This window comes from Panthera onca, chromosome D3 (assembly GCF_046562875.1).
Source record: "Panthera onca isolate mPanOnc1 chromosome D3, mPanOnc1 haplotype 2, whole genome shotgun sequence".
Lineage (NCBI taxonomy): Eukaryota > Metazoa > Chordata > Mammalia > Carnivora > Felidae > Panthera > Panthera onca.
In genome coordinates, this window is record NC_138350.1 from 80,455,005 (window position 1) to 80,599,183 (window position 144,179).

Below are 144,179 nucleotides of genomic sequence, written 5' to 3' on the forward strand. Positions count from 1 at the left end.
ACACGTGTAGCAGAAGGCAAAGTTCATATTAGAACTCAAGTTTGTCAGATTTAAAGGCTCTCTGTTATCAAGACCCGTGATTGGCCATTTCAGCTAATTGTCCTTTCAGCAATCATATTTCTCAGATTCTGTGGATCCAGTTAGAATTAACTGGTATAGCCAGAGGACTGTTTTTGCTTATAGGGTGGCCATGAAAGGTTACCAGGAGGTAGATTTCTCAAACAGTTGAATGAGGGAGGAAAAAAACCCAATGGGTCAGTGTCTCACAGACTCTGAGAAACAGATCTTAGCCTGTACATCTGTTTCTATTTTCTTGTAAACTTGAACCCCATCTGACCCATATTTTTCTCCCCCCATCAATCCCCAGAATATACAGAAATATACTGGTGTCTTAGAGGATTTTACATCCCTGTTGATGGGAAGAGAGTGGTAGCTTTTAAGCAAGTCGGAACATTTCTGGTCCCTATGAAACGTCAGCTTCCTAGCTAGCCAAATTGTTTAAACTTGATCCTCTCTGTGTAGGAACTCTTAAGGCTGTTTTATTGGAACCACACCCCTGGGTTGAGAAAATTGCTTCTGGGCCCCCGGATATTGGCAAGACGATGTTGTATAAGTTAAATACTTCGGTGGAAAATATAAAGATATTTATATCTTTACTCAAACTCAGCAACTATATTTTTCTTTTTCAGATGTTTTTTAAGGAAATGTACCACGTTGAGTTTTTTCCCCTTTAAAATGTGCAGGAAAAAGAAGGCATTTTCCTAAAACACTTTGACTTTCCTAAGGGTAAGATACTCCATTGACATCAACAGCAGACAACGGGAGAATTTCACTCTGATTCCGATATCTTAATGGAAACCCTTTAAGGTGTCTGTAGTATAATAGAACAGTACAGTCACCAGAAACACAGACCTGCAGGCTCCTGTATCCAAAACCCTGACCTGGTGTCCCAAGCAGGGCCAGGAACAAGGACAGGCAAGCAAGGTTCCCAAAGGAGCAAAATTTAAGGAAGCACTCATTCTTAGGTGCAGGCCCTGCGACTTTATGACCCTGAGTGCCCGTGCCTCCTGAAATTTTGCTCAGTAGGTGGCTCCTTTTAAGGACGTACTCACTGCCAGGGACAGGGCCACACAAGCAGAGGGTCAACACAGTAAAGTGAGTGCTTCCTAAAATTTTGCACCCTCGGGTCTTCATTCCTCCTTGTTCCAACACTGATCCCAGGGGGCCCAGACTCCAAGTGGTTCTTCAGAATAGCCCCACACAGTACATGGGGTCCCATTATCTGATTCCACCAAGCACCAATAGGAGCAAAACTCCTGAGCTTCCCCATTGTTCTTTAACCTCATTTCTCTAGACATTGCCCAGGGGAAGGGAGAATTTAGTGAATGAAGAAGGAATGACAGACTGTCCTTCATCTAAGAATGCTCCATTTACTTGACTTTGCATAACTCCCTTGGAGAGATTCAGAGCTTTGAAGCCCTGCTGTGGTTGTGAGTGGCCACATGAAAGCGTCAAGTCAAAGTAAGGTCTTCCAGCCCGACAGCCTAGAGCAGGGAGCTCCGTCTTTCTCAAATATTTGAGGACTGAAAAAACAAATTTTATTATTATTTTTTATTTTAGAGAGAGCACACGAGCAGGGGAGAGGGTCAAAGAGAGAGAGAGAGAGAGAGGAGGAGAAAGAGACAGAATCCTAAGCAGGCTCCACAGTCACCACAGAGCCCAACGTGGGGCTTGATCCCATGACCCTGGGATCAGGACCTGAGCTGAAATCCCACTGTGGGAGGTATGCACTTTGAGATGTTTTTCCAGTGAGGCAAATGGGTTTTTGGTCGTGTGTTCTTACCCTCTCACTCAGTCAGTCCCTTTTGTGCACTTTTGAAAGACTCAGTGAGGTCATGTGTCTACTGGGATCAAAGCTATAACCTTGTCCTGTTTGTCATTACCCTAACCAAATGAACTACACTAAACTAAGGGCAACAACAATAATGACAATAGTCACTGACCTATCTGACCACCCACTATCTGCAGGCACAGTCCTGGCTACTTTACAGCTATTACATAATTTAATCCTCACAAGAATCCTGCGAGAAAGCGGTCGCTTAGCCACTGCCAGAGAGAAAGGAGAGACCAGGAGAACTGAAGTAACTCTCCTAGGGTCATGAGGCTAGATTGTGGCAGAGATGGAAAGGCATTTTGTTCCAAATCTGTGTTCTTTTTGCTTCCATAAAGCCCCTCTTAGAGCATTTTGATTTCACGAGATAGAAGTAACTCTTTGCCTAACGTGAAATAAACTGCTAAATAGTGCCGGTTGCATGTGCATTTTTGTTGTGTATGCACTTGTATTCCAGAACTCAGTGAAGGAATGATCGGTTCTGCTTTGATGTCTTTTTTTTTAAGGTTTATTTATTTATCTTGAGAGAGAGAGAGTGTGTGAGAGAGAGCAGGGGACGGACACACACAGAGAGAGAATTCCAGCAGGCTCCGTGCCGCCAGTGCAGAACCCGATGCAGGGCTCGAACTCACGAACTGTGAGATCATGACCTGAGCTGAAATCGAGAGTTGGACACTTAACCGACTGAGCCACCCGGGCCCCCCCTTCTGCTTTGATGTCTTTAACAAGATGAGCTATGACCTCACCATGCGATCGTCTTCTTTTCTCCCTTGAGTCTCCTCTCCATCCTGGCTGCAGTGCTCTTTGGGGCCGGAGGCCATGATGCATGGCAGATGGAAGAGGTTATGTCACAAAGGCACGTTCAGCCATGTCTAGAAGAAAATCATGGGAGGATATCAAGCACTTGTCAGGAGATTTCATAGCTGCCCCACTCTGTAAACATAGGAGAATGTCCACCTTCGTTTCAGGTTATCTATCAAATTGGCTCTTTCAAAAAGGGTTCAGAAGGTAAGGTTTTCCACAGCTCTGTTCTGAGGGGCCAGGGGTAAGGGAACGCAGCTGAGGCCAAACAGGCACACTGAGCCAGGTAAGCCTTAGCCATTACAGAACCGAGAGTCCCCACCTCCACCCCCACCCACCCAACAGGCCCTTCCTGTTGAGGTTCACATAAAGAATATTTTCAAGGATTTATAATCTATGCCATGAAGTTTTCAGAGCGATCACGAGCGCCTTAATTCAACCAATAGTTTGGGGTGACTGGAAGAAACATTTCTTAGTAGGCCTCAGTCAACATGCCTTAATCATCTCTCTGCTTATTACAGAGGGAATGCTTACCTCAAATGATTAACAAAGCTTCTCCCCAGTCAGGATTTCAAGTGGAAATGGATTTGAAAAGCTGGAGTCAAATTCTGAATTTAATGACATTTCAACTCAAGAAAAATTACCTGTAAAAGCTCTCGTGTTCAATTTTGTTCTGTTTCTGTGCATTGGAAGACTAGGTCTCAACTGTCTTACCCACCATAGATGTTCAGTCAATACTTGTTTGTGGACAGGGAGAAATAGTCGTGCCTGAGGATGCTGAGGGCTCTTCACAAGTTGTCATGGGATGAGTATGTGCAGAGTCACCTCTTCCTGTCACCCCTCCTTCAACATGAGGGATAGCCTGCTCGCCGGCGGCTTCATCTACCCTTGTTCTTGCTTCAGGTTTTGCAACCGGAGACGGCCTGGCCCACTGTGCTGAGGGCGCAAGTCAGGCAGAGTCTGGAGCAGAAATAATTCATTGCCTCTTCTGCCAAGCAGCCTGAGTTAGCAGAGAACTAAAGAATTCACATTTTTTTTTCTTGCTGCTTCACATACAGAATGGAGGAAAATCCCTCATATTTTCATCCTCTTAATGATTCTCTCTTACAACATTCAAAGACAGAGGCTCAAGAGTTCCAGGTTCAACAATCGTGCTTTCTTTTGAGGAGTCAGAGGATGCTGGGCACTGAAGCTACACCAGGGGGCGCCATTCATGCAGAGTCCATGCGTTATGCAATATTATGTCCTATGATGTCGGACACTGACAGGCAAGCTCAGAACCAGGAGTCATTCAGCCCCCACTCTCCACTCTCCGCTTCCATCTGGAAGCCAGCAGGCAAGAGGTGGCTCTTTTCTTTGAAGTCCTCCAACAAGGCAGAGCTTAATAGTGTGAGGTAACTTTTTAACGAACATTCAGAAAATTCCACATTGTAGAAAGTTCTTCCTTGCCTTCAGCTAAAGTCTACCTCTCCATTACCATTGGCCCTTTACTGGCTCATTTTCCTGTCTTAAAGACATGCACAAAAATTATATCCTCTTCCGTGTGTATTTTAAGAAAGTTGAAATATTTGTCCTATATCGACTGCCTTTTTATCACATTTCTACTAACCTTTTAAATATATGAAGAGCATTCCAATGTTTTATTTCAGCTGTCTTCTGATAAAGGTCTTAGGAAACTACAATTACACCTTGGGTTAGTCAGTAGGACTGTAAGAAACTTACCTTTGTGGGGAAAATGATACAAGCTACTGGAATCTCCAAGGAATACTGTGATCATCAAATCAGATACAGTTTGTGAAAATAATTTGACAATAATTATCTATTGTATTAATTTAATCATCATCTTTGCATGCTTGGTGAGTAACCAATGATATTAACTGCCCGCAAATGATGTTAAGATCCCTTCATTAATTCACACAATCATTTCATTCTTCACTCAGTAAATACTTATGGGATTCCTACTATGTTTCACAACTGGGAATGTAGGGATGAACACAGTTAAGTGACAACACAAATGAATAAGGCCGAAATGATTTTTAAGCACCTTCCTAAAACTTTTAAAAAAGTCTTCATCTTGCATTCTATCACAGGGATTATAAAGGTACACACACACACACACACACACACACGTAAGTGCCTACAACACATCTCTAACACAGTAACATTCACTCCTGTTTCAGAGTACATGAAAGGTTTTGTTTTCCAAACTCACCTTTCCTCTTTGAAATAATACCTTTTTTCCCCCATGAGGAACAAGACTAAGAAACAGATAAAAGAAAGAGGTGATGAAGAAAAGAAAGTTCATAAAAATGTAAACAGCTTAACGTTTATGGCAAGAAATTGATTTCCTATATCACCATCTGGTCTGTTGGAGCAGCATTTGAACAGCCTTTGTAAATAATTCTTTGTTTCCCACTGTAGATGCTTGAATGAATTAACAAGAACTGCAAATTCCTTAAACACAAAGGTATGCATAGTTCCTACTTCTCTTTTCATTTTTTTTTTTTAATGGCAGTTCATGTTTAGTCCACGAGGAGGAGGGCTAAAAGTTTAAGGCAATAAAACAGGGTATTTATTTCACATGCCCTTTCAGTCTAGAATATAGATCTAGATAGTGAAACTCCTGCACATGCTGTTTTAAAATGATCACATTGAGGTTTGGACAAACGAGATGATGAAATGGACACTGTCAAAAAAGTTGAGAAAGAGACAGTCTTCAAGAAGAAAGGTTATTTCCTTCCTTGAACAATAAGTACAGAGGGGAGATTAGTGTCAGACTGACTTCATAATGGAATCCAAAAGCTACCCAGACAGAAGTGCCTGGACCATAGTCAGTGCTCAAAATATGTAAATATACTATTTTTTGAGAAGGTAACTGAAGATGGCTTATCTTTATGAGATTTATTGTTAAATGCCTTTTTCTTATTGGTAATTTCTACAGAAACAATGTAATACATTCCTTCATTTATGTAAGGGGGTCTATAACTTTCTAGAAGATGTGACCTTCTAGACCACTGTTACCTATGGTGGGCTACTAAGACCCAACTTCATTGCCCAGAATTCTTATTTATTACAAAATATAGCAAACACATTTTTTTCTGATGCCAACTATACTAAAATTAGTATGTCTGTATGAATGTGTGCTCGGGGCCATCTTGTGGAGGAGACAGGGCAAGCTCTGACCAGGGCATGGACTGTGCCATTGTCCCTCACACCCATGGGGTGATTGTGACATGCTGTGGCACCTGCTCTCTGACCATGGTCTCATTGTCAGAGTCAGTGAAAGGCAAAAAATTCAATTTATCCAAATGGTGGAACGAGTAGTCTTTGAATCTTTTTGTTTGTTTGTTTTTCTGAAATTGCATGTCCAATGCAAACCCAAGACCCTCTCGTCTAACCTCAGCTGATACTTAAGTGGGGATGATATGGCCCCTGTTTTCAAGTGTTTTCTAATTTCACTCTAGTGTGAACAAGAAACAGGGGTCCATTTACACATTCAAACACTTCTGTCAGAAATCAACATGTCCAGTCAAGTCCACATGGCAAGTGGACTATTGGCAGAAGGAGCCCATCCATGCCTCTGAGTTTGCAGAAGGAAGGTAGAGAAGCCTTTCCTTCCTTCCTTCATTTAATTTATTCTAGCATTGTTTGTATTATCAAAACTGTAGGAAAATAAACAAGAGATAATGTATATATTGAGATAGATATTGCTATATGGAGAACATACAATATATTTTATATATGAGTTTATTTCATACACAAGGGTTTAGGCTTCTAATTTTCAAATGTTAATTTGTGACATGTTCAGTCACGTTTCAGATGAGCCTGGTTGAAGCATAAAAAGAATACATTTTACATAGTTTATGATTAAAAGCGACAACACTAATGAAATTTTGATATCGGTAATAAAAAAGGAATTGGTATCTTGGAACCCAAGATATCTGACACTAATTACTGATGGCATTAATTCTTCTGTCAGATTATCCTAATTATGTAGTTATGGTATAAAGTACACCCTCAGAGGCTGAAAAGAAAGATAAATGTCCTTTGTCATTGACATAACATCCTATAATAATTTGTTCATTTTACTTCAAAATATGCCTCAAATATGACAAATGTATATTGTTTTTTAGTTGGTCCTAGTCCTGCATACTTGAATTTTGTATAGTTCTGCCTCTATTTACATATGATTTCTACCATGTATGGTCTAAATGGATTAAAATCATAATTTATTTACCACCTCTCTTCTTTTTCTATGCTCACTTAATAGGAATATTTAGACTGCATTGAACAATTATATAAATTGAAACATGAAATTTTGGATTTCAAAAATAACTTAGTAGAAGCCAGAATGCAGATTAACTCATGGATTGAAAATAAAACAAATGCTGAATTTATAGGTGGCAACATTGGAATCTGACTATAGTTTTGCCACAAACTCACTATCGAACTATGAGATGGTCATTTAACCTCTCCAAACCTTGATTCATTCACACCATGAAGACAGTCCAGTAAATTATTCCTGTGGTTCCTCTGAGCTCTTCAATTTGATAATCTTATGAAAGGTCAGTGAAATGGCATCCATCTAATATAAGGTGCACAATGACATTGACAATGCTTTGTGGTGTACTTCAGTATCCTTGACCTGGGTCGTAACATCGGAACATTTTAGAATAATGTTAAGAGCTCTGAGATGGAAGCAGATTCAGAGGCACAATCGCAGTTGGTTAAAATGATCTTAAAGAGGGAATGGGGGTGGAATTAGTTGGTCTTTATAGTCAAACAATTTTTTCCTGTTACGGTACTTAACATTAATGCATCTTCGTGGGTATGGACAGTCAGCCCTGGTTTCTCAAATGAGTGTGAGCTGCAGAACAAAATTTTTTTTTCTGCTTGAGATTGCATTGTTTAGTGTCTGGTCTGCCTACTTCCTGATAGACTCCATCCCCAACATAGTCTAGATGAGTCATGGAACACTTAAGCCTTCTCCTAGTAAGGACAACTGGAATGAGGATAAGCCAGAGAAGGTGCTCTGTTAAGAATGAATGAATAAAGGGGCACTTTGTTCGGGAGTGTGTTCATTGTGTCACAATATCTCCTGCCTCTCTGGAAGAAGGAATGGATAATGTGTGGCTCCCGAGGGAAAACCAAAACCAATAGGTGGGAATTACAAGGAAGAAGGTTTATGGTCCAAATGGGAAGGGCCTTTCTTGAGGGCTGAGCTGTGCCACCATGGAGTCTGGCTGTTTTCTAAAGAGGCGAACCACCAACACAAGGGCTTCTCCGGTGGGTGCTGACTGGTGTCACTAATGCTGTGGGAAGCGCTCCTTGACGGTCTTTTTCAAATTTCAGATTATTTGATTCTAATCCTTTACCGATGTTACTGTGATTTAAATTCAGTCTCTATGGATGCCTGACTAATGAGAATGTTGGTTTGAGTTGAGGTAGAAACGTAAGTCGGTCAGTCTAGAATTCGAATTGATGGTGTCAACACTGGAAGATCTCGGCTTCCAAAGATGTCTCTGAATGTGGGCGAGGGAAAACGGTAGGCACTTACAGAAAGTGTACAATTATAATACATGTTGTGCTCGTTATAGAGTGATCACAAAAGGAAGAAAGTAGGAATTCCCTATGATGATTTAGTTTTGTTTTGGTTTTTTTCCCCAAGTGAGTCTTGGACGATGTGTCTAGGCATAGGTTCCGGGGCTTTCAGTTGCAGCTCGTGCACACGGCTGCACTTCTCCCTCTTGTTCTTATAGAACCTGCTTTCCAAAATGGCTAGGGAAAGTAGCCTTGCCTATTCATAGCCTCACATCCAGCCCTTAGAATGCTTCACATTTGGGTACAGTTTTTGTCTAAACACAATTTTTCACATTTTGCTTCCTGCATTCTTTCCCATAGGTTACCACGGAAATCACTTAGGAGAAACAGAAACACTTAATAGTTTCAGTGACCGTGAAAGAGACTGCTGTGGTCTGCCTCTGTCCCAGCTCAGACTTGACGGGTGTCACGAGGGTGTAACTTGCACGTGGGCGGCTTTGGGAATGACTGATGTCTTTGATCCCCTCAGGGGCTAACTTGTCTGGCATAATTGCAGGAGGAGGCCCTGTGGCCTCCAAGATCATCAATAAGGTCGTGCTAGAGGTCACTGAGGGTGGTTCAGAGTGAACATTTACCAGCCAAACATGCAAAGTGGAAAATCCTGAAATCTTCAAGGTGGACTGGCCTTTCCTCCCCTTAGTTTTAGGAAACTAAGATGATTCCCTTCTTTGGCAGACTCTCCACCGCTTAAGGAAGGGATAATGAATTTATGCTCAAATAACTGATTCTTTAAATTAGCTGGATTGTACGAACTGGAAGAAAGCATTTAACATAGTTGCAACTGAAACAGATAAACCATACTTCTTAGCAATGTTTTTCTTTCAGCTATCTCATGTAGAATACCCAACCCATTCTTCCTTGGTTTGGCTTACACTGATTAAATGAATTACAGCATGCTGTTAATTGTACTTATTTTTTTTAAGTTTATTCATTTTTGAGAGAGAGAGAGAGAGAGAGAGAGAGAGCACAAGTAGGGGAGGGGCAGAGAGAGAGAGACACAGAATCCGAAGCAGGCTCCAGGCTCTGAGCTGTCAGCACAGAGCCCGATGTGGGGCTTGAATTCACATGTCGTGAGATCATGACCTGAGCCGAAGTCTGTCGCTTAACTGACTAAGCCACCCGGGTGCCCCACCAATAGTTGTACTTACTAAAAAATTATGATCAACACCATTTCTTTTCTTTGATAGCCTTCAACTTACTCAGAACCTCGTTTATAGGTTGCTAAAACTCAGAATGCCTTTTTTCAAAGAAACAATGTTGTTCAGTGTGATTATATTACCAAGGTAGTTCTTCAAAACTTGTTTCCCTCATCTGCAGCTGAACTATGGTATCAGTGAGGAGCTAACCTTCGCTGGGCATGGGTACGTACCCGGCACAGAGCGAAACTCTGAGAGGAAGGAATTATTATTTTCTCCACTTAAAATGTTTTTACACGTTTATTTATTTTTGAGAGAGAGAGAGAGAGACAGAGACAGAGGGGGACAGAGGATCCGAAGCAGGCTCTGTGCTGACAGCAGAGAGCCCGATACAGGGCTCCAATTCACAGACCGTGAGATCAAGTCGAAGTCGGACACTTAAACGACTGAGCCATATTTTCTGCATTTTACAGATGGGAAACCGAGGCTTAGGCTTAGTAATTTAACACACAAGTGAAAAGTGACAGACTGGATTTTCAGACCCAGAGAGTTTGATACAAGACCTCAGCCCTTGACCATGATAAACCCTGCCCTATTTACTGCTTTGTGTTGTGGGACTCAGAAACGGGGCCTCTGTGGCACAAAATGAAGCAGAAAGGAAAAAAAAAAGGAGTCTATTCCTCCTTTCCTTCATGCAGGAATGGGCACAGTTTAGAAATAACATTTATGGAAGATTTACAAGCTTCCAAAGAAGTTTCATACTTGAAATCATTTCATGGGCAAGTGTGCTTTATTTTATGTGCATTCTTTTTTTCTGTGTGTAACTGCAGTTCTTATCTCTCACTTCCTCTTCGTCACGCTCTTCTTTCTTCTGGCCTTTAGGGGCTCATTGTCGCAAGTCCCTCTCCAGAATGGAATGGAAAGAGCCCTGGATTTGGTGTCGGGAGATCTCAGTTGAAATCCTGTTTCTGTGCACCTAGAAGCTGACGGGCTTGGGGGGAAGGCATCCGCTTCTCAGAGTTCAGTCTCCTTCCTGTGCAGAATGCACATTCCAAGATGGCCTCCTTCACTAGGCTGCTGGGAGATTCTAAAGGAAGGGCTTGATAAGCTGTTAACTTTAAACTCAACACCTAATAAACAAATAATCCAGTCAAGAAGCGGGCAAAAGACATGAACAGACACTTTTCCAAAGAAGACATCCAGATGGCTAACAGACACATGAAAAGATGCTCAACATCACTCCTCATCAGGGAAATGCAAATCAAAACCACAATGAGATACCACCTCACACCTGTCAGAATGGCTAAAAAGAACAACTCAGGTGTTGAACAACAGATGTTGGGGAGAATGCAGAGAAATGGGAACACTTTTGCACTGCTGGTGGGAATGCAAACTGGTGCAGCCACTCCGGAAAACAGTTTGGAGGTTCCTCAAAAAATTAAAAACAGAACTACCCTATGACCCAGCAATTGCACTAGTAAGTATTTATCCAAAGGATACAGAAGTGCTGATTTGAAGGGGCACACACACCCCAATGTTTATACCAGCACTATCAACAATAGCCAAATTATGGAAAGAGCCCAAACGTCCATTGACTAATAAGTGGATTAAGAAGATGTGGTATATGTAGAATATATACTATGCAGAATGGAATACTACTAGGCAATCAAAAAGAATGAAATCTTGCCATTTGCAACAGTGTGGATGGCACTAGAATATATTATGCTAAGCAATAATAAGTCAGTTAGAGAAAGACAAGTATCATATGATTTTACTCATATGTGGAATTTAAGAACCAAAACAGGTGAACATAGGGGAAGGGATGGAAAAATAAGACTAAAACAGAGAGGAAGGCAAACCATAAATCCAGAGAACAAACTGAGGATTGCTGGCGGGGTGTTGGGTAGGGGGATGGGCTAAACGGGCGATGGGCATTAAGGAGGGCACTTGGGATGAACACTGGGTATTATATGTAAGTGATGAATCACTAAATTACTCCTGAAATCATTATTACACTATATGATAACTAACCTGGATTTAAATTAAAAAATAAATAAATAAATAAATAAATAATTCTATTGTAAATAATAAAAAAAAAATTACAGGCTGCCAAAATGCACAGCTATCTGGGGCCCTGCACAAGGGCCCCAAAGAATATTCCTTGGGTCATGCTTTCTTTTGTTGTGTCTCTTCCTACTTCTCTCTCTGCTTACTCCTTCTCCATGTTGTCTGCAGGCTTGATTATCTAATGCCAATTCCTTACTTACCCTAGTGGTGTCATTTTGCAGTCATTCTGAATTTCTAGTTTTGTCTGGTGGGAATGATTCAGAGAAACAGTTTTGAGCACTTTTCTCAGATTTTTAAAATTCGAATTGTATCTCTCTTTTTAAGTGAGTTGAGGACACATTCCAACTCACAACTAGTTCAATCCCTTTGTTTATGACAGAACATTATTTTTTTCATTTTGCCATTTACCTTTAAACTTGCTGATATAATAAATCTAATATTAACCACTTCCCTTAACTCATTTGATGGGTAACTTTGAATCAGGTGAGTCATTCCAGTGATGCGGATTCATTGTAATGAGATTGTTTCCCAATCTCCACTACCTCACAATTTAGATTTTAATTGCTTTAGGTTGGATATAGCAATTATATTTTCACAGGACTGAATAAAATTCCGCAACATATAACCACTGAGGAAATATTGGTGATGCTGCGCTATTAAAAGTTTACTGTTGCGTAGAGTGTTTTCCAGTGCGTCACTTTGCACAACCCATGTGGGTTGGTTCACGCTAATAACACATTCCCAGAGTTTGTTGTAAATAGCTTCCACTGTCTCAGCTGACCTTTGAGTCCTCATAGTTTCCATATGAAGTGCTGTTGGAGGCAGCCAAAGAGGTACAAGAAGACAATTAATGCCAGAGAAGCCAAGGAAGTAAAAAATAAAAGGTGGAGAGCAAAGCATACGGTATGTTGGAACATTTTAACTATGGGTTTTTTTCATTTTAATGCTGCGGGGTTTTCTTCCTTTTCAACTTTCATATCCTTGCCCCTAATCAGTTATGCAGGGGAAAGAAAGAAAAGAGAAGAGAAAAGAAAGAAGAAAAAAAAAAAGACGAGAAAAAAGAAAAGGAAAAAGAAAAGAAAAAATGTAATTAGTGGAAAGAGGGACTCACACAGTTTTGTGAACTGTTTTCTACGAACATAACGTTCTAACATTCTAGGAGCCTAACCTTTAGTTCAAACAGAATGTACAGAGGCTGAATATTAAGCCATTGTATCTCTAATGGAAACAAGACAATCAGTTCCCCCTCCTGAAGCCTTTTCTTGCCAGGGATATGCTTCTGGAGGGTGTAGCAGCCAGTTCTGCTGAGGGAGCCCTCTGGTTGTGGAATGCCAACCCTTCCTCTCCCAACAAATGGAATCAAGAAGCTTAATTGGCCATTTTTTTTAATATGGTGACTTTGGTTCTGCTCATGAAAAAGTGTGATAAAAAGAAGAGATATCTAAATCATTTTAGTATCTCTCATAAATGAATTTGCTGAATGTGTGGATTTGTCCACAAATGGTTCCATTGATTATACTTTCTAAATTCTACATTGGCTTATATCATCACTTATCTGACCAGGTGTCCTGGTTCATTGATGATTTTTTCTCTTCAAATTCAAACCATTTTGACTTTTTTCACTAGACTTGCATTTCGATATTGATTGGATAATGGGGGGCTGTAATTGTGTCTTTTCTGTACCCTCATTATTTTATACCTCAAATTCCTCTGCCTTCTCCCTCCAAACTACGTCACTGCAACCCTCACACACACACATTTCCATACTCTTCGTCTCATGACATTCTTTGCCACTTTCTGCTCTTCCATTTTTATTCTGTCAGCATGTTTCTTTCTGTTTTTCTTTTGGGGAAGTAAATTTTTTCTGGGTTTACTAGAGTATTACTAATTCCCTTATAGACTTAACTCTCTCCCCAAACTGATACTAATTGATGTCAAACATAATATGAGAATAAGACGTTTTTCTTTCCACTATCATGTGCTAGAGCTTAACTTTAATCATAAAATCATTACTGAATATAGAAGTAGTTTGACACCTTTGATTAATATATTTTATTTTAAACAGGATAACATCCATTTGATAGAAGGAAACAATGCAGTCAAAATCAGATCGCGGGGAGCGTGGATGGCTCAGTCAGTTAAGCGTTTGGCTCTTGGTTTCCACTCGGGTCATGATCTCACAGTTTTGTGAGTTCAATCCCCCCATCGGGATCCGTGCTGACAGGGCAGAGTCTGCTTGAGAATCTCTGTCTCCTTCTCTCTCTGCCCCTCCCCCACTTGGCTGTCGCTATCTCTCTCAAAAATAAATAAACTTAAATTTGTTTTAAAAATTAGATCACAATTTCTATTTCCTGGAAAGAGATATAAATAGATAAGCATGTTGCATATAGGACACACCAAGAATCATATACAGAAACTACCACCCATGGGTACACTAAATTTCTTAACATCCGAAGATGGCAATTGTAAATAGAATTATGTGAATCCCAGCTGCCTCATGAGGACAAGTCAAAATAAAACAGAAAATCATGTACCCATTAAGAGGAGAAAATATCTGTGTAAAAGAAAAAAGAATACATCCATAAATCAATTACTAGTTTTTTAAAATTAGAAACCTAAATATTATTTAGAATTACTTTTAACAAGCATCTGTTTTTGAAAATAAGTGCTTTGAAAAAACCAACAACGGTTTCTGGTAGATAAGATGGATTAAAGAAAAATGCCTTTACATCAAATAAAGAAGGTCTGTTTCAAAAGAGTCTGGAATGTGTGTGGAATATACACAGACAGGCAAAAGTGACCATGGAGATGCATAATAGCACAAACAATGGGTTCAGAGGAATTCCTTACTTCATACTTGATGAAAATATTTCATTTCTCTTCATCAAAATTTATATCTTCTATGCTTCACCTTGGAAAGCTATACTTAGATCTATACATGAATTGAGAATATTCATGAAGTTGAGTCAATAAGCCAGCCACCACCTGTAGCTTGAACATTAGGGAACATGGCGCCACCCAAAGATTTCTCCTTCCACCTTCAACATAGCAACAAGGAGACTCCATTGCACAAGAAAACCTCAGCTCCCTCACACAGCTCTCCTTCTAGAATGCCTGAGGGCTGTTCCCTGTGCAACTCTGTTCTAGCAGATAGGTACTGCTGTTTTAAGAAAAATTTGGCATGAGATTAAAGATAAAATTTGAAATGAAATGTCTTATGAATTAATCTCCTTGGTCTTGACATTGAAAAATTGAGAACAAGGAATGAAGGGAGAAAATCTGTCAAAATGATGAATAAATCATTAAGTTGAACACTTAAAATAAGCTTCACCTGGCTCTATCTTAGACCAAGACATCTAGGCCAAAGGATCAGGAGTAAACACTTGTAAATAATTTTATGGGAGTAATTAAAATTTCAGAGCAGAAAACCATATACTTCCATATGGAGAATAATATTTGAGAAATAGAATTTAACAAGTGTTCTATTTAGGAAATGTTTCTAAACAAAGAACCATGAAAGCTATGGACTATAACTTGTACAATATCTTATTTTTCCTGATTGAAATATATATACTTTTCTAGAAAAGAGCCCTCCCTCTACCCCTATGACTATTCTACAAAAAAAAAAATTTTTTGAGAGAGAGAGAGAGAGCACAAATGAGCAAGGTGGCAGAAACAGAAAGAGAGAGAGAGAGAGAGAGAGAGAGAGAGAAAGTGGGGCTTACTCCAAGCAGGGCCTGTGTTTACCTGAAGCAGGGCTAGAGCTCACCCAATGGATGCAGGACTCGAACCCATGAACCATGAGATCATGATCTGAGCCAAAGTCAGATGTTTAACTGACTGAGCCACCCAGGCACACCAACAAATATTTTTTAAAAGGAGTTACTTTCCTTATGATAATATTGTCTCTCTTTCATTAATTTGTACCACATTTAAATTAGTTTAGATATTATATACATTAGCTTGTTCTTCTTTATCAGGCACAAACTGCCCTAAATCTGGCCACTTGAAGCCCCCTCAAGGCAGATCCCAAGTTATTGCGACATGTTTTCATCATGTTTGGAGCACTTCCTTACTCCTTGGTCCTACAAGATATCCCAGGACTACTCTGTACTTTCCCTGTCTAATTTCCCAAATCAGCCAATTCTTTGAGAAGCTCTAGTTCCTTTTATTAGAGAATGGTATTTAGAAAACAAGATTTGGGTGCCAGAAGTGCTCCTTGCTTTATGGGTATCTTCATTTCTAAGACATTTCGGTAGGCAGAGAGAGAAAAGTACCATGAAGTGATATGATATATAACAAATGTAATAACAAATATAATTAATAGCGTATCGTATCATGTCATATCATAATGTGTATTTACACCGGTAGCCACGTGTCAAATCCAGCCCTGCAGGGTTTGTCTTCACCCTGCTCCATGTTTTATTTGCAAATCACTCTCCCACAGTGAAAGACCTGCTTCTCGGAAACATCGATATATTTACTTACTTCCTATAATGCATACAAAAATATTTTGGAATCAGTTTGAAACTCTTGTTAACAGGCTGAAGGTTACTTAGGAAGGGACGTTTCGTGAGTTCTTACTGACCCCTAGTGTTTTTCTTTGCTGCTTCTGTAGTTTCTCAAATGGTTCTCCATCAAGGGTTGCCGGTTGTACCTCCGGTTTTTTCACCCTCAACATTAATGGCATTTTCTGCCAGATGAATTTTTGTTGTGGTTGACTGTCCTGCACATTGAGAGCTACATAGATTTAGTAGCAGCTGTCGCCTCTACATAATCGAATAGCACCACTTCCTCCCAAGTTGTGACAGTCAAAACTGTCTCCAGACATTGCTAACAACCCCTACTGTTCTTAATTTTCTAGTTGACCGCAATACTATCTTTGCCTCAGAGAAGGAATGGAAATCCTGCCAAGTTTGAGGATTCAAAAAAAAAAAAAAAAAAAAAAAAAGGAATAAAGAGATTAAGATCATTGAGGGCAAAGCCCTCAACTCAGGAATGAGGATTTTAGAGGCTAGGCTGATCCAATAAGGGGCTTTTCTTGACTAGAACATGCTACCTGTAGATTGACCTGGGAAGAATTCGATACTATGACCAGATTCCCTGAGCATTATGATCCTACACTGTATAAAGTATATGGAGCTGATTAACTAAGTGAACTGGCAATTTGACATCATCTTGGCTTCATGAAGAACTAAGAAATAAGCATTCTAGGATCCTGGATGCCTTTATTGATAGGCCCTCTGTGTTGATGTGGGTCTCAGTTGGTTCCAAATTCCATCACTTGTCCTGGGTATCTATGTAGGAGGGAAGTCATAGAGAATATTTGCTCTGAATTACCCCTTTTCCTCCAAATAGCTTCATTGGGAGTCATGGGTAAACCCCTTTCTAGTCTGGGGCGATCTCCTATAGGATGTGGGAATTGGAGACCCACACCTTCATAAATATTGCCCCATGTTCAAATGCTTAAATCCTCCCTCTACATTGCTCTTGCAAATCTCTGCCAGGTTTTTCAAAAATCTATCCCTATTAAATTTTACATTTTTGGATTTGATATATTCTGAATGTATTATCTTACCTACAGAAGAGGAACATATTTCCTCTTAGATTCGTGTCATCTACGAATTCAAACAACTGGTCATCACTGCCTTTGGTAGTCATTAAATAACATATCCGATGGCTCTGTTTGCCCTTTAGGGGGATACCAGTAGCCCTTAAAAACCCTGTGGCCAAAAACTTCAGCTATGGACAGAAATTTATATTAATGAACAATACGTTTGGGTTAATGCCTGAGAAGATTTGTTAAAATTAAAACGTAATATCTTTTAGTGGTAATCAATTAAGTTTTGAAGGTAAGAGGACCAGGGATTGAAGCCAGGCTCCAGTGCCATGGGAATTTGGAGACTTACTTTGCCTCTCTGGCTCTCTGCTTCTCCAGTGAAAATAGGAAAGACTAGTGCCAGCTTTGGAGCACTGTTGTAAGGATTAACATGGTGGCACGTATAATGTGCCTATCACTGTCCCAGTACACGGTTGACCCTCAATGAATGCTTGTTCTTTACTAAGTTGTTCCAACATTCCCTTCTGGCAGAAAATAACCTGAATAACTACGTGTGCCTGCTTTTTCCAAAGTACTTCTGGTTTAACACCTGCATAGAGCCAGGAGTTCCTAATTTTATATCCTTCTTAGACTTCTCTAAAGAGTTCTCCCATCAAATGTTAACTGTCACCATATTTACTCTAGGGGAATGCTTTTTTTTTTTTTTTTTTTTTTGAGAATGGTAGGGCAGGAGGCTATCATACTAAAACACACCAGTCTTTTTATTTGATGCAAAACTAAACACACACACACACACACACACACACACACACCCTCCAATACATCTTAAGGCTACTTTCCCACAAAGTGAGGTAGCGCATTTACTAGTTTGAATTATTTTTCTGGAACAAGACTGACCCCTAGAGGACAGGTGTTGCACTTAAACTACCAAGAGCCAATGTCAGCTACTAGTAAGTTACAGAGTATGGAGGTGGTAGAAGGAGGCAGACAGATGCTGGAACTGGCAGGGTATGAGTGAGGATCTTACTTCCGCACTAACTAATGAGAAAATTTTCATATCTCCTTGATCTCCTTGTAAAAAGTGTATACTTTTTACAAACTTATTGGCATGTTCTGTACAATAAGCTGCATTTTAACAATATTTGTTCTTCGAATCCATGAGCATGGAATGTCTTTCCATGTCTCTGTGTCATCTTCGATTCCTTTCACCATTGTTTTATAGTTTTCAGAGCACAGGTCTTTCACCTCGGTTAGTCTTATTTCTAGGTATCTTATTGGTTTTGGTGCAGTTGTAAATGGGATCAATTCCGTAATTTCTCTTTCTGTTGCTTCATTATTGGAGTATAGACATGGATGAGAATTCTGTATGTTGATTTGGTATGCTGTGACTTTCCTGAATTCGAGTATCAGTTCGGCCAATTTTCTGGTGGAGTCTTTGGGTTCTCTACATACAGTATCATGTCATCTGTAAGTAGTGAAATTTTACTTCTCCCCTGGTGATTTGGATGCCTTTTATTTCTTTTTGTTGTCTGATCGCTGTAGCTAGCACTTCCAGTACTATGTTAAATAACAGTTGTGAGGGGCGCCTGGGTGGCTCAGTTGGTTGGGCGGCCGACTTCAGCTCAGGTCATAATCTCGCGGTCCGTGAGTTCGAGCTCCGTGTCGGGCTCTGTGCTGACAGCTCAGAGCCTGGAGCCTGTTTCGGATTCTGTGTCTCCCTCTCTCTCTGACCCTCCCCCGTTCATGCTTTGTCTCTCTGTGTCTCAAAAATAAATAAACGTAAAAAAAAAAAAATAACAGTTGTGAGAGCGGACATCCCTGTCTTGTTCCTGACTGTAGAGGAAAAACTCTCCGTTTGTCCCCACTGAGGATGATATTAGCTGCGGGCTTTTCATCTATGACTTTTTTATGTTGAGGTATGTTCCCTGTAAACCTAAACCTACTTTGTTGAGGTGTTGTTTTTTTTTTTTAATCATGAATGGATGTTTTACTTTGTTAAATGCTTTTTCTCCATCTCCGGAAATGATCATATCGTTCTTATCGTTTCTTTTATTAATGTTGTGTATCATGTTGCTGATTTAAAATAATTGAACCACACTTGCAACCCAGGAATAAATCCCACTTCATTGTGGTGAGTGATTTTTTAAAATATATTGTTGGATTCAGTTTGTTAGTATTTTATTGAGAGTTGTACATCCATGTTCATCAGGGAGATTGGCCTGTAGTTCTATTTTTTAGTGGAATCTTCATCTAGTTTTTGTATCAGGGTAATGTTGGCTTTGTGGAATAAGTTTGGAAATTTTTCTTCCTTTTCCGTTTTTTAGAATAGTTTGAGAACAATAGGTATTAACTCTTCTTTAAATGTTTGGTAGAATTCACCTTTGAAGCCATCTGGCCCTGGACTCTTGTCTGTTAGGAGTTTTTTGAATTGTGATTCAATTTTTTTGCTGGTTATTGATCTGTTCAAGTTTTCTATTTCTTCCTGTTTCAGTTTTGGTAGTTTATAGTTTTGGGGATTTATTCATTTCTTTCAGATTGTCCAATTTGTTGGCATATAGTTTTTCATAATGTTCTCTTATAATTGTATTTCTGTGGTGTTGATTGTTATTTCTCCTTTCTCATTTGTGGTTTTGTGTGCATCCTTTCTCTTTTATTTTTAATAAGTCTGGCTAGAAGTTTATCAATTTTATTAACTTTTTCAAAGCACCAGCTCCTGGTTTTATTGATCTGTTCTACTGGGGTTTTTGCTTTGTTTTGTTTTATTTTATTTTATTTTATTTTATTTTATTTTATTTTATTTTTTAGTTTATATATCATTTATTTTTGCTTTAGTATTCATTATTTCCTCCCTCCTTCTGGATTTAGGCTTAATTTGTTGTTCCTCATCTAGTTCCATTAGGTGTAAGCTTAGGCTTTTTATTGAAATTTTCTCGCTTCTTAAGGTGGGTCTGTATTGCTCTATACTTCTCTCTTAAGACTCCTTTTGCTGCATCCCAAAGGTTTTAGACCATTGTGTTTTCATTTTCATTTGTTTCCATGTATTTTTAAAATGTCTTCTTTGATTTCCTGGTTGACCTATTTGTTGTTTAGTAGCATGTTTTTCAACCTTCATGTATTTGTGATCTTTCCAAATTTTCTTGTGGTTGACTTCAAGTTTCATAATGTTGTGTTCAGAAAAGATGCATGGTACGATTTCAGTCTTTCTGTATTTGTTGAGGCCTGATTTGTGAGCTAGTATTGGTCTATTCTAGAGAATGTCCCACGTGCACTTGAAAAGAATGTGTATTCTGTTGTTTTAGGATGGAATGTTCTGTATATGGCTGTTAAGTCCATCTGGTCCAGTATGTCATTCAAAGCCATTGTTTCTTTGTTGATTTTCTATTAGATAATCTGTCCATTGATGTCAGTGGGATGTTAAAGTCCTCTACTATTATTGTATTATTACCAATTAGTTCCTTTATGTCTGTTATTAATTGTTTTATATATTTGGGTGCTTTCATTTTGGGTGCATAAATATTTCCAATTGTTAGATCTTCTTGTTGGATTGTCCCCTTTATTATGATATAGTGCCCTTCTTTATCTCTTACAGTTTTTGTTTTAAAATCTAGCTTGTCTGATATGTATATTGCTCTTCCAACTTTTTTCGACATCCATTTACCTGATAAATATTACTCTGTCCCCACACTTTCAATCTTCAGGTGTCTTTAGGTCTAAAATGAGCCTCTTGTAGGCAGAATGTAGATGGGTCTTGATTTTTTATTCATTCTGACACCTTATGTCTTTTGACCGGAGCATTTAGTCCATTTACATTTGGAGTAATTATTAATAGAGTAATTTGGAGTAATAATTAATATGTATTTATTGCCATTTTGTTACTTGTTTTGTCACCGTTTTTGGAGATTTTCTCTGATCCTTTCTTGTCTCTGTCACTTTCAGTTTCTCCTTTCCACTCTAAGAGGCCCCTTTAATATTTCTTGTAGGGATGGTTTAGTGGTCATGAACTCCTTTAGACATCCCATGCCCATGGATTAGAAGAATAAATATTGTTAAAATGTCTGTACTATCCAAAGCACTCTACACATTTAATGTAACTCCTATCAAAATGCCAGCAGCATTTTTCACAGAGCTAGAACAAATAACACTAAATTTGTATGGAACCACAAAAACCCTAAATAGCCAAAGCATCCTTGAAAAAGAAAAGCAAAGCTGGAGGCATCACAGTTCTGGACTTCAAGGTATATTACAAAGCTATAGTAATCAAAACAGTATGGTACTAGCACAAAGATAGACACACAGATCAATGAAACTGAAATGAACCCACAACTATAAAGTCAATTAATGTCCAACAAAGCAGGAAAGAATATCCAATTGGAAAAAGACAGTCTTTTCAACAAATGGTGTTGAGAAAACTGGACAGTAACACGCAAAAGAATGAAACCGGGCCACTTTCTTAAACTATACGCAAAAATAAATTCCAACTGGGTTCAAGACCTAACTGAATCCCAAGCAGACTCTGCACTGTCAGTGCAGAGCCCAGTGTGGGGCTCGATCCTACAAACTATGAGATCATGACCTGAGCTGAAATCGAGAATCGGTTACTTCACTGTCTGGGCCATCCAGGTACCCCAAAGTTTAAGTAGCTTGCCCAAAGTCACACAGCTAGTAAGTGGCAAAACCAGGCTTGGAATCCACTATCTACCTCTGTAGCCTGTGGGTTTAGCTATCATGCTGTTCTTTTATCATTGCGTTGATGGTGGATTTTCAGTGGAGTTAATGAGACTTAACTAAAGGTGGTGTAGTCAACAGAGTAGAGCAGTGTGGAACTAGATGGTGTGTTATGCTCTTGGGGCTTAGAGGCACATCCTCTGCTGATCTTGGGCTCTCAGGGGTGTCTCCTAACACCTACCACCCCCCGAAACCCAAATCCAGGCATCTGAACACCTTTAACTTCGTGCCCAGAGAGTATTAGAGTTCCAGCTCTGATCCTTACTATCTGTGTAGCCTTAATGTCTTTTGAACTTGTTTTCTCCTCTGAAACAGAGTAACAATAGTACTAAATGCATTGATTACTGTATAAATTAAATTAGATCACATGTAAATCACTCAGTACAGTGAACGCATACGGTAGCTACTCTACAACTGTTATTTGTCACTGTGGTATTATTGTTATTGTTATTAATTACATCGAAGCTGGTGCTCTTTTCACTGGAAAAACATATTGTCTGTATATAAGTACAAAAGTAGGGGAAGCAGAAATGAGGTGGGTCCTTCAGCACAGCATTGATGGAAGGGGGTTGTGGGTGGAGGTGGGAAGGAGGAAGCAGTGGTTCCTGGAGGGCTCACAGAGAAGGTGCCGGAATGGCGGTGCAAAGGATGTGGAGGGTGGCTTTGGGTGGCTGGGGGGGCTTGAGGGAGCACCACGAAAAATAGCTCAGTTGAATTAAATTCACTCAACAGTCACCGAATGCTTGCTTTATTCAAAGCAAAGATAAATATGATACACTGTAAAATCATGGCCAAGAGGGCAAGACAGACAAGTAAACCATTGCCTGTTGGAATTTGGGGGGGAGGGAACCAGGTATGTGCTGGAGGGTTAGGGGAAGTTCTCAGCCCCGGAAATGGTTATAGCAAGAACAAGGAGCAAGACGCACTAGAAGTCAGATGTGCAACTTTTTACACCCCTCCCCACCCAAAAAAGCCAAAAAAGGAACTTTAAGGATTGCCAAAGCCAAAGGAGGCCCAAAGCAATGATAAAAAAAACTGGGATATGGAGGCAGAAACTGAGAGTCAGGAAGGAATCAACATGTTTGAACGAGTGAGAGTAGCTGGGTGGGGTGAGGTGGGGAGTCGGGAGTGGCGGATACTTTACACAGCTGTGTGTGCCCTTGGCTGAGTTTTAAGACAGTAATAAAACACTCTCCAATAAAGATAATGTAAACCCTCATTGTAAATCGGATTAAAAACTTTTGACTTATTGAATCAAATGCATAAATTAAATAATAAATAAAGCAACAAAAATTTAATACTAATTACAACAATAAATTGTCAATGAATGAGTGTTCACAACTTCCCTCCACCCCTGTTTCCCTCTATTCTCTCTGTTTCTGTTAGGTGGGGAGCTTTCTTGCCTCACAGATTCGCTTCCAGGCAGGAGAAGCTGAGTAATGCATATCACAAAGAGGAAATGAAAAGAGGCCAGAGGGTAAATGAACCTATACAGTCCTTTAGGGCTGACCAAAGAGAGGTGAGGACAGGGGCCGAATGAATTGTTGTCCAGCGAGAGGTCCGGGCTGAAAGAAGGACAGCAGAGCGGGGAGCTTGGGCGAAGAGGGGACTGGGCTGGGAAAATCATGGCAGGGGTGCCTGAGTGGCTCAGTTGGTTAAGCATCTGACTTCTGCTCGGGTCATGATCTCACTGTTCTGTTAGTGAGTTCGAGCCCCACATGGGGCTCAGGCTCTCTCCTGTTGGCACAGAGCCTACTTCAGAACCTCTGTCTGTCCCCCTCTCTCTCTGCCCCTTCTGCCCACCCAAAAATAAATGAACATAAAAAAAAAAAAGAGTGGCAAAGGGACTTACCAGGTCATGTTCTGGGTTCCCAACTTGAAACCCTTTAATATTCTCCCAGGAGATGGAGGTAAAGGGTGGAATTGGTTATTTCTGGTCTCTACACTGTCGGCACAAGGCGTGCCGTGAACCACATGTTCCTGGCGTTAAGTGTTTAACTCAGGTCAGCTTTGTCTGGGTGGAACCTCAGGAAATGACCAGAGCACAGACATTCAGAAAGGGAGAGAAAAAGTTAGCTTTAAGCTTCCCAAGGAAATGATGTGCAAACTCACCACGTTTTCTGAATTTACGTGAATCCACTCATGGTGAGGAAACCACATTCATACACCTGTCCTATTCACGAGCAGCGCTTCAAGTGTCAACATAGCAAAGTTCTCTTAAGGGAGTCCAGGCTTATTCAGGGTTTTATTCTTTGAGGGACCATCACCAGATCTGAGCGTGTTATTAATGATCTCAGGATGCCATCTGTTTGTCCTTGTATGCAAGGTGTTGAATCCCACTGGAAGCAAGGAACAGTGTCAGGGTTTTTTTTTGTTTGTTTCCACACTAACGAGGTTTCATAGTCTATTATAAAAGCGTGAAAGAATAATTAGAAATGAACAAATGTGGGCCAAGGCTACCGAAAAAAAACCCAAAAAATCAAAAAAACAAATAAAACAAAAAAACAAATAAACACCACCAAAACCCAAAAAACATTAAATGAGAAAACTGCATGAAGAGCCAAGAATGAACAGTAATGCAAAATGTAAGACAGAGAGAATCACTTGCCACACAGGTGTGTGGGAGAGTGTTTTAGGCAAACATCCTTTGACACTGATTTCACTCATTAAAAAAAAATTTTTTTTAATGTTTATTTATTTGCGTGTGTGTGTGAGAGAGAGACAGAGCATGAGCAGGGGAGGGGCAGAGAGAGAGGGAGATACAGAATCCGAAACAGGCTGCAGGCTCTGAGCTGACAGCAGAGAGCTCCATGCTGGGCTCGAACTCCCAGACCGCGAGATCGTGACCTGAGCCAAAGTTGGACACTTAACGAACTGAGCCACCCAGGCGCCCAGATTTCACTCTTTTGTAAGCCAAAATAAAATGCTTCAAACCTCTCCTCGGAGATGGAGATTGTTACTTGAGAAACCATTTGTTCTGCCTTTTTATGTTTGGGTGTTTCTGTGGCCAACTACCTCTATAATTGTATTTTTCGCATTGTGTCCACATGGGCCGTGATACGCGTTGACTTTCGGCTTCATTTCTTAAGCTATGCAGGAACTTGAAGGGACCATAAAAAATAGAAGATTTTGTGAACATCTGCTTGAAAACTTTCCATGTAGATTCATTGTCCTTAGAATGACGATGTTTCCTTCCACGTGCGTGTTTGCTGGGTCTGCATTCCAAACATGTTGCAAGAATATGTGCACCGTGGGGTTGCCACACGATTCAGCAGCTGCATGATGTGCTGCCATGACCAACATGCAGGAAATGGGTTTGCGTGTGGAGCGATCTTCCTGTGTTTCCTCATGATTAGAAAGCCATATTATCAAGGAGGAGTGCTGGGTCAGCAGCTCTGCGTTGATGTGGCAACTTACTAGATATCCTGGGGTTCTTTTCTGGAGCGGGCGTGAAGGCTGGAGCGAAATGGTTGAGGCAGGCCTGCCAACGACCAAGGTCTTCAGTACAGTTCTATGTAAAAAGAGTGGGATCTGGGGACATTTGTGGCTGAAGCTTCTATACCGCTGGAGATCCCAGTAGTGTTTGAGAGGTTTAGAGGTGTGGGAGTAAATGGGCCAACCCTGTCTGGGCAAGTATTCCTGTAGGAGGAGGGCTCAGGCTCTGCCATGACCACAGGATCAGAAAGTCACGTAAGGTTTTAAATCAATTTTATTGAGAAAGTTGACACAATCATGCAAATCATTCAGCTTACCAAAAGCAACACGAAAACGATTGAGGAAAGACTTTGATGTCCTTCATTCAAGGGAACCAGTGTATGGATCACAGGCAGTGGGGGGCCATTCTGGAGCGGGGGCAAGAGTGAGTTTTATGGAGCATTAGGAGAGGCAATGTGGAAACAGGACATGATTGGCTAGGAAGCTGGGGATTTCCTTATAAGGGGATTTTCTAGGGTAAAGTAAGCTACCTAGAGCTGAATGGCAGCATCGTGATTGGTCTGGGTTAGGTTTCCTTGATAGGCATTTCCTGTAAGTGCAGGTTGACTTTGGTTTACCTTGTGATGTGGGCCAGGCCAGTGGCTAGGGACTCCCATCTTGTGGGTCCAGATATATAAATGAACTTTATCAAACGAAAATGGATGAAGCATTTCCTACATGCTGGGTGCTAGGCTGGGTGCTGGGACAGAGCAGCACACAGTTTCTTAACGTGGAGTTTTTCTCTTATTAATCTCTCTCTTGGAGGAGGCCACCTGTTTTAGGTTGCATTCTCTCAGAAGGAGACCTCAAGCCTAGGATTCCTGGAGAGCTGATTTATTTAAGGAGAGACCTCCAGGGGAAACCAGGAAGGGCTCAGGGGAGGCAGGATGAGGAAGGAGAAGAAGCCACACCAGGGTGGAGTTTCAGGGGAAGTCCCAGACTCACCTGATCCCGCGGGGAGCTCTAGAACATAACACTCAGGACACAGGAGCTGGGCTTCTGTATTCTCACATCCGGCAGCTATTGGCTATGGGCCTCCCATGGGAGATGTAAAACTCACAGGCACTTCCAGCTCTCATTACTGGAGACATGGCTTTACCACCCACTGGAAAATTTCTGAATGTTCCGTTGCAAGCCTGTATCAGCAAGTGGACAGAAGCTAGAGGGTGAGCAGGCGGGCAAGGTACCAACAGTGTCCCCCACCCACCAGCGGGGGAGGTGGTAGACAGGTCATAAAGAAGAAAAGAGCACCCCGAACCTTGCTACTCAAACTGTGGCCTCAGACCAACAGCATCTGGCCTAATGGGATCCACCAACAAGGAACTTGTTAGAAACGTGGAGACTTAGGCCCAATGGAAGACTAGTTAATCAGAAACCAAATATTAATAAGATCTCCGGGAGATAGGTATGCACATTAACTTCCAATGGTCTTGGCTCCAGAATGTTAGAAAAGATGATCTACAGACCTCCTAAACTGGCAGGAATAAGCATCACGATCTGGGCTGCAACATGGTGGGCTTAGAAAGTTCTTAGTCTGAAGGCCCTCTGGCCTAGCAGCTGAAACCAGGGACAAGAGAATGCGTTCCTGACTGCGGGCAGGGCAGTGCTCGCTTCCCTACCTGGAGCTCTATCACACCAGGCTTGCAGGTCCCAAATTTCCAGACTGTTCAGTCTCCATTATTTCAGCAAGAACTAGGATCTTTTGGGGAGGGAAGTGGGGAGAGGATGAGGAGGAAAAGTTTGGGCACTGACAGAGGAAAGAGCAAAATATAAAATAATGCAAGATTTAGAGTTGACTCCACAATCTAAGCTTGAAAAGCATATTGAAAAGTCACAGCAGGTAAATCACTTGACTCAGTTATGCATCATTAAAGGAGTCATGGCACAAGTCATGCATGAGGAGAATACTCTGGGGTAAAATATGTTGGTCACCAGGAGGCCCCCAACAGGACAAAAATGTCTCTTCCGCAACATTGAAACTTCCTGCCATTAAAGTCACACTGTAGTCAGTCAGCTGACACCATCTCCGAGGGGACACCATCTCTGGAGGGCTGCTTGCAGCACAGTTTGAGGGCCATCTGGCTAAAGACTCAGATGACACACAGTCGTTTAACCTCAGGATATTTCTAAAATGACACACGAACATCGTAGTTTTGACCGCTGTTGATTTAGAGCAGTGAGCTAGGAAGGCAAAGGGAATTGAAGAGAATGTAACAGCAATAACTTTTAGGAGGCAAAAAGTAGGTTGCTTATTGTGGGTGGTGGTTGACTTAGGAGAACCAAGAAACCTGAATCCTAGAACATGAACAATCAGGAAGACTGATAATAAATGTAATGTATCCACAGCATGTCTCTAAAGGCTGAAGAATTAGCAGCACCAGGTACCTTAGGGATGGAAGCTTGAGCCAAAAATAGACCAGTGGACCGATTGGTAGTCTGCTGAAGATTCAGTCTGGCATTCCGATCCTCTCCCACGGTCCGTGCATCAGCATGCCGCCCCTCCCCCTCTAGTAAGGCAGGCAGGTGACTGGGAGTTGATTCTCCAGAGACAGCAAAACAGATGGTGGTAGCCTGTAGACAGCCGAACGCCAGACACAGCTAAGCTCAAGGCTGCCATAATGAAAAGAGAAGAGTAAGGAAAAGTTTAAATTTTGAATTGGATAGGTCTCCATAGGACCCAGAAATCCCACAGCCATTAGATCAGAACAGTTTTCTCCAGGCATTGAAAGATAGTAATATTGGGGATCTCCCAAAGACACAGCCCAGATTGATCACCCTACATTCCACACTTTTCTCCCTTTCGGCCAGGCTCCCTTCCGAGCAGAGTTTCCGGTTAGCTTTTTGATGTTCCGTTCTGAACCAGGAGCAGACTAGCAGGTATCTACAAGTGATGTAGCGGGATTCTCGCACAGATGGTCGTGACACTGAGGCTTTTTAATTTCCAGCAAGAAACTTTTATTCGTGCCGGCACTGCTCAGTTGGGTTCATACCCAAAGAACGGAGCACCGAACGTCACGTGGCATAGTTTTTTGTATACATTTTCTATTTCTTTGTCTCCCGTAAATGGTAACACACATAAACATGCAGTCTGATTAAGTGGTCTCAGTTTACAAGGTCATGAGGGATGTTGTCACCTAGGCGCACAGCCAGGTTATCTTGAAGTTTTCTCTCCCTTTTTTCCTCTCTCCTTAGGGAGGGGACCCTACCACCTCCCCCCGCTTTGATGCTCGGACCCCTCTATTTTGGGTCAAAGCGCATCATGTTCGTTTAGAGGTCTATATTTCCATAACATCATTACATGGGTGGCCGTTTTTCTCTCAACCGTAGCCTCGGTGAGACTGGAGACAGACCATATAATCAAGGGAGCTAAGCAGGGTAAGATCAAGCCCCTTCCCGCGGTATCTAATAATGAAAGAACATCAAAGCATTTTCCACGCTTCAGATGCTTCTCCCAGCAGCTGTCCAGAGGGGCTGGAAAACAGTTCAGAAGCTAAAAGAGTTAACGTTCCACAGAACAACTTGGACCAGAGACAGGACAGGAGAAGAGACAAACCCATAGAGGAATCCCTCTCTGTTCACTTTGAAGGACTGTCCCAAGGTATGCTATTTCCATACGGCTTCTCTGCGATGAATACGCTGGGTGGATGAGTACCTGGTTGGGTTTGTAAGCTCTGGCCAACGAGGAGGTTAGCTTCCCTTCTTCCTCTGTATCACTTTCCTTCTCTTTCCCCCTGGATGCCCCAGAATTGCACCGTACAAGACCCATGAACATGCGAGCTTTTCCTTAGGCTCTTTTGCCAGATAACACAAGATACTACACCCAGGCCTGAGAATGACCACACAGAGCAGACGGTTCACTCTCTACCCACTGGTTCACATGGGCCTCTGGAGGATTTGAAAGCAGCCTTTTAGGGCATGAAGCTATTGATTTTTATTTTCCTGTGATTACAGAAAATGCCAAATGTATACGAAAGCAGAGAGAACAGTTTAATGAGCCTCCATATACTCACCAGGTAGCTTTGGTTATTGTCACCCATGGCCTCTCCTGGCTCACCCATTCTTCTACTCCCTTTCTCCCTCAACTTTGATGGCTTTGAAGCAAAGTCTAGGCATCATCTCATGTTACCCACAAATACTTAAGTGTCTCTTACTAAAGGTGATGGGTCTTTAAAATCATAACACAATACCTTTTATCATAACTAAAAAAATAACTTCTCCATATCATTTAAAAAAACCCAACATTCTTTAAATTTCTCTACTTGATTTAGAATTTTCTCCTTTTGTAGTTGGTTAATTCAAATAAGTCCACCATATATATACATATGTATATATACATATATATAATTCCTCTAAGTATCATTTTAACTCATAAATTTTAATGTATTTGAAATGTTTAAATTCATTTCCATTTTAATTTTTCTTTCATGCTCAAATTGCCTTATTTTTGGTCAGTGGGAACTTTTTCACGTTGGCTTCTGGGTCCTTTTGACATGACCCCAGTAGTCTTTAATGGCCTCTTTGCTTTCTGCCATAACAAGATACTCATATTCATCCTGTATTTCCGGCCCCGGGCCTAGAATCAGTTACAGTAAAACCTTGGTTTGCGAGCATAATTCATTCTGGAAACATGCCTTGTAATCCAAAGCACTTGTATATCAACACGGGTTGGTTTCAAGAACCATTGGCTCCGTTGCGACCATGTGCTGTTGAGCACCGTGTCTTCCTTATATTGCAAGACATGGCTCACTTATTAAGTTGAAATTTATAGAAACGTTTGCTCATCTTGAGGAATACTCGCATAACAAGTTACTCGGAATCTAAGGTTTTACTGTATTTTTTTAAGTAGCCCTAATTGTCTCTAGCAACAAAAGTTTTAGAAGTTACTACAGGAGAATATCTTCCCGACTATGAGATGGAAAAAATTTCCTTAAAAAGATACAAAATGTTAAGCACATAAGGAGAATACAGATATATTTAACAGTATCAAGACATATCTTAAACACTTTCAAATGCCAAATTAGAGTATTTTGGCAACGTATATAATCAACAGTATATAGAAGGAACTCCAATAAATCAATTAGAAAAAAAAAATGTTTCTCCAAACTTTCCTTGACCAAAATAAATTTCAAATAAGGATTTCACATTCACAAGAGAGGAAATCCACATCGTCACAGTCTTATGAAAGAATGTTCAATCTCTTTGGCAATCAGGGAAATGCAAATTATGACATACCATTTTAACCGTGCTCAATGGTCAAAAATCAAGAAATCTGACAATATCAAGCTCTGGAGAGGTGCGTGACGGGGATGTCTTTGTATAGTGCTGTTGAGAATATATATTAGGAAATTGGCGAATGCGTAAATAATTTGTAATATTTTAATTCATTCAACTCATTGCTATTCCATGGAAAAAATGAACTATACTGGGATGCCTGCGTGGCTCAGTTGATTAAGCATTGGACTTCAGCTCAGGGCATGATCTCGCGGTTCATGAGTTCAAGCCCTGCATCAAGCTGTCTGCTGTCAGCACAGAGCCCGATTTGGATCTTCTGTCCGCCTCTCTCTGCCTCTCCCCAGCTCACTCTCTCTCTCTCTCTCTCTCTCTCTCTCTTCCAAAAATAAATAAACATTAAAAAAGAAAAGAACTATACCTAGAAACAACCTGAGTTTTAGAAACACAATGTAGAATGGAACAACCAAGATCCAGAAGACTACAGAATATGTAGAATTTTAATAAACAATTTGGCATTGTATTGTACATACCCTGGAGAAACTCTTGCATTATCTGTGTACCTATGCAGAGTCTCTCTAGGGCGGGGGTCAGTGAATTACAGCATATGGCCTACCACATGCTTTTGCAAGTAAAATTGTATTTGAATACAGCCGCACCCATTTGTTCATTTCTGTTTCCCCACCACAGTGACAGAGTAATGGTAATAGAGACCAGATGGCCCACAAAGACTAACATATTTACTATCTGGCCCTTTACCAAACACATTTGCTGCCCCCTACTATGCTACAGTACGTGTAAGATAGTGCCAATTTTTTTTTAACATTTATTTATTACTGAGGGACAGAGAGACACAGCGTGAGCAGGGAAGGGGCAGAGAATGGGGGAGACACAGAACCTGAAGCAGGCTCCAGACTCTGAGCTGTCAGCACAGAGCCTGACACAGGGCTCAAACTCACAAACCGCTAGATCATGACGTGAGCCAAAGCCTGACGCTTAACCGACTGAGCCACCCAGCCTCCCCTAGATACTGCCAAATGTTACCAAAGCTCACAAAGAAGTGAAAATAAACAACCTATTGTTTTCTCATATTTTCATGATAAGGATATACAAATAAAACCAGGGAATGATGAATAAAAATTCAGAATAGTGTTTTCTTCACGTAGGAATCAGAAGGTAGAGGATGGAATGGGGAGACATACATAGTAAATAGAAGTTAATGGCACTATTCCTTCTATGCATTAAATATTGTACTAGAAATATAACAAAAAGTAAATTTAAAAAACCAAAATAAATAATTCCAGAAAAATTTCTCAGGACGGAATGACATAAGCTTCCAGATTAAAAGAGGCTGAGTACCAGTAGAATTGTACAAGAGTAAGTCCACCATTATGAAATTTCAGGACATTGCAGACAGAAATTCCGTAAGCTTCCAGAGATCAAAGTTAACGTCATAGACAAAAGATCAGAAATTAGAACAACTTTTGAGTTTTTACTAGCAAGGCTAAATACTAGACTATGACAGAAAATGCCTATTGGTATTTCAGAAGGAAAATATTTTTTAGCCTAGAATCCTATACAACACCAAACTAATAATTTAGCAAAGGGGAAGGAAAAGGCATTTTGAAGTATTCGAGATCTAAAAAGCTACTCCCTGTGCCACTTTTTTCAAGTTGCTAACGGAGCATGTGCTCGACAACATTGGGTTAGTGAACCAAGAGAAAGATGATGAAGAATGTAGGATAAAGAGAATCCAATCCCAGAGAGACATCAAAAAACAAAAAACAAAAAACAAAAAAAAAGAACAACAGAAAACCCCACAATCCTCAGATTCTAGGTCATCACAAGAGGACAGACTTTCAGGAGCCTTGAGACCAACTATTTGGTCTGAACCAGATCAGAGGCTCTGAGCATCGTTATTTTAAGAAAACGAAATTGATTAGATACTTCACGTGCATTACATATAGTACTCGTTTGTCTTACAACTGAAAGTGTGTGCCTTTTGACCATGTTCTTCAAGTCCTTCTTCTCCCCAACCCTTGTCTCTGGTAAACCCAAGTCTGATATCCTTTCCTATGAGTTTTTTCTTTCTTTTTTAAACATTCCATGTATAAGTGAGATGATATAGTATTTCCCTTTTTCTATCTAACTCATGTCACTTAGCCTAATGCCCCGTGGGTCCATCCATATTGCAATACTCCTGCCATTCCTCCTATTTTATGGCTAAATGATATTTCATTATATACATACACAACTTCTTTATCCAGTTATCCATCAGTGGGCATTTACGTGCTTTCCATGTCTTGGCTGTTGTAAATAATGTTGCTATGAACATGGGGGTACAGATGTCTTTTCGATTTAGTGTTTTCATTACCTTTGGATATATTCCCAGAAGTGGATTTACTGGATCATATGGTAGTTCTATATTTAATTGTTTGAGGGACTCGATACTATTATCCATGGTGGCTTCACCAATTTACAGTCCCAGCAGCAGTGGACAAGGGCTCCCTTATCCTCACATCTACACCAACCTTTGTTATCTCTTGTCTTTTGATGGCCATGTGACGGGCATGAGGTAGTATCCACTGCAGTTTTAATTTGCGCACAGCTAATGACTAGTGATGTTGAACATCTGTCCATGTATCTGCCTTTCATATATCTTTCATACATCTTTGGAGTGATGTCTCTTCATGTCCTTTGCCCATTTTAAATTGGGTTATTTATTTTTATTTATTTATTTACCAAGATCCTTGTATTTTATTTATTTATTTATTTATTTATTTATTTACCAAGATCCTTGTCAAGGAACCACTCCATTTGTAAGTGGTATAAGCTGTGGCTCATTTCAGTCTTTTACACGTGACTATCCAATTTTCCATTTATCAAAGGGACTGTCTCCTCTCCATTGAGTATTCTTGGCTCCCTTGTCAAATATTAGTTGACCATATATTATTGTGTTTATTTCTGGGCTCTTGATTCTGTTCCATTGATATGTTTGTCTGTTTTTATGCTAGTGTCAAAGTGTTTTGATGACTACAGTTTTATAATATAGCTTGTAATTGGGAGTGTGATATCTCCTGCTTTTTTTTTTTCTTGTCTCATTAAATGTGTAAAATAAGATTTATCTTGCTGGGAGAGATTTGTGGTTGAGTTAAATAAGTATATATAAACTAAATACATTAAAAAATGTTTATTTATTTATTTTGAGAGCAAGAGGGGGAGAGAGAGAGAGAGAGAGAGAGAGAGAGAGAGAGAGAGTGTGAGTGGGGGAGGGGCAGAGAGAGAGAGAGAGAGAGAGAATCCCAAGAAGGCTCCACACTCAGTATGGGGCCCTACATGGGGCTCAATCTCAGCATTGTGGGATCATAACCTGAGTCCAAATCGAGAGTCAGACGCTTAACCAACTGAGCTACCCAGCTGCCCCTAGATACATTTAAAAGACAAGATAATTAAGAACTCTAGAAAAACAAAACGTGCAAAAAGTACAATTATAGAATATGGCCCAACTTGAATTCCATGCACTTAGTCATAATAATTAAAAAGCAAATATTAATGTAACAAAAATTTAGATATTATTATATATGGCAGGATGGGAGGTGTGCACATGTGTATCTCTAAAGACCATGGTTATATGGCTACTTCTTAAACAGTTTTAGGAGAGATATGGAGGAAAATACCAAAAGAATTAGCTAAAGGAGTTAAAAAGAATTCCTTTCCAGAGTGAGAAATCCGAGAAGAAAAATTATGTATGCTTTTAATTAAAATTTTAAAAATAAGTTACAAAAATGACACCATAGACCAAAATCTGATGTATTAAATAGGATCATCCCTTCCCGGTTTAACCAACTAACCAAGAAAATACAACGATATCTGGAATTGGCCTCTCCCTTAAAAGAAATTAATTAAACAAGTCAGCTTGAATCTACGAGGATGAGATGCTTTTTTTTTTTTTTTGTAACGTCTTCAGCACATTACATAATCTTTCCATTCATGTGAAGCTGTTCTTCCAGAAACGAGTGTTGTTTGGCAGTCAGAAAGTGGGTGGGGGGGGGGGGGAAGCATCCTCTGCTCTGACACTCAGAAACTGGTCTGACACAGCAGCCAGGTCATGTCATTCTATTAGACATAAACCTTGTCACAGAATCCCATCCTCAGACAAGTTACTCTGAGACCACGCAAAAATGAGACAACATAAGCCCATGTCATAATTTTGTTCAAGTACAGGCAAAAGCAAGTTCACTCGGCTGTCCATTAAATAGCAAACACACCTGTCTCTCACCCAAAAATGATTGATTGCTACTTCTTTACCATTTACAGTTTTATCTTCCCTATAAATAAGATTTATGGAGATACCAATCAAGGAATTACACCTCCTCCCTTTTCTGACAGCAACCAATGCAGAGCAAAGCCCAGCCATTAGAACGGTGGGATGCTGGATGATGCCTTGTCATAGGCAGCATGGACAAAGGAGGATCCAGTTTTACATTGTGAAACACTGGGCAACTCAAGAGTGAATATGACATTGTCTCTGTCCTTGAGTTTCTAATAGCTTCTTAACCACAGGAACATAGAATAATACATTTCAAAACTGGAAAGAACATCAAAGTTATTGTCAGTGGAACAAACGTCGACCTACAACATTTGGGTTTAATTTAATTCTTACCATTTATTAACACTGAGGCGAATCACTTGACTACTGTTCTGTTTTCTTACCTGTGAGACAATGACTTATCCTACTTAAACAATCACTGAAAATATTAAATAAGATCATGTGCATTGAAATATTTTATAAGCTGTATGGGACCATCATAATGTGGGGAGCCCAAAAGGAAAGGAAGCCCCCCAAAGTGAAATGACCTACCCAAGATCATATTGGGTATTATCAGATGTCAGTATAACATTCAAGTGGAGATAATTACCAACAGCACTTCAGCAGTAAAAATAATGATAATAATAATAATATCAATTGCTTATTATGAGTAGACATTCTGCCTTTCACTTTTTCTACATTATTTCATATATAACAAAAAATATTTTAGTCTTTCACGTAGAAGGCGAGGCTCCTTTTATATCTCTCAGTTTTATCCAGAGCTGACGGAATTCATGAACATTATTATATTTTATATGACTATAGCAGAAATTTTGGAAATGCAGGATATGTGCTTAACTCTCTACATTAATATAAGAAGAAAGAGGATCTTATGCTTCAAGATCATGATGCTATATTTGAATATCATGCAACATAATTTCAATTTGAGTCAGGCTAAATGCTCATGACTCTTCATTAAAAAAGTGTGATGACCAAAGATTCCTCCTTGATGGTAAAGTTTTCCAACAAATTTTGAAATGGGTTTTATGTGCTCATGTCCAGGAAAACAGGAACTTGTTATGGAGTAAGAGTTGTTAAGCATTTGTAACCCTAGGAATTGGCCACAAAGATATGCGTCCTTGAGTGTTGTGGAAAAGTCTAGAACTTTCCTTGAATAAATGGTATGGATTGATTCTTTATCCCTCCACATATTTGGGTTTCTTAGCATCACTTGATGAAATATGAGACTGATACAGTCCATAGCCAGTTCTGATAAATCAAAGAGCCTCTGCACTCTAAGAAGTCATTACTATAGAAAAGTTAAATTGGAACACAGCACTACACCTTGCCTGTGTATGAAAAGAGACAGAAGCACTTTCATATTAAGGCAACAAGCATATGGGTAAAAATATTGAAATGACTAAGAAGTATGATTGAAACAGTGCTGGAAGCATGGTAAGGGCAAAACTCACCGAGAAATGATATACTTTGGGAGATAATTCATTCAGATAATTCATCTGACTCAGACTTCAGATAAAAAACAAACACTGTAAAAGGATAGATTAAGTCTGGAATGAAATCTCTCTCTCTCTCTCTCTTTCTCTCTCTCTCTCTCTCTCTTTCTCTCCCTCTCTCTCTGTCTCTCTGTCTCTCTCTCTGTCTCTCTCTGTCTCTCTCTCTCTCTCTCTCTCACACACACACACACGCACACACAGCCATCACAAGCCCTGACCTGATGGAAATCTGAGATGTTCTGATCTTTGTATGATCTCATTAGCCTACTCACTTCAATGTCAAATACATAAATCATTTAAATCATTTCTTTCCCTGAAGTTAATACTCTTGCAATTCTATTAGTAGCATGGTGATTAGCAGCATCTTCAAAAAATTTTTTCCCATTGAAAGTTTATATATTTCTGTTTGTAGTCAAATGTCCAAAACTTAGAAAACTGAGGCAAATGAAGTAGCCTTCTTCCCTTGTGTCCTTAACCACCCCCACCCCCACCCTCATTTTCTCTTAGCTTTTAGTCTCCTTTCCTAGTGCTTGATACTTGAGCACTGCTTACAGCTCCTGGGGCCCCAACTCCTAAGATGCCTTCACCTGAACCCTGGAGTAGATGAGGTACTTTCCCTGCCACAGGCCTGACCCTCTCTGTGTCTACTGTAGCTAGTCACGATCAAGGTCTCTATTCTTTTGCTGATGGAGTCCTATCTCAGCACCTGCCGCTGAAGTTCTCCAAACTCCTGACCCAGGATGCTCACATTCAACTCACATCATTTGATGGGATTCACCCTTAATGGCTCCCTGTCCCAGATGATAACGTTTTCTATCTTCATAGCAAAGGAGGAAGGAAGAGAAGGAAGGCCACACTTTGAGGCTATCTCAGTAGTGCTAAGGAGGATCAAACTTAGAATACAAGTTTGTCTTCAATTCAGTCCAAAAACATTAAGTGAGCACATATTATATTAAAATTGTGGGAATAGAAACTGACATACACAGTTTCTGTTCGTAAGAGCCTTACCAGGGAGACAAATGTGTAAAAATAGAACTTAAGAGTTTTCTAAGTACAGCAATAAAGCGGATCACTAATGCTAACAAATTTGAGCGTTAAGTGCCAGGTATTAAAGACTTATTTCACAGTATTTAAATTAATGTTATTGGAAAAGAAGGCAGAGGCCAGATCACAGATGGACTTGGACTCCGACTGGACTTTGTCTTGTGTTTACTGAGGACCCGATGAAGAATTTTCAGAAGAGTCATAGCTAGGTCGGATTTACATTAAATAGATGCGGCTTACGGCTTAAGCGACAAGACACTAGAGACGCGGAGATGACGGAGACCAAAGAGTAATAGTTTCAGAGAAAAAAGAAGAGCACATCCACTCAGGAAATATTCAAAACTAAAGTTAGTGGGCTAGTTAAATGATAGATGTGAAAGTGGATGTAAAGAAAAGAATCAAGGATGTTGCTTCAGTTTTGGCTTGGGTGTCTGATAGGCAGATGGGAAGCAGGTGAGGAGGAACAGGGGGACAGAGGTCAGGGATGGATGGACAAAGACAGGCGTTCAAGGGCGGGTGTCCACTAGGAGTCTTCATCCGGCCATCTCGGGATCCCAGGAGAGGTCGAGGTTGAAGACAGAGTTGCAGGAGCCTTTGTTGTCTCCTTTCCACCCCTTCTGCTCTCGTCACCCATGCATCCCACTTACATTCCCGTATTCCTGTCCACGCGTTCCGTGAATTATGACTAATTAACAGAGGGAGAACTGAGCAATCATTTCCCCTCCTTCTCCTCACTTTGACACAAGTCTAAATAAGGCTGTCTTCATTTGAAGGCGACGTAGGTACTCTGACCCCACCCTGTGATAAGATGCATCACTGTGCCCCCGTATATCTACTTTTTTTTTTTTTTTGGCAGTTCGTTTCTAGAAATCAGGGATTCTCCCAGTCATTTTATATGGGACCAAATCTGAAATCTGTGTCTAAATCATTTATGTATTTTAGTAGTAAGTGTCAATTGGTCTCTGGTCTTTTTATGTACTCTTAATGGGGGAAAAAACAAGATACGCAAGTTCATAAAGAGGGTAAAACAAAAGTAATCGACATCTGGATTTGGAATGCATTTTCTGATTATGTCCTTATTATTATTATTATTATTATTTTACCTTCTAAGTATGTTTTATGAAAATTACCATTAAAATGTCTTACTTTTCCAGGGCGCCTGGGTGGCTCAGTCGGTTGAGCGTCCAACTTCGACTCAGGTCATGATCTCGCGGTCCTAGAGTTCGACCCCTGCATCCGGCCCTGTGCTGACCGCTCAGAGCCTGGAGCCTGCCTCAGATTCTGTGTCTCCCTCTCTCTGCCCCTCCCCCACTCATGCTCTGTCTCTCTCTCTCTCTCTCTCTCTGTCAAAAATAAATAAACTTTAAGGTATCTTTAAAAAACAATGTGTTACTTTTCCTAGGCATACAGTACTGGCCTAGATGTACTCAGTACACACTAGATAAAAGAGACTAAATTAAGACTTGTTAGGTAATATAAATAATCCACTTATCCAAAAATAATCCACAAGGGTAACAGGTTACACGGATCCAGTGTTGTATCATTAGATCCTTGACGGAAATGCATCACCACAAGCACAGAGTTTCATCTGGTGTGTAGAATGAGTGAATTCATGACTCACAATGCATTCGGGGGCTGCTCTGGAAATTTGATCTCTCTCTGCGTGCTTTTGGCATGACAGGTTGTAGGAAGGTTATTGCTTTTCTCAAGTAGCTGAATCACAGAACACTGGATATTTGTTCCCACAGCCTGCCAGCCGTGGCATCTATGTTGGGGTTATCACTTGGCAACAAGATAAATACCCTGACTGAAGTGTTACACTCCCTAACAGAACTTGTCTCGCGTGCAGACTTTCTCACACTCGTGGCTAGCCCAGGGCAATACCTTAAAATAGGCAAGGTTTGCTTTCTGTTGCCCTGGATGAGGATACTGTCCCTTTCTGTGGCTTTGGCTCACTCATTCAAAGCCACCTCGGTCTTTTGCTTCTCTTCCTCACACAGCCCGAAACTCCTTTTCCTGGCCACCTCTCCCCACTCTGTCAAAACGCTTTCTGCAGGAATTTAGAAACATGTATTATTTCTCCTAGAGCCAAGATGAATTTTATTGCTAATTGTAGAAGGAGGTGTTCATTCTCTGACAGAGGTATTTCAAAAAGTATATACCGCACGATGTCTTAGTCAAGGTGGCCCCAAAGTAACACCAAAGAAGTGGCTACTTTCACGTTCATTTGCTCCTGCTTACGGTGACAGCTACTGAAGTTTCTAGGGTGCACCATGCTATTGAAATACTAGGGCTGGGGCGCCTGGGTGGCTTAGTCGGTTAAGCGTCCGACTTCAGCTCAGGTCAGGATCTCGCGGTTCGTGAGTTCGAGCCCCGCGTCGGGCTCTGGGCTGATGGCTCAGAGCCTGGAGCCTGCTTCCGATTCTGTGTCTCCCTCTCTCTCTGCCCCTCCCCCGTTCATGCTCTGTCTCTCTCTGTCTGAAAAATAAATAAACGTTAAAAAAAATTAAAAAAAAAAAAGAAATACTAGGGCTGATTAATGTTAACGATCTTCGTTGTAAAAACAGTGTTTCAAGATATTTCATGGAAAGTCACTGGTAAGATAAGATTCTTAGATGGAATTTTATGTCAGAATGGGACTTCCCTTTTGGCCTGCAATCGTATCACGCCTTGGATCATTTCAGTGGTGACATTGCTGCTCGTGGAGAGATAGTTCCCAGCAACTGGCAAATCACACGGGAAGGGTGACTGTGGAAGCACCAGTGGTTGTTCATTCAAAGCGGAAAAGAGAAAAGAAGTAACATTGCAAGGCGCTGGGCATGAAGAAGTCATTCAGCAAACACCTAGTGAGCACTCTAATTTGAGCCAAGTGCCTATCTCCGTCACTGGGGAAGACGGTCGTGGATATAGAGTCATGGTACTTACCATGTACCGGGAGACAGACACTGAGTGGTGGTTAAGGGCAGCTCCCTCAGTCACAGTTGGACAGGTGTTTCCGAGCAAAAAACACAGTGCCTGTAATCTCCAAAGTAGAACATTAGAACTTTATTAAACAGTTGTTTTCTTATTTTGGATCTTATTTGTCCTTTCTGCATGTTTCACTGTAGTGCTCCCGGGAAGAAAAGATACACCTTGATATAGACACTTTGATCACGTATTTCTGGTTGTCAAAGTAATGCACGCCTATTGTGGAAAATGGGGGGAATTGTTTAAAGTAAAAAAAGAAATTGACAAACATCTCTAAACTTACTAGAGTCACTTTATATTTTGGCACACTCCCTTCAGGTCCTCTTTCTGCACATATTTTATTTCTATAGTTGAGGTTGTACTGCATGTATAATGTTGCATCCTATTTTCCCCATATGATGATCTCACACATTTTCCTGGAGGATAAGATAAGGAATCTGCTGTTTCCTTATTCCCAACTTCCACAGAAGTGAGCTGACATACAGCTGCTGCAAGTACTATTTCAGGTTCGAGAGACTTCACCTTGTTGATTTTATGATGGTAAGAGTCACTGTGTTGTAGCTCTGGTCTTCTAAACCACTTACTGATTGGAGTATTTCAGTGGTCTCCTGGTAGGGGTCTCAGCCTTCTGGTTCTCCCTCTTCTAGACTTTTCAGATTCTTTTTCTCCTCCTCCTCCTCCTCCTTCTTCTTCTTCTTCTTCTTCTTCTTCTTCTTCTTCTTCTTCTTCTTCCACTTTTTACAAGCAACTTCCCTTCCCCAGAGTTTACGCGGGATGTCTTTAGATTAGATCTCAGCTCAGTCTGATATCAGGTCCCCTCTCCTCTCTCTCCTTCCCCTACAACACCGGCTGCACCAAGCAGATCTCAGACAACTGCTCAACGGTCTTCGCTTCCCACTTCTGCAATTCTAGTGCCTTCCCCTTTCAATCTTCATTTTTTTTTTTTTCATTTCTCTTTATTGTTTCCTTGAGGCCCTCGCACACATTTATCAATCCTTCCGCCACTCAGTTTGGCTTTTTATCACAAATTGCCTTTTATGCTTCCTCCAGCGGTTTGATGTGTGGCCATAGTTTCTGTTTATACTGAGCTCATAAAATTTCTCTAATCTAGGCAGGAAGGCAACTTCCAAATCTGGCCACCAACAATCACTCCATTATACTAGCTAACCCTGTGGAACACTTACTGTGTGAAAGATAATACGCTAAGCATCTGGCAAACATGATCTCGTTGATTCTTCACAGAAGTCTATGCCATTTAGGAATGCTTAAATAATATAGACTTATTATTTATCATCTCATGTAACAATAACAACAAGAATGAAGACCAGAGGTAGGTCATTTCCAGAACTGACTTGGGAGTGCTCTGGTGTTAAGTCCCTGCTTTGGCATCTCTGCAAACCTCTTGGCCTTCCTGTGTAGCTGATGTATGGCGGGAGCATCTCCTGGCATCACATCCTCGTACAGTCAGGCTCAAAGTCAGGTAGAAGGGGATGGGATAGGATAGGGAAAATCTCTTTGCATGTCTCCTTCTTATCAGGAAGGAAAAATGTGCCTAGACATTCCCCAGCAGATTTCTCCCAAGCCTCACTGACCAGAATGTGGTTATATATCTACCCCCCTTGGCCAACAACTAGTCCCCGAGATAAAGGAATCCCTTGACACCTAAACAAAATCAGGGAGAAGAATAGCAAAGAGGATTGCTTCTGTTTAGGCAATGAACAGTACCAGCATTATTAGGAAATTGAAGCTCACAGAGGTTGAGAAAGAAATTTGTGCAAGATTATACAACTAATAAGTGGCAGAAAGAACATTCAAATTAGAGCTTTCTGAGTCTCTCAGGATCCCTATCATTGTTCACCACACTAAAGGGCTTTTCTCGAAAATTTTGACATTTCACTCAGTCAAAAGATATTTTGTAAGTACCGACTTGATGCTCAGCACTGTTCTTGCTGCTAAAGGGGAATCCAGTGTGGAATCTACTGAGGAATAGAAGTTCACTCAAATAAAATACTTAGAACACACACGATTAGATGGTGAATCAATGAATAATACATTTTCATGTTGTAGCTCTGAGAGGTACAGTTCTGCATAGCATGAGTTCACTGAAGATTGTAGAAATCAAACTGGATTTCATGGGATCTCTGGGATGTGAGTAGAACCTCACAGATGTGGGTCAGTGGGGAAAAGGGAGGAGGCATTCCTGTTGAGAAGAATAACTTGGAAAAGTGTCAACGGCTACCCGAAAATTTCATTTGATGTAATGGGAGCACTTAGGAGTTGAAAAATCATTGTTGAGTGTGGGATTCCAGCTTTTTTTTCATGTGACCTGAGATCTTCCAGCAATTAAAAAAAAAAAAAATCACATAATTTGGCTTTTGGCTGCCAGACACAGATTCTGAAGAACACGCCTATCCCATTGTCCCTCTGATAATAACGAGGGGTTTGGGTTAAGGCACCTCCACTCATTATGGCCAGAGACTCAACCGAGCAAGATGAGGTGAGGGTCGATCTGGTTCTGTGAACCACAGCCAAGATAAGCAGCTCACACGGGGCTCAAATCCATAGTCTTGGTTTCACCGACATGCAGGTTGTCAACCCAGCTCCCACGCATGGCCATGGAGCTCCCCATAGCAGCGGAGAAGAGATATGATTTTACTTCCACTCATCCCTTCTTGGGGATTTCCATACGTAACAGGAAAGCAAAGAGAAGAGAAGCCACCTTCACAGTGTGTTGCACTTTTCAAAAAGCTACAGCACTACGAACAGTTTTAGACCCAAATTATCTTTCACTGTGTCTTTTATCTGTTTCTGTTCCTCAAATTCCTTTGGCTGTATCGAAACACCTAGTGATTTTCTTCAATCAAGTTTTCAACATCGTGATTCTACAGTTAAAAGTCAATTTCAAGTACACAGTGGATTTTATCTGTATAATAGAAGATAAGATCTGCATTGGAAAGATGGGCAAATAGAAAGTTCTTTGGGTGTGGCTGGTGACAGGGGACTAGGCTGGAACCAGAATCATTTAGGAAATTACAGTTGGAGAAATTTAAGACAGTTTAAAATAAGCTCCAAAGAGGAAAAATAGTGGTTTTTCTTTTCCTTTCCATGCCCAGGAGTCGCTTGGGGGCTGCTTACACTCGAGAGAGAAAAAGGATTGCGTTGTCTTTAAATATTGCAAAGACCCACCAGCCTTTCCTGCACAAAGATAAGAGGGACGTTTTAGAATTCGGCACTGTCCTTGGGCGCATGTGTAGAGGGGGACACTTGAACCTGAGGCTGACAGACTTCAGCTAATTTTAACAGGCATGTGTAGGTATTGCAAAATTCTTAAGTTTCTGAATGACGTCATCCTCTAGAACAAATTTCTTAAAGGGTGCCTTAGCAAACAAGCATTTTTATAATAGTGATGTCTTTCTGAGTAAAATGTTGAATCACTCAAAGGATACAGATTAGAAAGGGAGAGAGAGGGAAAAAAAAAATGTTCCGTGGGAGGGGCAGAGCTTTATAAAACCAGCCTTCTCCATGTGTGTACTCAGACAGCTCGCTGAGGACTGTTTCCTGTCGGGAGTGCCTCCGGGAATAACCAGGTATCTCACTGATTTTCATGGCCATCTCCATGAAATATGGTTTCATTTCTTCTTCTTTCCTGCTGCTATTACTAATATAATGAAAATTAAAGTGTGGGATGTCTTTAGAAAAAGAGTAAAAATGTAGGGGCATGTCTCTCGTTTAGATTTTTTTAAGTGAAAATATTGTCACTTAAGATTTGAACTAAATTTACATTTAATATTGAACCAAATTGACATTTAATATGGCACTAAATTAAGACTTAATCTTGAATCTCAGGAGCCAGCAAATGCCTGTGTAGCATTAACCGAACCAAAGTGCACACGCAGGTGATGATGCCAAATTCATCGAACAGGTTAGAATATGGATGTTCTTTACTAAGTAGGGTTTTGGCACTGAATTTGATGGAAAGAGTAAGGTTGATTAACATATATTCATTTAGGCAAGGAAGGTAAACTATAAATTGTATATCAATATCATAAAACATTTTTTAAAAAAGATGACGGTCTTTATAACGATCAGAAACCAGAAATGAAGCAAACTGGGTTGGGTCAGTTTAACACCAGAGTGTTATCTATTGAAGTTTAGTTTATAACTGGTCAATTTAGTGAAAGAGAAGAATTAGCCAAACTAGTTGTTGGATTGGTGGAAGTAATAGTTTCATAAATAATTTAATAACCATAAACAGACATTCATTATGAAAGTCACCGAACAACAGGAATTGCTTTTGATTTTGTTGGGAAGGGAATGTATAAGTTTGGGTGGGAGGTTTCCTGAAAGTTACTGTTTTCTCTTTGCATTGATGTTTGTGGTCAATTTCTAAGTACTCCCACCCCGTAGTCGCAAAACTGTTTCACAAGCCACAGCAAACTCAGAGCTGGCATCCAGTGTCCATGGGAAGAGGGCTGTGATGGTGTGCCTGGGGGCCCCTCCCCACCTCTTGGTTCGTGTGCCGAGTCCCAGTGCACACTTGTCAACGTGTGTTGCAGGAAGTGACACAGCTGTCACGGAGCCCAGCCCCACATATGCTCTCCATTTATTCTTCTCCGTGATAATATTAAACCTTAATTAGCGGCATGATATTTGGAAGGTAATGAAACTGTAAATTGTGGGAGTTAAGAAATCCCAACAGGTGTTACCTGTTTGGGGCAATTATGCTATTTGATGTCATTCTGGGATGTCAGTTTGACATTGTCTTGGGCAGATTCCCTCCCAAATGTGAGCCGTGGACTTGTCTGAGAGGAAACGCACTCTCCGTAAGCCTTGATAGATTCGGAAGGCTAAAAGCTTCTCAAACCCCATTTGAAAAGCACCAGGCTCGGAATCAGAAGACTGAGATTCGTGGCTTCGGAGCTCACTAACTGGGCAAACTGCATGTTTATCCTTTGGTAACTAGATATTACTAGATTCTCCTGGGCAAGTGATTACATAAATTAAACAAAACAACGCTTCTGAAGGAATTTAGTAACGGCAGTATAGACGTGACATATTACTGTTTTATGTTACGTGCGGTTAATTGCACTTTATCTAAAAAATAAAAGCTAGACTTTTTAAAAGAAGCAAATGCGTATGGGACAATTGAATTTTGTCCTTATTTACTTTTTTTTTCTTTATACAGTCGCCAGAAATCTAACTTGGCATTAAAAGCCTCCCCAATAGCTTGTCTTGACACTTAAACTTACACTTAAGTTTTGTTAGTGTCAAAGTGACCTACTACACAGGAGACTATGAAGATTTCGATATAGGAGAAGCCTACAGTTCGTTTTTCTGGCTCTGGGGCCTTATTTACATTTTTCATACGAGGTTAGAGAAATATTTTTTTTATTATGCTAATTCTCAGTTTGTTTCCAAAATATTATTGATATAATTTACAAAAATCATCTGCCCAATAAGCCTAATTAACTTACAGATGGTTTTACATCAGTAGAAGGAAGAGGAAACAAATTTCTGAGTCACCCAAATTCATCTAATCTCAGTGATGAAGCAAGAAAAAACAAAAGTGAGGTTTTTTGTTTTGTTTTTCTTTTCTTTTTCTCTTTCCTTCTTTCTTTCTTTCTTTCTTTCTTTCTTTCTTTCTTCTTTCTCTTTCTTTCTTTCTTTCTTTCTTTTTTTAACTTAATACTCCTTCTAGGAGCATAACAGACTCACTACTTTCCTATTTTCATTTCCTCTTTCTAGCATTTCTCAAGCTAGTAACTTGCCCAAACTCTCACACACAACAGTGCAGTTCATCACCAGCAGGACAGGCAGTGGGGGGCATTGGCTCGAGTGGGTTTCTGAAGCAGACCTAGGCTTGAACCCCTGCACCATTGCAAGTACCTTATGCAAGTTTCTTAGCCTCTCTCAGCATCAGGAGGTAACCTATAAGGCAAAGTATCTACCTTTTGCAGATCCTGTGAGGATTGAATGAGAAGAGATGACAGTTTCAGGGACAACTTTTGCTTAATTTACAACTGTGTCCTGATAAAATACAAATGAGAAACCTTGAAACAAAATGGCAATACTTTTCTTAAAAAGAAGGGTTCATGACCCAAGTGGTCACCTAAGACAGCCACGGATGGGGAGGAAGGTGAGTGCTGGCCCTTGTTTGGGAGGAAAGTGAGTGCTGGCCCTTGTTCGGAAGCCTGCTGAGTGAGCCAAGCCTACAGATGCAGCATGTCCTTCACCTTGGGGCCTACCCTCAGCCCCTCCTCAGCTCTGAGAAGCCACGGTCACAAGAAGATTTCCTGTGGGATCGTGAGTGTCAGCGTCATGTGGCAGATTTATATATTTTGGTTAATTATAGGGTGTGTTTTAAGCCACCGTGAGAGCATAATACACAGTCGAGAAATGATCACTGGCCAGTACTAACAGATACCTACACACCTCGGGTGTGTCCATGCATTCCTCTGCACACGGAGTCTTGGGTCACGGAAGGTGTGTCTGTCCTTTATCTTCAGGTGGTGATAGGGTGTGTGTGTGTGTGTGTGCGTGTGCGCGCGTGCACGTGCGTGTTTCATGCTCCCAGGATGATCTCTATGGTTTTGCCTACAATGGTTTTTCCTGCTAGAGGGTGTCGGGAGAAGCAGGTGGCCTTTCCAGCACCCCCATACTGAACTCCCTAGCAGAGGGAGCTGTTTCATAGCCGGCTGCAGATGAAGGTGTGTGTGTGGTGGGGGTCGGGGGGACGGGAGGTAGGAGCTGGGTGAAAATACCAACCCTCAAACAATGACTCTAAGCCGCTTCTAGAAGCAGGGAATCTGAAAGAAGATTGACAGTCTCAACCCGGGGCCAACAAGAATAAGTGTGCATGTGGCACACGTTTGAATATGTGTGTGTTTGCTTCTGTGCGTGCTGTATATTTGTGGATGCAGCTCAGAGCTTGAGAGCATGACCGTGGAGGCCACCCCACCTGGCTTCAATGCCTAGTCCTGCCCCTCCCAGGTGAGGGACGCTGGTCACTTCTCTGATGCTCTGGGCAGCAGTTTCTTCCATTGTAAAACATGAATAGCAATGCCTTTCTCAACGGGGTTTGGCAAGAATTAAATAGTTGGTAAAATGTTTAGGACAGCATCGGTTGTATAGTAAGAATCTAATGGACGCTGTTTATTGTTATTATTGTTATTATTATTGTGTGGAGTATCACTACTCATCTTTTAGCTGTTCACTACATCTCAGGATCGGCCACATCATCCCCAGGATCCAATGCAAAAAGAAAATGCAGAACCCCCTGTTTAAAATGACTAAGTTTCATTATTTTATGAGTAAGTTACTCATGCTGGTGAGAGCAGAGCATCTCACCAAGCACGGAGCCCTTTGTGGCTGCACAGGTCACATGAGCATGACACCCTCCGGCCTCTACTTCATGTGGTTCCATAAAGGAAGAGCAGAGAGGGAGCCCCTGTCCCGTGAAGGGTACACCCTGTGCTACTCTGCTGATATCACCCAAAATATTGAGTCACATTTTAGAGCTGTTTTTTTTTTTTTCCTTCCTCACTTTCCTTCTAGGCTGAAATAATGGAAGACCTTTATGTGGCAAACACGATATTCGCCCTCAATTTTTTCAAGCATCTGGCAAACACCAGCTCCACCCCGAATCTCTTCTTCTCCCCTTGGAGTATCTCATCCACCATGGCCATGGTCTACCTCGGTGCCAGGGGCAACACTGCAGACCAGATGGCCAGGGTAAGTGTTTGTGAAAGCCCCAAACCAGGACTGGGTCATTCCTGAGTGGAATGATAGAATCGCAATATCATGGTTTGGAGGTAGCTTGACTGCAACAATCGTAACGTGCCCTTACGACACAAGTGGCCTAGATTCAAATCTGCAGAACCGCTAAACCACAGAAACTCACAACCGTCGAGTCGAGTGCAGAGGGCGCACCAGAGTTTCTGCTCGTGCAAGGCTGGAAACAGTGACAACATCCGGTGTCTTATAACATAATGTTTATACTTTCCAAAGCATCTTGCGTGCTTTATCTCATTTGGCTTTAAGACAAGTGTCATTTTACAGTTGGAAGACAAGGCAGTGTGAGCCCAGCAGCTCCCAGGGTCTCCTGCGGTTTCTTCACTCCTAGATCAGGCTCTGGTTTTTGTTTTGTTTTTAAGTTTGTTCATTTGTTTCGCGACAGACAGAGACAGTGCGAGCGGGGGAGGGGCAGGGAGCGAGAGGGAGAGAGAGAGAATCCCGAGCAAACTCCACGCTGTCAGCCCACGGCCCGATGCGGGGCTCGAACTGATGAAACCATGAGACGGTGACCAGAGCTGAAAACGAGATTCGGAGGCTTAACTGACTGAGCCGCCCAAGCGCCCCTAGATCAGGCTCTTTCAATGGCTCTACCGCTGTGATGTGTCCGCTCCTCACACAATCAAAGAATCCCTCCAGTGGTTTTAAGAGAGTGTCATGAAGAGTTGGTCACCACACTGCTGGAGAGACAAGGGGAGCGTGTGACATCACAGGGCCTCGGCCACGTTATCCACCCCATGGGGTCATGTCAACAAAATGGGGTGTGGCACGATGGCCCCGTTTTCCAAATCGAGGTCCGCAGGGTGTGCAGCAGCATTGTGAGGTATTTACGTCAAGGCCGCTGGCTTCAGTCCTTGGTGAAGGGACATAAGCTCAGTCAGGGGACACTTTCGCTGAGTCAAGGGCCTTGGAAATACATTGAACCCCGCACCACGGCGCTCCCACGGGATGAATTCGGTACATTTAAAAGGCACATGTTCCTGAGACATCCTCGGTCCATGAGCCAGATACGGTCATCACGCAATTAAGATTCTTTCAGATTCACAGACACACAAACCTTGACATTGTGTGCTTGAAATCCAGGCTCCACTTTCTCACAAGCACGGACTGTGTTTGAGTCACACCAAAGTGCCCCTGGCCATGTTTGCGTTTCCCATGAGAACCGTGGCTGAGTGCAGATGCGTCCTCAGGTGCACAGTGACCCATTTACCTTGGGCCTTGGTTGAGGTGGTTCACAGAAAGAGTGTTAGCCAATCTCACTGCAGGAGGAAAGGAAGAAAAAAACCATCACTCCCTGTGTGTGTTTGGTAGTTTAGCCATCAAGACTTTCAACAAAATTCGGTTGCTCAACTCTGATACCAGCAACATTTGGCAACACCTCTTCCTCTTAATTTTCTTCCCCTTGAAAAAAGACAAACCGTGAGCTGCGTTGCAAACTTTAGAAAATGGCGGGGTCTTAATTAAAAAAAAAATTTTAATGTCTATTTATTTTTGAGAGACAGAGCACGAGTTGGGGAGGACAGAGAGAGAGAGGGAGACACACACAGAATCCGAAGCAGGCTCCAGGCTCTGAGCTGTCAGCCCAGAGCCCGACGCGGGGCTTGAACTCATGGACCCCGATATCATGACCTGAGCTGAAGTCGGACGCTTAACCGACTGAGCCACCTAGGCGCCCTGGGTCTCAATTTTTTTTTAATGAAGAAGGGATCAGAAGCAATATGTTTTGAGGGAAAATGATAAGTGAAGTAAGTGCTCTACGTTGTTAAAATGGAAAAATAGATTTTGATCCCAAAGGCAAATGAACTTGCTGGTCACTCTGGGCACAGTACAGCTTTTCCGTATCGGGAAAGAGCTTTAAGCTCGTGGGTCTATGCAAGGATTTTATGCTGTTTTCCTGTAACTCCGCTGCATGTACGGATTTTAAACTTTAAAGGCAAATTTGGTTAATTCTCTACTAAAAAGAAAAATAGACTGGTTGGCTTGGAGGAGGAAGCAAGGACTTGGGGGACAGGCCAGGTTGGGTTTGAGCGGTGGCTTTGCCACTCTTTATGAGGTGTGTGAGGAAAGGCATTGAAAGTCCCTGCACCTCAGTTTTCTCATCTACAGTATGAGAATGGAAATACCCAGCCTGCAAGACAGTTGTGCAGATTAGAGATAACATGAAAAGCAGCTGCTGGCAGTCCTTGATCTAACAGCTAATGCTTTATTAGTGCCTTAGCGAGGCACCTTTCTAAGAGCGTTTTATGAATTTGCCCCCATGCTACACAATCCTATGAGGCAGAGGCTATGATCACCATACTCATTTTGCAGATAAGGAAGCAGGGGCAGGAAGAGGCTGCATTGTTGAAAATTGGTGCGGCTGGTAAAGACAGTGGTGTTGTAGTGGGAAGAAAGGAAGACATCGAAAGGATGAACTCTGGTAGCACACATCTATGTGAGACCGGCATGCAAGCAAGGAGTGTTTCTTCTAGCTCTTTTTATTTTTTACTTTTTTTGTAATGTTTATTTATTTTTGAGAGAAAGAGCCATAGAGCATGAGTGGGGGAGGAGCAGAGAGAGAGGGAGACACAGAATCGGAAGCAGGCTCTGGGCTCTGAGCTGTCAGCACAGAGCCCGACACGGGGCTCAAACCCATGAACTGTGAGATCATGACCTGAGCTGAAGTTGGAACGCTCTACTGACTGAGCCACCCAGGTGCCTCTCTTCCAGCTCTTCTGTTCAGGATAAGGCCACAGACCCGCCCCGGCTCAGCTGCCTATCCGGGTAGTGTGCCTGCCTCCCTATTTACTCCATGACTCAGCACGGCCCAGGGTCCCCCCTCCCATTTCCCAGTTTCTACAGGGGCTTTTGCAATGATTCAGGAAGGCTTTGCAGTGTCTCAGGAAGGCTTTAGTGTTACCCAGGAGACTCCTGATTTAAGCATCAACCTCCCTAGGAGGGATGAAAACCAGAAATGCTGTTTCAGGGACAGAGTAGGACCACCTCTCTTCAGAAGGTCAGCTAGGACTTATGGTGTAGAATCTGAGGAGCAGAGAAAGATCCCACAACCCCTGCCACCTTTCCTTCCAACCCAGACACTCATCCCCTGGCTGGATAAGCCTGCCTTTCCTTTGGTAGCCGAGTCCCCGCCATCAGTCTGTTTACCAGATGAGTTCCTCCTCACCGTGGGCCCCACAAGGGATGTGCCGCAGGACCAGTGGGACCCAAGGGCTGTTGGAGGCTGGCGGGAGGCCTGGGTACAGGGCCAGCCTGGGGGTGCTGAGACTGGAGAGGCCAGGCTGGGAAGTTGTAATGCTGGGAAGGAGTCTGAGGCAGCTTCATAGAGGGCCAGTCTGCACCTGCCAGCTTCACTGTGATATCTGGATCTGCCACCTACAACATAAAGAGGTTCATAATGTCAACTGACCCCTGTCACCTGCCCCCCACCTGGATGTTCATTTCTATGTGTAATATGGTATGTGCGAGTATTTTAGGCGATACCTGTTAAGATTAGCTGTTTTTATGCTCAAACTGACTTTGTCTTGTAGTTTTTGACAGATTAAAAGTATGTAGTACATAAGGCCGTTGAAAAGGGAGGTCACAAATTAACTTTATTACTTTCTTCAAAATACTGGCATTTTTTTATCAAGGCAACTTATGGGCTGGATGATAATTTAGATGATTTCGTGAAGAGGTTATAAATCATCTCCATAATAACAAATTGTTGTCAAAATGGCCAGCATATGGATTAATATAAAATAACTCAGGCTGTTTTCTATGAGGGAAATTTCTTATATATTATGTAAAAATATATATTATTTTTATATTATAATACAATATATATTCTAGTATATTTTGTATAAAGAGTATCTGTGCTCGTTCCCCGACGCAAAGGCAGGGAAACAGACAGGACCACTAAGAGGTACTTGATTGCCACTGGTTTACAGGTCAAGTAATCTAGCAGGAAAATATACTCATAAATCTATTCCCTCTAATTCCAATTGTAGGTGTTTCAGTTTAACAAAGTTGGAGCCCATGACGTCCCTGCAGTGACCCCGGAGAAGTTCACGGGCTGTGAACTCATGCAGCAGATCCAGAAGGGCCCTTATCCTGAGGCTATTTTGCAGGTATCTGACTCACTGGTTCCTAATTTCTTTTGTATTTTATTTCTGGAATCTTCTTGTCTTAAAGTCACAATGTTAGACAAGGAAAGAAACTAGTACAACTTCCCCTGTTCATCGAAAGAAAACTGAGACTCAGAACCCTTAAATAAATATCCTACAGGCACACCGCGAAGCACGGGCAGGGCCAGGGTAGAAGCTATACTTTATGACTTTCAGGCCAAGACTGAGTCTAAATTTGATCACACCCGGAGCTGGGCATGTGTAATTTATTCTGAAACTGTGGTAGCAACTCCTAGAATACACATGCACGGATGAAGAGTTCCAGGTAGGAGAAGGTAAGGAGTGACCAAAACTTGAGGAGTGGGGTAGGTCGTGCCCAGTGATTTTGTGAGAGACCATCGACACTTAGATCTCCCTCCAGACCCCTCTATCTATCATCTGTCCATGTGTGTAATGTGTGTGTGTGTGTGTATGTATCTATTTATCATCTGTCTATCTCAGACTAATATCTTTTCTCAGTACTCTATTTCCTTAAACACAAGCTATCCAGCTAACTTACAAGAACTGGGCATAGATGTGCTCCTATTGAATAAACAACTTCCATAATCACGCTTGTGAGTTAGGCGGGGGAGATACCTCCCATAGCTTCCTTCTTGGGAATGGTACTCCATCTGTCCACTGCCCAAGGAATTATGGGCTAGAGGCAGTGGAGAGACCCCCTTCAATATGGAGACTCAGCCAGGTCTCCCGTGACACCTGGGACAGTCCATCTGCAGGGTTCCGGGCTTGGCTGCTGCAGTGACTAAGCCCCATTGTCTACCATCATGCTTACAAACTCGGGGTTGAGGATCAGAATTCCTCTTTGTTTTTAAGACTTCCGAAAACCCAGATTTTCCACTGCACAAACTGCCCTTTAATTGTAAAATGGGTACTTTCAGGCATTATATGAACTTTTTCTAGATCCCCTCTAGATTTTAAATGTTAATGTAATAAAATTCCTTAGAGACCTGGAAGTTTAGGAAATCATAAAAGAAGCCTCACTTTCTTTAAGATGTCGGTCACTTCACGGTTAAGTACAACCTGTAGGCGCAGCAAAATTTGAAACAAGTGAAACATTACCTCATTAGTTTTAATGCACTGCATCAAAAGTATTTCCTCAGAGATTCCTCTAAAGCGTCAGAAAAAAGTATACCTTAATACAGCATTTTATTGTTGCATTGAAAAAAAAAATGTTTGCTTAAGAAATAACTTGTTTAGTCGTCCTGTGTTATATAAATAGAGTCCCTCTTTTCTGTTTAAGGCACAAGCTGGAGATAAAATCCATTCATCTTTCCATTCGCTCAGCTCTGCAATCAACGCATCCACAGGGGGGTATTTATTGGAGACTGTCAATAAGCTGTTTGGAGAGAAGTCTGCGAGATTCAAGGAAGTAAGTGAAACCTGTAATTGAAATTGCAAGGCCCCCAACCTGCCATGAGGTCACTTTCAAAGCTGTAGTCTGAGAGAATCTGCAGTCGTGGAGAGAATCAGAGTTCCACGCAAGCTCCCTAAGGCTCCTGAACGCCCTTGGTCGTGGCAGGCTCCCTTTGTTGGATGACCCCTCCCATGGCTGCAAAAGCCTCGTGTGCAGAATGAGTCCTAAATATAGAGGGACAGTGATTTCCAGAGCTGCTACCACAAGCCCAGCCTTTCCCTCCTTCCTAGTGTCTATAACGCACAGTGCAGGAGGGCAAATGAGTGTGGGGAAGAGGGTCAACAGAGCACTTATAATCCACACCATTTCCTCTTCCAGCCCCCCAACCCCCCCATCCCCCTCCACCCCTACCCCTACCTACTCAGGCCCCTGAGTCTTGATAGGAGAGCTCGTGATTTACAATTATACTAAGACTTGTTCGGTATATATTCGATGTAACCTTCGGCCCATTTCTTGTTTTAAAGGAATATATACAACTGTCCAATAAATACTACTCTACGGAACCCCAGGCGCTTGACTTCCTAGAATGTGCAGAAGAAGCCAGAAAAGAGATTAATTCCTGGGTCAAGACTCAAACCAAAGGTAAAACCAAAGCAATTATTTTCTGTTCTTCTCTTATAAAACTCTGATCTATTTACCAAAAAAAAAAAAAAAAATCATTCCTATACTTAGCCCTAACTCCCTTAAAATTCACCCAATCTTAGTTATTTGCTTAATGTAATCTTTTTCTTGTTTAGCTGAGTGGCATTTTAAGTGAGAAAAATAGTTGAGGTCTAACTAATGGAAGATGTAAGTTTGGTACTTAAATACTTAAATAATCTGATTTTGATGTGACCTTGGGATGGACTGTGACAGCAGACAGACATGTTTTCCAATGTAGGAAATAATCAGAACTGAAATCATTGTGCTCTGTGTCCACTGTGGACAAAAACAAAGAAAAGAGACGTGACCCTCCAGTGAGTAACCGGTGTGAGACCATCGGCAGTAGAAAGAGAGGGGCCAGAAAACTATTTTAACTGTTTTTCACCATTCAGAGTCCATCTGCCGTGAAGTTCCTTTGGTCCCTGATAAACCACTTCTGCTGTTGCAGCTCAAGCCCCCAATTCTTTGTGAAGGCTCCTGCCTCACTTTGTATTCGTCACAAGGACTCAAACTTAATTAAACCTTCCGTCCGTTGTTCCTGAATTCAATCCTTCAGTCAACAATGGTATTTATCCATCACATATTATGTGCCAGGCGCTGAACATGCGAAGGAGGCTGAAAATGGCAAATGAAACAGAACCCAGACTCTAGTTTAATCCAACAGCCTGTGCTTCACCACTCTTGGCTCTCGAGCTCATTCCTACCGCCATGCTTACTTTTTATGCGTTCCTTAACTTCAGAGTTTAAGTGGCAAACCAAAGTCCTAGCCTTGCCTAGAGGCATCTTCCAGCCACGTTCTCATCTCCCCCTCTTCTCCACTCCTTTGGTGCTTTGTCAGCTTCATGATGCCTGTTAAGGTTTGCCTTGTACAGCCTTGAACTGTTACCGAATGGATTTGATTTTGTTAACTTTGCCATCCCACATAGACCACCATACTCGCGGGGAGGGCCAATATGTCCACCTCTCCTGTGTCCTCGCAAAAATTAGCACAGTCTTTGGCTGATAATGGAAAGCCTTCATTCTTCCAAATTTCCACGTAGAATTATAGGTCTTAAACAAATAATTACTGAATAGCAACATATAGATGGATTTCTAAGAAGAAAAACAGAGATTATTATGAAGGCAGAGCTGTTTTGGTATTTCATAGATTAATGAGCTGTTAGGACTGGAAAGGTCCTTGGAGATAACTTATCCAAATTTACCCCTTTAGGGTTGTAGACTCCAGGCCCCTGAGATGTTAATCAACTCATTCAAGATTTCACTATCAGTGAGTGGTGAAGCTGGGGGTTCCTCTTCTTTGATCCCTAGTCTCATTCTGGAATTCTTCATTTGGATGTTTAAAGAGTTTGTTTGGTAACTTAGGCAAAAAACAACTTTTCACGTGACTCTTGTGTGTAAAACATTGTTTCTGGCAATAGTTTGGCGTGGCTGGGTTTCCCGGCTCCCATACTGGGAAAAAGCATATGAATTAAGCCCTGTAGAATTTCAAAAATATTTTTGTTTCTCTGAAAATAGTCCATCTACTTCTGTTATTCATTTCTATTGTGGATTTTGAAATTACTATTCTAAAATAGTGATGAACTGGGGACACACAGGAAGCAGAGAACGTGAAGATTAACAGAAATGAAAGTAAAAACTGCAGAATTCAGGAGACATGTGGAAGTTTTGCTTTTTTGGAAGAGCACGAACCGTTTCTCTTCAAGTATTGCCTTCAGTGGCTGTGAATCTAGGAATTACATTGTCACAATGCCAAGCCATCCTTGGATGTTCCAATTTCTGAGAACCTTCCTTCCCGGGCACACTCTTGTATTCCCTTCTCTGCATTGCCATGGGACTTTGCAATCTCATAGTTTCTTACACATTGTTTGACAGCTGGTTTTGAATGCCTCTTCCAATATTCTCAGCCCCACCAGGGCAGTATTTCCTTTTTTCTCCTCTTGTTTCTGTATGACTCCTAGTGAAGGTCTAGCAGGACTTTAAAAAAAAAAAAAGTTTTTGAATGGATCCATGGATCAGACCCATTGATTGTCTGGACCAGATCTAGAAGGAGCACCAAACTTTGAGAGACTTTGAGAGAACAAAGGAGGTGAAAGTCTTTCCAAGTTTGATGGTCATTCTAAATTTTCGATGCATTACTCCTCCATTTTCTCTTGGAATTTGCAAACCTTCTGAGAAATGTGGTCTGCTTTATTTATGCTTTGAATAAATTGGGAGAAAAACTTGAGCTTGAGGCCATCACCTCTGCAGAGTTTGACAATTGTAGATGATGAGTTTGATGGTGACTCCAAGGATTTCAAATCATAGTAAGGTCACGCTTCTTGGTCATGAAACCTAACATGTGTCATGTTTTCCATAGGCAAAATCCCAGACTTGTTACCTGAAGGTTCTGTAGACAGGGACACCAAGATGGTCCTGGTGAATGCTGTCTACTTCAAAGGAAAGTGGAAAACTCCGTTTGAGAAGAAATTAAACAGGCTTTATCCTTTCCGTGTGAATGCGGTATGAGACAAGATGAATTATGAATTTTCCTGAAATATGTTTTAGGATCTTAGCCAAGACAGAGGAAGAAAAGTTAAAGACCATGCATCAACTGAACAGTCTGCATAAACTGTTTCTCTTCAAGTATTGCCTTCAGTGGCTGTGAATCTAGGAATTATGTTGTCACAGTGCCAAGCCATCCTTCGGGCTGATTTTTTTTTTTTTACCCAATTTTATAATAATTTGAGGGAATTCTCTGTTTATTTGTTAATGACCACATTCATTCTGTCACTTATGTCACAAAGTTAAGTGAAGCCTTGGCAGTTTTCAGTAGTGGCCAAGAACGGTGATGCCTGGGGGATATATTGAGTGGACGTTTGGAAGCTGGTCACATGACACTGACTTGCTCGTCATACATTATGCACATTGGACAGTGGGTTGACTCTTTCAAACTACTGAGTATCACTCAGTAATTTTCTGAGAGGCCATATGAATAGTGGTGGAGACCATGGGCTTTGTAATTATACAATCGTGGATGTAGATGTAGGCTCCGCCGCGAGGGTTCTACCACTGACCAGACAAGACCTTATTTATCTTCCATGTGTTCCATTTTTGTGATCAATAACACTTGGCCGTCGTAAGGTTTCAATGAGATTTCAAGGAATTCTTGGCCCATGGCAGGTACTAAACAAATATTTTAGTGTTATTATAATTATTATTATTGTCCATCTTAAAAATAACTATAAGGGCATACAAATAATTTGTTTTGTTGACTTTTAAGAATATATCTCCTCAACACCTAAGCCGAATCTATTCTCTTTTATGTCTAATTGTAAAACTCTTGACATCTTAATATCAACTTCCTTATTTTGCTTTTTAATAATTTTAGACTCAGCGCACACCTGTTCAGATGATGTACCTGCGTGAAGACCTGAACATTGGATACATAGGGGACCTAAAGACTCAGATTCTAGAACTCCCATACGCTGGAGATGTTAGCATGTTCCTGTTGCTTCCAGATGAAATTGGGAATATGTCTACTGGCTTGGAGTTGGTAAGCTGTTCCAGCTTGTATTGGTTTAAACCTCTGGAGCTAAACTTACTTTCCCTGATAAACATGTCTGCACCTTAGAAAGTGGTATACAGTTTCTCACAGACACATAAATTGGTTAGTAATAAATGTGCACGTCACAAACTTTCATTCAGAGCATTAAAATATGTCACACAGGCTAACTTCCTGCAAAAATTTTACCAGTGTATTGAATTTTTATATCACCCACAATGTGGTAAAGTTAAAGTCATTGATTTTTTTTAAATGTTTGTTTATTTTTGAGAGAGAGAGAGAGACAGACAGACAGACAGAGACAGAGCATGAGCCGGAGGTGGGGGGGGGGGGTGGCAGAGAGAGAGGGAGACACAGAATCCCAAGCAGGCTCCAGGCTCTGAGCTGAGCCCAAAGTGTGGCTTGAACTCATGAACCACGAGATCATGACCTGAGCCAAAGTCAGACTCTTAACCAATGAGCCACCCAGGTGCCCTAAAGTCATTGATTTTTAACATTAGACTTTTAAGTTGTTTTCCTTCTTTTGCGAGCACTTACTGACTTTTTTTTTTTAATGTGTGGATTTGTAGCTCGAAAGGGAAATAACCTATGATAAATTCATTAAGTGGACCAGCAAAGACACGATGGCCGAAGATGATGTGGAAGTGTACCTGCCCCAGTTCAAATTAGAAGAGCATTATGAGCTCCAATCCATTCTCAGGAGCATGGGCCTAGAGGATGCCTTCAGCAAGAGCCAGGCCGATTTCTCTGGAATGTCTGAAAGGAATGACCTGTTTCTGTCCAAAGTGTTCCATCAGGCCACTGTGGATGTGAACGAGGAGGGCACTGAGGCAGCCGCTGGCACCGGGGCCACGATGTCAGGCAGAACTGGCCACGGTGGCCCACAGTTTGTGGCGGATCATCCTTTTCTCTTCTTTATCCTGCACAAAATCACTAAGAACATTCTCTTTTTTGGCAGGTTTGTCTCACCCTAAAGTGGAAAAGTTCTGTTTCTGCACAGGATTTTGTAGTATGAACTGTAAGCCTCGGAATTGCTGTTAGTTGCCAAACATTTAGAGACTTTTTCTACCTATTTCTGGTTTTTTTTTCCCCTCTGAACAACTTCTACTACACGCTAATGATAAGTACAGAAATAACTAGACCACTGTCAACCATAACTCTGCAACCCTGTTAACCATTTGGTCTCTAAGTGGAAGGATGTTCCATTTAGTTCTTCCTTACTATTTAGTTTATTTTGTAACATTGACTTTTACTGTATTATTTATTATTTTATATAATGGCTTTTGTTATTGTTCACCGCCAGTTGCTGAAGCTGATATAGTTAGAGAAGCAGGTGATCAGTTACTTTTCTACCTAAAAAAATGGATTTGCTCATTTGTATAATGAAGAATGAGTAGTAGTCCTTCCATGCCCTTTATAACAAATACCCAGAAGAAAGCAGTGAACGACAGGAAAATGTATGTTATGTGCATTTCCAGCCTTAATGTATCACATGGTTGTGTCTATAACTTATGTGAAATGGCAAATATATAAAAAATAAACATGTCTCCACACAACCATTTGTTTGTTGTCCTTCCACTAGGTTTTTAGACCATAAGACCGTTATACCTCAATTCCCAGGAATCAAGCATCATGTCTCATTTTGGGGGACCAAAAAACCCCACACAATAAAGGAGACAAGGGGAGAATTGATCCTGCAAGGAGCCCCACTGTTGGGAATGGGGTGGGATCGTGTGAAAAATGGTTTTGAGATGCCTTCTCATAGCAGTCAAAGGCACAGTGATTCAGAAGAGTTTGAGGCTTGGTGCTTAGGGGATACTCACATTTAAACTCAAGGATATCAGGAATAAACACCAAGCCCAGTGGTTCAGACATAGAACCAAGGTCAAGGTCATTGAGCTGAGAGTTCGGAGGAGGGGAAATGGGCTGGAGGAGAAATACAAATGGCTTCTTTTAGGGGTGTTTGTTTCAAAATAGCCCTGAAAGCTTTTGAGTGGGTCTTACTCAGAGCAGAATGTATTCTAAGTCCTGAGAACTAAGGCAGGTCTAGTTTGGGGAGTCTGACCTGGTGGCAGAGTCTGGCTGCAGGAGCGTGGTTGGATCCTGGGAATGTTTCCCAGGCAGCCCCCTGCTTGTATTGGAAGACAGGGACCGATGACCCACTGGAACATGGTGGCTAAACAGGTTACCTCAGGCCCTTGACTGTCCACACCTAAACTCTCAGTGTTGGCACTTATGACTCATCTAACCATGGGCCTGGAATGGTGCTTCTATATACTTTGGTTTTCTTTCCTTGTCAACTAGAAAAAGTAAGGCTTTCCCATAAGGTTGCCATGATGGTTAAATGAATTCATACATCATAAGCAATTAAAATAATGTAGATCGCGTACAGTGTTTAATAAATACTAGTGTTGGTGATCATTACCTTTGTCAGAAATAAAACTGTTACACTGTCAGCTTGTCAGAAGTAGAATCCCAGGGGCGCTTGGCTGGCTCAGTCAGTAGAACGTGTAACTCTTGATTTTGGGGTCGTGAGTTTGAGCCCCATGTTGGGTGTGGAGATTACTTAAATGCAGTAAAATAATTTTAAAAATGTAGAATCCCAGAAAATTATAAAAAATTAAGTTTTAAAGTCTTGAACAGTAGTTTACTTCCTCTAAATCAGACATTATTGAAAATTAAGGGTTCTTGGGGCACCTGGGTGGCTCAGTCGGTTGAGCGACTTCAGCTCAGGTCAAGATCTCGCGGTCCTTGAGTTCGAGCCCCGTGTCGGGCTCTGTGCGGACAGCTCAGAGCCTGGAGCCCGTTTTGGAGTCTGTGTCTCCCTCTCTCTCTGACCCTCTCCCATTCATGCTCTGTCTCTCTCTGTCTCAAAAAAATAAATAAACGTTTAAAAAAAAAAGAAAATTAAGGGTTCTTACCTCTTGCATTTACAAGATAAAGAAGCCCCCTTAATCTCCAGCCTCCATGTGATACTTTCAGCTGAAAATAGTCTGGAGGCACCAGTGGATAATACTATCTGCTCAGCACACGTCAGGCAGGCACCACGGAATTTCCCGCTGCAAGTCACATTCTCTAGTGAAGTCCAGAGAAAAACTCGGTGCTGGGTTCCCCACTAACATTCAAATGTTACACGCTGAGCCAGGTTCCCACGAGACGTGTGTCCCATGGAGATACAAATGCAAAGTGCATGAAGGACATTCCAAATCTGTCATAAGTAGAGAGGCTCCTTCTCTCCTTCGATCCCTTTGGAATGTTCCCCCTGTCCTTCCTGCTCTCCGTTCCTCTCACCACCTTGCCAAGCACAGGCATACAGCGGTAGAAAATGAAACAACAACTATTGTTTTCCCTGTGGAATAAATACGGAGGAGTGAGGGGACATTCATAGGAAGAAGTAAAAGATAATCAAAAAATGATGAACCAGCATCTGACTCAGGGACGGTGTCTAAAACATTAATCCAGTTCCCTTGTCCCTGGGGTGGGAGAATGGACATCCAACGTGTTGGAGTTATGCCCGGGTTCCACACCAACACACCAAAGGAGAAGAGGACCAATGTTCCTTGGCTGCCTCTCACACACGGCACCTTAAAAAAAAAGCAGCTTTGACGATTTAACAGCAAATATTTCGCCCATAATATTTTCTGTTTTACTGCCCATTACCATTCCACTAATTTGGAGTTTTCTATTTAAAAAATTTTTAATTCTTGCAATTTTTTAAATGTTTATTTATTTTTGAGAGAGAGAGAGAGTGAGCGGGGAGGGGCAGGGAGAGAGAGAGGGAGACAGAGCATCTGAAGCGGACTCCATGCTGACAGCAGAGAACCTGATGTGGGGCTCAAACTCATGACCGCGAGATCATGACCTGAGCTGAAGTCGGATTTTTAATGGACTGAGCCACCCAGGTGCCCCTCTATTTTTTTTTTTTTTTTTTTAATTAAGAAGACTACTGGGGAAAACCACTATAATTGCTGCCAATTGGCAGCCTAGAGAAGAGATTAAGCAAGGAAAGTGTGGGTTACAATTTGTCAGCGTTCAGGTCTCTACATGCGGACAGACGTGGAAAATGTGGCTAATTAAGTAATTCAGGCAAAACCATAATCATCTAGCTCTGTCTTTTTATTTGAGCTCTAGGCCAAGATAAACTTGAAAGGAAGAGTGTCTGGGTTTCTGAGAGTGAATCAGAGGGTGGGGCTAAGAAAAGGGAGGTGCTAGAATTTTTAAAGAAGATTTCTACAGTTATAGGTTACTTAACTCAGCCACAATCACTTACAGAAGGAGCCACTTGCCAGTTCTGCTTGTGTGGAAGAAAACAAGGTATGGTAAAACTTTCTTTGTTTTAAAGTGTTTATTTATTTTCCCCTTCTTTGCTGAAGTGCCTAGGTAAGTAACAAATGATCAAGAGCTCCCTCAGACAGAAATAATAAGTAAAGAAAGCTTCATCCCCTCAAGAATTCTGTGCGAGTCAGACAGATTTAACCCCAATCTGCTTCAAAGTTTGTAGGGGAAAGAGGGCAAAGGGGGAGAGAGAGCATTCATTTAAAAGGAGTTACTGTTTTACCAGGAACAGTGAAACTAAACGGAATCTCCTTTAGTCACATTTCTAGATGGATGACCTCCGTATCCGTCAACCTAGGCAAAGAGAAATAGAGTACTGTTAGAATAATTGAGCCCCAACCCTTCTAACCCTTCTAACCCTTCTAACCCTTCTAACCCTTCTAGAAGAGAGGCCTGGCAACATGTATTTGAGGCCACTCATTAATGTATGGAACTAACGGTCTGGCTTTTGTCCCTGATCTCCCAGCCGACATCCTGTCCCGATCACCACACGCTAGGGACTGTTAGCTTCCTTCTCTTCCGTGGAGAGTCTAAGCCCCAATCTTCCACTACGCACTCATCATGAAACACCCCAAACTATTGCTTCCCCTAGAAAATGGCTTTGGGTGAATATAGAAGTGGTGGAGGGACATGTTATCTTCTGGTAGACACAGCCCCACAAAGCAGGCAGTATCATCAGTATCACCGGGAAGGCAAGGAGCGTTGAGTATCCTCTTATGGAAAACAGGGCGAGGATCTCTCCCACACTGTCCTCCTTCACACCATCTTCTCTCCTTTATTCCTCCTGTTCACCTTCTTTTATCACACAATCTCTCCCTTTTACCATTAAAATTTTTTTTAATGTTTATTTATTTTGAGAGAGAGAGAGAGAGAGAGGCACAGCAGGGGAGGAACAGAGAGAGAGAGAGAGAGACAGAGGGAGAGAGAGAACCCCAAGAAGGCTCAACGCCATCAGAGCAGAGCCTGACGAAGGGCTTGATCCCATGAACTATGAGATCATGACCTGAGCAGAAATCAAGAGTCAGACGCTGAACCATCCAGGTGCCCCTTACCATTAAAATCTTAAAGACAATGAGATGACAAAAGCAATGGCATTCAGAGTCCAGAGAATGGGGTTGCAGTGATAGCTTTGCTCTTAGCTGGCTGTGCATACGGGGCAGCACATTGAACCTCTCTGGGCCTTAGTTGCCTAGCAGATAAAACAAGGCAATTGGATTAGAGGGGACTGGGAGGTTCTTTGGGACTGTGGGTATCTATGATGTGATATTTTGATGAATGACACTGTTCTTTTATTATTTTCATAGTTCTCCAGCTTCTTCTCTAAGCCCTTGACAGGTTGAAATTTACATATTTAACATATATAATGTATGTGTTACATTTTTATATATTTATATACATGTAAGCTGATACAGCTATAACTCTTGAAAACTGCAGAAGAATAATTTATTCTGAAAATAGCATAGTAGGATTCCGACCTACACGTTTATACTCTTCCTTGAAAAAAATCATTGTCTAACCCTTGTATGGATCAATTATTTCCTGTAAAATATCATCCTAAAATTCTGCCTCCTTCAGAAGGTACTTTCTACTCTTGGGTCAAATTTCATTAATGGATTACCACTTCTACAAGTTTTTTTGTTAAAAAAAATGGCAGGAATTGTTCTTTTATGTTCTGGGCTATACCTCGTATATTAATGATGATATTAACAAGAGAATTAATGAAGCTGAAGATAACTGGATATTAACTTTGCACGAGAAATTAGCTCTTTCATTAGAGAAAATTATTGTTTTCAGGAATTCGTTACAAAGAATTAAACTCTAGAATAACTGTAAACCATAGGTAGAAAGACAAAGATCTCGGGCCCAAAGATATTACTCTCTCCTCCCTTCACAGTCAGTACGTTTTGGAAGACTCAAGCATTTTTCATATGAACGTAATTCATGAGATTTGAAGAGATAAAGCTTGATATAGAGGCAGTAAACAGAGCATCATTTGAATGAACACAGCTGTAAAGAGACCAAGGAGGTTATTTCCAAGATGGCAATGGATCTATCAAGAAAAAAATAGACATTGGCAAGTTTCGAATTACTGCAACCCCAAGGTTGTGGTTTTTTTCTTTAGTCAAGTAATATTAGCCTAGGATTATCATCATCTTCAGCAGTAAGCGGAAGCTACAACTGAGGCAGGAGTCAGAGTCTGGAATTAGATGTAAGCCTACGGTTAGGAGGGATTTCAATGGGATCACCGTTAATCCAATTCATGATGAAACCAAAACTTTGCCTACACATGCCTCTCCCTTGATTCAGCTGTTTGACCAGCGAGAACTCCTGGCCTTTCTAAAGTTCTGAGGGCTAGGTGATATTAGTGTAAGATGAAGTTCTATACAGTCATTGGCACTACTGGGAATTTCTAGGTCTAGGAATTTGATTTATGTTTCATCACTTAACCAGTTTGAGAAATTATTTGGCTATAAAATGACAACAGATTGAAGTAGTTATTTCTTTGATAGAACCCAAGTCTTAAAAGACTTACAGTGTCAGCGTAATTCAAGGTAAAATTTAGAGGTTGAATGTAATTTAAAAAAAAAATGAGAAAACCTGAGCTCTTTTGTTCAAAAAGACCAGTTTCAGAGACTCTCAAGTGAGTGGGAGTAAAGGCAAAGAGCCTGGAGTTCCTTACTTCTCTAAGAGCATTTCCCACTAAATTGTGTGTGGTTTCAAGTTTAAATGAAGAAAGTATGGTGGCTGGAGGCCAAACAACGAACATTGTAAAGAAGTAATAAACAGGTATTTGTCAGCATCCATTTTGTGTGAAGTCCGGAGCAAGGTGTCATTGGACATACAGAAAATTTCACTCTCAAGGAACTTCCTCTGGAGTTGGAAAGCTCTGAACATACGAAGACAGAGCTAGTGGTGTGAGAAATGTCAAGCAAGGGGCAAAAAATGAGGTTGTGGGACATACCCTTAAAGCTTCTGAAGAAAAAGAGAAACTTCGAACAGAATTGGATTTTAATAGAGTCAAGGAGGGTCAAGGCATTCCAGGAACTGGGAATGTCACACGTAACGGCATGAATGAGTAAATAGGGTTAAAACGTGTACAAATATGGGCGATAGGTAAGTGATAAAAAGCATAAAGTGTCTTGGAACGATGTATAGTGATTTCTCATCTACTGCGGAAAGTCAGCAGTCACGTGGTGCATTGAAAAGAAGGACAAGGCTAACAGCGCCGGAGACCTGGTTCCACTACCTCTTTCGTTGTGGTTTTCTTAACACGGAGCCGCCAACTGACAGCATCCTATTGTTCTCTGTTATGCCTTCATGCTAAAATTTGAGCAATTCTCTTAAACTCTCTGGACTTCAGTTTTCTTTGTTTTTTTTTTAAGTTTATTTATTTATTTATTTATTTAGAGCATGAGTGGGGAAAGGGTAGAGAGAGAGGGAGAGAGAGAGAATCCCAAGGCTCCCTGCTGTCAGTGTAGAGCCCAACGCGGGGCTTGAACTCACGAACCACAAGATCGTGACCTGACCTTAACCCACTGAGCCACCCAGGTGCCCCTGGACTTCAGTTTTCTAGTATGTAAACGGATAGTGTTGGTGTGGAATTTTCCTACAGTTCATTCAGCTGTCATGAATAGGTACACATATAAGGATGAATGGAAACATATGTGTACATAATGGATAGAAATATATGCATTCTATATACTATATAAAATCGAATTCGATAATATTTATTTTTTGTCATTGCAGGAAGGGGTGATTAAAGGGAGGTATTTGTGTCTGCCAACAAATCCTTTTTTCAGAAGTAAAATAAGTGGAGACGATTAACAAGTTTTCCATCCCTACTTTATTTTTCTTAGGTTTTCCCAATGGACTCTCTAGTGAAATCAATCAACCGATTTGCCCTGGATTTTAGCAAAAAGATAGCTGAATCTGCTGAGGGCAAAAATATTTTCTTTTCTCCTTGGGGCATCTCAACCTCCTTGGCCATGGTGTATTTCGGCACCCAGGGTACCACTGCAGCCCAGATAGCCCAGGTGAGTAGGGGAGACCATCCTCTGTGGCCCTCAAACCAAATGGTTTCTTTGACTTTTATCATCATTTGCCTCCTGAAATCCAAACAGCTTCCATTGGACGGCCATATCCTTCAAAACAAAAGAGACACTTAAACATTTCCTTAGGCCATAAAAAGAAGTCTTGGAAAGAGAATCACTTAGAAAACTGCTGCTTGAGAAACCATGTTAAGAGCCTGTGTTTTTTAGCAAGATCAGACAGAAACAATAACATTATCAAGTTTGGTTCAACATCAAAAACAATTTAATTTTGATTATTAACAGATTTCAAGAAGTTATGGCTCATACTTCATTTTTTTTTATTTTAAAATTTTAGTTCCAGCGAAGTTAACATATGGTATTATATTAGTTTCAGAGTCAACAATTCTACACATCACTCAGTGCTCATCAAAATGAGCTCTTAATCTCTTTTATTTATTTCACCCATCCCTCCACTCACCTCCCCTCTGGCAGCCACGAGTTTGTTCTCTATAGTTAAGAGAACTGGTTTTTTGTTTGTTTGTTTGTTTCTTTGTTTTGTTTTGTCTTCTTTTTTCTTTGTTCCTTTTTTTGCTGCTTAAATTCTACAGATGAGCAAAATCATATGGTATTTGAATGGCTCATATTTTAAATATTGTCATCATCTTTCCGATCTCAGAAGGATTTTCTTGAAGACACAAATAGAAAAATCAAGTGAATTCTATTCTTTGTGATTTGTTTGGTTGTGTCTTCATTCAATCCCTCATTGTCTGAATGATCCTAAACAGCTTATTGAGAGCATTAAAATAATGAAACAATATTACCATATAAACAATTATTGACTTGCTGTAAGCATCTTCAGGCATAGTGTGTGTGTGTGTGTGTGTGTGTGTGTGTGTGTGTGTATACCCGTGAGTATAGCCATAGATCGCAAAAATATAATTAAAAATCCACATATGTGTTTATGTGTGCAAATGTGTAAACATACAAATATATGTGTGTGTTTTAAAACAAAAAAATATAAAATAGTAAATCCAGCCCTAAATCATGCAATAATCAAAAGGACAAGTGACAGAATTTCCACTCAAGGTAGTTTTCTCTGTGCCAAATATGGAAAAGGGCACAGCCAGTAATCCTGAGTAAAATAGGCAGAATATATATTCTGTCAGTTTCAGCCAAGGATATCATTCTTATTCTTTTGGTTCACATGATATTGCATAGTTTAAACACAACAACAAAATCCTCGTTCACGACTTGTTGATCATTAGTAATCGTTAAAAGGTTTAACCATTGATGTGATAGGCAATCTTAGGTGGACTCCAATTTGGATCCATTTCACATAAATATATGATTGTGTCTCCCCCTTGCTTTACTTAAATGTTAGTTAAATATCAACAGCTTCAGTTTGCAATGGAGACGGAATTGTTCATGTACCCCTGTCTGTTATTTTGTGTCAGCATAACCTTTGGTAAACTAGACTTTATTTCTTAGCGTAAGCTGGGTCCAGGATGTGAGAGATGGAATTATCACCTTGTTTCCCACTGTTGCACACTTCAGAGGAAACAAGGATGTGCACCTCCTCCTTGTTAACTTCCAAAGGAAATGCTGTGGTGAACACAAAGAGTGTGTCTATAAATGTCAAAGGGGGGGGGGGGGTTACACAATGAGAACCGAAACACTGAACTAGAATAAACAGCTAAAATCCCTCAGTTTTCTAGATAACTAGAGCAATGGTTGCTTTTGCTGAAATTGTCTAAATGATGCTCTCAACAGAAACCTAGTTTTCAAAACAGCCATAGATAAAAAAATAAATCATGGAATACGAGGGAATGTTACCTCTAAGGGTATTCCCAACATCATCTCCAATGTCCTATAAAGAGTATTGGAAGAAAGAGACTAGCTACTTAAACTGGAGTTTCAAAAATCTGTTTAAAAGTCGCTGATGACTTCATCCATTCGCATTATTTAACTGAAATCAGAACCCTCCCCTCCCCGGGTTAATTAATTATATGTTCTGTATGGATGGGAATGACTGACTTGTATTTACTGATAAGTATTTCATAGGATTACATCTTTGCAAAGTGTGTTCACATATTGCCTTTTTGTTCAAATGACAGGTGCTTCAATTCAGAGACCAGGACAACAAATCTTGTCCTGAAAGTGAAAAGAAAAGAAAGATGGTATGTCTTATTTTTAATATCTATTTTATGATCAAGGGGAAAACACTTGAAGCACGTGTCTTTTTGTGGCAAATTTCGGCACCCTTTGATAGGTAACTTTTCTTAGGAAAGTAGCATAGGGGCGCCTGCATGGCTCAGTTAGTTAAGCATCTGACTCTTGGTTTTGGCTCAGATCATGATCTCACTCACCGTTCATGGGTTTGAGCCCCACATCAGGCTTCATGCTGACAGTGTAAAGCCTGCTTTGGATTCTCTGTCTCCCTCTCTTTCTGCCCCTCCCCCACTCATGTTTCTCTCACTCTCTCTCTCTTTCTCAAAAAATAAATAAATATTAAAAATTTTTAGATATCAGAAAATTATAGAAAAATTTCCAAAATACAAAAATGTGTACACTTTTTGGAAGGGTCATATTCTTTCCCTTTTTCTCTCTCCACCTTTTTCTTCCCTTTCAAAACTGCCCCATATTCAAACTTGTTCTTGCCTTTCCAAACTAAATGCAAAGAAAACAAAGCCCCAAAAACTTTTAAATTCTTGCACTGATAACGTTAAAGAAGACATTGTTTGTCCATCATGCAATCAATTTCAACTTTTGTATGCAGTGCACCAAATCATTTCAGTTCAATACAGGTTGTTCATATATAGACAGTTTTTTGTTGGACATTTTTATTTGACTAATCCCTTTTCTTTTAAAGGAATTCGGTTTGGGCAAGGTTGAAGAAATACACTCTCACTTCCAGGCACTCATCTCGGAAATCAACAATCCCAGCAATGCTTACACTCTTAAAACAGCCAATGCGATATATGGAGAGCAAACTTACCCATTTCACACCGTAAGTGCAAACATGTTTTAAGCTGGTGGGAAAGAAAGAGCCATGCGAGACCAATCAGTAAACTCTTTGTACGTTTCTCTAGAGATCCCAGGGACAAAGTTAACAAATGTGGTCAGTATTTCTGGTAAACAACCATTTGGAGCACCCGTAAGTGTCTAACAAAAACCAATAATCAGTCTCAAACCAGATCTAGCGATCAGATCTTTACGTCTAGAATAAAGGGGTACACTCGAGGAACAGCCTGTGAACATGAAACGTGGTTTGTCTAATCTCTGGGTTAGCATTTGTTTCACAGGAAGTGGAACAAACAAGTGGAGTAACTCAGGAGGTTTAATCTGCAGAAACAAAAGGAGGTACTCGTCCTGAACGTATGACTGCAGACTTCGGTCTCAAGAGCAAAGCTGACTTCGGGATCAGACAAGTCGTTTCACAACATGACTTTTGAGACTTTAGGAAACACCCTTAATATAGAATAATACCAACTTCTCTCCTTCTCTGATGGTCAAGACCCCTCAACGCAGACCATGATTTCTTCCTTGCTTCAGATTCAAAGGCTCCTCAGAGCCCATCTCATAAGAGAGCGGGTGCCCAGTGGGCAAACAGGAAGGAGATCAGATAGGGTAGAGGGATAACAATGTAAGAGATGAAGTACCTTGTGGTACCCAGTAGTGCTATCCCTGACCATAGTCAGTGAATTCTGGGAAGTTGAGGACTTGGGCTTTGTTATGCTTACGAAAGGCATGAAAGCATCCAAACAAGGTCTTAAAGACATTTGCTACTGGTAGTCGTGTGCATTCGGGTTTGATCCAGAAGCAGGAGGTATTTGAGTCCGGTGGGCCCTGAGAGATGAGAAGGACACAGAGATACAAAATGATACATCTTTTAAAGTGTCCACCAGCCCTGGATGTGCTCAGACAGGTTGATCAGAAGCCATGAGGCAAGACAAAGAATGGTGCCTTGTGACTCTTCAATTTTTTTTTTTTTAACCAGATTATAAATTCTACAGAATTTAGATTTCTGGAAGCTGAGTTAACTCATTTTTTTTTTTACTGCACACGATTCCTACATAAAGTAATAAAAATAAGAAGTATGACAGCTGTCCTGAGGAGTAAATTGTGTTCCCGAGGCAGGTTCTCCCACAAGCAGCAACCCTACAGCCCACTTATATGACTGCCATCAAGGTGGACACCAAAGGCCGAAAGGCCAGCTTTCTTCCCTCAGAAAGCCCGCTGAACCTCCAGCCATGCCTACCGATCAATTTGCACGGCAGTGTAGAGTTTTCCTCAGGGGCCCATCACGGGCTCATGGGCACTCAGAGTCCCAGGGGCCAGCTGCCAGACCCTTCAGGCTTCACTTAGGCTCCACCTCTGCTACAGAAAGCCAAGTGCAACCGCGAAAAACTCTTGCTCACTGGGGTCAGTCCTGGGATTCCTAGAATCCTGTCTCTTTTCATTCCAGCCCCATTTCATAGGCATGAATAAATACAGGGCATGGATACATGGGCAGGCCTCCCTCCCCATCTGGGCTTCTGCTTGGCGAGTCAGTGCCCATCCAGTTTTAGAGAGGAGGTATTTAGTTTTTGACCAAAATGGGAGTATGGAAAGACAGAAAGGGGCAACGAGGTGGGGGTTTGCACCTGCCCATCAGTAGACTTGATTTCTCAGTTTCGGATAAACTCTACAGACGGAGATATTACCTATATCTTCCAGAAATATTTAGAAGACATGAAAACATACTTTGGTGCGGAGCCACGGTCTGTTGACTTTGTGGGAGCTTCTGGACAAATCCGAAAGGAGATCAACTCTTGGGTTGAAAGCCAGACTGAGGGTAAGCTTTCACCGGGGTGCTTGACAGAGCACTTTCTCCAAGCATTGTTGTATTTTTTTTGAGTTTGCATTGAGTGTAAGTATGTGTATTTCGTAAGTAGAACTGTGGTCATGTTCTAGGTATTCAGAACATGTCTTTCTATTCATGCCCATGGTTTTGAGATCCACAGCTTTCTCAATTAGTCTTTTCCAAAACTTAAAAGTCAAGATACCCCCTTTACTAAGTGGACAAGGAATTCTTATATCCCAGTAAATCTAAAGAGAAGTCCAGGGGTAAAAAGTAGAAAAATGCAAAAAGGAAATTTAGGACACTGCTACATTTGTGATTTCTAAAGAAAAATAGCTAGTAGTTAATAACAAAATTGTGGCCTTAAAAATGTCATGTGATTTTAAGTAATTTTCAAAACAAGGCCACGTGTTAGAGTGAGGGCTATGCTGCTGTGACAAAGAGACCTGAAATACAGTAGCTTAATGATAGGATAGAAGCTCATTTTTCTTTCACAAATAGTCAAAAGGGAGATAAGCAGTCTGTTCCATGAGGCCATCCGGAGACCCAGACTAGTGGGTCAGCTCTGCCATGCTGAAAACATGGCTTTCATATTTACGTCTAAGATGATTCTTATGTTTGTCATTTTACAGTCAGTAAAAATGGGGAGAAGAAAGCCTCTTTGCTCTTAAGGACATGACCTGAGAGTTTCACACAACAGTTTCACTCATATCCCAAAGTCAGTTACATGGCGTACTTTATGCTTCGGTAACCAACCTGTGCTGATTTGCCTGAGATTTTCCTGGATTTAGCACCTAAAGCTCTCTCAGTCCCAGGCGAACTGGGATAGTTGGCCCCCTAGACTTGCTGTAATAAAGATCTATAAGATGTCATTTTAAAAAATGTCAGCAGAGAGCCTGATGTGGTGCTCGAACTCACAAACCGCATAATCATGATGTGAGCCAGTAGGACGCTTAACCAACTGAGCCACCCAGGTGCCCCTGTAAGATGTTGTTTTTATAAACTTTACAAAAAAAATTTTTTTAATGTTTATTTATTTTTGAGAGAGAGAGAGAGAGAGACAGCATGAGCAGGGGAGGGGCAGAGACAGAGGGAGACACAGAATCCGAAGCAGGCTCCAGGCTCTGAGCCATCAGCACAGAGCCTGACGTGGGGCTCGAACTCACAAACCGTGAGATCATGACCTGAGCCGAAGCCAGACGCTTAACCGACTGAACCACCCAGGCGCCCCTAAGATGTCGTTTTTAGATGTGTAGCCGCATGCTCACCTAAAATTTGAGCATTCTATTTCTTTTTTAATTTTAATTTTAAATACTTTGAGTTTTTATTTAAATCCCAGTTACCTAACATATAGTGTAATATTAGTTTCAGGTGTAAAATTTAGCGATTGGTCACTTCCATACAACACATGGTGCTCACCACAACAAGTGCTCTCCTTAATCCCCATCACCCATTTAACTCACCCCCATCCAACTCCCCTCTGTCCCCATCAGTTTGTTCTCTATAGTTAAGAGTCTGTTTCTTGGTTTTCCTCTTTCATCTTTTCCCCTATTATCATTTGTTTCTTAAATTCCACATCTGAGTGAAATCATATGGTATTTGTCTTTCTCTGATCCTTAGTTCACTCAGCATACTCTCTAGCTCTTTCCAACTCGTTGCAGATAGCAAGATTTCATTCTTTTTAATGGCTGAGTAATATTCCGTTGTGTATATATACTGTCACTTCCTTATCCATTCATCAGTTGATGGACATGTGGGCTCTTTCCATAATTTGGCTATTGTTGAGAATGCTGCTATAAACATTGGGGTGTATGTATCCCTTCAAATTATATTTTTCTATTCAAAAATTTACTAGGGTAAGTACCCAGTAATGCAACTGCTGGACTGTAGGGTAGTTCTGTTTTTTAACTTTTTGAGGAATCTTCATACTGTTGTCCAGAGTGGCTGCACCAGTTTGCATTCCCACCAGCAGTGCAAGAGGTTCCCCTTTCTCCACCTCCTCCCCCAAATCTGTTGTTTCCTGTGTCATTAATTTTTTAGTCATTCTGACTGGTGTGAAGTGAGACAGGAAACTATTAAAATCCTACAAGCAGTAACCTGTTTGACATTGGATGTAGCAACTTCTTACTAGGTATGTCTCCTGAGGCAAGGGAAACAAATGCAAAAATAAACCATTGGGACTTCATCAAAACAAAATACTTCTGCACAGAGAAGGAAACAATCAACAAAACTAAAAGGCAGCCTACGGGATGGGAGAAGATATTTGCAAATGACCTATCTGAGAAAGGGTTAGTATCCAAAATATATAAAGAACTTATCAAACTTAGCACCCAAACAATGAATAATCCAGTTAAATACGGGCAGAAGACGAGAGCAGACATTCTTCCAAAGAAGACCTCCAGATGGCTAACAGACACATGAAAAGATGCTCAACATCACTCATCATCAAGGAAATACAAATGAAAACTACAATGAGATATCACCTCACACCTGTCAGCATGGCTAAAATTAACAACACAAGCGTTCTATTTCTAAAAGGAAATAGTAGAAAGACTCTCGTAGACAACCTAGCAGTCTTTTACTGTAATCCTTATCTTAGAAATTAGGAAGCTGAGGCTTTAGAGAAATTAATTTGTCCAAGATCACAGAGTTTAAATCTTCAGAGATAAGAGCAAGATAAGATTCCAATCTAAGTCAGTTTCGCTCCAAAGTCTGAACTCATTTCAACAGACCAAGCTGCCTTTTAAATCGATATAACTGTTGACGGTCCATTATATCTCACAAAGAAATGCAAAAGATGTAATTATTAATGAATACTAATAATTAAGCCTTAGCATGGCATCCAAGTATGTGGAATGTTTAGGCGTACCCCTGGAACTTCGGTGCTCGTTATATATACCTGCCAGACATGCCTGCTGAGGGCCCCACATATTTCAAACTCAACGGACCTGAAGTCACACCTCAGAATGGTTCTGCCACACCTCATCTTCCTCGTGTGTTCGTTCTCCATCTCAGTGATGGCATGCACACTCTTGCTCACACCAGAAATCTGACAGATGCTCTCAGCTCTCCCCTTTCCTTTGCCTTCTCCTACATGTTTCTCAGTTCACCTTTCCTTCCAATTTCTTCCTCCCCTGCTTTTGGCTTTGGTTATCATTTATCTGTGCTAATACAATAATCTGCCTCTATTCTTGCTTCCCTCAAATCTCATCTCCTGTCAGCCACCCAGATGATGTACCTATAATGTGAATTAGACCAGGGAGATAATGTGACTCTTGAACCCAATACCATCATGGTGCCCCATGACCCACAGGATGAGTTCAAGCTCCCTAAACTGACATAAAAGGCCCAGCAGGCCCCTAGAGCTCTGCTTGTCTCCCCACTTCAACCTTTGTCATTCTCTGACTCAGAATTTGTACTTTAGGAATTCCAAGTGCCACAGAGTCTCCAGAACTCCCTGTGCCACCTCATGACCCCGTGCATTTGCGTAAGCTCTTCCCTCTATCTGAAACATCCTGCCCTGCCCTGCCACTCCCAGCCCCTCTGTTGGCATGGGATAACCCCTCAGGCTTCCCTCAGGTGTAATGTCCTCCAAGAAGCTGCTGGCTCCCAGGCCTGGCTAAGCGTCTTCCTCTTTGTTCGCATCGTACTCAGTGCGAAAGTTTACCTTGACAGGCGCCATATTGTTATTGAAGTTAACTGCTGAGGCCTCCCCTACTAGACTGAAGGACCCAAGTGCAATGATGCTGCCTGATTCGAGGTGAATCAACTAACACACGGCAGGCCCACCCATAGCAGTTGTTCGGAACGTTACTGTTTGTTGAACTAAACTGAGGAAGTTGGCAGCCCTGAATTCTCAGTTCCTTTTTCATTGTATTAGTGACTCAAAAGCCACGGTGAGGCAAGAGTGACCATTTTACTTAACTTACATCTGGTTTGGATTCATTCAAAAGTAAGCCTAGTAAAGACTAGGTCAGCTAGTCTTTACTGAATACGTGCACTGTTTCAGTTAGCAGGAGGACCACATGGGATTATACAGGCAAAAGCATTCAATATGACAGAAGTGGGCCTAAGGCCTAAGGATAGTCTGAGGCTGAACTAAATCTGAGGTCTCAAATTCCTAACCCAGTGCCTATTATGTGGTCTGGTAGGGAGAGGGGAAGCAGACTCTTCTAAAGAGGAAGAAAGCTGTAATCTTTCTATATTTTCTCTTTACATATTGAACACAAACATCTGCTATTTGAGGGCTATTCAACATCAGATAAGGTAAGGAATTAACCAGCTAGGCAGGAACTTTGTTGAGGCAGAGTTCTGCACATCCGTAAAGGAAAGTTGCTAGAAACTCTGGCATGACTGCGTTCCCTCTGAGCCACCTGAAGGAAGCTTCTTTCCTTCTGCTTTCAAATAGGTCATCTTTCAAGTAGTCATATGGACTACTGGGCCATACACAGCACACACATATCACTGGGACATACGCTGGACACACACATATCACTCAATGATAGTGTTGTTAAATGTTGCAATTGTTTTCTGATTTGTCTTCCCTATAGTCTATAAACTCCTTAAAAGTGGGGGTTGGTAATCCATGTTTGTCTCCGTGTTTGTAATCTCAAAATCTATCATCTGCTTGGCACATGGGGTACTCTAGTGTCACATTAATAACTCGGTGCCCAGCAGGACTTAACCCTGAAAATCTTTGAAGATTGTCCTTCCCAATACCTAAAACTACCAAGGACGCATGCAACGAGCCAGCCAGTAGGTGGACGTTAGTTCTCGAGAGTGTAGGAAAATCCTCGTCAAATTTGGCTCTGTGTGTTACTTTAAAGTTGCATTTAACTACATTTTTTACATCCTTTGTAAAATAATTATATTGTACATGTTCTAACATGTGGTTAGAAGTTTCAAGAAGCTAGTTTCCTTGAAAGCGTATGAACCCAGGGAACAATGCAATAAAGCTTACATCATCTGGATCTTGGTCAACTTGAGATAAGTCTGTGCAAACCCAGTCCTCGATACGTTCCCTATTTGCACCCGCGGCTCTATCACATGATAGAGTCATTGGTTAAAAATGAACCAGAACTTTTCAAATGTAAAGCTTCTGTGCAAAAATGAAGATTTAAAAAAAAGGATGTAGATGGCCTCCCCATGCTGAACCATCAAAGACATTTTAAATTAAGTTTAATATGCTGTGTTTCATAAGATAGAAAAAGAGATGCTAACGTGTTTAAGTTTTGACATTATCATTTAAAATCGAATTCAAATTTAATTATTAAAATCAAAATGTCTGTTTCATAGATGAGGGAGATGTTGTTTTGTCTTGTTTTGAAAAGACATGTCCAAGTCGTACCTCAGATCTACTGGCATCTCTAGAAGTTTTTTAAAAAGCCACACAGGTGCTTCTGATGTGCCCCCTGTGAGGACTGCAGCAGGCGGTGCATGTGGCATAGTGCAGGCTCGCGGAGCCCGTTGGCTGTCTGTACCCATCTCTTCCCAATCCCTCTTTCAGTGACTTCACGTTGGTAGCTTGAAATCAATATGGTGAGAATATTGACACTACAGACACGGGCTACAAATCGGGTGTCTCCTTCTCTCCCACCCCTACCTGGAGTTAGTTGACCAGCAAGCCACTCGAAATGGAAGACCAGAGCTCTGGATTTCGTTTCACTGCTGCTTTGTTAAATTTCACTCACCTACTATCATTTTCCAGACCTACTTTACATTTGTAAAAGTAAAGGGAAACTGAGAAGTTTAGTAGACCTAATTTTAGTTGTTCTTTCATAAACATTTTTAGAAGTTTATTTATTTATTTTGAGGGACGGGAGCAGGGAGAGAGAGGGAGAGGGAGAGAATCCCAAGCAGGCTCTGCATTGTACAGCACAGAGCCCAACGCAGGGCTCGAACTCGAGAACTGTTAGATCATGACCTGAGCTCAGATCAAGAGTCAGACGCCTAACTGACTGAGCCACCCAGGCGCCCCTAATTTTAGTTATTCTTTACTTTTAAAGTTTTATTACAAGTGTTACATATAATCCTTATTTTTTAAAAACGCAATTCAGCAATCCCTCTACGTCCTAACCCTACTGTGATGGGAGCGTCCTTACTCACTGCACTAACCTGCAAGCTAACATATTTGCTACCCATTGCTGGCACGCAGGGAGGTATAAAAGGCCAATAGACCAAAAGTCTTCAAACCGGTGGCTCTCAGTCCTCACTATAGGTGAAACTAAATTTACTGAAACTACATCTAATAATTCCTAAGCCCAACTCCAGGTGAATTAATTCAGGTCTCTGGAAGTGAGGCTCAAGCATCAGTATTTCTAAATCCTCAGGTGATTCTAATTCACAGTCAAGGCTAAGAAAAATTGCTGTGAATGAAATAATTCCCTCAATCTTATTGACATTCCCCTTTTCCCAACAAGCTCCATTGCTCGTGGCCTTTGAGATTCCAACTCCCTGGATAACACTTGGACTTCCTCAGTAGTCCTCGTGTGTATGTGTGTGTGTGTGTGTATGCGCATACACACTGTGGCTTCACCTATCAGTCTAATCCATCTGTATTTTCTCTTCAAAACTTCCGGTCCTTCAATAGCATCTTTTCTTGGCTTACAATCCCATTTCAGAATTATTCTTTTGAACAAATCTTTGCTCTAGTAAAACAATATTTTCATTACGTAATCAATCTAAGGCTTAAAAAAGGGAACCGTATACAAATCTTGTACCCTAGTTATCAAATTTGTTTTCCATAGGAGAATGGATTAGCCATTCTGAACCTATTTTACGTATATTCTAGGATTGAGCAAATAAGTAAATATATTGGGAATAATAAGGCCCAGGTTTCTAGTTGACAGAGAAAGGAACTACAAATAAGGAAAAGCAAAGGTGAGCATAAACCCCACAGTGTTGGATTGAAACAGGTGATATCAATATGATTTCCTCATCTTTAACAGATCAGAAGAAAGAGAATTATATAGATATGAAAATACTTACAGATGTGTGTATAATATATGAATTTCCTAGCTTTCCCTGCTGAGCAATGATACCCCAGTAGTAATCAGCATAGCTAACATTCACATCTTGATTTCTAAAAGCCATCCTTTCAAAAAAGTAACCAGGGTTCCTAGAAAGCACCAGACAAACCGTAGGATATACTGTGGTACCAGAATGTAGGGAAGTGCTCAAAATATTTGGGAACATGTCAAATGGACATAGGAGCCAAGCTGAGGAAGTTCCCAATAGCCAAATCTGGGAGAGTTTGAGAAACAAAATAAATAATGATAGTAATAAATTATAAGACACAGAGTAAAACAAATATGCATGCGTCTATAGGGATATAAATTATTGAATACCTAAGTAAAAGAAGGAGATGGGAAAGTTCTTCCTCGTAGTAGAATTCCAATTAATAAATGTAGAAGGAATAGTGGAAATTGAAAATCACCATTTGGCAAAAACTGCAGTAATAATTGTTTCAGTCAAGATCATCAATAAATGCTAAAATCAGTGAGCAAAAGTTTGGTGAATACAGGAAATTTGTATGGTCTCAAAGTATGTCCCCACATGATACTTATTAATTACAAAGGGAAGACGTCATAATTTTACACTGAGAAACCTGTAGACATCAAATCATCAAGGTTAATATCACTACTAATGGGACATATGAACATCATATATTTCCTGGTATGATTCATTGAGAAAGACACAACATCACTTCCGTGGTTGTGATGGTTTCCCAGGGCTGCCATAACAAATTACGACACACTGGTTCATTTCAAACAATAGAAGGGTGTTCTCCCGTAACTCTGGAGGCTGCAAGTCCGAAATCAAGGTGTTAGCAGGGTCATGCTTCCTCTAAATGAGTAGGGAAGGCATTGTTCCATGTCTCTCTCCTAGCTTCTGGTGGTTGCTGGCAATCCTTGAAAGTTTCTTGGTTTATGGACACTTCACTCCAATTTCTGCCTCTGTTGGCACATAATTTTTTCTTTATGTCTGTCCCGTGTCTGTGTTTTCACAAAGCCTTGTCCTTTCTTTGTGTCTATGTCCAAATTTTCCTCCTCTTGTGAGGATGTCCGTCATTGGATTGGAGCTATCCTAATCCGGTATGACCTCATTTTAACTTGATTTGATCTGTCAAGACCCTGTTTCCAAATAAGATTGCATTTACAGGCATTGGCTGTTAGGAACTAACGTATCTTTCTCGGTGGAAACAATTGACGAAACATCAGACAAATCTGAACTAGAATTGAGGGACATGCTACCAAACTTTTTTCAAAAATGTTCAAGTCATGAAAGACAAAGAATGAATGAGAACTGTCCCAGATTCAAAGGGATTAAGATGAAATGACACTTAAACACAACTTGAGATCTTGGATTGATTTTTGGTCCAGAAGAAGGACTTTCTTCGAAAAATAGATGAAATTTAAATAGGCTCTGTTAGTAATATTATATCAGTGCTAACATCCCAGTTTCGATCATTGGTGGATATGAGATATTATCACTTAACAGTATCCCATAATTATTATTTTTATAAGTGTGGCATATTGCCAGGATGCAATGATACTATTTATAATCTGTCCTCTTGCTCTTTTAGGAAAAATTGTGAATCTCCTACCTGATGATGCTGTGAATTCTGCAACCAGAATGGTTCTGGTGAACGCCCTTTACTTTAAAGGAATCTGGGAACATCAATTCTTAGTCCAAAATACTACAGAAAAGCCTTTCAGAATAAACAAGGTAGAAATCTCTTAATAATCAGCATGAGCTTTTACACGACATTGTGAAGGAGATTCTAGTGTAAATTCACTCTTCTTTCTGAATATGTGTTCCTATAACTCTGCTTCTTACCAGGACAGGGATGGCTGAACTAAAAGCTCCCAAATCCATCACACTTGGGATTTCCCCTTTCATTGTTTTTTTTTTTTCTCTTAAAATAGACTATTCACAGATTTATCACTCAGTCCTTGCTACGGCTATGATAGAGTACATAAGGTAGTTATTATATTTATTTCCCAGGTGGCTAAGTGGCTGGAGTCACATGACTGGAGTCATGTTAAGTCAGAAACCTACCAGAACTGTAACCCCAACTCTTCACTATAAGTTCTGTTCTTGTTCTACCAGAGAAATACTCTCTTCTACCAAACTCTTACACTTCCAAAAGTAAAAGAAACACAAATTTAAAATCTCATCTCTTTCATTGAGTTTTCTCCTAGCGTTAGGATGCATCATGCTTATTTTTGTGATAGGAACCGATGGCAACAAAAAGGGAGACTAATATAAGGTGACAGATAGATCTCATAGAATCCAAGGGCTGGGATGTGGCTGGGCCTTGGAACTTGAGTGGAAACAAGACTCAGCCTCTACCTTTTCAACTCTGTTTCTCCCATCATTCTTACACCATGCTAAAGTCTAACTTTCTCTTCTTCCCCATCCACAATGGCACAATCTGTCTACTCACAACACTGTCTCTGTTTTAGAGACCGTTCTGATAGATCTCATTTTAAATTCCCAGGAAAGGAATTGATTATCCAACATTTGTTTGGAGCTGTTTGGTCCTGGAGTGGCTCATCTCACATAAACAGTGTTGCCAGGGACCTACTGCAGCAATCACGTGGATGTGTACAATAGATGGTTCTTACATAATCAGTGGGATAAAGATGGGGAAGGGACTGAACATGTAATCAAATAGACTAGCCAGAAATGAGCTGGATAGTTACCTGGCTTAGTATATCCACAAGGAATTTTCAGTTGCAAGTGATAAAAATAGCATTCCAAACTAGCTCCGGGGAAATGGGAATTGTATTAGCATTAGTTCGTGTAACTGAGAGGAATTGAGAGCTCCAGGGAATCTAATACTGAAGATACAATTTATCCACACGACCTGGGAATATGGTTGCCCCTTTGTCAGTCTTCTAGCTTCGAAACCCTGGTAGATAAAGTCTGCTGCTAGCTCTAACAGAAGGCTCCCAAGGAAGACTCTATTTTGTGCCATTCATGTGCTCATCCCCGAAACAATCACCGTATCATGTAGTATCCTGAACGAACAGCTCTGGTCATATGGCCACTACATTAGCAGAAGGGTGGGGCTTTGTGATTGCCATTTAGCTCCATATAGAATGGATAAATGACATATTTCCCAATATCTGAATTGCAGGGTTTTGTTTTGTTTTTTTTACCATTGTCTTTACTAAAAATGGACACTTTCAAGAGCATTTTTAGGTTTATAGCAAAATTGAGAGCAAAGTAGTGTTCCCTTACACCCCCCCCACTCACATAATTTCTCTTATTATTAGCATTTTGCCTTAGTGTGGTGCATTTGTCACAATTAATGAGCCAATATTGATACCTTTTCATTAACTGAAGTCCATAGTTTACATTTAGGGTTCACTCGGTCTTGTACAGTTCCATGGGTTTTGACTAATGCTTTTTGTCATGGATCTGTCATTATAGTATCATATGGAATAGTTTAACTGCCCTAAAAATGCCCTGTACTCCACCTACTCATCCCTCCTCCTAAATACCTGGCAACCACTGATCTTCTTACTGTCTCTACAGGTTTACTTTTTCTGGAGTGTCATATCGTTGGAATTGTATAGTATGTAGCCTTTTCAGACTGGCTTCTTCCACTAAGCGATATGTATTTAAGTTTTCTCCCTGTCTTTCCACGGCTTGATAGATCATTTCACTTTATTGTTGAATGGTATTCCACTGACTGGAGGTATTGCAGTTTGCTTAGCCATTCGCCCTCTGAGGGACATCTTGGTTGCTTTAAGTTTTTGGCAATTATAAATAAAGCTGCTATAAATATTTGTGCACAAGACTTTGTGGATATAAGTTTTTCACTCATATTAGCACACCTGGATCATACAGTAATACTACATTTAGTTTTGTAAGAACCTACCAAAAGAACTGTCTTCTGAAGGGGTTTGCTCTTTGCATTCCCACTGATAGAGAAAGACATTTCATGTTGCTCCACATTCTTGCCAGCAGTTGATATTATCAGTGTTTTGGACTTTTAGCCATCCTAAAAGGTCTGTAGTGGTGTCTCGTTCTAATTTGCAATTACCTAATGACATATGGTTGAGCATCTTTTCAAATACTATGTGTCTTCCTTTGGTGAGGTATCTGTTCATATCTTTTGCCTATATTGTAAAATTGGGTTGTTTTATCATTGACTTTATAAGAGTTCTTTGTATGTTTTGATACCAGCTCTTTATCAGATATGTGTTTTGCAAATATTTCCTCCTAGTCTATTATCTTTTTATTCCCTTAGTAAATTGCAGTGTTTATGACACTAAACTACTTTCTCAAATGGCTTGCATGTGAAATACACCTTATTCAGTTTCTGAATCGTTGACATTTACATAGTTTACATAAGATTATATAGTTTTTTAGGTGTTCAGTAAGATCTATCTTGCTATGATTTACAGAGGTTGCCACAATAGTGTTATAAAAGAAACTTCCACATCACTTATGGATAATGGTTTCCACTGGGACACATATTTCCAGAAAGCAAGGTCTGAATAACTTTATTCAGCATTTTGCAGAGAATCACGTTTTACCAGTATCTCAGACTACCGGGCACCAACTATGATAAAAATAATTTAAAGATTTGGTGGAACACCAATCTTTGCTACTTACTTCCCATAGAGTATAAGCAAACCAGTGCAAATGATGTCCATGAAAACAAAACTCCAAGCTTTTCACATTGAAGAGCCACAGGCCACGGGCCTCCAACTCTACTATAACAGCCGTGACCTTAGCCTGCTCATCCTGCTGCCAGAAGATATCGAAGGACTGGATCAGGTACAGTCTGTCTGATGTGAAGGTGGTTTCAGTGTTCACTGCTCTGGGGGTAAATATAAGACATAATCTCCTTGTTCTTTGATTCCTGTAGAGGAAGGCAACCAACACATCGGAGCCCTAGGGACTTCACCTTCACAGTGTCATTTAAGCTTTCTAAAAGTCTGTCAGTTTGGTATTACTATCCTCAGAAAGGCTAGGAATCTACAGGCTCTAGCATTGGGTAGCTAAACAAACAGCCACACGAGCAACAGAGTGCCTGTCACAAAGCTGTGTGCATTGATCCATCTTTCAATCAGTCTGGGTCTTTCTTCTCCCTCTTGTAAAGCCCACCTAATTGGAGGCTAACCCTTGCATCAATCTAGCTTTGGATATACATTTTTAAACAAGATACTGACTGCCAAGACTTAAAAAAATTTTTTTTAATCATGTAAATAGTCTTCAGGAGAAATAGTCTGTATCAGACCACCTTCAAGCATTATTTAAGTTGTTTATCAGCCAAATTTCTGTTATGGTGGACAGAACTTTGGTCAGACCATGTTTCTGAGCCATTTGTAAATTTAAATTGAACGTCAGTCTCTCATGCAATGAGTGGCCTGGCTTTCTTTGCACAGTGCGTAACTTCTCATGTGTGCCAGATCCTTTATACTTAAACGTTTCCACAGTCCTGTGAGAAGGTAGAAAAGATTTCCAAATTGTATCATAAGATTTGTGAAGCCAGAGAGGATGGTAAAAATAAGACCAAGTGTGGACACTAAGCCATTAGGGTCACACGCTTGTAAGATAAGCCTTTCCTCCTAAGAGTGCAGGTTCCTGAGCTGAATATGGTGTCAGATTAACAATGTACACCATCTACAAGTATGTAATTGACAGCAATGCTTGGGTGTAGAAAACTCTCAGAGCAGCAAAAGCAAGGGTTTTGAAACAAACATGCTATTTTTTAAAAATGTGGTGCAGTCGGTTAAACATCCAACTCCTGATCTCGGCTCAGGTCACGTTCTCACAGTTTGTGAACTCAAGCCCTGAACTGGGCTCTGCGCTGGCAGGGTAGAGCCTGCTTGGGATTCTCTCTGTCCCTCTCTCTGCTCCTCCTCTGCTTGTGTTCTGTCTCTCTAAATAAATAAATAAATACACTTAACATTTTTTTAAAAAGCACATTTTTTAGATATATCCTTATGCATATGGAGGTATATGTATTTATCATTTAAAAATTTTTTAATATAAAGAGGAGATAAACACTCTCAAAACTACGCTAAAAAAGGCATCACTCTTAAGATTTGGAGAGTTTCCTTTCTTTACTTTTCCTTCACTTCTTTTTTGCATAGCTTATAGTGACTAATTTCATATTGTTGTGACATTTTATCTCATCTCAGATTTTGTTTTCAAAGAACTGTCTCCCATGTTAATGTAACAAATATGGTTTTTTTTTTTGTACCCTGGCACACAATTTCTTCCAAAGGTTATGCTTTTGCGTAGACAGAATCTAAATGAATATTTCTACTGCATTTCCATGTGTAGTTGATGTCTTGCATTACTGTTATAGAAGTGCTGCCATTGTTTTAAATGTTTATTTATTTATTTTGAGAGAGAGAGAGAGAGAGAGAGAGAGACAGAGACAGAGAGAGAATCCCAAGCAGGATCCATGCTGTCAGTACTGAACCTGATGTGGGGCTCAAGCTCACGAACTGTGAGATCATGACCTGAGCCTAAATCAGGAGACGGATGCTTAACCTACTAAGCCACCCAGGTGATGCAAAAGTACTGCCATTTTGAATCAAAGTCTAGTTCCCCTGTATCCTGAGAACTACTAAGTTGCAAAACAAAGATTCTGTAGGTCAACAGTGTGAAGCATTTCATTACAGAAATAATTTTCGAAAGTGTGTGCTCTGCTACCCGGGGTAACGGGAGTGATGGTAATTCATCTATGTTCTATCCCGAGGCCTCGCCCAACCAATATTCCTCCCTCTACTTTGACTCTCTCCTTCTTGTTCCACACCCGCAGCTGGAAAAGGCCATCACCTATGAGAAGCTGAGTGGGTGGACCAGCGCAGACATGATGGAGCTGTGTGAAGTGCAGCTGTATCTCCCCAAGTTCATGCTCCAAGAGACCTATGACCTCAAGTCGACCCTGAGCAGTATGGGCATGAGCGACGCCTTTAACCAGGGCAAAGCTGATTTCTCAGGAATGTCTATGGACAGAAACTTATTTCTGTCCAATGTTTTCCACAAGTCTTTTGTAGAAATAAATGAACAAGGTACAGAGGCTTCAGCCGGCACCGGGAGTGAGGTGAGTTTTCGAAGCAGACTCCCCTCCATTGAATTTAATGCGAATCACCCATTCCTCTTCTTCATCAGGCACAACAGAACCAATAGCATTCTCTTTTACGGGAGATTCTGCTCCCCCTAAACCATGTATCTCTCTCACCAAATGAGACCATTTTACAGTGTGGAAAGTGCACCAAAAGAGGAAAAAACACAATTATAATAAAAATCAGCTTATAGCTCATATCTTTTTCACAGTCAAATGTTAGCCGATAAGCCTTGAAATAATGCATTCTAGTGATTTTTTTCATACCTATACAGCCATTTTTACCACTTAACATTTTGTCTTGATGTGACTTTTATTTACATTTCAGAAGTGCTATGTTATTCAATTGAGCGTCTTACCATTTCGGAACTCCTTGGTCACTGTATTATCAGTGTCACTTATGGTTCACATGCCTCATTGAGTGAAGAAAAATCTTCACAAAGGTGATATATGGATAAGCCAGAATTTTCTCAGGAGTGTAATTTTGATAGTTCAGAAACTACCGCTGTAAAATGAAGCTCCCACCCTTTCTGCAGAGTGTTTAAGAAAAAAATACTTATGTTGACATTAATGGAAAAGCCAGTGAAATCCAAATGAAATATGGAGATTAGTTATTAACAATTAATTGCCGTCTTAGTTTGAACAAATGTATAATGATAATGTTAGGTGTTAGGCCTGGGGAAAATGTGTTAGTAGTATACAGAATTCCCTGTATTATCTTTGCTACTTTCTGTGAATGGAAAAGTGTTCAAAAATAAACATTTCATGAAGAATAATTATCATGTGTAAAAGTGTCGTCATGCTAACATCCCTGCTTTTAACATTTTTATGAAGCAGAACAAATTTCTAATTGATATAATATGTATTGTAAGTTATAAGAAGATGTTCTTAGTCACACTAAATCTTCATAAAATTGGCCGTGTTTTTCCAATGTCGTCAAAAGCCGTTCACACAACTGTTTGTGGACAGTCTATTAGCTGTTATTTTCATTTTAGAGAGTGATTATATACTCCAGGTTTCTTTCTTATATTCATCTAATAAAATGAAAGACTAGAGCTGTCATGAACAGCTCTGTACATTAGTATAAGAAAATGTGTTTTCTGATATAAAATCCTGGTTCAGTATTATAGGATTAAAAAAAAAAAAAAGCCATAGCTTCAAAGACAGGAATTTGTAATATATATGACATTTTATCATATGTCTATGAAACATTGTGCCTCTATCCATCATGTGAGATGGATAAGTAGCAGCAAAACAAAGCCTTTGTGTCTGTGTTCTAGTAAATTGAAAGTCCTTAAACATCATAAAGGGAGACCATCATAACACTCTCAGAGACTGACAATCAGAGACTATTGAACACAATGTTTTTCAAACAAACAACAAGGAAAAAAGGATGATACTAGAAACTTCAGATGAGTGACCACGAGATTAGTAGGATAAGTTTTGCAATCACTGTACTATTTTGTGTATTTTTTAAAATTTACTTAATTTTTTAAATGTTTATTTTTGAGAGAGAGAGCAGGTGAGAGTTGGAGGGGGGGGTGTAGAGAGAGGGGTGGCCAGAGAATCCGAAGCAGGCTCTGTGTTAACAGCAGTGAGCCCGACGCAGGGCTCGAACTCACAAACCGTGAGATCATGACCTGAGCCAGAGTCGGTCGCGTAACCGACTGAGCCACGCAGGCGCCCCCATTTTGTGTGTTTTTTAAACATGTTTGAATCTTGGAAAAGTCTAGTTCGCTAGATTTGTAAGTCCTGATTGATTAGATTTACGGAAGTTCAAATGTTTGTAAAAGTGTGTTTGTGGGGTGCTGGGTGGCTCAGTAGGTTAAGTGTCCAACTCTTGATATTGGCTCAGGTCCTGATCTCGAAGTCATAAGATTGACTCCTCATGGGGCTCCATGCTGAGTATGGAGGCTGCTTGGGATTCTCTCTTTCCCTCTCTCTGTGCCCCTCCCTGCTCTCTGTCTCTTTCTCAAAATAAATAAATATTTTTAAAAAGTGTGTTTGTGAAACTTTGTAAGTTTATTTTTAAAGGTGTTTTAAAAAAATCTGACAGATTATGTAATCAATCCTTAAACATTAAGAAAAAATTATTTATTTCCTGTGTAGGTAGTATGCCTTAATGTTTGAGAAAAAAATTTTTTTTACTCCATCGACAAAAAATATGTCGCCCGTTAAATTAGGTATAAAGGTAGGGAAAGTTGTTCCCTGCTTCTGAAATTACACCTTGCCAATGAAAATCCCACAAACTTTAAGGAACAACTTCCTCACCAGCAGGGTAGCAGACCAGGAGAGGAAAACTGGAGTTCATGAGTTTCCCAAATGGGAGTGAGCATGTGAGAAAACATCCACAAGTTTTGCCTGATCTGTAGAACATTTAGGAGGGGCACATTTGCCGTAGAAAACTAGAAAACTAGAAAACCTAGAAAACTAAAGAAATGGGGAAGAAGGCAATATGAAAATAAGGAAAAATGGTGTTATACGAAAAAGGAATGCATTCATAGGACACTGTTTAACTTAGCGATGAATACTATTTAGTTGTGATAAAGTAAACAGGGAAAGTGAGATAGTGTGAGTGGTGTAAGAGGATTGAATCCTCACCCCCTAAATTAGGAAGGCAACAGATATCTAAAATTGTTAGATAAAAATGGTCATATATCCATATTATTTGGAATTATGGAGGCAGATACCAGGAGAAAGAACAAACAACTTGAGAGTGACTGCTTCTGGGGAGTTGGGAGGGGTGGCTAGGAACTTATTGTCTTTACAAATATCTCCTTCAGCACTGTGCTTTTTCAGCTAAGTGTATGCACATTAATCCGTAAAAAAAATTAAGAAACCCTAAGATAAACATAAATAACATAAAATTTCCCCATTGCCCAGAAACAGGTGATGTACAGAATTTCTTTCTTTCTAGTCTGTCTATAGAATTATGCTCACATGTAACCGTATTCCTAATTTACACTTAATATCACTCCCGTGGCAATACTGTTTTTTTCTACAAGATACGGTAGTATCCTACCATGGATGTGATAGAATCTAATCTGTTCTCTGTTGGGCATTTGGAGGTTTTCTGTGCGTGAAAAGTCAAAGATGAAGTGGTCATCATTCTGCACAATATTCTACTCCATATCTGTGAGTTTTACTTTCAGTGAAATTCCTTGAAATGCCAGTTTTGATTCAGAAGGTATAAATGTTTTCATGGCAATTTCTTCTTTCTTATTTCACCCATCCTTCTTTTCTTTTCTTTCTTTTTTAAAAATTCAATTCTAAATTCTAAATCAGTAACTGGTATCCAATTCACAGCATTGCTGATGGAGACTAAGAAGTCATGCACATATGGGATGCCTGGGTGGCTCAGTTGGTTACCCATCTGACTCTTGATTTTGGCTCAGGTCATGATCTCACGGTTCGTGAGATCGAGCCCTGCTTCGGGCTCTGTGCTGACCATGGGGAGCCTGCTTGGGATTCTCTCTCTCCGTCTCTCTTGGCCTCTCCCTCACACGTGCTCCTTCTCTCTCTCTCTCTCCCTCTCATAATAAATAAACTTTTTTTTAAATAAAAAGTCACGCCCATCTTATCTTACCAGCATTGGAAGTGTATGGTTATTATACTTGCAAATTTTTATGTTTTAAAAAGGCAACCTTCATCTGCTCTCCCCTACTTCTTTCTTTTTGGAAGGCCATCATGTAGCAGTTGATTGAAACAGTGAACTCCAGAGTCACACAGACCTGGAAACCAGGTGGAAACCTTGGTTGCTTGGAGCCGTGTGACTTCAGGGACCAGAAACTTAAAGAGCTAAGGCTCGATGCTTTGCTCAGACGTTCATGGCACTGACCTCCCAGAGTTGTCCAGATTAAATGAAGTCTTGCGAGAAAAGCTCTAGTATAGGGTCTAGCACATAGTATGAACTCAAAAATTATTTATTATTTTCTTCGAGGTTAGCCCTTTTTTGTATGATTAGCCATTGCTTTCTTTTTATTTCCTTTTTAATTTAATTTGAGTGTAGTTGGCAAACTATGTTACATTAGTTCCAGGTATAAAAGAGCCACTGTTTTTCTTTGCCACAAATTTGCTGATGTCCTTGGCACATGATTTCTACTAGGGTCTGTTGTCTTTTTTTTTAAAATCAGCTTTTCTCTTGAGCTATTTAAGTGACATTTAAAGAGTTTTTAAAATATTTTCTTATCCTCTTATTCACCTTTTAGTTTTATGGCATCTTTTTGACGTGGAAATCAAATACTTTTTGTCAAACGTATTGACCTTTTGTGATGACTCATTGTGAATGTGTTACAATCCTCACTGACAATGTAGCAGGATTCTGCACGGAGGGAGGGTCGAGGGTCGTGACCCCGAGGCTTTTCTTTCCAGGAAGCGACTTTATTCCTGCAGGCATATTCCTGCTGGCATATTCCTGCGGGCACCCAGGCTCAGTTGGTTTCATACCCAAAGAACTGAGTCCCCCACGGGAGTCCCCCACGGGAGTCCCCCATGGGAGTGGGGGGGGCGGTCTGATTAAGTGGTCTCATGTTACAAGGTCGTGAGGGGTGTTTTCAAGCGGCCTTGAGATTTCTTTCCTTAGGGAGGGGACCCTACCACAGTAAAATCTCAGTTTTGTAAATATTTATAAAAGATATCAGAGCAGACAGGTACTGCTCCCCACGGAGCTCACCTACTTACCTACCTGGATTTTTCTCTGCATTTACAGACTTTCTGACCAATTGGGCCTTTGGATTCACCTCTTATTTAAACTTCAGGGCTCTCCACAACACACGGCATTGGTGTGAGGTTAATTAATTATTTGCATTTTTTAAAAAAAGTCTAGTGTTCCAAATGTGCTGACTTTTTCTGTGATAAGTGGCTGTTACTAGTAAAACATCTAGGAAGTATTTTTTTTAAAAAACACTGCTGATTGACAGCTGCCTTTAGGTAAAGGCATGTTTTATCTATGAATGTGAAATCAACTGCTTTTGAGTGATCATTTTGAGAACATCTATTGGGATGTTTTTCCATTGATACCTGATTTTATTACTAAAATAATGTTAAAACTTTCAAATATGGGCACTTAAAAAAACTTGCAAATATAATTTGTGAACTTCGTAAAAATCTTCCCAAAAGAAAAGATTTGATGGGCTTCTACCTGTTCACATATTGAAAGTATAATGTTGCAAAATTTTGGTTTGCAAAAGCAAACGATTTTCAAGAGGATAAACAGATTTTTAACATTTAGACTTCAACCAGGAATCTGCACAGTTAGTATGTGAATGAAAACCAAGTGTCAAGGTTTAGTCAATACAAACAATGATGACCTGATCTATTTTAATCAACCCATTTCCTGAGAAGCATTTCCTTATGACAGCTATCAACCCCAATTTAGAAATAAACTAAACTTGGGGTGCTTAGTAGGTTAAGCACTGGGTTTCAGCTCAGGTCATGATCTCACAATCCCTGGGACTCTGTGCTGACAGCTCAGAGCCTAGAGCCTGCTTCAGATTCTAAAATTTCTTTTTTTAGTTTTTGAAATTTTTATGTTCTATAGCGTTTATGTTACTATTTAGCACATTGGCACATATGACTTCATATGGATAGCAGAGACGCACGCTCAAAAACTCTCTTGATGGGTGTCCTACCGAAAAGGTTTGGAAACCACCGGCTTTAAGAACCTTTAACCTCTGGTCTTGCTTTTAGTCAATTTCCAAGGCGACGTCCCAAATTTGAAACTGCTCTTGGGCGCGCGCGCGAACACACACACACACACACACACACACACACACACACACACCACGAATACTGCGCCAACCAACCCAGGAGAACGAACCGAGCCTCAATCGAGGACGCGTTCTGCAAACACCTTCACCAGCCTCGGCGCCAGCCTCCCCCGCGAGGCCAAGTGCGCTCCGGCCCGGGCCCGAGGACCGCGGGGGAGGCTGGGGCTCCTCCCGCGGACAACACGCGGAGCCCTGCAATCCGGGTCGGCTCTGAGTCACCCGCCGGAAGCCTCGCCCGAGATCTCAGCGGCCGGGAAGCGCGCAGCCGGCCAGAGGAGCAGCCGCAGCAGGAGCAGGAACGGCCCAGGTACCGGGGCTGGGAGGCGCGCGCGGGGCCCCGGTCCCCCCCCCCGCCCCCCCCGGCGGGGGTCCCCCGACTGGAGCGCGGCGGCGCGGGACCCGGGCGGGGAGGGAGGGAGGCGGGCGGGCAGGAGAAGGGGGAGGAGAGGACGGGGGAGGGGGCGCTGCCGGCGCGGCCCGATCGCACCGGACGGCCGCGGGGTCGCCGCGTGGGGCGCTAAGGTGAGCGTCGGCGAGGCGGGCGGTGGCACCAGCGCGGGAGCGCGGCGCGCAGACGCGCCCGGGGTAGGAGGGGGTCCCCGGGGTGGGAGTGACTCCGGGCCGGCTGACGCCACCGCGCCGCGATTTGCCAGCAGGAGGGGGAGGCCGGTGCCCCAAGCCTGGGGTGCTGTTGCGGGAGAAGGCGGGGCGGGAGCCCCTGCGAGGGTGCGTGGGAACCGCCGCAGGGGTGCAGCAGGGACACCCGGGCGCCCGGGGCAGCCGGGCCTGGAGTTTCATGGAGCCTGGGGCCAGCTCCGGGGAGGTGCTGGGTCAGCGCCACCTCCCGGGGGAATGCCTGCGGGCTCCGCGGTCCCTCCCGCCTCCTCTCTGCCTCCTCGCTCCTGCCGGGCTTCCCTCCTTCCTTCTTGTTTTCTGGTTTTCTGCCGTAGTCTTTGTCTTTCTTGTTATCTGTTTTTCTTCCATATTCTTTGTCTTTCTTTCTTCCACATCTTTCTTTTTCTATTAAAAAATTTTTAAATGTTTATTTATTTTTGAGAGAGAGAGAGAGGCAGAGGAGACAGGGGGAGACACAGTTCCAGTAGGCTCCAGGACCCCAGCTGTCAGCACAGAGCCCAACTGCGAGTCTGGAACCCAGGGACCTGTGAGATCATGACCTGAGCTGAAGTCTGAGGCTCAGCCAACTGAACCACCCAGGCGCCCCCTTTCACATCTTTCATCTGTTCTTTGGCTGCTTTTCCTCAACTTGAGAAAATGCTTCCTTGCCTGTTTCCACCTCATCTGCAGCCACAGTACTTAATTTAATGGACTCCCCACTTCCCAGGTGCTCCCCAGCTGCCGTTCCCACTCCTTGCCTCCCTCCCCCTGTGCTGCCTTCCTGTCCTGTTTCCCTGGGCCCCCCAGTCACACCCTCCCAGGTCTCCCAGGGCATCCCTGACTGTTGTCGTCCTCCTGTCTGACTCCTTTTTCTACCTGCAAACGCTGGCAATTCTTAAAAACTGGGTGAGTTTCTTCTCCTATGCCTTCTCTGTATGTTCTAAGTAATTTCTTCCCATTCGCCTAGAATCTTGGGCGGTCTGAGCGCTGATGGCTCCAATCTCTCGCTCTGGGACGTGTGCCCGTCTTCAGTATGGTGCGTTCCACACATCCGACTCGGGATGGATCGCCTTTTTCATTCCATCTGGCTCCTCATACAAATTTCCGATGGTTCGTGGTTCACCCTAAGCGTAAATTAGCTGCAAGTCTGTTAAAAGATAAACTGAGACGTATTAAAAAGTTACGTTTAGGGGTGCCTGGGTGGCTCAGACGGTTGAAGGTCCCACTCTTGATTTCGGTTCAAGTCGTGATCTCGTGTCGTGTGTTCAAGCCCCGTGTCCGGCTCTACGCTGACATTGTGGGACATGCTTGGGATTCTCTCTCCCTCTCTCTCTGCCCCTCCCCTGCTCCATTATGTGCGTGCACCCTCTCTCTCTCTCTCTCTCTCTCTCAAAATAAGTAAATAAGCATTTTCTAAAAAAAAAAAGTGTATTTGAGCAAGATTAATTTGGATGGGGCAGCATCCAATCTAGCAGGCGGAAAGGAGCTCTGAGGAGCTGTGCAAAAGCAAAGATTTATAAGCAGAAGGGATTGGGAACGAGGAAGTTACACGGGGAAGACATATCGCAAAAGCCCCTTTCCCCTAGGGGATGGCAGGGGTCTGTCAGGTCGATGACCTCGCTGGAGCTGGTCAGGCAGCTCCCGACTGACTGGTTTAAGATTCCGATTCTGGGAGAGCCAGAATGTAATTAGGTTAAGTCTCTGGATCTGGGGCTGAGCATAAGCAACTCCACATGGGGCCTGTGCTCTTGTTTCTAACCAGCCTGGGCGTAGGCCCTGACCCTTCCTGCTCCCTGTCCCTCGTATGATGAGTCACCCAGCCCGGCAATGCCACCTTCCGCTCTCTGGGGCTCGCGTTTCCTCGGTGGTTGGCAGCGACTGGTCTGTGGCCGGGGTGGGTGGGCGGCTTCCCCAGGCTCAGCGGCGGGCCACTGCAGTTTCCTAAAACCCAGGGCACGCCTGTACGACATTCGTTTAAATACCATACCTGGCTTTTCCAGTGCAAACTTCTTGTCTCAGCACACCTTGCCTGTCACCCAAGACCCCCCTCCCTGGGCCCCACGTGCACGAACCGTGCACCTGCTGCCGTCTTTCCCCCAGCCAGCCCCACCCCCGGCTGCGGCCTCAGCAGTCACCTCCCCTGTCACGGCCTCACAGAGACCCCTGCCCAGCCCCTTAGAGCCAGCTACTCCGCGCCTTCTCCTGAGCTTCTAAAGAGAATTCATTCCACTTCTCCGTGGGCTTCCTTAGCACTTTGTAAAATATCCGGTTTCAGAGCACACAGTTGGCTTGAGACCACACGTTTCTGTGTGTGTGTGTGTGTGTGTGTGTGTGTGTGTGTGTGTGTCTAGGGTGGGAGCTCCCAGTCAGGAATTATGGCATCTACTGCTCGTTCTCCTCTCTAAACCACATAAGGAAAGTTCTGCATAAATGCTGTTTGGCTCAATCCACTTTTGGACGTGTCTGTGGGGAGGTGGAGGGAGCGAGGGGATCACAGGCATTCAGGGTCCCTCCGGGCGGTGGGGGGGGGGGAGAGCGACGCCTCGTACTTGCTGCCCAATCTGCTACTCTTACTGTGAGCCTTGAGGACAGTCTTTAATTGCCCTGACCCTGTTCATCAAAGAAAAACTAGCTTAATGCCGACTTATGTTACAGCCTGGAAATCTTTCCACATTGTTGTGTTTTTGTGACACAACACTGAACTCCGTGGTGGCACTGGTACCCAGAGGTGTCGTTGCATGTTGTATTGAAATTCAGTCCTTTTCATGTTTATTGGGCAGGTTCCACTTTGGTTGAAGTCCAGCCCTCTCAAAGGCTTAATAGACACCTGAGGTTGGGGCACCGAGAGCCAGCGGGGGGAAAGAATCATTCGGTTCTCCTGTTCCAGCTCCTGCCTCTTCACCGCTGTGACCTGGGACCCGCCCCGGAGGTGCTTTTGCGGTGAGTGTGCACCCAGTGAGTCATTGCCGTGGGGCAGACACTGATGGTGAATACTCTGCTAGTGACCAGCACCTGATGGCGTGCAAGTGAAGGAAGAGGAAAGGTGGAAGAAACCAGAAGCAGGCATTTGCCATTAAGTGCAGTTAAAACATAAAGTTGGGATTGCTGTGATATCCCAGTTCACTCCTTTGCCTGTTCAGGCCGGACCACACACACGCACGCACACACACGCACACTCACCAGCCTACACTTATGCTCAGGTAGGATCACATCCACATTCCTGTTTACCAAAGGCTCTCCTCCTTTGGGCTCTTCAGTGCCACCTTCTTTGGCGGCCCAGTGCTGTGAAGGTCGCCTATCCCTTTGGCTTCTAGCTGTTTATTTTCTGAAAAGTCCTCATATTTGAGGTGAGGGAATGTGGGGCCGGGAGTGGCCTGCAGGGAGGCTGGGCCCTGATCTGTTGTGGGACTCGCCTGCTGCAGACACGTCGGTTTCCCCAAGTCTGCAGCCCTGGGGTTCAAACTGTGCAGCTGAAGGGTCTGGAGAGGCTTCCAGAGGAAGGAAGCTTTCACTTCTGTCCTCTAATGACCCGTTAAGTATAGCATACTGCCGTGCAAGCTGTGTTATTATTGTATTCTCTTGGTTGATGTTTTAAAAATGTCTTTCTTTTTTTTTTAATTTATTTAATTATTTTGAGAGAGAGAGAGAGAGAGAGAGGGAATCCCAAGCAGGCTCTGCACTGTCAGCACAGAGCCTCATGCAGGGTTGGAACTCACGAAATTGTCAGATCATGACCTGAGCTGAAATCAAGAGTTGGATGCCTAACCAACTGAGCTACCCAGGCACCCTGCTAATTCCATTTGTTAAATATTTATTTATTTTTGAGAGAGAGAGAGAGAAGAGAGAATGAACAGGGGAAGGGCAGACAAAGAGGGAGACACAGAATCCAAAGCAGGCTCCAGGTTCTGAGCAGTCAGCACAGTGCCTGACATGGGGCTCGAACTCATGAACTGTGAGATTATGATCTGAACTGAAGTCGGACACTTAACCAACTGAGCCACCCAGGAGCCCCTTGATAATTCCATTTTTAAAGGAATGCCTTCTAGGGATTGAGAAAGACTGACTGTCTTGGGTTTAAAACAGGAAAGAGGCTTTTAAAAAATACAATAAAACCTTGGTTTGTGAGCATAATTCATTCTGGAAACATGCATGTAATCCAAAGCATTTGTATATCAAAGTGAATTTCCTCAGGAGAAATAACGGAAAGTCAGATGATTCATTGCACAACCCAAAAATATTCATATAAAAATTATTATAATGCTGTAATATAATATTAAACCATAAAGAGAATAGAAAATAGAAAGAAAAATGAACAAATTAACCTGCACTTACCTTTGAAAACCTACATGGCTGGTGTGAGGAAAGCAAGAGAAAGGAGGGTTATTGCGTAGGATGACTTTCAATAAACTCTTGCCATATACTGTATTTAACGTAACTGGCAATAAGGCAGCAGAGGAACGGGTCTGTATCTGCAGGCAGCCTGACCTAGAATGAAGGAAAGCATTCCTAAAGCTTGTATGGAAAAGCAAAGGACTGTCCATGGGTGCTTTGAAGTGACAAAAAATATACTAGTGCCTGTTGTGGGCACCTCCCAACGTTCTGAAAAATCACTGATTTCTGCCAAATGCCGTTGCCTGAGCATGGGAGATGATCACCCACAATCCCGCAGAGAGAGAGAGAGAGAGAGGGGAACCATTGGCTCAGTGTGATCATGTGACATTCAGCGTCACGTACTACTCGAATTGCAAGACATCACTCATTTATCGAGTTGAAATGTACTGGAAATGTTTGCTCATCTTGCAGAACACTCGCAGAACAAGTTCCTCCCAATCCAAGGTTTTACTGTATTTTTATCTCAACAGAGCAGGGAAACAATTTACAGTGACACATTGTTTAAAGTAAATGCTCTAAGGAAAGGGAGAGAGGTCAGGAAGGCAGGAAGGAATAAGCTGAGATGAAGGTCAAGGCTGGCTTGGTCAGGTTGGACTCAGATTTGGTGCCTCTGACTCAGAGTGTTCACCCAATGACTTGAGATTTACATTCATATTTTGTTTCCCTGCTTATTGGCTCTGTTGCTGGGTGCTTGCCACTCCCCCCAATTTCAAACCAGATATGGTCCATGGAAAATAGTGTGTCTTTTGGAGTCTTCCTGATTCAAAGTGAATTTTCTGTCTTCCCAGTTTTCTGTCTCCCTATTTTAGGTCAGATCATCCTAAACCCACCTTTAAAATGTGTTGAAATCCATCCAGTTGATCTGTGTCTTTCTCTCTCTCTCTTTCTCTCTCTGCCCCTCCCCTGCTCACACTCTGTCTCTCTCTGTCTCAAAAATAAATAAACGTTAAAAAAAATTTTAAAAAAAGGGGGGCACCTGGGTGGCTCAGTTGGTTAAGCATCCGACTTCGGATCAGGTCATGATCTCACAGTTTGTGGGTTCGAGCCCCGCATCAGGCTCTGTGCTGACGGCTCAGAGCCTGGAGCCTCTTCAGATTCTGTGTCTTTCTCTCTGCCCCTCCCCTGCTCACACTCTGTCTCTCTCTGTCTCTCAAAAATAAATAAACGTTAAAAAAAAAATAGAAAGAAATCCATCCAGTTGATTTCACACAACATGGTGACAGAAATGTATTTATTTACAAAGATTTATTTATTTTTATTTTTTAAAATGTATTCTGATGGAGAGAGAGAGAGAGAGGGAGAGGCAGCGAGAGAGGGAGAGAATCCCAGTAGGGCTCCATGCTGTCAGCGCAAAGCCCTGCACGGGGCTTGAACTCACAAACTGTGAGATCGTGACCTGAGCCGAAATCCAGAGTCAAAGGCTTCACTGACTGAGCCCCCCAGGCTCCTACCAAGACTTATTTATAACAGAACACTGTTTATAGATTATATAGAGAGACCAAACTGAGGGAGAACTTGCAAGCAGTGAGGGGTTTGTGTAATGATGAATTCAGGCTCTGGGTTGAGATCGCAGGTTCCGACCCAGATTCCTTGATGACCGTCTGTGGGATCTGGAAGAGGCTCATGGTCCTCGCCCAGGCTCCCTGTCTCTAGGGTGGGTCAACTGTGGTGACCTCATGTATTGTTGTGGGGATTAAGAGATTCCCGTAAAACCTGAGAACCTGGCACTGAGATGCATTGGCCTTTGTGACACGAAGGGAGGGAGTCGTCAGGTCCCGAAGGGACTCTGAGCCCCTGCAGTGGTCCTGTTGCTGAGGGTGGCATTCATCCTTCAGCCCTGCGATTGGCTGCTTTGTGAATAAACCAGGGTATTAGTTTCTTATTAATACTGTAACGCCTTACCCTAAATTTACTGCCTGAACACAGTAAAATTTATTATTTTACAGCTCTAGAGGTCACAAGTCCATAATAGGCCTACAGAGGGGCGCCTGGGTGACTCAGTCGGTTAAGTGTCTGAGTCCTGATTTCGGCTCAGGTCATGATCTCACGGGTTGGTGAGATGGGCCCGCGTTGGGCTCTTTGCTGACAGCGTGGAGCCTACTCGGGAGTCTCTCTCCCTCTCTGTGCCCCTCCTGGCTTGTGCTTTCACGCTCTAAACAGACAGACAGACAGGCATAAGAAATTACATCAATATAGGTCCGCAGAGCTTCATGTTTTCCTGGAGGCTCTAGGGAAGAATTGTTTCCTGGCCTCTTGCAGCTCCTACAGGCTGCCTGCATTCCATGCTCCGTGGCCTCGTGTCCTTTCTGGCCTTTGCTTCTGTTGTGTCATCTCCTTCTCTGGCTCTCACCTCCTGCCTTCCTCTTGTAAAGGCCCTGTAGTTACACTGAGCCCCCCTGGATAATGCAGGAAATCCCCCCATCTCACGATCCTTGGCTCAGTCCATCACATCTGCAAGGTCCCTAATGCCATGGAAGATGCCGAAGGGCTGGGAGATTCCATGTGGATGGCTGTGGGGGCGTGGATATTCTGCTGACCACACCCAGTGGCCTCTGACGGGCACTCGTGACTAGATGACCTAACAGTGGGCTTGGCTGATGTGCCTCCCTGTTGTGCTTTTTTTTGGTGCAGACCTTTCCTGATGGATGATCTCTGTGAAGCCAATGGCAGTTTTGCCATCAACTTATTAAAAATGTTGGGTAAAGAGGACAGCTCACGAAATGTGTTCTGCTCCCCGCTGAGCATCTCGTCTGCCCTGGCCATGGTCTTCATGGGGGCCAAAGGAAACACTGCCACCCAGATGTCCCAGGTATGCCTGCCTGTCGCAGAGGAAGAGCGGTGGGCTGCTTCTTTGCTTCCTGATGCTTTCTTCATACCTCACCACAGCGGATCACCACCAGTGTGGCTGGTCGGTGGCGAGGGGCACCGTGGTGAGGGAAAGAGAGCAGACATGGGCAGAAATAGGAATTATTTTTAAGACCCACCGTCTACCCTTAGCGTTTACAGGAGAAATCAAGTCATTATGTCATTTGCACTGGATAGAGGCATCAATATGTTACAGCAAACTTTGATAAGTAGGATAAGCTACAATTCTGTCCCACAAGAAGTCCGAGGATTTCAACTTTGTTATATTTTAAATTTTTTCTAATGTTCTGTATCAGATTGAATTGTAGCCGTGTGAATCAACTTTCTGTTACATGGGTTCTTTCTAAAAGTGTATGATTGTGTGTGCACAAGTGCAAGATGAAAGTAACACAAACATGTAACACAAACATGGACGTCTGCCTCCGGAAGTTTTTAGAGGGAATATAGAATCTGATTGGTCTGAACTGGGTTCTGTGGGATCTGCGCTGCAAACCAAGTAGTGGCAAACACTTGAGGGGAATAGTCTTTAACCTCTTTGTACCTTACGTTTCTTCGACAACCTTGTGAGTGTCCCAGAACATTGCCAATGCACACCGCTTTCCCATTAATAGCAGGGGTGCGCGGGCGCCCTCTGGAAGTGCTCACTGGAGGAGGGGGGCTTTGGACCCGGGCCCTTGGGAGACAGAGGAACGACTTGACTTGGAAGTCACAGTCTGGTCTGGAGAACTTCTGTGCAGTTGCTGATGAAGTATTTTCTGTTGATTTCTGCTCATTCTTGTATTCCCTGGGTCGTGCTGGATTCATTCCAGCTATCTATTTGTTCTGTTCTGATTCCCTCCTGAGTTATCATACCTGCCTTTCTTATTTATTTTTTTTTATTAAAAAAATTTCTTCTTTAATGTTTGTTTATTTTTGAGAGAGAGAGACAGAGCGTGAGCAGGGGAGGTGCAGAGAGAGAGGGAGACACAGAATCCGAAGCAGGCTCCAGGCTCTGGGCTGTCAGCATAGAGTCCAACGTGGGGTTCGAATTCACGAACCTTGAGATCATGACCGGAGCCAAAGTCGGAGGGTTAACTGACTGAGCCCCCCAGGTCCCCATCACACCCACGTTTCTAAGTGGAGAAATCTACCAGGGCAGTGGGTCACACCTAGGGCCGATTTTGCCTTCCAGCGGATCTTCACCACTGTCTGGGCAGTTTGGTTGTCCTAAATGAGAGGTGCTACTGACATCTAGTGGGTAGAGGCCAGAAATGCTGCAAAATACCTTACACAGAACAGCAACCAAGTATCTGGCCCCAAAAGTCAGTAGTGCCCAGGTGAAAAAGGACTGTGTGAGATTAAATCAAACTCCTTTCAAGGTAGGATCCTTTGTGATTTTCAGTGCAGGCGTTTGTGTGGAGATTGCTCTTTGGGGGACCAAGATGGCGGCAGTGTTACAAGTTTGTGCCCTTGTTTTCTCTTACCAGGCTCTTTGTTTGAACGGAAGTGGAGATGTTCACCAAAGTTTCCAGGCACTTCTCACGGAGGTGAACAAATCTGGCACTCAGTACGTGCTCAAAACTGCCAACAGACTGTTTGGAGAGAAGACGTGTGACTTCTTTCCAGTAAGTGGTACTTGCACATCGATGTTAAAGAAATTGAAAATAAAATAGAAACTATGAAAGAACAGAGATAAAGTATAATTCTCTTGCCTTATAAATGTGCTCAGAATTGTACTTCTGTAATTGTAATTTTGAATTTTATGTTTGCCTCTGAACTATGTCCATTTTAAAGTTGTTCTTGATAGATTCCTTCCGGATGTCAAACTCAGTATGTCCATCCTCCTGCATCCAGACCTGCTTCTCCCCATTGACTCCTCTCTTCAGTGACCACACTGTCTTGTGTGCCTACACAGCTATCCCCAGTCTCACCTCTGGTTGTTAGGCTGTCCCCTGGTCTCTCAAGGCCTCTTACATTTGTCCCCTCTTCTGAATCACCACCACCACTGCCTGGGTGCAGACTCTCACTGTATCTTCTGCACCATTATTTTAATTCTTCCCTATGGAACTCTCCAAGTCCTGCCGGGTTCTTCCACATTCCTGACAGAGTAGTCTTTCTCAAATGAAAATTGGTTCATAAAACAGGTTTTTAAATCCGTGTAGTGCCTATTTTCTGAAGCATATAATTCCCAAGTTCCTTAGTCCAGTAAAAGCCTGCCATAATGCGGTAAGTGAGGTCCAAAAAATTATGCCGCGCACCATGCAGATTGATGCTACCGCAGATTAATGAAGTGATCTAGGCAAACCTGGCCATCTTACTGGCTGGCAGTTCCACGGATTCTTCTGTGAGACTCAAATACCTCCCTGCCCTGGCTGCTGTTGGGTGCTACCCCACGGAAGTTGCCTGCTCTGGACTTGAGTATCATTGGAGAGAATTCTGGGTCTTCTAGGACAAGCACTGATGATCCCAGGAATCTCCTAGTTGGTGTTCATTGTTGAATGTTGGCCTGATCTTTGAGTATTGTCGTTGGGGAATACTGGGGACACAGGGAGCCGCCTTCCCCTTTCCTCAGTTGCTTGGCTTCTCTTTCTCTCTACGTTTTCTTTCTTCTGTAGAAGCTAAAATATTTGAGAACAGGAGATGGGCGGAGGATGGGAGCCAATTGCAGGCACATTATATCTGAAACCAAGTTTTTGTGAGGTGAGTTATCTTTGGGTTTTCATGTACTGGGTACAGGCTCTTCCTGAGCTGACCTTACCTTACATTTCAAGGCTCAGCCCTTGGCACTGTTGTCCCTAATCCCCACCTCCCTACCCCCACAGCCCCACGGTGATCTAGACCTGACATCTAGACCTGACATCTAGACTATTCCAGTCCGGGAGGACCCAAAGATTTCAGGATGATCTGGTTCCACCATGGAGCCTCCCAGTCATTCACAAATTTCAGACATTGTGGTTGGTGCTGGTGATACGAAAACGAGCCAAAGAAAGTTAGAGTGCCTGGCAGACAGACAGATGATCAAACAGGAAGTCAGTGTGGAGCTGGAGTGTCCGACTGGGACTCTCATGGCGGTTCTGTGCATGCCTACCGCCATCCGTGTTCTCGAAGCATTTGTAACCGTCTGTGTGTGGATGTGGTTTCTCCCAGCCGACTGCGAGCCGCCTCAGGTCCGATATCTTGTCTTTCCCCTGATGTCCGCCAGCTGGCACAGGGTGAGGCGCGGAGCCGGTGGTCCACACATTTTTGTCAACTGCGTGAACGAGTCTTAAGATGCAGGACGGCCCGTGCAGGAATTTATGCTGGAAATATGCTAAGAGGAAAAAATGCGTTCGCACTCGTGGGCACTTTGCTGAACAGGGTGAACGCGGTGTCCTGTGTTTGCAGGCCTTTAGGGAGTCCTGCGAGAAGTTCTACCAGGCACAACTGGAGGAGTTGTCCTTCGCAGAGGACACCGAAGAATGCAGGAGACACATAAACGACTGGGTGACAGAAAAGACCGAAGGTGAGCGATTTTCACCGCAGTGCACCTGGCATTTTGCAGGAAAGAGAGCCGAGATTGGCGGGGTTGTGGCCTCCGTGGTGTTGCCCCGCCTCTCCCTCCCCCTGGGGGCCCCGCAACCAGTGACCTTCTTGTGTGTGTTTGCCAGATTTTCAGGCCAGCAATGCAATTCTGATAGTTTTCTTGGGTTTATGAGATCACGAAGTGGTGATTGCTAAAAAATACGTGAACCTAGTGTAAGGATCTCAGACCTTCTCCCCGCTGGACTGTGCTGGAAAATTTCTGAAAATTGCTTCCTCCTTGGGGCCCCGTTAACCTTCCTTCTGGGGAGGGGGAGACCCTTGCCTTGCCCTGAGGGTAGAGTGACATTCAGTGTAGGTGGCAGCTGAGATAGGGCAACGTTTCACGTGATCTCCCTGTGGTAGTGAGCATAGCTCGTTTTTTCTGCAGTCCTCCCCTCCCTGGCTGATGTGGCTGTGGCTGAGTTTGCTTTCAGAGCGCGACCTTTTCCCACTTTACTGCAGACTCTGGAGGTGCAGTCCCCACGGAGCCCGCAGAGCTCTGAGTACAGAGCTCAGTCTTTCTGGTGTGTGCCCAGTGCATGTGAGGCGGCAGCCGTGATTACACTGAAAGCCAATGAAATAATGACCGTCGGAAGGGCAGAGTGTTTCACATTTTCCTACGTTGTATGTGCAGTGGTCTCTTGCTCTCCAGTTGATCCAGCAGTAATGGGTCACGAGGGGAAGCTGGAAGGTTCTCCATATACTACTCTCACTACACCACTCACTTCCTCTTCGTCACATTGACCATCAATATGTTTCCCCCAAATACCAGAGCCAGAGGGGGCATTGGGGTTCACTTTGTCCCCGGTCTCATTGGATAACTCAGTTTGGGCCCCTGTATTGCACCCCTTAATTCCTTTACCCCATGCATGCCTTCAGGAAGACTGCTTCCACCCATTTTCAGGTCTGTATTCCTTCATCCTTTGGAAGCTTCTCCCCACCTAAATGAGATTTGAAGGTTGGCGTAGAGCAGTGATTCTCAGAATCAGCCCCTGGGTACCATCTGCCAAGGGCTGAAGATACTTGGGTTGTTACAGTTGGGTTAATGCTATCTGGCTTAACATCCTACAATGCACAGGACACTCCCCACCACAAAGAATTATCTGGCTTTACATGCTAGTAGCGGCATGGTTGAAAAATTATGGCGCCATGGCTGGGAAGCTTACCGTTAGACTCAAGACTCTTGGGTTATTTTCTCAGCTCAGCCACTTGCCACCTATGGGTCCTTGGCACAAATGTCAGGCAAATGCTCTGGCCTGAATTTCTCTATCTATAATGTGAGGGTAAAACGATGGTTGACCTGCCTGCTTCAAGATTGTTGTTTAAGGACGAACAATACCCTGTGTATGTGCACAGCACTGCAATGCATCGCCCTGTTCCTCAGGTGGCCAGGAAGACAGGATTCCAGCCTGGCTGTCAACCAAGCCAGGCTTCGTATGTCAAGAGGATTGTGGGAAACAATGTTTATTCCCCTCCCCTCTCCCCCAAATAGCAATCAAGTTCTCTCGTATTCTTTGCAGGTAAGATTTCAGAGATACTGGCTCCTGGGACAGTTGACCGACTGACGAAGCTGGTTCTCGTGAATGCCATCTATTTCAAAGGAAAGTGGAACGAGCAGTTTGACAGAAAGCTCACAAGGGGAATGCCCTTTAAAACCAACCAGGTAGGGAAATACATTTTCAGGTGTACTACGACTTAAAATACTGCGCTGGGAAAGATTGTGATTGAATGGAAAAAAATAATGTAGTTCATACTATATTTCTGAATGAATTTCATGCCCCCTTGTATCTTTTATTGGACAGGGAAAGAGAAAAGCTGAAATCATTTTTATATTGACAGTTTTGTGTTTGTTTGCTTCCTTTGTCAGACTGATTCTTCTGTCTTGGGTCATATTAATTTGGATTGAAAGAAAATTTCTTCTGACCCTTGGAGTTATGTTTGTATTGTACCATCACCGTCTCTATTTACATAGACACCTTCTTGCAATATCAGTGAGAACTATGCCTGTGTGTTGCCTTATAAGTCAGAGCCATATAATTCCGAACACAAGAAAAAAAGAGTGTTAGCAGATGTTCAGGCTAATTTTGTCTTTGTTATTTTTTTGGACCTTCTTAAAAAGAAAAATCGTATATGTTTACGGTGTGTGAGACGATTTTGATATACGCATTATAGTGAAAGAAGTGCCACAGTCAAGCTAAGTAACATACACTTTCCTCACATGGTTACCGTATTATTTTTGTGATGAGAGCGCCTGAAATCTACTCTCTTAGCAAATTTCCAGCATTCCCTACGGTATTATTAACTGCAGCCATCATGCTGGACATCAGATCTTCAGACTGAAAGCCTAACTTAAGAAATTTTTTTGGCCGTATTCCCTTTTGAGCCTGATAATGTCTGGCTGTCAGGAGCAATTAGCTGAAAACTTGATGTGCATCAACTTGGTGATAGCACATTGCACACAGATTTGAAAGTCTGGAATACGTTTGATGCGAGCTTTAGAAGAGGTGGACACTGAAACTCTTGTCAAGGTCCCTCTCCAAGAAAACCAAAGCCATAAAGCCAATTATATAAGTGAGCAACTTTCCAGAATAAAAATATAACTCTCTGTGGCCTCTACATCTTTTCTAACCACATCCTTCAACCCCCAAACCTGAATATTAGTTAATCCTCCCCTTAACTTGGATAAATAATTCTTAATTATGAGGTCACTGGGAGTGCTCCTCTAATGCATCTTCCCAGAAGAGAAAAACACGGCTTCTTCCAAAAATAACGTAGGGTTTTATGTTTCTCTCTCTCTATTTGCCAATTTTATCCTCTCTCGCCTGGTAATATTTGACCTGCTGGGACAATAGCGTGTTGTATTCAATACTAATATGTAATAAAGAAGATCTTCCATCTATCAGCATAATGCACAGAAATCATAATCCTGTTATACGTACCTAGGGGTTCTGCAAATTAGATTTCCCTTATTTTGGTAAGCTGTGCTCCTTTTTTTCAGTAGTCTGATTTAAGTTTCCTATTTTCATTAGGAGAAAAAGACCGTGCAGATGATGTTTAAGCAAGCTAAATTTAGAATGAGCTATGTGGACGAGGTGCCCATGCAGGTCCTGGAGCTGCCCTACGCGGGGAAGGAGATGTGCCTGGTCGTTCTGCTGCCAGATGACAACACGGATCTCGCCGTGGTAAGGAAGCCCTTGCCAGTGGGCCTGAGGGTCCATGCAGGCAGCCGGCGCTCATGTCTTTATGTCCGTCGACCAGATAGCTTTTGAGGAATTTCCAGTGTAGGGTTATGAGGAGTGGCCGAACATCATCTCAGGTCTTGGGTGGACATGTGTTGGCATTTCTGTTGAGTATCTACCTAGGAATGGAATGGTTGGTGAGGACACATTCTGATGAAGCTAAGAAGAGAGAGTTCCAGAAGAGCCCTGTTCTCTATTCTGAAGGGAGGGGCTGGTTGAGGTGTCCATAATTTTTTTTTAATTTTTTAAATTAATGTTTTTTATTAGAGGGAGAGAGAGTGCAAGCAGGGGAGAGGGGCAGAGGGAGAGAGAATCTCGAGCAGACTCTGGGCTTAGCGCAGAGCCCAGAGCGGAGCTCGATACCACAGCCCTGGGATCATGACCTGAGCCGAAACCACGAGTCGGATGCTCAACTGACTGAGCCACCCAGGCGCCCCGGAGGTCCCAATAATTACTGAACAAAAGTACTAGAAAAGGAGGAGGATTGATCTGGGCAGTGTTTCTCAAACATTGATGTGCATAGGAATCTCCTGGGGATCTTGCTAAAATGCAGATTTTGACTCAGGGGGGGTATGGCCTGAGATTTTGCATTTCTAACAAGATTCCTGATGTCTCCGATGCTGCTGGTCAAGGGCCGCACTTTGAGTAGCAAGCGTCTCAAGGACCGGCGAAGAATTTCCCTTGGCCGGGAGGAGAGGGACGTCTTCCCATGAGAGAAAAGGAACACAGTTCAGGATGGGAGAAAGTCAATTTGTAAGGAGGTGCGGGACCAGTCGTGAGCGTGTTATCTAGCTCTCCGGGGCTGGGGAAAGGCTTCCTTTCTAACACTTGCTGATTCCCGTGGCGTCCGTCACGGATGAGATCTGTCGTGGCCGCGTAAGAAGAAAATTAGGAGAGTCTGGGAAACAGAGCTGATGTCCAAACAGCCATCACTGGAGAGGGGCACTCACCTGGGCTCCAGGTGGTGAAGAGAAGGGGGACAAGCTCCGCCCACCTCCGCTGCCAGGCCCACGTGGAGATGCCAGGGCCCAGCCCCGCTGCACACACAGCCAGGGACCAACACCACAGAGGAAACCCTGCAGCCAGCCAGTCTCGCTCTCTTCTCCTCTGTTTCTTTTTTCATCGTGGACAAACAGAATGAGTGATGAGGCTGGAGGTTTGGAAACGAACCCCAGGGCAGGCAAGAAGACAAACACGAATGCCAGAAGCAACGGTCTTGTTGAATTCTCCGTTTCTGCGCTCCCCTTCCCCAGAAGCCATGTCTCCCTTCCTGTTCAGATCGTCCCCGGTTTCCCCCTCTTTGACCCGTCAGAGTTCCGACCCAAGCTCTGTCTCTTTTTTGTCCGACCGTCTCTCTCATTCACAGTAGTGTGCATCGCACGAGTACAATCGATTGGTCATGAGAGCTTTCTAAATGAAAAATATTTGAAGTGAGTTTAGTACGGATAGTTAAAAAAACCCCACACACCTCCCCTGTTTCAAGTGTTTCTTTTTTTGTTTTAGCTGTTTTCCTCTTACATCCATAGAACAGGGAAAAAGATGAGAATTTGAGGGGAAATCTTGGTGTGTTTACAAGAGGAAAATGTCCGTCGATTGTCTTGGGCCAGAACTCATGGCATCGGGGAGGGGAACTGAGTGGGGACGTGGGCACCAGGCTGTTGTGTTTACATTTGAAGATTTGACTCCTCATTATTTCAGGTGGAAGAAACACTTACATACGAGAAGTTCAGAGCCTGGACAAATCCAGAAAAGATGACTGAGGAAAAAGTTCAGGTTTTCCTTCCCCGATTGAAGCTGGCAGAGAGTTACGACTTGGAGTCTTTTCTTCGAGGTTTAGGTATGACCGATGCGTTTGAGGAAGCCAAGGCAGACTTTTCGGGAATGTCAGCAAAGAAGAATGTGCCTGTGTCCAAGGTCGCGCACAAGTGCTTCGTAGAGGTCAATGAGGAGGGCACAGAGGCGGCCGCGGCCACGGCCGTGGTCAGGAATGCCCGGTGCTGCAGAATCGAACCAAGATTTTGTGCAGACCACCCTTTCCTTTTCTTCATCATGCACCACGGCACCAACAGCATCTTGTTCTGCGGCCGCTTCTCTTCTCCGTAAGGAGGGGCGGTTCCCGTGTGCACACTTCTTCCCTTCTGCCCACCTGGCTTTAACGCAGATTCCTTGTGACCCAATTGGTAAGGTGCTTTGAATGCCAAAATAAAGTGCGTGCACCCGGGAAGTGTGTGAACGTTCTTACCGAATATTCCCCAGGCACTGGGAAAACTGAGGCATCAGGTGTGTGACATTTGGGGATGAGAAGGCCATGCTTATTCTGGAGGGTTCGGGGAGCTCCTCTGCCTCAGTGACTCTGCCCACATCTGCTTATCGGAGGATGGCCCGCTCCTCTCAGTCTGCTCTCGCTGTTTGTGGGTGTTAAGGATTCCCAAACCAGCCCTCCGTACGCTTTCCCGTCCTTCAGTGACCTCGAAGCTCTGCCCACCTTCGCTGCCGGGCCCACGTGGAGATGCCAGGGCCCAGCCCCGCTGCACACACAGCCAGGGACCAACACCACAGAGGAAACCCTGCAGCCAGCCAGTCTCAGACAAGCAGCCGAGATGAAGTGTCTCTCCCCCAACGTCACACGGACCGCCTGCGTATCTCACGTCTCACACAGTCCCTCACGAAGGCAACACCTTCAGATCTTCTTGCCATAACCCTTCAGGCCTGAGCTTGGAGGCAGAGCTCTGACTGTGCCGTGTGGTCCTCTCCGTTCTGAAGCACCGTCCCTGCCTCTCCCTGCCCCGCAGGGACCTTCGCAGGAAGCACCTGCCAGGAGCAGAGTCCCTCTAGTTCATCACCTGTGCTCACATGTGTCTCCAGCCCATCTAGCTTACAAACGGGCCTCCCTGCAGTATTCTTTTGACTCAAAAAATAAATTTGTATTATGGTAGCAATTTGGAAGCTGTTGAAAAGTCCCAAAGAAAACTGGAGTCACCCATAATCAGCACTGTTAAATCAGCACTGTTAAATCACGATGAGTGACATATATCCTTCCCTATTCTGTGTATGCAAATGCAAGTTTAGAAACGTGTTAGCACAAGTTAATCATATACTTTGGTAGCTGTTCCTACCCTTACTTGGTATAAACTTTCCTCAAGATAATTATGTCATCAATTTCATGTGTCCTATTCTAAGGCTCTATTTTCTTCTATTGGATCTGCTTTTAGACAATTTAGATAACCGAAATGATTTATGTTGTATACCGTACTCTTATGTGAACATACTAAATATTTGCTCACATCCTTCATATTTTAAAAGAAATGTTCCTAAAAAGTACTGTCAAGATAAAAGTGGGGCACATCTTGAGACTTCTTCCAAATTAGTCTCCAGAATGCCGTAAGGATTTATAACCCCCTGTTCATTACCATTTACACTACCACTAGCTGTGGATGGCCATTTTCTCTTCCTTTTTTTTTTTTTTAATGATTGGTTATTCCTGACTTCTGTTTTGGATTCACAGTTCACAGTTACTGTAATATGAACCATCCATATTATAGTTCTTACTTAACGATTCATCAAGCTAGAATACGTTCTCTGTTAGGTCACATTCATTTTAGGGGCTATACTTTCCAAAGAAGACTTGGTCGAAAGTTAATCCACGGGACTAGAAGGCCTGCATCTTTTAGTTTTAATCTCATTTCCACCTCTAATTTAAAAGAATCTGCAATCTTTATTGAGGTACAATTTACACAGAAAAAACTTTACATATATACAATGTACAGGTTGATAGGTTTTGACACATGTAGGTACCCATGAAACCGAACCAGTGAACAAATGGCCAGGTACCAGGCCAGGGGAGGCCTGTCGGGCAGTCCTCTAAGGTCTCCACACTGACAGTCCCTATGACTGGGCCAGGAGGTGACTTAGGGAGACTCGCCAACTTTTACCTAGACCTCCTTGCTTTCCAAATAAAGCAGAGTAGGGGTCAGGTTGAGATCCTTCTGTCCCCAGAGGGGACAGAAGCAGGATGTCAAGGTCAGAGGTCAGTGGCCTCAAATCTCTGGGCAGGGGTTAGCTTGGGAGTTCTCTCTAGTAAAGTGGAAATGTTCTATACAGCTGATGTTCCATATAGCTGAAACCCGGCCCAGATGGGGTCTCAAAACTGCAAAGGTCCTCGGAGGGCCCCTCTGTGTCCCAAGCATAACACCCAGGAACTAACATGAAAAGTGATGATGAGAACAGGATCCAACTCCATAGAGTTGTTGAGAGAACTTACTGGGCATGTAAAGAGGTTGGAACCACGCCTGGCATAGTATACTGGACACAGCATATAATTGGTGACTCATTATTAGACAAGTCTCACTTGCATTTTTGTGCATCTAAAAAGCAATAATGAGAAATGTAGTTAATTTTGCACTAAAAAATATAGTGTTCTCAGTAATAATAATTAATTTGAGATAAGTAAGGCTGTTACAATGAAAATTAAGAAATGCTAGAGAGGGGCGCCTGGGTGGCTCAGTCAGTTGAGCATCTGACTTCGGCTCCGGTCATGATATTGCTGTCGGTGAGTTCGAGCCCCGTGTCAGGTTCTGTGCTGACAGCTCAGAGTCTCTGGAGCCTGCTTCCCTCTCTCTCTGCCCCTCCCATGCTCGTGCTCTCTTTTCTCTCTCTCTCTCTCTTTCTCTCTCTCTCAAAAATAAATAAATATTTTAAAAAATGCTATAGAAAGTCATCAGAGATGACCAAAAGAAATGGAGAGATTTCGTACCATGAATAGAAAGACCTTGAGTTGAAAAGTCATCAGTTTTCCCTCACTTGTCCTGTGGATGTAATGTGATTCTAATCCAAATTCCAGCAGTGTTTTCTGTGGAACTTGACGAGTACATTGAAAGATTTATATGAATAAGCAAAGGGCCAAAAATACCCATCACCCTCCTGCAGAAAAAGATCAAGTTGCAGAGCACCGCTGTACCAGATATTGTAGCTTATGATAAAGTTTTAATAATTCAGTGTGGTGTTTACACGGGGATAGACAAACAGATTAAAGGTACAGAATAGAGCTCAAAAGCATATTCACATATGAAAATGGAAATGGGATAGAACTGGCATTAGAGGGCAATAGGGAAATGCCAACCCAAGATAATGTGCTGGGACAACTTCCTTAGATAAAAGAAAACAAAATTGATTACTGAGCGATTAAATACCAAAATATGAAAACCAAATTTTGTAAGCTTTTCAAGAAAATACAGCAGAGTATTTTATGACTCTCAGGAAGGGATAGATTTCTTAAACAATACACAAAAGCAATAATTAAGGCAAACAACTGACAAAATCAGCTACATTAAAACATGTACTTTAGGGGCACCGGGGTGGTTCAATCGGTTAAGCATCCGACTCTTGATCTAAGTTGAGGTCTTGATCTCACGGTCGTGGGTTCAAGCCCCTCACTGGGTTCCACTAGGTGTGAAGCCTACTTAAAAAAATGTACTTTAAAATACATCGTAAAGATTATAACAACATAGGCTCAAACCAGGAGATGATAGTGTAACACATTTAAAAGATATTAAAAGCGAAATATCCAAAACCAAAAAACTTTCATGAAAGAATCTAAGAAAATGGTAAGCCAATGGAAAAATGGGTAAAGACTTGAAGAGCTAAGTCACAAAGGAGAAAACAGAAAAGGTCAATAAACATATGAAAAGATGCTCAATGTCATTAATGAAAGCAAATTAAAATAGGAATTAGAGGTCCGAGGGAGGTGGGGCCATGGAGGAAAGGCAGAGACATGCAATGTTTTCGGTTTTGAAGATGGAGGAAAGGGGACCGAGCCAAAGAATGTAGATGGAGAAGCTGAAGAAGACAGGGAAATGGATTCTGCCCTAGAGCCTCCAGAGAGGAGCATAGCCCCACGGGTACCCTGGTTCTAGCCCACTGAGACCTACCTGCCTTGGACTTCCGACCAGCGGAACTGTGACATAGTGAATTCGTGTTTCAGATCTTGCAGTTTGTAATAATTTATCACAGTATCAGCAAGAAATCAATAAAGTATTCAATACTGTTGCTTTTCTTTTGCAAATGACAAACACATTTCTGTCTAACTTAAGAAAAAAGTAATTTATTATCCCATATCAAGCTTAGAAAAGTACCTGAGGAATAACTAGGACCGTGGACTCCATTGGCTTAGGCTCACTCCCCATCTCTGGCTTTGTTGTTTCTCTTAAGTGTCAGCTTCCTTTTCTTTCCCCATGGAACTCGAGGTGGATATCCACCCCTCTAACCATCAACCATCATCTTGGATTGGCCATTTTGTAACTTACCCTAGAACGAACAACAAGGCCAAAGGGGCTAGGATGTACCGACATCCTGCCTCCCTGGGAAACCATAGGGATGAACCAGAGAAAAGTTTTTATAATATGAAGCTTGGAAGATCATCAAGTGTCTGTATCCTACTCAACCTGTTTTGGCCTTAATTGAGCTTCCATCCATCAGTCAGAGATAAACACAACCAGAAAAGATTAACTAAAAAGAACATTGATCCAGTTATTTAAAAGCATTTGGACCAGGATGCCTGGGTGGCTCAGTCGGTTAAGGATCCAACTTCTGCTCTGGTCATGATCTTACAGTTCGTGGATTCGAGCCCAGCATCGGGCTCTGGGCTGACAGCTCAGAGCCTGGAACCTGCTTCTGATTCCGTGTCTCCTTCTCTCTCTGCCCCTCCCCTGCTTACTCTCTGTCTCTGTCTCTCTCAAAAATAAATAAACATTAAAAAATTAGAAAAAAAAATTAAAGCATTTGGACCAACAACATTATCACGAGCAAAGTTCACCTACCGTATTGGTTTTCTGTTGCTGCCTTGACAGATGACCCCAGATTGAGAGGCTCACGCAACGTGGATTTGTTATTTCGCAGTTTGGTAGGTCAGTAGACTTGACTTGCCTGCCCCAGTCTTACCAGGTTAAAGTCAGAGTGCCGGCAGGACTACCCACCTCCTTTCTGGGGCTCCAAAGTAGAATACACTTCAGGGACATTCAGGTTACTGAGCACAACACTGAGCTCTTTGTGGAACCAAGTTCGTGTTTCCTTGTTAGCGGTCAGTGGGACATTTCCCAGCTTCTTGGCCTCCTCCTTCTTCCATTTTCCAAGCCAGCAATGGCAGTCCAGTCCATCTTATGCTTTTGTAGGGGAGGAAATCTTTACCTCTACCCATCTTGGGTTTTCACCGAGACCCTTTAACACGAAGACAAATTAGCAAGAGGAAAACAGTTTACTACTGCATGCATTTGTATAGACTATGATCAGATATCCCACTCCTAGTTCACCACTAGAGCAGCTGTATGTTTGAGAGACATGTAAAATAATGCTCATAGCAATATTGTTCCTCATGGCAAGAAAAAATGTTGAAAAAAAACCTGTAGGAAAAATGCTGACTTATTAAAATGAATAAATTCTGTTGTAGGCAGTTAGCAGAATCAGGGTCATAACCTTGCTGAGCTCTGGGGCGCTATTCACATTGTTAGCACCTTTCATATAGATCATCGTGGAGTGGTATCTTCTGGAAGTTGTACAGATTTGTATGGAATACCACATATTGGGGAAAGTGAATTAATCCTAGCTATCAGCATAAAACATAATGTAGAACAAAAATAGCAAGAGTCAATTACATTTGCACCAAGTTAAACAGTAAGCAAACTGATCATTATGCTGTGAAGGATGTATACGTGTAGTAGAGCTATAAGAAAAATACAGGAATTATTAATGCAAAATACAAGCTACTATTAAATCCAGGGCAGGAAAAGAATGATCAGCTAGGCCAACAGGAAGCTTCAGAGTTATTCACGATAGTTTCTTAAGCTGGGTAGTGGATATTTGATGTTTATTAAATTTACTATTAATCTTTAAAAATATACATTTAAATATACCCATTGGTATATCCATTGTGTTATATGCCTGATACATTTCACAATAAAAAGAAATTTGACACAAGAATGGAGAAATCATGGTATAGTATGGTGTGATAAGAACTACAATAAGCTGGGGCGCCTGGGTGGCGCAGTCGGTTAAGCGTCCGACTTCAGCCAGGTCACGATCTCACGGTCCGTGAGTTCGAGCCCCGCGTCGGGCTCTGGGCTGATGGCTGGGAGCCTGGAGCCTGTTTCCGATTCTGTGTCTCCCTCTCTCTCTGTCCCTCCCCCGTTCATGCTCTGTCTCTCTCTGTCCCAAAAATAAAATAAAAACGTTGAAAAAAAAAAAAAAAAAAAAAAAAAAAAAAGAACTACAATAAGCTGAGAAAAATAAGACCAAATACTGTTAAATTTAATAATCGCAATAAATGTAACTTCCCTATTAAAAGACAAAAATATTTTCAATGTGCCCCTTTCACTACTGGACAAATAACATGGAAAAAACAGTAAAAACTCAGTGAAAAAGCTCAATATTACACCATACTTCACACTAAGACCCATTTTTGTACATCTTTATGTTGACTATAGTTGCCATTAATTTTTGAAGATCATATTATCATTTGGCGCCAAAAAATTATTGTGAATGCCAAAAATTATTAAGCTAGAATAGTGATGTGAAATTTGATCTTAGAGAAGCAAATCCTTAGGTTTAGAGGAAGGGGTAAAATTCCCTATTCTGTTGCAAAGCACCAGCCATGATTTATAGAACCTGAGAAGAAGCTATGCTATAGGATTACCCATCACTCACCAGCATCAAAGCTTGCAGAAAGGGTGCCAGCAGTTTGCAAAAAAAATTCCTAGAGACACTAGTGCTCTGTCTGCTCACATGTTTGGTAACGCCCACATACCACATTTCCTGATGGCACAATAAATAATACTTGGACAAAAAAAACCCCACAAAAAACATGAACATCTATGCTTTTCAGCCCCATAACTATTGAGACAGTTTCTGAACCGGTTTCAAGGTTATTTTGAAATTTATTTTGCAAATATTTAATTTTACATATGAAAAAGAATAAAATATAATAAAACATACATCTAAGTACAGCTAAAAGAACTCTTTACATATTTATAAAATAAAAATTCAAGTGAAATAAAGTATTGTCTCATAATGCGATTGGCACAGCCTTTATTTCCTTGGCGATACGTGAAATAATAACGTTTTAGAGCTGAGATCATTTTAGAATTGACAAAATGTGGTACAATTGATTTGATTATTTCTTCCTTTCCTATCTTACTGGCTAGAGCGTATGAGCATCTACAGCTGAGCCCTCTGAATTGATCACAGACAGCTCAACTTTTCCATTCTTAAATCCAGAGAGATTTCCTGAATATTTTCTCTTAGTCCTTCTCTTAATTTTTTTTTGGGGGGGAATTATGTCTTAAATTTCATAAGCATACTTTCTTGCCTTTTGATGATTTCTTTTTTGTATCAGTCTGTGTGTGGGTGTGTGTGTTTGTGAGCGTGTATGATGAGTTCTTGAGTTAGCTACGAATACTAATTGGAATTTTTAAATGTTCTTGCTTAAATTGTTTCCTCCAGGTCAACTCTTCTGAGTATCAGTATCGTTCTTTGGAGAGTAAACCAATGATATTCTTCAAAGCTCCTTGTAAGGCTTGCCCATTCCTGTCTAGTAATGAAAAGTTTCGATTCTTGGTGTAGGCAACTCACTTACATCATTTCTACTATTGTGTATAGGTATAGGTAACTCTATCTCCTCAATAGGCCTCCCTTCCAAAAGCATGCTTAATTGAGATGCCTCATGTTTTCTGGAAAAGCAAGTCAACCTGCATCTGTGCCAGAGGGCGTACAGGCAGAGAAGCTTGGCATGGTTGCCCCGTTAACCACCAACTCTACCCTCCCGCCTCCTACCTTAATTCTCTCTCAAATCTCAGACGAAGATGAATTCTGCTCTTGGACTCCAGTATCCATACTAAAATCCTCTTCTCTCTCAGGCCAGATTTTAAACATTTCTTTACAAAAAAGCTCACGCTATTAGTGATTCTCCAGAGGACAGTTCTAGATTGCCGATCACCCTGTAGTGGGAAGGTGGGAGAGAGGGAGCCAGCGGGAGCCACCTCTCTCCTTCAGTATCTGCTGCCTCAGAATACTGGGTCTGTCTGGGCAAGTCTGTGCTCAACGAGCACGGTACAGCGTGGATCAAAGACAGTGAGACCAATACTAAGCCCCGGCGTCTGGTGACCTTGACCTTCAGCCCAGATCAGGGACGCCTCAATAACTGGGCAGAGATGGATTGGATTTGCAGCCAGAAGACTTCAGAGATTGGCTGTGTGCTTGGAGAGGAAGCAGTTGCTAGCAATTCGGACGCCACTAACTAGTTGCACGACCTTGAGCAAGTTATTTAGAGGCCTTTGGGTTCAGAGTCTCCTCCTTGGTAAGGAGAAAGGGTTTGCCCAGAAGATCCCTAAGTATCTCCCAGCTCTCGCGCTGTCTAATAAACGCGCAGCACGACACTATTTGGGGCCGTAAGCTTTACTTTCTTCGTTGAGATTTTTCATTACTTTGTAAGCTTTTGTTATTTCGAAGATGACTTTTCGTGGTTAGAAATCTAAGTTGGCTCTGGTGTGCTTGTTATTTCGACACCTTTTTCATTTCAGTTAAAGACTTTGATGACAGTTTCCAGTGAGAGCATGGCAAAATAAAATCATGTTTTCTGTTCTAACATTTGTTTCATCTTTATCTTTTGTCAGCGGAAATATTGCTATTTGTCATTTCGACATTTTCCAGTGACACGTCTCTCCTCATTTGGGGCCTTTGAAGTTTCTCCCGACAGAATGAAGGCCTTTGCTAACAGTCCTCCGGGGCTGCTGCTCCTGACAGAGAAGGAGGTTCTGGCAAGCCTGCTCACGTGCTAATCAAGGTCTCTGGGCAGTCTCCTCTTCCCCATAAATAGAGCAGCGTTCAATTAGAGGACCAGGATTTGGAGGAGAAAACCCGCCTGGGGCTCGGGGGCTGCTGTTGCTTTAGTGCTGCTGTTTGGAAGTAAGCTTATTTATATTCAACAGATCCGACGTGTATCTTCCCCGATAGAGGCCTGGGGGTCCCGGGCCTGGAGGCAGAAAGGACAGCTGACCCGGTTATCCCTTCCCGAGCGGCACAGCTGGCCAGTGGAGCGTGGTGGGGGGGGAGAGGCCTTGCCGACTCCGTGGGTCACAGAGCCTTCCCGGAGGTGCATAAGGAAAGCATTCTAACTGCCTCCACTTAGGTCATTGCCCCCAGATCCTGAATCGGGGCAAGCGTGTTGTCTGAGAAATAGGTTTGAAATCAGGATTGTTCTAGAAAACCCAGAACCTCTGATACTTCTGCTCTGAAGGGGAGATTGAAGGAAGGATCATGTTCTTACCTGTAGGTAGATAGCGGAGAGAAATACTATGGGTGATGAGCGCAAGAAATAAATTTTGTCATTGGTAAGGGTGACAAGTGTTTAAGAAGGGATTTATTGGGCAATCACAGAGATTCAGTATTTGAATGGGGAGCGATTTTAGGAATACTCTAAACACGACCCCAGCTCTATGGAATCTGAGACCTGGAGAGTTTGTATGCCTTGCCCAGCACCCAGCATATTGCCTTACACATTAGAGCAGTTTATTAAACAGTTTTGGGTTAAGTGGGGACAGCCCCTCAATTCTGGGTGCGGGAGAATGGGAAGGCAGAGAGCTACAGGAGAGTCTCTGGCGCTCGCAGCCCCTCCTTTCCCATGGCCCGTTCTGAGTCTTGCTCTGGGACTTGAGACTTTGGCCTTTAGAAAAAGCAAGAGAGAGCTGTTTCGGCGCCTCCTTCCCCAGGTATAGAATAGCGTCCGCCAACGCACACCAGGAGAAAGCTGGGCACCGTCCCTGGTTTCCACCTCTCTGGTACCCCCATAGTCAATCAATTAAACACCCCGCCCATGCACGCCTGCCACGCCCCCAACCCTTCCCTGGTTCCTCTGCTCCAGGCTTATTATCCACCCTCTCCTGAGTCTAGTCCTTACACTATTAGGGTCATGATTTATGCAAACAAATACATTCATACCGTTCCCCACTTTTCAGTGCCTTCGTGATAAAATCCGACCTTGTTCAAGTGATGTGGCCTTTTATGGTCTGTCCCCTCACTATTCTTGATGCTCTTTGCTTCCCATTCCCTTTCACTTGCACATAACAGTTCGACTATAGTGGAGCCCGTCGTTTGATTTACATTCCTTGCTGCTTCACGTGTTCGCATTGTGGCTATTGGTCAAACCCGCCCAGGTGTTTCTGCTCGGCTTCTTGCCATCACCTACCCTCCCAGGGAGCACCTTGCAACCTGGAGGAGTTTGCAGGGGGTCCCCTGGTAAAGGTATTGAGAGGAGCTCGTCTATCTAATAGTGATAACATATCCTTCTGTAGCCAGTCTCCCCTCATACCAATAAGTTTAGTTATCCCCATTTTAGAGATGAGAAAAAACCTCGCTGAGAGATTTTAAATAATGGGCTGCAAATCATATGCCTAATAGGCAGCAAAGAAGGATTTGACATTACTCAATTAACCTTCCCATCAGTATCTCTCATCATTAGGGGCAGCAGCTACCTCTGCAGAATGCACAACACCTGTCTCGTCCTTATTTCCAAAACGACAAACAGAACTAATTATGCTCATTTAATCATGGTTGTCCCTATGGAATTTTTTAATTTGACTCTGAGTCTGGGCTGGAGACAAATTTTCAATATAGAAGCAATGGTTGTAATTATAGTTGAAAAACTCCATCCATTTCAGAGCCAAATTACAGACTAAGTTGGTCACTGACAACCATTTTCTCAGGTAATTTCAGATGTTTAAAAAAGTCTAAAAACATTTCCCAAATGGCACCACTTGGTGTCGCTATTTGTATGTAGTTGACTGAACTGCCGTTTCTTTCTGAATTGTAGACAAATGACAGCTTGTTTACTTTAAAGAAGTACTTTGGGGCTAAACTGGAAGAGATCTATCAGAATTCAGCTTAAATTCTTCATTTTTAATTTTACTTTTCAAAACTTAATATCAAGCGACTTTGGGTGCATTTCACTAGACAAATTCCAACGAACAGGTCTCGTATTAAAAATAAAAAGCCTCATCTTGGTGCACTAAACAGAAATAACGGCACCAGAAGGAAACCCTTAAAATACTGTCAAGGGCAAATCAATGCAAAGCGAATGGAATTTTTAGAATTGATTTCTTACGACTAGTAATTTGATTATTAGTGCCAGTTTAGTTTTGTTGTGCTGGAGATGCCGTAAGTACTTGGGTCCATTGAAATGGGTTAAGACAAATAATATCGATTGGATATTTGTGGCGTGAAGACATTGTATTAAATGATTTATAAAGTCTATAAAGTATATAAAGTCTCATCATCTTCATCATTACAACCGTTCAAATTTTTTACTTTCGTGTAACGCTCTGCAGCTTACAAGTCACTTTATCTTAACGATTCCCATGAGGCAGAGGGCAAATGTCAAAAATACTCAGGGAAACCATTAGAAATAGAGGAAAGACCGGGAAGCATCTACAAGTTACACATAAAAAATATATCAGAGTTTATTAGGCACATGTTGATATTTGACTGTGTATTTTCCACAGTACTTGCTAAGATCATTCGATTTCTTCATGGCTTAAAAAAAAAATTAAAAACAAAGTCAAAGAGCGAATGAATGACCATGTTCAGTTTTTCAGTTCTAAAGATGATAACCTTCACTGAGGATCATGTCCTGGCTGGATGAAGAATCAAGGTCAGCCACGGTACGTGAGTGCCCACTCCCGCATGACTATCAAATCTTTATGTTACACAGATTGAGCCTTGGGGTTTAGACCCGTATATCAAACTGCCTATTGGAAATTACTTCTTAGACATCCGCAGTTATCCAAACTGCACATATTTCAATGTAAAGCCGTTTCCATCCCTGTATCTACTGCACCCCACCCAGCACTCACCTGATTTCCCTCGTGTGATTCCAATCTCACCAAATGGCACCAACCTTCCAACCATGTTCTCCAAGCTGGAAAACCCAGAAGTCACCCCAGACCTCCTCTTTCTTTTGCCTCCCACATCCTGTCACTCAGGCCTCCCTGCCTCCTTGTCCTGTGAACACTGATGTCTCTCATAATCTGTCTTCATCTCTCCAAGTTCAAGTTCTCACCATCTCTCTCTCTCTCTCTCTCTCTCTCTCAGAAAAGGGCTACTCACCCAGCTTCTCCTCTCCTCTCCGCTTTAGATTGTTGCCAGAACCAGTCAAGAAAATCTAATCAAGTGAAACCCCTGTTCCGATTTTCTAGTAGCTAACCCTTAACTAGAGAATGAAATCCTTTTTTCCATGTCATGTAAGCACAGGACTCCATTAAGGTTTGCGCTATAGCAACACTGAGCTACCCAGCAGGTGTTCGATCAATTTTGGTCGAATTAATAAAGAATAACTGACAGCGCGATTTGATGGCCAATGGACTCGCACCCCAACCTGCCAATTGGCACATCACTATTAAAACTTTCTTCTTTGGGTCGTGGAGTTTTCCTTGGGTTCAAAAATCCTCAAAAATGATTGATTAAATCAATGTGTGAGTGCATGTGAAAAGATTTGGGAGTGTCAAGATGTGATTTCTTTCTTTTTTTTTTTTTTAGTTTATACGTACATTTTTTGGTGAGCCAGTGGTGTTTTGCGGTGCAGAGATGAGTCCTGTGGCTCGAGTATGGGGCGTTGCCGGAGGATGCTGCGGGTCCCCTTGACTTTCTTCACCGGCCATTGCTGGGAAGAAACCTGCTCAAGGAATTCTGACTGCCACAGCCGGCTAACCTTGGGCAAGTTATTCTACTTCGGTTTCTCCTAAGCAAAGTTAAAAGAGCAACATTAACCTACCCCCCACAGGCATGTTAATAAGTACATTTCCCCCCAAAGTGCAATGTACGAGTTTTCATTAGTCATAGGGCTACAATAATAGTTAATTGTCCCTAGTTCTCCTTGTTATTTACTGCTCGTTCAAGCAAAAGACGTTCGTGAAGGGATCAAGGGGGGGGAAAGTTGTAAAATATGCTGATGTACCAAATAAGTTGCCAAGATCATAAAAAAATGTAATCAAGACTACAGAAGACCTTCTGATTTCCATCCCAACGAATCATTAGAGATTCTGTTGCAAACTCATTTTCTTATCTCTTATCTCCAAGTCAGCTCCTCTGCCAAGGACTTAAGGACTCAATTTATCATCTCCTTTAACAGGTACCTTGGCTGCCAGTGTCTTGGCTCTGGATCTACCCAACTGATTCACAGAAAAATTGATCCTGACTCAGAATATTTGTGCTCTTGGTTTTAAATGCAAATGCCTAATGCTGAAGTAATAGACAATATAACCCTTATACTACCTACGTATATGCAACTTTCACTTCAATCTCCTCTTCTGAAAGACAAACACTGCCTTTGGAATCAACCGTGTGTATCATACCACAACATATCCTTCCCTTCTCTCTCCACCCATCAGGACTTGCAAAGGAAAAAGTAAGACAGAGAAAACTTTCAGAAGTGTCTCTAGAACATCAAAAAGCAAAGTGGCTTACCAAGGTTTATATCGTAGTGGACTGACTCAATCTTTCCAATATACCCCCTCAGTCAGTTGACAAAACAACTACAATGACTGATTCTACACCATAAAGACAGAGAAACAAATCAGTAGTTATACTGAGTTTCTCAATAGAGATGAATCATCATGGCATTAGAAATACTAGAAAGTCCGGAAATAGGCCACTAAAAAGGCTTCCATATTCTTCCTTTTAAAAGTATAAACCAGCTAACCATTGCCTGTATCCAGTCCAGGGGAAGACTAGACTGGACACATGCCTCCCAAGCATCTAGTCTGGAACTTTCCCTTTTTAGCTCAGTAATCTCTCCCTTAAAATATGGCTCCCTCTCTCAATGTTTTATTTCTCAGATTTACGGCCACCTCAACCATCTTTCGGCTCTTTTCCTCTGTTGCAAATTAATTGAAAACATCATGATACAGAATCATTAATGTGTGAACCTTTAATGTTGGGGTGATAGAAGTAGTGATTTTCCAAACGAGAACACTGAGACTTGAAAGGATTTGCCCAAGATGCATAGTTAATGCCACAAATAGCTATGAGACTCAATCAAGAAAAACAAAATCAGGTTTGAAAGCACAAGTTCATCTATATTTGGAAAATAGTATTCATTCCAACTTTGATTCAAAATAAAATACTGGTCTATTACATTTATGTGTTGAACCATATGAATGAACATTTTTGTAGGTTGAAGATTCTATAGTATGTGTATTCTACCCTGATGTGTGATTATCAGAGAGCATGATTCCTTCCTCACAGTTGAACATTTATAAATATGTTATTATATATAGCTTATTTAATTTATTTATTTTACATTGATTTATTTTTGAGAGACAGAGAGAGACAGAGCACGAGTGGGGGAGGGGCAGAGAGAAGGAGACACAGAATCCAAAGCAGGCTTCAGGCTCCGAGCTGTCAGAACGGAGCCCGATGCAGGGCTCGAACCCACAAACCGTGAGATCATGATCTGAGCCGAAGTCGGACGCCCAACCAACTGAGCCACCCAGGCGCCCCTATAGCTTACTTATTTATCACCTATTCACTCAACCCACATTAGACATCTTTGACTTTTCTTCCTGCTCCATGTTTAATCAGTCACAACCTATCAATTTTAGCTCTTTGTTATTTCTGCAATGCCTTCTCCTTCTCTCCATTCCTAACATGTTTTTCCTTAGATCAAAGGGTGGCAAAGATGTTTGGTCAGTACCTGATGGTAAATATTTTCAGTTTTGGGGGACGAACAGTCTCTGTCATGATATCCAGCCCTGACATTGTTGTGCTGAAGCAGACATAAGCGATATGTAAGTGAATGTGGTTGTGTTCCAGTAGAACTTTATGAACATTTTGCTCTCATATTTCATCTGGGTTGCTGCAACAATTCTAATTTAAATCCTTGGTCCAGTCCTTAATACTGCTAATCTGATCATGCCATAGCCTGCTTAAAACCCTCAACACCTGCTTTCACCCACTGGGAAAAGTCCAGAATCTCTAAAGTCCATGCTGTATAAGACCATTCAAGATTTGGTTTCTATAAACTTTCCCAGTCTCATCTCTCCTTACATTCAGGGCTACACTATTCAGTTTATCTCAACTGGACTGTGTGCAGCTTCAGAAATCTTCAGTGAATGTCTCCTCCAGGTCTTTGATGTGTTGTTTATTCTGGGTGGGGTATGCTCCTTCCTCAAAACCTCTCTTCTCTAAATTTCATGTATACATGAATTCTTATCTTTGATATCACTTCCTCCAGGAAGTCTTCCTTGACCCAAAACTGGAATAAGTGTGCCTCCCACGGACACCCATTAAAAAAATTCAGGGCACCTGTGTGGCTCTGTCGGTTAAGCATCCGACTTCTGTCTCTGCTATCATCACAGAGCCCGCTTCGGATCCTCTGTCCCCCTCTCTCTCTGCCTCTCCCCTGCTCACTCTCTCTCTCTCTCTCTCTCTCTCTCTCAAAAATCAATTAATTTTTTTTTTTAAAATTAGATCCATTGTGTTGCAATATCACTCTCCCCCTTGGGAAGTTAGAGGGCAGAGAACTGTTTATCACGCTATCCTTGAACCTGTTATAGTAGCACAGTATTGAGAGGCACAATAAATGTTTGTTAAATGGGTCCATGTACATGTTCATACTTTGGGGACGGGTACAAATATGATCTAGCCAGAATGTGGGGATCGTAACAGATGCATATGGCACATAAAATTTATGAATAACTTTAGCACATGTTATCTTATGTAACTGATCTTCTCACCGTGTTAAGTAGGTCTTGCAAAAAATCATCTCTATTTTGCAACCGGGGTTTGTTTCATTTTGTTTTGTGGAGAGAGTCTACTTTGCATTGTTTGGAGATGGGAAGAAAGTTACTATTAGTCTTGAACCTCACAAGGATGTGATTTAAAACTGTGTTTATCAGTCCGGACCGTCTGTGTCTAATGTTCTGGTTAAGTATGTGGACATAGGCTACTGTCTACGTCAACGACATGAAGGTCATCCCCCCAAACCTGCCACAGTCTGACTCCCCTGAAGGCTGGGCCCCGCTTGGAGGCAGTCAGGTCTCGGTGCAGCCATTGCCTTTGCTGGTAACCGCATAGTGAGGAGAGGACAGCTCCCAGCAGGCCCTCGCCTGGTTCTAGTGAATAATTCATTAGGATTGCCACTGGCTGGGGAACATCCTTCTTTCACTGATTACTTGCTTTTATCCACCCATTTATCTTCATTAAAGACTTTGTTTCCTCTCAAATACTTGTCTCCAATTTTCTCATTTAAAGCTATTTTTTTTCCCCTGGCTTTGAGGTTTTTAGATTCACTCTCTTTCCACCCATACCAACGCTAACCACAAATTCCCAATGCAATGAACGTTTAAATCGGAAAATTGCTCTCAGTGTTGAGACATAACCAGATTTCACAATGTTCAGTCTTGACATCTTGAGTATAGGGCATAGACTGGTCAACTACTGCGACCCCTCCCTAGAGACTTCTTTTATGTGAAGATTAATGATCAGTTTCCCTCACCAATGACATTTCATTTTACATAGCTGAACTTCTGAATAAGTCAATTAAAAGTCATTTGGCAGGTGAATGTTTGATTTCTCACATTCCAAAATTATTTTAAAGAATACATATTCAATAGTCACTGTCAATTTCATTTTCCCCCCTCTGTATTTCAGTGGTATTGAGGGGAAAAGATTAAAGTTTGTTTTGTTTTGTGTTTTCTTTTTCAGGATTTCATGATTGTTATGATTCTGGTGCCAACATCTTTTTGTCATGAGCTGTATTCTATGATTTTACTGGTGATTAATATGATTAGTGGAAAAATTACCACCCGTTAATTTCTGAGCTCATTCTTTTTCATCTTTTTCTGAAGATGGGTGCCATGTTGCCAGTATCCAATCCATTATAAGAGTTTTGAAAAATCATTGTAAGTTAATTAAGTTTCTTGACTAATTTCCTTAATAGCCTAGGGCATTTGTCATTCAGACCTATTGCTTAATATATGTCCATGTTTTCCAACCATTTTTTCACTTACTCTTTGAAAATAGCAATTTTTACAAAGTCTGCATTAGTTCCTAATTGTTCAAATTTATCTTCTTCATTATACCTGCTAAAGACCTATTTTAAAATGAGTTCATTTTCCCTGCTATTTTAGAGTTGTTTTTGTATCTTATATCCTTTGTTTATTGCAGGAATTAAGTTATTCCAGTATATTTTGCCTTTCGTTTTGGGAACAGCTAAAAAAATACTTTATGTGTATTTGGCATAACATATAATAACTAAAAGTAACTCACCTAGCTTTTGTTTTAAATATATCTTACTACCAATCAAACCAAGACGGTTTACTCTAGCTTCCATACTAGAGGATTTTCTTACCACCCATCTAGAAAATGTGGTCCTGAGTAATGACGTTTTAATGCTTTGAAAGTACTTAGGCAAACAGAAAGAACAAACAAACAAATGCAAAGTACTCACAATTTTTTTTTTGTCTTCATGGAAAGTTTTTGGTCTTCGGTGTTTTAAAATTTTTTCATCTGCGTCTTTGTCTCTATTTTACTTTTTTTATTTTAAACGTTTATTTACTTAAAAATTTAAAAAATAGTTATTTATTTTTGGGAGATGGAGTCATATGGGGGAAGGGCAAAGAGACGGAGACACAGAATCCGAAGCAGGCTCCAGTCTCTGAGCTGTCAGCACAGAGCCCGACGTGGGGCTCGAATCCACAAGCCATGGGATCATGACCTGAGCTGAAGTCAGACGCTTTACCTACAGAGCCACCCAGGAGGTTTATTTACTTACTTTTGAGAGAGAAAGTGCTTGCAAGTGGGGGAAGTGCAGAGAGAGATGGGGAGAGAGAATCCTAAGTAGGCTCTACTGTTTTCTGTGCAGAGCCCCACAGCAGGGCCCCAACCCACAAACCACCCAGGCACCCCTGTCTCTATTTTAATATTTGCATCCAGAATGTATTCTAATATGAAAAAAAGAATATTTTGAATTTGACAAATACCTTGCAAAATACCTTCTCTTATAGTTTGTACATTGTAGGGGGGCAAGGTCTGAATACCTAAATCCATCAAATAATTGTCTCCAGAAAACCCTATTAAGTCTTGGTGTGTAGTCAATGAGGTTTATAATAGTGCTAAAAATGATAATTTTTTTCCTTTGTTATTTTTACGTTGCATCGACCATGAATGAGGAGGCTGGGGCCAGTCTCCATCCTGCAATTTCAAGCCTGGGTGGAAGGCTCTGCATTCCTGCACAAGACTCCTTCCATCTTGGGGTCCCAGATTCACTTTCCTTGTTGCTACAAGTCAAAGGTAGGTCTTACTCAGTGCTTTTGCCAGAACACCCAGGACCCCTTGATTTCTATTTGTACTGGCTATTTCCAGCATAGACCTGTCCTCTTTGCCCATCCGGCCTCCCCCACCCTCCAACTTGCACCTTGTTCCTCTCTTCTCACTCCCACACATCTCCCGGTGCGGCTCCTGCCTTTCCATCTGGGGGACCAGATTCTGCTTCCCTCACAGCTTCTCTGAGAATTGTCAGTTTCACTAAAAACAAACAAACAAACAAAGCCCCAAACTAAAAACAAAACAAATGAACACACACGAAATACATCTCCTCATAGAGCACCACGCAGGACATACCCGAGCCTCTCCTGCATGTTGGACCCGTTGTGTTTTCTCCTGCAGGCTGTGCGCTCATTGCCCCTAGCCGGGGATGAGAACACTCGAAGCCTTCATTGTCTTCTCATTCACTCGACAGCCGCTCAACTTTTTGCTGTGATTTAAACACATACCCTTCCCCCCTTTTCCATGGTCCCAGAATCACCTTTGACCCATTTCTCCAATCCAATTCTTTAGGATGGCACGGTCTCAAGGACACCTTTAGTCGTAGAATCCTGAGGGCACACGGGATGTCCAGAGTGAGGCCATCTGAATGGAGCGTATGTTTCTGTGCCCCTGGGTGTCTCTTGTTTGCTCTTGTGTTTCTGTCACTTCTACAGGGAAGCAGAAGTTACTGGGTAGGGAGCGATGGCCAGCTCCCCTCACCGATTTCCTTGACAACTCTCAGTTCTCTGCCACTGGTTTCCTGGGCCTGTGGCCAGCCCTATGCTGTCTTCTCTCCCTTGTCCTCATACTTTCGAGTGGTCTGCAGTTCCTCAGGGTCAGCCAATCTGTGATGGTCCCACTGCTGCTGAGGGCTGGTTATTGCCTGGTTGTCAGATCCACGTTCTCCATTGACTTCCCAAACGTGGAATGAGGAATCCTGGGTGAAACTTTGTAGTCATTTATGCTATATCAGAAGCATTTCATCTGGGAGCTCAGAAAACCTTGGTGTGGAGGCAGTGACTCCCACTGCCCCCATTCTAGGGCATGTAGGTTTTGCTATTCTGATCCAAGTTGGTTGTTAGTGGGGTTTGACCCTTTGGGTGTCTGTTTATCATACAGAATCAGAGCAATTCATGGCAAGCCCAGTGCTTTCCTGACAGTGGGGAAGGACTGTGTGGTCTGGGAAAGTTTGAATACTTATTTTATTGTAAATAGCATGCCTAGGGTGGCATGCAGGGATATGTTTTTTTATTGCTATTAATATCTTAGAGTGGTTGGCAGATGTGTTATTTCCATAGATACCACAGGGTGGAAAGTGGGTTAGGTACTTTCATGCGCATACTGGATGTCAGTGCTGTTCTAAAATAGGAATGCACTATTGGTGATGAAGCACAAAGTACCACCAGATGCAGAGGCTAATGTTAGTGGAAACCAGTGTATAGTGTGGTAGAGAGCTGACTCCTTATAGAAAATAATATCCTGCTCTGGAGGTTATTAGAAGAACTTGAATTAGTTCTAAGACAGTTGCCTTGGAAAAATATATATGTCAGGCTAGAATGAGAATGTGTGGTAGTGTATGGGGGGGGGGGGGGCATTGGAAAAGGCATTGTTTTTGCTGCCCAGAACCTCTCAGCCTCCCTCCATTCACAGTCACCCCACCATGTGCCTAGAGAATTCCAGTCTTTTCAGTGATCAGTGAGAGGAACCAGAACCTACCTCTTGAACCAAGTAAAGTCCCTTTCTTCCCCACTCCCTAGGTCTCTCTCTCTCTGTGTGTGTCTCTTGGTGTGTGTGTGTGTGTGTGTGTGTGTGTACCTTAAAAGAGAGTTATCTCTAGACACAATATGAGTCTCGCGGTCAAATTCTATCTAATCCAGGCATCCTGGCAACTTGGGTGTGCCTCAAACAATGACTATGTGTACACCAAGGGGATCAAGATTCCGGCATGTTTTGTCATGGGAAGCTCATACCGATGTTGGCACGCAGTGACAATATTTGAGCATCAATGTGAGGAAGAAAGACCATTCTCTCCTTCTGACATCTAGAGAAACTGTTCCCAAGCCAGAGGTTGCAGGGTGGCTTTCTGTCCCTATAGGGCTTGAAACTGCCAGCCCCATGTGTCGGTGACAGCTGTAATGGGGGAACACATGATCCTCTGGCACTGGGCATGTGTTCATTTTCTCTGCTTGGAGGACCATCAGTCAGATCGACTCACTGGATTTGAGGGAACCCAAAGAAGGTGCTAACTGTGTAGGAAAGAAAGAAAGACATGTTACAAGGTGGGAGTTGGAGTTCAGAAAAATTTAATCAGAGTAGTAAATGGGTGGGCACTGTATTGTACTGCTCAAGACATATCAGTGACTAAATCACTAAAACAAACTTTTCCCTGGATATTTTTCTTCTTGTGTTGTGCTTGCCAGAGAAATCAGATTATGCTAGGAAGTAACCCATGAGGTTTTTATTTCAACATCTTGTGCTAACAAGTTCACCTATCTTCACACTGCACCTGTCTTACCAAAATCTTTATTAATGTAGATTATCAAATGAAGGAGTATCAGTCAGGTTTTCTTTTACTCACTAATGACAGAATGCAGAAACTGGCAAAAAGGAAAATCACAGTTTCAATCGTTGTTTGATCTAGGCTTTCAACTGACTTCATCAGAATAGACTTTTTCTCCATTTCTGGGCTCTGACTTCTCTTGAGTAGCCTTCATTCTCTGATTTCTTGTGGTGGCTCCCAACATTTCTAGGCTTATACATTTTCAGATTAAAATTTGTAGATGTGAGAACAGAATTCTTTTCCAATAGTCTCAGAACAAGCCTGGTGTAGCCAATGGATCGTGACTGGATCACATTGCTGTGCCCACATTGTCTGTTCTGATGGGCTGGATGTGAGTCACATGTCCACCACAGCATTAAAAATGGGTTGAAATGGGGGAGATGTGGTTTCCCACAGAAAATTCAGAATAGTAGAGGAATGATTTCCACCCATCACTCTGCTGTTTAGATTGGGCAGAGTAAATGGTGGTATAATGAAAAGTGGGAGCTACTTAGAAACAGGATTCAGCTCTTTCCAGCCCTTCCCTGCCAATCTTATGTGTTCTTCACTCAGTCATGATGAGACTGGAGCCTACCTTCTTGATTCTATGTCATGGCCGCACATAGGTTTGATGGGGAGGATCCAAGAAAAATAATTTTACAAATGTATTAAAATGAAAAACAAAAAAACATAAACAAAATGAACCGCAGCAGGGGAAGTCAGAAGGTGAAGTTAAAATCCAGGATCTGGGGCATCTGCCCTGGAGGCCAGTAGCTCTGGTAATGTTGCTCCCCAGCCTTGTTTGCTCTGCCCCAGGCTAGGAGCAAGGAATTCATTTGAAAACTTTTCAGACTCAGCACATCTGTCTGCCTGAGGGCCCCATGTCCTGGGGAAGCAGCTTTGACAGGCTCTTTTTACCCTTCTCGCTAACAGGAGCAGGGCTGCGGCATGAGGGAGAGCCATCAGCTTGGTGCCTCAGGAGGGGCTCCGTCATTGTGACTTTTAACCCCCTGTGAGGCAGCCTTGATGGTAGCATTTTATTCGACTGTTCATTTAAAATTGAGATGCATTCATGAGCTGGCATCTGGACCCCATAGAAATGAAGATCTATTTTTCTTGTGACTGTCTCTAGTGATTACACATGAAAGGAACACCGGGAAGAGTGTGAGGAAGGGAGGAGGCCGGGCTTCTCTTTCTCCTGCACCCCTCACGAGGGTTAGAGCACAAGCTGAGTGCCAGGGGCTGCCTTGCAGACTGGTTTCTGTCCTAACTTAGTGAGGAGATGCTAAGCCTGGGGGACTCTGTGGACTACAGGGAGGAGCAGAGATCTGGGGAACAGGCAACCCATACTGACTTGCTCAATGACGTTGAATGGAGCCTGCATTTTATATATATATCTCCAAGTGAAACCTTGGTTTGTGAGCATAATTAATTCTAGAAACATGCTTGTAATCTAAAGCACTCATGTCAAAGCACATTTCAAGAACATTGGCTCACTTTGATCATGAGCCATTCCGTGTCAAGACGTTGCTTGTTTATCAAGTTAAAATTTATTAGAAATGTATAGAAACATACGTATGTATGTATGTTTGTGTGTATATATATATATAGAGAGAGAGAGACAGAGACAGAGACAGAGAGAGACAGAGAGAAAGAGTTTGACTAAGTGATTGCTAAAGTGCTACCTGGCGCTGAAAACTTATGGGTTCTTCTTCAGCTGGATCTTGACGTTATCTTCATCATAATCTTCATTGCTACGTCCTGGGCATCGTATTCAACATTTACACACATGGTGCCAATGTATCCTGACTCCAACCTTTCCAGGTTGATGTTATTAGCATCATTTCACAGATGAGGATACTACATCCCAGAGAAGTTACACATCTTGCTCCGGATTACCTAGCTATGAAGAGGCAGAGCCAGGAAACGGAGCCAAGATCCCTTTGATTCTGAAATCCATGGTGCCTACTCAGAGGAAGGCAATTTCTCTGCCAATGATGGATTCATATTTTTAAATTAATGCATTAATTTATGATAATTTTCCAGTCAGATCTATCTAAAATCAAATACAGATCATTATATTTTTGAACCTGAGACAATTGGCTCCCTTAACAATATCTATTAGCATATCTGTAAGAGGAGAATAATGATACTATTTGTACCATAATTGGTGAGGCAAGTTGAGTTGAAGTAAGAAGAATGTGGAAACTCGCTGAGCATTGTTGATACTAACTGGTTTATAGGCCTTTTCTCCCTTCTTTATTAAACAAGGGTAAGATCCTAAGAAAGAAGACATCACTTTGCTATTGTTGCACTGAGCACATTTCAATTGGGTTTCGATTAATCCTTTGTTGGGATTTGTGAATGAAAATACTTAAGACTAATAACAAGTTCAGTCTGAAATCATATATGACCTAGACATGGCTCTCAAATCAATGGTAAAGAATCTTCTGAGAGATTATATGTATTCACTGAAAGCCCTAAGGCACGACTAGAATGTGTGGGAGGAAGCCAGAGATATCAGCTCAATAAAAGAAACAACTCACCAACAATTTAAGCTGTTTAAAGAATGAACAACAGTCTCAGAAGGTAGTGAATCTTCTATCATCCTAGGTTTTCAGGTGCACGGGGGAGAAAGAAGTTCTTTGTTGCACAGGGTTACACTTGAAGACTTTTAATAACTCTCTTGATGCTAAGACACTATGCTTCAGAGATCCTATGAATCTGCTAAGACTTAATGGTGCCATGGAGGAGCCAAAAACCTCAGGATGCATTTTTTACATACTACTCATTCATTTAGTGTGTGTGTGTGTGTGTGTGTGTGTGTCTACTAGACCCTAGCCTAAGCAGTACTAGGGATATAAGTAAGATATATTCCTTCCTCACGATGAGCTAATAGTCTGACAAGGGAGGACACATGTAAAATAGAAAAGGCAATAAAATTTGACCGATGTTATGTTGGAAGACTCTATATGCACACATGGAGGTAATTCATGCTTTCTGTTTTGGTTTAATAGCTTGATTTCTTTGTTATTTGGCCTACTCTTTGGTTTTGAACATTCTAATTCAGGCACTAGCTTTTTCTGGGCCAGTTCTGGATATCAGGTCTGTAAATAGCAATCAAGGGGAAAGGACACTCCTCACTGCCACCCAACAGGAAACTGACTTCCCCTAGTAAGTCTACCTGTAGATACTATTTGAGATTTAGTAGTGTAGGTGGGGTTGGAATAATGAGAAAGGGTGGGCTTTTTCTGGGATAGGAGATAAAATGGAGAAAAGAGAACCAAACAATAGTCAACAATAGTAGGGACTCACTGGTCCATGTGTACTTTTAGGTTGTTTTATTTCCAAGGGTAGAAAAGTATCTACTGACTGTAGAATGATACAGCTTTGCGGATGCAAATCACAATTCTTAAGTCACTACTTTCAGTGTAACACACAAAAGAATCTAGAATGAGCTACCATTATATAACCTGAGAAGGTTGCTGTCATGACCTTCCAATGTGATTGGTAGAAGAGGCTTTAGATAAGCTTTATTCCTTTATTCCTTCAACTTTTTTGGAAACAGTTTTGTTTTTCTATTTTGAGAAAGTCAAGAGAGGGGATTTATTCTTGTTTTTCCAGCACCCACTGCCCATAGGGCAAGATCAAAGCCCATGGCTTCGTTACAGAAAGCTGCAAAGTCTACCCCAACTTCTTGTCATTCTTACCCGTATACACCAGTCAGGTCCTCACTGACAGGCTCACTGTCCCTTGGACATGCTACTTGTTTTCATAAATCCAAGCCTTGTCCATGCTTTTCCTTCCACCTAGAACACCCTTCCCAATCTTGTCATTGGCTCAATGGTGAAGGTTTCAGAAGAAATTACATTTTTTAATCTTTCCTCATGCTTCCAGGCACAAGTATCCATTGTTGTATTTTCTGTGCTCCCATAATTCTATCCCTTTTTGTGTTTTGGCCTTTACCATGCTGTATGGAAATATATTTTACATTATTTCTGGCTTTCTTTTTTGATTATAATCTTCTGGAGAACTGGGACTGTAACATCGATTTCTAAATATCCATAATCTATTATAATGCTTTAGAATGGATATTCAACAGATGTATGAAAAATGAACAAGGTAAATCAGATATACCTGGGAACTAAGTGAAATCTCCTCTGTACTCTCAAAATTCCTATTTATTTCCTGTCACAGAAGGCACCCTAGAGTGGATTTATTACTCTGTTGTGGAAAGAATGTTAGTCTAAGAACCAAGATACTTGAACATACTGCCATCCTTGTCAGCTACTTGTTGAGCAAACTTGAAAAAAAAACTCTTGGTTTCCTCAATCCATAGAGTCAGTGTCAAAAGAGACAGTCTTAAAAGTCCCTACCAACTAAAAATGATATAATTCTGTAAAGCAGCCAATGGCCCAATGATAATGTTTTTTAAAAAAAATTTTTTAACGTTTATTTATTTTTGAGACAGAGAGAGACAGAGGATGAATGGGGGAGGGGCAGAGAGAGAGGGAGACACAGAATTGGAAGCAGGCTCCAGGCTCCGAGCTGTCAGCCCAGAGCCCGATGCAGGGCTCGAACTCACGGACCGTGAGATCGTGACCTGAGCCGAAGTCGGACGCTCAAACGATTGAGCCACCCAGGCACCCCTGATAATGTTAAATCAATACTATTAGGTGTTGTTATAGAGCCACAGGTATAGTAGTCATGGAGCCATAAAGCCTAGATCTGAATTCTGAATCTTGAGCCAAATGCTTGTGTGACACTGGATACATCACATACTGTCTAAGTTTTAGGTTGGTCATCTGAAAACTGGGAATGAGATGAGAGGTTTGCTTTGGGACTGGGTTGAGCAGGCAATAATGTAATTCATTTGAAAATGAATTTTAAATTTGACTATTAATTATTTACCGTACTTAGTTGTTAATTATGTCATGGCAGCTAAGATCAAGCCACCCTCATCTCTTGACTGACCTACCTCAGTAAACTCCTGACCATCCTCCCTGCTTCCAGGATAGAAACTTTAAAAATTATATCTGATCACATGATTCCCTTGCTTCGAACCCTCCAATGGCTTCCATTTTAAACTTAGAATGAGATCCTAACTCTTTGTGTGGTCTACAGAAACTCTTCTGTTCTGACTCCTGCCTACTTCTTCAATGTCTTCCCTGACCATTCTTATTCCTGTGCTCTAGGCCACTGACCTACTGGCCCCCTAATAACACATCCTGCCTTGGGCCTTTCTCCATTCCTCCCCCCTTGGTTAGGTTCTGTCATCATTCTGGTCTCTGTACAAATATTAAATACTAGGAAGGTAGTTCCTGCCCAAAACATACCTCTTTTTACCTGGAAGAACTCTGTATCTCTTTACCCCTAAGACTTACAGATGTTTAGTGACTTGTCCAAAATTACTGAAACAGTAGAAATTAGAATGCCCTCAAAATAAAAAGAAAATTGATATGAGAAAAATCTCTCTCCTTCCAATAAAAAAATTAAAACCTAGAGGTTCTGTGTGTGTGTGTGTGTGTGTGTGTGTGTGTGTGTGTGTTTTAAGATTAGATTCAGATAGATTAACACTATTCTATTTCTTTAATGTATGAAGGGCCCACTTCCAGGTTTGTTGAGTGAAAATTTACTAATGCAGCTGCCACTGGGGTCACCAATTGTCATTACATATGGGTGGTGGAGCTTTGCATTTCACACTATGTTTCATATTCTGCAAACCATGGGACACAGACTCGATTAATACCTCAAACGTAAACTTAATATGAAAATTGGGACTGCGTTTTCTAACTGGCATGCCCAAACAAACAAACAAACAAAATGTATTTTGCAGTCACCAGATTTTACCAGCTGGCACAATTTTAATGTTAGAATGTTTCAAAGATGAATGGGAGGGAAAATGCTTGACAAACACATTTCACTAATGGCAATCTATCTGTGGATAGGTAAATAGACATGAATTAACTGCTTTAAAATGATTATGGGAGATGCTTAAATGGGCCACACCGGGCATAAATCAATATCCACTGTTACAATCTTTTGCATGGTGATTAGAGTTAAAAGACAGTAAAAATACTTTTAGTGGGTGGCTGGAGGTTAAGTAAGGAGCAAATGACAGTATGTTGCCAGGTCATCTGTCCCAGTTTCATGTGTACAGTTGAAGGTCTTACTTGGTATTCAGACTGACTTTAAAAATGTTTTTGTGTTTCTAATTGCAAAAATAATTAGTATAAAATATAGAAAAGACAAGCAAAAAAATAGTAAAATAAAATCACCACCAGAGGTCACCATTACAAATATATACAGTACAACCTTGGATTGCAAGGAACTTGTTCTGCGAGTGTTCCGCAAGATGAGCAAATATTTCCAGTAGATTTCAACTTGATAAGTGAGTGATGTCTTACAATTCAAGTAGTACGTGATGTGGAACGTCACATGATCACAACTAGCCAATGGTTCTTCTCTCTCTGTCTCTCTCTCTCTGGATTGTGGGTGATCATCTCCCATTCTCGAATGCTTGGTCTCAGGCTGTGGTGTTTGGCAGAAATCAGTGATTTTTCGGAATGCTGGGAGGTGCCCACAACTGGCACTAGTATATTTTTTGTCACTTCAAAGCACCTATGGACCGTCCTTTGTATTTCCATACAAGAGGAAGCTTAGGAATGCTTTGCTTCATTCTAGGTCGGGCCGCCTGCAGATCTAGACCCTTTCCTCTGCTGCCTTGTTGCCAGTTACATTCAATACAGTATATGACAATAGTTTGTTAATACTGTACTGTAGTCAACATTCATGTGAATGTAGACAATGGCCCCCATGCAGAAAAAGGTTGAAAAAAAAGAGATAAGAAGAAGGAGATGATTACAGTGGAAGTTATGGAAATCGAGAAATACAAATGAGTTTTGTGAGTGGCTGAAATTGCAAGATTTTATAAGAAGTCTACATCTGTATCTCGTCTGTAGAGAAGAAGGAGGAAAAAAAGGCAGAGGAATCCCTCACTTCAAATGAGATTAGGGAGATGTGTAAAATGTGGGAAACAGTGCAAACTTTTGTAAAAAAAAGCACCACCCGAATAAGACTGTAGCAGTGCAAGTGACGAATCTGTTTAACGACAATGCAATGTCACATGTCTGCAAAATTCTCAAAAGGAGGCAAAAGCAAGTGTCATTGGATAGGTTCTTTGTTAAAGGTGCACAAAAAGAAGAAGATTCCGTTGAGCCAATAGATAGCAATGATTCCATTAGTGATAGTGAACGGCGTCCTACACAATAACCCTCCTCTCTCTTTGCCTCCCTTACACCAGCCACAAAGGTTGCAAAGGTACATGCAGGTTAATTTGTTCGTTTTTCTTCATATTTTGTATTTTCCTTATTATTTTATTATATTACAGTATTGTAATCATTTTTATATGAATATTTTTTGGTTATGGAACTAATCATCTGAGTTTCCATCATTTCTTTTTTTTAAATTTTTTTAAAAAATGTTTATTTTTGAGAGAGAGAAAGAGAGAGAGAGAGAGAGAGAGACAGAGTACGAGTGGGGGAGGGGCAGAGAGAGAGGGAGACACAGAGTCTGAAGCAGGCCCCAGTCTCCGAGCGGTCAGCACAGACCCTGACGCAGGGCTCGAACTCAAGAACTGTGAGATCATGACCTGAGCTGAAGTTGGACGCTCAACCGACTGAGCCACCCAGGCGCCCCTCCATTATTTCTAATAGGAAAAATTGCTTTGGTATGTTTCTGGAATGAATTATTTTTGCAAACCAAAGTTTGACTGTATATATGTTCCCCATAGTTTAAATTCAGGGACTCCAGTGCACATGGGATCTGAGCTCCAGCTATAGGATGAGATTAATCTTCTGACAATAGCAATCTTTTGCCTTATTTCTAAAGCACTGAAAGCCTGTCAAGGTTTATTTACTCAATATGCCTTTGAAATTAGGAAACTCTGAGTGCCATCCATTGTGTAGCTGAAGGGGATGAGAATATAGTTGGTGTGATACAAAAATGGACAATGGTGCGATGAATGGCAGAGTGAATAGTCTGGGTTGTTTCCCCTTCAGAGGACACGTGTTACCTCCACATGCAAAGGTTTCTCTTTTCAGAGTCCTTTGGGTTCTATTACAACAATGAATATGTCAGAAAGCCATAAAGAGAAAGGGTATTTTCTTTATATGTTGCAAAATAAAGAAAATATCTGTACCTTCAAAGTAATAGCTATATCCTTAATACAATTTTCTGATAGTCACATTCCCCTAATTGTTGACTATTTCTGGTGAAATAGTATCAGTTAACTTTGAGTTTTCTAACTCTTGCTCATTACTGTGATGATGCCTTGGGGGTTAGAAGGATATACAACTTTTAAAAGTTGCCCTTAAAAGGAATGGATTTCAGGGGCACCTGGGTGGCTCAGTTGGTTAAGTGTCTGGTTCTTGAGTTTGGCTCAAGGTCATGATCTCATGGTTCAGGAGATCAAGCCCCGCATTGGGCTCTGAGCTTACAGCATGGGACCTGCTTGGGATTCTCTCTCTCAGTCTCTCTGCTCCTCCCCCACTCTCATTCTCTCTTTCTCTCTCTCTAAAAATAAATAAACATTTTTTTAAAAAGTGGCTTTTATACAAACCAGAGAAAAAAGAGTGGGTTTTGAAATTGTTGGCCTCAACAGTTTCCAGGCATTAAAGTCTGTGGTGGTTTTGTTCGAGTGAGTAGAGGTCTTTTGGCATTGTTTGGCTGACTTTGCTTGGAAACTATGATCAAAAGTGGGTACTCGTGAGGCATTTAGAAAAGAGCATTTTTGGGGGCGCCTGGGTGGCTCAGTCGGTTAAGCGGCCGACTTTGGCTCAGGTCATGATCTCGCGGTCAGTGAGTTCAAGCCCCGCATCGGGCTCTGTGCTGACCACTCAGAGCCTGGAGCCTGTTTCAGATTCTGTGTCTCCCTCTCTCTGACCCTCCCCCGTTCATGCTCTGTCTCTGTCTCAAAAATAAATAAACGTTAAAAAAAATTAAAAAAAAAAGAAAAGAGCATTTTTCAGAATGTCTGACAATTTGATGTATGAGTCTACTGATAATCATCCAAGAGATCATCGTCATTATCATGTACAGGAGCTATAGCAAGTACCAGCACAGCACTGGTTAATCAGCATGGTGGGAGATGCCGTAAGAACCACAGGAGGATGTTGATCTGTTCTCTCAAATAACCTAGAGGTCATTATGGTTACTTCACTACATCTACAAAACACAAAGCAATATTAGCACACTTAGGGCTTCTTATAATCTTTTTCTTAATTAACTAAATTTGCAAATATGCCACTTACTTTTTATCAATAAATCTAGAATGTTTTATAATCCAGGAGAGTTCAAGAATGAAACACCGGGGCTTTAATCTTAGCCTCTACATACTATATGATATTTTCAGCTTGTTTCTCGAGAGCTTTAAAAAGTGATCGTGAGGTGTGAGTATATTAAACTTGGCTTATTTTCAAAAGTTCAAGCTTTAATTTCTTCTTGAAAGTCTCTTAAATAGCAAGGAAATTTTAGTTGAATCCAAACACAGACTCTTTATAAACTTATCACTGTCTATAAAATTGTGAATGCCAGTGGTGAAGAAATTGAATAAAGACAAATAAATAACACTAAAAAGGAAGAGATATAATTATTCTTTCTCTTCCCACAGAAGTAACGGGCCCCTGAGAAATTCAGTCAATAAACATTTAATAAATAACTACTTGAAAAAAATCACTTTAGAAGTTGTTAGAGGAACAACAATAAATAACATAAAGCCATTGTCAACAAGACAGCCATTTAAAGTCCTCATACATATATACACGTCACAGCTATTAATTATTTACTTGTAATCCTCTTACTGAGTATCCTCTTTTCTAAAGTGAGAAGAGCACTGGGGAACCAGCAATCACAATAAGGAAAGAGTTACAAAACAGAGTAGTCATTGCTGTGATCGCGTATGTCTATAATAAAATAGGCATTAGGGAGAAGGGAGCTTCTGTCTCTTGTGGCCCATTCACAGAAGAGATGATAGTGTCATTTTGAGTTGGGGTGTGAGTAAGAGTTCACCGCACAAAGATAAGAAGGTATGCAAGTAAAGAGAATAAAAAAAAAGCAAAGTGTCATTGCATGAGGGGAAGTCCACATGATTTAGTGAGTCTTTTCATGGAATGAATTTGCAGAATTGACCTGAATTGTAGCCGAGAGCATAAGGAGGATCACATACGCATGCTAAGGAGTTTGCACTGTATTCTGTATGCAGTAGGGAGAAATTAAAGCTGAATTTTGACCCAATTAAGTTTGTCTTATTAAAACAATCACCTTAGATGCTATGTAGACAATGGATAAGAACAGAGAGAGCAGTTGTGATATTCTGGGCAATAAACGATGATAGACTCCACTACGACAGTCATGTGCAGTAGAAATGGGACAGGATGGAAGGATGGTCAGTAGGCTGAATCCAAAGAGACCTACTGAAAATATGTGTATGGGGGCATGTGTGTGTCCCATGGCTCTGGCCTGAGCGAGTGAGAAGAGTGTGGCATCACTATGTTTGGAAACATTGGTAATGGAGGAAACTTAGGGGTGTGTAGGTATTGTAAGGTAAATTTTAAACTTGCTGGATTTGGGGTGCTATGGTACTTGCGGATTCGTAAGTCCAGTAATGATCAGAAATCCATGGAGACCTGCAGATGAGAAAAAAAATTACGGCATCAGAAGCAATAGAGGTAGTAACTCAGTCTCTGGCAGCAGAGTGAGTGAATACGAAGAGGAGTAAATGTCATGAGTAGACCCCAACTTTTAAGAGTCATGTAAAGTTGGGGTGCCTGGGTGGCTCAGTTGGTTAAGTGTCTGACTTCAGCTCAGGTCATGATCTCATGGTTTGTGAGTTTGAGCCTCGTGTCGGGCTCTGTGCTGACAGCTCGGGGTCTGGAGCCTGCTTCGGATTCTGTGTCTCTGTCTCTCTCTGTCCCTCCCCCATTCGTGTTCTCTCTCTTTCTCTCTCTGTCTTAAAAATAATACATAAACATTAAAAATAGTCATAATAAAAGATGGAGCTAAAAGAAGTTTATGTAAAATAAATTGGCAAGAGGTGAGAAAGCTGAATGTACCATTGCCTCTAAAAATGTTTCACTCTACATTTTAGTTGACATCATCAAAATTTCAACTATTCAACTTTAAAAATTACAAAATTTGGGGGTGCCTGGGTAGCTGAGTTGGTTAAGCCTCCATCCAGCTTTGGCTCAGGTCATGATCTCCTGGTTTGTGAGTTCGAGCCCCACATCAGGCTCTGTGCTGACAGCTCAGAGCCTGGAGCCTGCTTCAGATTCTGTCTCCATCTCTCTGCCCCTCCCCTGCTAGCGCTCTGTCTCTCAAATATAAAATAAAACATAAAAAAAAGACAGAGGCCTTGCAGTTAGGTTGGGTGCAGGGTGTAGATAGCTGTTCACAGTTTGGAGGCAGGTTGATTTGCAGGGAGGTATGAAGGCTTAGAAGGCTCTGAAGATTTGAAATAGCCATGTGGGGAAGGGGCAAGCAGCTGATAGGTGACAGGAGAGGCTTCCTGTGTGGGGCGCCTGGGTGGCTCAGTCGGTTAAGTGTCCAGCTTCAGCTTAGGTCATGATCTCATAGTCTGTGATTTCGAGCCCCGCATTGGGCTCTGTGCTGACAGCTCAGAGCCTGGAGCCTGCTTCGGACTCTGTGTCTCCTTCTCTCTCTGACTCTCCACAACGTGTGCTCTGTTTCTCTCTGTCTCTCAAAAATAAATAAATGTAAAAAAAAATTTTTAAAGAAAAGTCTTCCTGTGGGGTTTTGAGGACCCAGCTAAATCTGAGATAACTAACTTGAAATGTTATCAATCTGTACCCTTGTGACGTTCCTCCCTCCAACACTGCTCAAGGAATTCAATGAAAGAGTGAAAATGCACCTTGCGAGACAATAGGTGTGGACTGTTGGCAAGATGTGTGTGGTAGTTCAGGTGCAGAGGGAGCTGAGGATGTTGTCCAGAAAAGTCTTTCTAGATAAACCACGGGGTCTAAGCTGGACATGGAAGTATGTTGGGAGAGGACTCTCCATGATGTGGCATTTCTGGAACTCTTCTGAGCAAAGGATGTTGAGAACTCTGCTCAAGGATTTTGCATATTAAGATAGCTTTGGGGAAGATACAGGCAGTGATTCCCCACAGAGACACGGAGAACTTTCCCCCTGGGGATGCCTCTGTCCCCTCACTAGCGGTGTTACAGGGAATAAAGCTAAGATCTCTCATAGGGAGGGGAAGAGTGGCAGGTTTGCCTGTGGGCCCTGTATGAGATCAAGGTGTTCTTATCCGGAGTTCCTCGAGTGTGACACCAGTCTATTATGTGTGCAGGCTCACCTGGGCTGCCTCTGCATTGCCCCCGTGGGTCTTGGGGTGCCAGGGGGACCAGTGTAAACATGAAGCCCAGGTCTTCTGTGCCATGGCCAATAAACTGTCTAAATTCATTTGGACTCCATGTATGGCTCCCGGCCTCATTCATGGTTGTGTGACAGGTCACCCTACCATCTCCAACAGTCGCTAATGCCGCAGGATTGCTGATCGATTGACAAAGTGAAGCCAGGAGAAGAGAGGCCACTTACAGGGTAGATCTGAACAGAAAAGGGGACCTTGGTGGGTGGGAGGCTCACGTGTGAGTGCAAGGCAGGGAACAATAAGCTCCTGGAAGTTATTAAAAAATAAAAAGGTAGTAGGGTGCCTGCGTGGCTCAGCTGGTTGAGCATCTGACTCTTGATTTCCTTTCAGGCCGTGATCCCAGCATCATGGGATGGAGCCCCGCACTGGGCTCTGTGATGAGCATGGACCCTGCTTGGGATTCTTTCTCTCTCTGTCTCTCTCAGTCTCTGTCTATCTTTCTCTCTCCCCCCTGCCCCTCTCCCCCACTCATGCTCTCTCTTTCTCTAAAATAAAAATAAAAAAAATTTTTAATATCATATGGATCTATCTATCATATGGAAGGATTTGGAGAGGAAGTGATAGCTAGACTGTCTTATATGATTTCAGTGATTTTTCTAAGTGCTTGATGATTAAAACGATGGGTGTTAGGGGTTCCTCGGTGGTTCAGTCAGTTACGCATCTGACTCTTGGTTTTGACTCAGGTCATGATCTCCCGATTTTGTGAGTTCCAACCCTGCATTGGGCTCTGTGCTGACAGTGCAGAGCCTGCTTGGGATTCTCTCTCTCCCCTCTATCTGCCCCTCCCCTATTCATGCTGTCTATAGTGCTCTCAAAAATAAATAAGTAAATTTTTTTTAAAAAAAGTTATAAAATGATGGGTGCAAATAGGGTGGGTGAGCAAAGAGTAGAAGTGAATGAAGCCGGGCACCAGCTTGGTGAAGAAGAGCACTGGGCATGAATTATGGGTTCAGTGAAGCTCCAGGATTTACTTATTTGGAGAAGGAAGAACATAATTTAGTGCTCATCCCATACCCTCACCTTTCTCTGCGAAGAATAGCAGAGTAGGTGACTGCGCTTTGGTTCAACATCCTGTTCATGATTGATTGTCTTCTGCCCAGATGTTGACTCTGTCCAGCTGGACTCTTCACTCCATGCGGGTGTGAGTCCTCTGACATCAGGAGTCCACCCATATGGTGTAAGACCACGAAAGGTGAGTTCTAGGATGGGCTTTGATTTTTCACCTTTGTGTGCTGTCCTCTGCGCCCAGGGTTCCCCCCTTGGAAAGATAACCATCATCTGCTGTAATCACGTAGACTCCTTGGCTTCTCTGCTTTCTCTGCTTTCTCTGCTACCAGAAAGTGACGGTAGACATCCTGCCCCCGTGAAAACAAAAGGGGGAAGCAAAACAATATGGCTCTAGTGTTTTTGTGAAATTTCGGGTTGTATTAAATGTGCTTTTTGAGATCCACTAACTACGTCAGTTTCTGGCATGCAAACACTTAAGGAAGTTAAAGGGACTTACTGTAAAGACTGATCTGTAGGGTAGAGAGCACTGCATCTGAGTTGGGCCTCATTAAGAAAAATAAACTCTGACTGAAGCAGCTATTTAGGAATTGGGATCTTTGTAGGGACAGAGACACAGCCCTAGGGGGAACGTTTACAAAGAAGCCTGGAAGCCAAAGAATGTTCAATGATTTCAAGAGTTGCTTTAATAAGACAAAAAGTTTTCAGTGCATTTTTTCAGTGTAGCATGTGTGTAACACAGAATTTTTTCTTTTTTCTTTCTTTTTTCAAATTTGTTTTTGAGAGAGAGAATGTGAGCAGGGGAAGGCAGAGAGAAAGGGAGAGAGAAAATCCCAAGCAGGCTCTGCACTGTCAGTGCAGAGACCGATGTAGGGCTCAGTCTCACAAACAGTGAGATCATGAGCTGAGCCGATATCAAGGGTTGGATACTTAACCAACTGAGCCACCCAGGCGCCCCTAGAATTTTTTTTCTTTTTATTTATCTGTCAAGAATACTGTCCTTTCTTCAAAATCATGGTGTTTTGTCTACTTTTCTAATTAGAGAAGCCAACTAGGTGGTTTGAGAATTCTTACTGCTTATTGATTTTTTATTGTTTATATGAATGTTAAATATAACATTCTAATTTTATTTTTTAATTAAAAAAATTTTTTTTATGTTTATTTATTTCTGAGAGAGAGACAGACAGAGTGTGTGCAGGGGAGGGGCAGAGAGAGAGGGAGACACAGAATCTGAAGCAGGCTCCAGGCTCTGAGCTGTCAGCACAGAACCTGATGCAGGGCTTGAACTCACAAACTGAGATCATGACCTGAGCCGAAGTCAGACGGTCAACCGACTGAGCCACTCAGGCGCCCCTAACATTTCAATTGTGACTAGGATACATATTTTCCTGAAATACGTGCTTCTTAAAAGAATTGACTTTGCGTTTATTACATTTACTGTAGTGTAATTCTTCTTTTCGTTTTATTCATCTTCTGGAAATGTCATTAGTGGTAAAAACTAAAAAGGCCAATGAAGATATCTGAGGAAGCAGGGATGCCCTTGCTTTTCCTCTGGATAAATTCTACAACAAGGTTGCTCTCCCAATTAGATAATGTCTTGGGAGATAACCAGTCACTTTCTAAATACAAGTGCATTTGAATTTTAAAATGTAAACTTTATAAAAGGTGATGCATTTTCAATCACCAGGCTAAGTATAAAGTGTAGGAGGATGATGTGGGTATGGGGAATATGATAATACAGGTCAAGAGACTTTCCTTTCAATTTCCTTTCAATTAACTACGAACATATACAAACATACATACATGCATATGGACATATGTAAAGATTTGCATAACCCTTTTAAAATATTTTCATTTGGTTGTTTCATTGTTGAGTCCTTGTTTGAATTTATTTCCTTCAGGGTTCTCCTGCTAACTTTTGACTACAATGACTCCATTAATATTAACATTTTGGAGGGAGGGATGGGATTCCGAGGGAGAATCTTACGAGTTTTGTCATGCCTAGGTTAGATGAAAAGGTCTAGGGTTGGAAATATCTAAATATTTTAACCTCTGATTTCTCCTGAAAGATACATACTTTTCATGGGCATCTAATGAAGTGAACACAAATTTGAAAAATCCAGTGACTAATATAGAAACATAATGTTAATATATATTTGTGTATTTAATCTAAATGCAAATTGTAAACAAGGTCCTTAACTTTTCAATCCAAAAACCTTTCTCCAGCTGCTTTTGTAACTTTAATGAAG

General features: G+C 42.0%; 3 protein-coding genes and 2 long non-coding RNA genes across 9 annotated transcripts; 3 read left to right on the forward strand and 2 right to left on the reverse strand.

The window, feature by feature from the left end:
• Positions 1 to 2,188: 2,188 nt before the first annotated feature.
• LOC144613940 (uncharacterized) lies at positions 2,189 to 6,336 on the reverse strand. The gene is made up of 3 exons (XR_013551438.1): positions 4,905 to 6,336; positions 3,337 to 4,199; positions 2,189 to 2,763 (listed from the first exon to the last, which is right to left on the reverse strand). It is a non-coding gene; the product is annotated as an uncharacterized LOC144613940 (long non-coding RNA).
• A 137-nt stretch (positions 6,337 to 6,473) lies between these two features.
• LOC132666092 (uncharacterized) lies at positions 6,474 to 38,766 on the reverse strand. 2 transcript variants are annotated; one of them, XR_009604478.3, is made up of 4 exons: positions 38,498 to 38,766; positions 23,894 to 24,185; positions 23,634 to 23,806; positions 6,474 to 10,506 (listed from the first exon to the last, which is right to left on the reverse strand). It is a non-coding gene; the product is annotated as an uncharacterized LOC132666092 (long non-coding RNA). The 2 variants fall into 2 exon arrangements; XR_013551187.2 differs by having other exon boundaries at positions 23,634 to 24,185.
• Positions 38,767 to 43,765: 4,999 nt separating this feature from the next.
• Positions 43,766 to 59,425, forward strand: SERPINB2 (serpin family B member 2). Its single transcript, XM_060614043.3, has 8 exons — positions 43,766 to 43,905; positions 47,873 to 48,049; positions 52,096 to 52,215; positions 53,513 to 53,641; positions 54,151 to 54,268; positions 56,685 to 56,827; positions 57,696 to 57,860; positions 58,439 to 59,425. The coding sequence occupies exons 2-8, from the start codon at positions 47,882 to 47,884 to the stop codon at positions 58,841 to 58,843; spliced, it is 1,248 nt and encodes a 415-aa protein (XP_060470026.1). The 5' UTR covers positions 43,766 to 43,905; positions 47,873 to 47,881; the 3' UTR covers positions 58,844 to 59,425.
• A 2,633-nt stretch (positions 59,426 to 62,058) lies between these two features.
• Positions 62,059 to 85,945, forward strand: SERPINB10 (serpin family B member 10). The gene is made up of 8 exons (XM_060614044.2): positions 62,059 to 62,183; positions 66,062 to 66,238; positions 68,350 to 68,412; positions 69,105 to 69,242; positions 70,952 to 71,069; positions 79,660 to 79,802; positions 82,716 to 82,871; positions 84,871 to 85,945. Exons 2-8 carry the CDS (start codon positions 66,071 to 66,073, stop codon positions 85,273 to 85,275), a joined length of 1,191 nt encoding a protein of 396 aa, XP_060470027.1. The 5' UTR covers positions 62,059 to 62,183; positions 66,062 to 66,070; the 3' UTR covers positions 85,276 to 85,945.
• A 4,989-nt stretch (positions 85,946 to 90,934) lies between these two features.
• On the forward strand, positions 90,935 to 113,614 carry SERPINB8 (serpin family B member 8). 4 transcript variants are annotated; one of them, XM_060614046.3, is made up of 8 exons: positions 90,935 to 91,251; positions 94,447 to 94,499; positions 98,583 to 98,760; positions 100,283 to 100,420; positions 102,180 to 102,297; positions 103,877 to 104,019; positions 105,386 to 105,538; positions 107,294 to 113,614. In XM_060614046.3, exons 3-8 carry the CDS (start codon positions 98,593 to 98,595, stop codon positions 107,696 to 107,698), a joined length of 1,125 nt encoding a protein of 374 aa, XP_060470029.1. In that variant the 5' UTR covers positions 90,935 to 91,251; positions 94,447 to 94,499; positions 98,583 to 98,592; the 3' UTR covers positions 107,699 to 113,614. The 4 variants fall into 4 exon arrangements, with proteins under 4 accessions (XP_060470029.1, XP_060470028.1, XP_060470031.1 ...); XM_060614045.3 differs by having other exon boundaries at positions 90,937 to 91,251; positions 94,340 to 94,499; XM_060614048.3 differs by lacking the exon at positions 94,447 to 94,499 and having other exon boundaries at positions 90,937 to 91,251.
• The last annotated feature ends 30,565 nt before the right edge of the window (positions 113,615 to 144,179 follow it).

Excerpts from the sequence above, each read along its gene's own strand:
- SERPINB2 (XM_060614043.3), top strand. The coding sequence starts at position 47,882 with ATGGAAGACCTTTATGTGGCAAACACGATATTCGCCCTCAATTTTTTC. Across the intron at positions 53,642-54,150 it reads AGTCTGCGAGATTCAAGGAA|GAATATATACAACTGTCCAA; the intron begins GTAAGTGAAACC and ends CTTGTTTTAAAG. Across the intron at positions 56,828-57,695 it reads ATCCTTTCCGTGTGAATGCG|ACTCAGCGCACACCTGTTCA; the intron begins GTATGAGACAAG and ends TAATAATTTTAG.
- SERPINB10 (XM_060614044.2), top strand. The coding sequence starts at position 66,071 with ATGGACTCTCTAGTGAAATCAATCAACCGATTTGCCCTGGATTTTAGC. Across the intron at positions 68,413-69,104 it reads GTGAAAAGAAAAGAAAGATG|GAATTCGGTTTGGGCAAGGT; the intron begins GTATGTCTTATT and ends TTTCTTTTAAAG. Across the intron at positions 69,243-70,951 it reads AAACTTACCCATTTCACACC|AAATATTTAGAAGACATGAA; the intron begins GTAAGTGCAAAC and ends TATATCTTCCAG.
- SERPINB8 (XM_060614046.3), top strand. The coding sequence starts at position 98,593 with ATGGATGATCTCTGTGAAGCCAATGGCAGTTTTGCCATCAACTTATTA. Across the intron at positions 100,421-102,179 it reads AGACGTGTGACTTCTTTCCA|GCCTTTAGGGAGTCCTGCGA; the intron begins GTAAGTGGTACT and ends CTGTGTTTGCAG. Across the intron at positions 102,298-103,876 it reads GGTGACAGAAAAGACCGAAG|GTAAGATTTCAGAGATACTG; the intron begins GTGAGCGATTTT and ends TATTCTTTGCAG.